The sequence below is a fragment of the Nicotiana tabacum genome, chromosome 23 (assembly GCF_000715075.1).
Source record: "Nicotiana tabacum cultivar K326 chromosome 23, ASM71507v2, whole genome shotgun sequence".
Classification (NCBI taxonomy): Eukaryota; Viridiplantae; Streptophyta; class Magnoliopsida; order Solanales; family Solanaceae; genus Nicotiana; species Nicotiana tabacum.
The window spans coordinates 102955909-103092500 of NC_134102.1; the positions used below are offsets into that span (position 1 = coordinate 102955909).

A 136592-nucleotide genomic window follows, 5' to 3' on the forward strand; every position below is an offset into this window, starting at 1 on the left:
CCTGGTGGTTTGCTTCAAAAGTTAGAAATTCCTGAGTGGAAGTAGGAGCGTATCACTATGGACTTCGTTGTTGGGCTCCCACGGACTCAGAGAAAGTTCGACACAGTATGGGTCATTGTGGACAGGTTGACCAAGTCGGCACATTTCATTCCAGTAGCAGTTACCTATTCTTCAGAGCGGTTAGCGGAAATTTACATCCGCGAGATTGTCCGCCTTGACGGTGTGCCCGTGTCTATCATTCCTGATCAATGTACGCAGTTCACCTCGCACTTTTTGTACAGCATGAGTTAGGCATGCGGGTTGAGTTGAGTACATCATTTTATCCACAGACAGACGAACAGTCAGAGCGCACTATTCAGATATTGGAAGATATGCTTCGCGCTTGTGTTATAGACTTTGGAGGCTCTTGGGATCAGTTCTTTCTACTTGCAGAGTTTGCCTATAATAACAGCTACCAGTCGAGCATTCAGATGGCTCCATATGAAGCATTATACGGGAGGCGATGTCATTAGCCAGTTGGCTGGTTTGAACCGGGAGAGGCTCGGTTGTTGGGTATCGATTTGGTACAGGATGCCTTGGATAAGGTCAAGATTATTCAGGATCGACTTCGCATAGCTCAGTCTAGGCAAAAGAGTTATGCCGACCGTAAATTTTGTGATATTGCATTCATGGTTGGAGAAAGAGTATTGCTCCGGGTTTCACCTATGAAAGGTGTAATGAGATTCAGAAAGAAGGGCAAGTTGAGCCCTAGGTATATTGGACCCTTTGAAATTCTTGAAAAGGTGGGTGAAGTAGCCTACAAGCTTGCATTGCCACCTAGTTTATCAGCAGTTCATTCGGTGTTCCATGTGTCTATGCTCCGGAAATATCATGGTGATCCGTCCCATGTGTTATATTTCAGCTCAGTCAAATTGGATAAGGTTTTGACTTATGAGGGGGAGCTGGTAGCTATTCTAGCCCGGCAGGTCCGACAGTTGAGGTCTAAGAGTTATCCTTCAGTTCGGGTGCAATGGAGTGGTCAGACGATTGAGGCAGCTACCTGGGAGTCCGAGTCGGACATGCGGAGTAGATATCCACACCTTTTCACCAGCCCAGGTACTTTTCTAATTCTGTTCGAGGACGAACGTTTGTTTTAGAGGTGGAGAATGTGATGACCCGATAGGTCATCTTTAAATTTAGTAATTATTTCTTTGTTCTAAAACATCAAATAGCACCTTTCAGTATTTCTCGGCTTGCGTGCATAAATCCGAAAAGTTTTTATGTGAAAAATTAATTAAAATATAAAATAGAGCTTTAAAACTCAACTCAATTGATTTTGGTCAATATTTTGGGCAAACGGACTGGGATCAGTATTTTGACAGTTATGGTAAGTCTGTATCGTGATTTGGGACTTGAGCGTATGCCCAGAATCGAATTCGGAGGTCCCTAGCTCAAATTATCGCCATTTAACGGAAACTGGAAATTTAAATGCCAAAGATTTTCAAAGTTTGACCGTGAATTTAACTTTATCGATATCAGACTCGGATTGAGATTCCAAGAGTTGGAATAGCTCTGTTATGTCATTTGGGACTTACCTGCAAAATTTGAGATTATTCCGGATTGAATTGACATGTTTCAGCGAGAGTTATGAAATTGAAAATTTCATAAACTCATAAGTCTGAATCGAGGTACGGATGTAGTTTCAACATTGTTTGACGTGATTTGAGACCTCTAGTAGGTCTGCGTTATGTTACGGGACTGGTTGGTATATTTGAACGGGGTCCCAGGTGGCTTGGGTGAGTTTCAGAGTGAGTTTTGAACGAGTTTGGGTATTTCAGCACTCTGCTGATGTTTTGGGACAGTTGAAGTGCGGAGGGCACATTTTGGAGTGCGGATGCGCGGCCGCAAACTCCCGAAGTGCAGAGGCAGTGGTAATTGTGTAGACCGTAGTTGAAATTGCGTTGTCCGCAGTTGAAATTGTGCGGTCCACAGAATTTCTCTCGCGGCTGCAAAAAGGAGATTTTCAGGTTCAATGGTCCTACTTCGGAAGCTTATATCTTTTAATCTACAAGGAATTTGGAGATGATTCAAAAACGATAGTTGTAGCCCTTTGACCGAAAGGTATACCACTAATTATTTGGACATTTATACCAAAAGTTATGGTCAATTTACTAAAGCCTGGTAGTGCAGTCACACTGAAGTTCGGCCGCGAAACTTGAAAATGTGCGGACCGAAATAAAAATGTGTGGTCAGCACAATGGGATCAGATTTTGTACCATATAAACGAGGGTTTCATTTTATTTTTTATTTTTGGACCTAGAGAGCTCGGTTTGTGGTAATTTTTTGTGGGTTTTTCAAGAAATTCATCGGGGTAAGTGATTTTAACTCGGATTTGGTTAATATACATGAATATATCATTATTTTCATCATTCAATTAGCATTATGAGATGTAAATTTGAAAAAAATTATAGAAACTTCATAAACTATAATTTTAGGATTCGAAGGGCAATCCGATATCGGAATTCGATAATTTTTGTATGGTTGAATTCGTATCGGAACGGGTATTCGAATTTCGTAATTTTTTTCGTTGGGTCCCAAAAAGTGGGTCCCACGTTGACTTTTGATTGACTTTTCCGAAAATGACTTAAATTAAGTTTCTTTCGGATTGTGAATAATCTCTAAAGCTCAAATTGAATTGTTGGTAAATAATTTGCTACATTTGATTGGTTTGGAAAATAATTCGAAAGGAAAAGTTGTGGTCGAGTGATCATTTGAAATTACGGAACAAGGTAAGTGTCGTGGTTAACCTTGACTTGAGGGAATAGAACCCTGAAATTATTTGTTACGTGAATTTCATGTGTAACGATGTATAGGCAAGGTGACGAGTGCCTATACGTCGCCAAGTTGATTATTTGCATATTTATCTGGAAATCATAAATTATTTTCTTCATCGTGAGTTAATTATTATATTAATTATTTCTCTCATATTCCTCGCCAAAATATTAAGTCTTGAATTCATGCTATAATTGCTACATGCTTATTTTATTTATTTGACTTAATTGCTACTTGACATTTAGTATATTAGATATTAAATTGCATATTTTCTCCCTGATTTTCACAATTAATTGCTACTTTTCATTACTTGTTTGCTAAATAATTTATAAATATTGTATGCTTTGTTGCCTATTAATTTCTTATTGAATGTGGTATTTATTTTAGTATTTTTATTACATTTAAGAGTTGTTAAAATTATATTATTGGAGCGGGTTGCACGTCACAACAGAGATGAAAATGAATATATTGGGGATCGGATTGCACGCCGCAACGGATTATAATTTAAGTTTATATTATTGGAGCGGGTTGCACGCCATAACAGAATTTAATTGAAGGATTATATTGGGGGAACGGGTTGCACGCCGCAATAGAATGAGAAAAGAAATAATTGGTTGTGACTGCTGAAATAATTTCAATTATTGATATGATTTACCTGTCTTACTTCTATTCATGTTGTTGTTGTTGTTATTATTATTATTATTATTATTATTATTATTATTATTATTATTATTATTATTATTATTATTATTATTATTATTGCGTACAGGTTAATGTAAGTGACCTGCCTTAGCCTCGTCACTACTTCGTCGAGGTTAGGCTCGGCACTTACCGAGTACATGGGGTCGGTTGTACTCATACTGTATTCTGCACTTCTTGTGCAGATTCCGGAGTTGGTCCCAGCAGCGTACTGTAGATTTTGCTCGGATTTAGCTATCAGTGGAGACTTGAGGTATAGCTGTACGACGTTCGCAGCTCTAAAGTCCCCTTCTACTTTATTTTAGCTGTGTGCTTTCTTTCAAAAACTTTTATTTTTATTCAGACCCTTATTTGTATTATTCTAAAAGCTCGTGCACTTGTGACTCCAGTTCTGGGTTGGTATTTAAACAACGCTATTATTTTGGATTGTTCACTTTAATTCATACATTTTTTAAGTTGTTTGGATTCTTTACTAATTAATTAAACGGATTGTTAAAAATGGTTTAAATTATTCTAACGTTGGATTGCCTAGCAAATGAAATGTTAGGGGCCATCACGGTTCCGAAGGTGGAAATTTCGGATCGTGACAAATAGTCTCATACTTGTTAATTTATTTGAGAGCATAATTACAATCAGTTAATATTTTTAAAAAAAAAATTATAATATTCCTCTATTATGTTCTCTTTTTATCTTGAGGAACTTCATACCGAACTTTCACTTAAAACCTACAAAAGTTTTGGTCGATTTACGAATTGCAATTTTCTTTTAAGAGCGAAAGAATTCCAACTAAAAAGTGTCTTAATGCTAACTATGAATTACATCATCTAAATCCAATGAGAATGAGGTCATCTTTTTTGTCCAACCACTACAAAGCTTCTCTATGTCATCATCTGTTTAGCTGATTAATAGTATTACTACTAATCGACAAAAGTCCAACCTCGGTTCTTTTAATCACAGATTTACCTAATACATATAGGACCAAATCAGACCAAATCCTTGAATTAACTCTTTTTTAATCAAATACTTCAAGATTAGACCCTTGTACTCTTTTATTTATATGCAAAAAATAAAGAAAAGGATAAGACTGGGTTGCTCTAGTGGTAAGCACTCTCCATTTTCAATCAAGAGGTTGTGAGTTCGAGTTACCCCAAGAACAAGGTGGGGAGTTCTTGGAGGGAGGGAGCCGATGGTCTATCGGAAACAGCCTCTCTATCCCAGGGTAGGGGTAAGGTCTGCGTACACACTACTTTCCCCATACCTCACTAGTGGAATTATACTGGATTGTTGTTGTTGTTGCAAACAATAAAGAAAAGAAATTGATTATGTTTTAGGCGAATGCTGTCTTGTTTTCTTTTCAATTCTACCTTTGGTTCGAAAGAAGCTGATCTGGAAAAATTTAATTATATGGAATGAAGATTAATGTCAATATCTCATCTGTACAAGCAAAACCAGTAAATAAATATTTACATTTCTCCCAAATGCAATTTTAAATAAATTTTATTATACAAAGTGTTTAGGATGATGTCTCGTTTGATAGTAGCAAACTTGTTGTATGTGAAAGAAAGAAAAGTAGACAAAACAAAAGAAAGAAAAGTCAAAAAGAGATGAATTTATGATGTATGTGTTTAAATCGGCATTCTTATGATGTATGCGCTTACATCGACATTCGTATGATGTAAGCGTTTACATCGGCATTCGTATGATGTAAGCGCTTACGTCGGCAGAGCATTCAAATGCCTATAAAAGGGGTATGCATTTTCATTTGCATATCATCCATCGACTACTTCTTTCTCTCTTCAATTAATAAAGAGCTATTTTTTGTGTGGACGTGGAGTAGGCAAAAATTGTCGAACCACATAAATCGTCTCTTGTCTTGTCTTGTGCAATTTGTTATTTTTCTCTTTCAAATATTTTTTCTCTTCTATTAGCTTAACACATTTCCCAACAACTAGTATCAGAGCACAGACAGTGTAATTCTGGTAGAAAAGTACGGTATTGGTGCATCTACTATTCACAAGAATAGTGCGACACTATTGATCATCGTTACTATTCACAAGCACTATTCACATAAATTGTTTTTATGAAAAATAGCATCGAAAGAAGGGAATGTTAAGATTGACAAGTTCAATGGCAAAGATTTTGGATTTTGGAAAATGCAAATAGAGGATTATTTGTACCAGAAAAATTACACTTACCTCTGACCGAGGTAAAACTAGAGAATATGGCCAAAGCAGATTGGGATATGTTAGATCGCTAAGCTCTTGGTGTGATTCGTTTGACGTTAATATGAAATATGGCATTTAACATCATTAACGAGAAGACCATTGCATGCCTGATGAAGGCGTTATCAAATATGTACGAGAAGCCATATGCTTCAAATAAAGTCTATTTGATACATCGATTGTTCAACTTAAAGATGACAGAAGGTGGATCTGTTACGGAACATATCAATGAGTTTAATGTAATATTAACTCGGTTGAGTTTTGTTAATATAACATTCGATTACGATGTCAGGGCGTTGATTCTACTACCATCTCTACTGAAGAGTTGGTCTGGAACAGTAACTACAGTTCATCGTGAAGTACCAAACTCAAATTGAATAATATTAGAGACTTGGTTCTAAGCGAAGATATTCATCGAAGAGAATCAAGTGATTCCCCAAGATCTGCTTTTAATACCGAAAGCAGGGGGAGAAGCAGCCAAAAAGGACAAAGTCATGGTCGTGGCAGATCAAAGTCAATGAGAAGAGGGCAATCCAAAAATCGCAAAGACATTACGTGTTAGAATTGCGATAAAAAGGGTCACTACAGTAGTCAGTGTAGAGAGCCAAAGAAGAAGAAGAACGATCAATACAAGGATGATAATTCAGCAAATGTAATTGCTGAACAAGTCTGTGATGCGATAATTTATTGTGTAGACAGTCCAGTCGAATCTTGAATTCTGGACTCAGGTGCATCCTTTCACTCTACATCATGCAAAGAATTATTGCATAATTATATTACTGGAAAATTTGGAAAAGTTTATTTAGCAGACGGCGAACCTCTAATATTGTCGGGAAAGGCGACGTTCATATAAAGATTTCACAAGGCACACTATAGAAATTGTAAAATGTCCGACATGTTCCTGGCCTCAAGAAAAATCTGATATCTATGGGTCAGATTGACAGTGAAGGATATACAACAATATTCAGTAACGGACCGTGGAAGATAACCAAAGGAAATTTGGTTGTAGCACGAGGCTTCAAGAAGGGAACACTGTATGCAACTGCAATACAGAGAGATACTATAGCGACAATTGATCATAGTCGTGATACAACATTATGGCACCAGAGGCTCGGACATATGAGTGATAAGGGAATGAAGTTGTTGGTATCCAAAGAAAAGTTGCCAAACCTAAAGCATGTTGATTTAGGTTTGTGCAAAGATTGCATTAATGGGAAACAAAAGAGAGTTAGTTTCTCAAAGACGAGAAAAATGCCAAAAAAAGAGAATCCAGAATTAATGCATACAGATGTGTGGGGACCAGCTTCTGTAACTTCTCTGGGAGGCTCACGCTATTATGTCAACTTCATTGATGATTCCACAAGAAAGGTATGGGTTTATTTTCTGAAAAATAAATCTGATGTGTTTATTACCTTTAAAAGATGAAAAGTTGAAGTTGAGAATCAAACAAGTCTAAAGTTAAAATGCCTGAAGTCTGACAATGGATGAGAGTATGATAGTCAAGAGTTTAAAGCATTCTGCTCTGAGAATGGGATCAGAATGATCAAGACAGTTCCTAGAACACCGGAACAAAATGACGTTGCTGAGAGGATGAACAGAACCCTGAATGAGCGAGCCAGAAGTATGAGAATACATTCTAGATTGCCGAAGTATTTTTGGGTCGAGGCTGTTAACACGGCAGCTTACCTCATAAACAGGGGACCCTCTGTACCGCTGAATTTTAAAATTCCTGAGGAGGTATGGACAGTAAAGGAGGTAACTCTCTCACGTCTGAATTTTTTTTGTTGTGTTGCTTATGTGCATGTAAACTCTAATGATAAAGATAAGCTTGATCCTAAAGCCAAGAAATATTTCTTTATTGGCTATGATGATGATAATTTTGGTTATCGATTTTGGGATGATCAGAATAGAAAGATCCTAAGACACAAGAATGTCACATTTAATAAAAATATGTTGTACAGTGACAAGCTTGAAGTAGAACCAACTAGCACCAGCAGACAGACATCTGAAATAGTCGAGTTAGAAGAAATTTCAGAAAATAAAGTGGCTAGAGAGACTACAAATAGATCTGAAATTGAAGATGCCGAACCAGAAGCCGAATCTGGATCAGAATCACAACCAGAACCAGAGATAAAATCATATGCAGAACCAGATCTGGAGTCAGTACTTGAATCAAATTGGGGATCAGTTAATCCTGAACCTACATTAAGGAGATCTAAAAGAGTCCAGATAGGTTAACTCTCTCTCTCTCTCTCTCTCTCTCTCTCTCTCTCTCTCTCTCTCACTATTTACTTCTGACTGATGCTAGAGAACTAGAGCATTTTGTTGAAGCAATGCAAGTGATAAGCTCTGATAAGTGGAAGCTAGCCATGAAAGAAGAGATGAATTCTCTTCAAAATAATAAAACATGGATACTTACAGAGTTACCAAAAGGAAAGAAGGCATTACAAAACAAGTGGGTGTAGAGGGTTAAGGAAGAGCATGATGGTAAAAAGAGATACAAAGCATGATTAGTAGTAAAAGGCTTTTAGCAAAAGGAAGGGATTGACTACATCGAGATCTTCTCTCATGTAGTCAAATTAACTACTATCAGGTTGGTGCTAAGTATCGTAGCTGTAGAAAATTTACATTTGGAGCAGCTAAATGTTAAAACTGCTTTCTTGCATGGTGACCTTAAAGAAGACATCTACATGAAGCAACCTGAAGGTTTTCAAGTTTATGGTAAAGAAAACCTTGTGTGTAAGTTAAAGAAGAGTTTGTATGGTTTGAAACAAGCACCCCGATAATGGTACAAGAAATTTGATGGATTCATGCATAATAATGGTTTCATACGATATAAGATGGACCATTGCTGTTATATCAAAAATCTTAATAAATCCTATATCATTTTACTATTGTACGTTGATGATATGCTAATTGTAGGATCTAGCATAAATGAGATCAACAAGGTTAAGCAACAACTGGCGGAGGAGTTTGAAATGCAAGACTTAGGACCAGATAAGCAAATGCTTGGGATGAAGATAAGTAGAAACAGGTCTGAAGGAACCTTAAAATTGTCTCAAGAAAAGTACATACAAAAGGTACTAAGCAAGTTCAGTCTTCATGATGCAAAGACCAGAAGCACTCAACTCGGAAGCCATCTTAATCTGTCGGAGGACCAATCACCTAAGACAGATGAAGAAAGGAAGTACATGTCCAAAGTTCCATATGCTTCAGCAGTAGGAAGTTTGATGTATGTTATGGTTTGCACTAGACCTGACATAGCCCATGCACTTGGAGTTGTCAGTAGATACATATCAGATCCAGTAAAGGAGCACTGGGAAGGTGTAAAATGGATATTGAGATATCTCAAAGGCACCTCAGGTATGGCACTTTATTTTAAAAGGAGCAATATTATCTTACAAGGTTTTGCTGATGCAAATTTAGGCAATGATATGGATAGTCTAAAAAGTACCATAGGCTACGTGTTCACCTTGGGTGGTACTGCTGTTAGCTGGATGTCCAAACTTCAGAAAAGTGTTGCTCTATCTACCACTGAAGCAGAGTACATGGCAATCTCAGAAGTTGGAAAAGAGATGATTTGGCTTAAGATTTTTTTTAAAGAGCTAGGTAAAGAGCACGACAATTATGAGCTTTTCAGCGATAGCTAGAGTGCAATTCATCTTGCCAAGAATCCAATGTTTTATGCAAGATCGAAGCATATCCAGTTGAGGTATCATCATATCCGAGAGTTGATAAGTGAAGAAACTCTTTCCCTGCAGAAGATACTAGGATCAAAGTACCCGTCAGACATATTGACCAAAGTTGTCGGTATTGACAAACTGAGGCAGTGTACAAACTGAGGTTGTGCACTGCCTCAATTAGCCTTCAAGACTGATAGCGTGAAGGCGCCACCATAGAATAGCAAATACTTTTTTAAATTTCTTTTTCGATGTAACATAGGTTTGAGGGGGAGATTGATAGTAGCACACATGTTATTGTATGTGAAAGAAAGAAAAGTAGACAAAACAAAAGAAAGAAAAGACAAAAAGAGATGAACTTATGATGTATGCACTTACATCAGCATTCCTATGATGTAAGCGCTTACGTCAGTAGGGCATTCAAATGCCTATAAAAGGGGTATGCATTTTCATTTGCATATCAACCCTCAACTTCTTCTTTCTTTCTTCAATTAATAAAGAGTTATTTTTTGTGTGACCGTGGAGTAGGCAAAAATTGCCGAACCACGTAAATTTTCTCTTGTTTTGTCTTGTGCAATTTATTGCTTTTCTCTTTCAAATATTTTTTCTCTTCTATTAGCCTGACACGTTTCCCAACATTGTTTTGAGGCAGCGAAACATGTGTAAATTATTTTCTAATTGAAATAATATTTGGATTAGAGCTCTTTGTCAAAAATTATTTATAACCCCAACTTTACTTTAATAATTGAACTTCCCCTCCAACTATAAATAATTGATCATCCCCCCTTCTTTATCCTACATAATGCCTGGTTTGCCCTTGGCATTTTTAATTTCCTTCTCTATGTAATTATATTTTATTATATATGATAATTTCTTATGATTTTACCTATAATTTAAATTATGTTATACCTTATTAAAATTATAATTTGAGTTTATTAAAATAATAAATAAAATATTTCTTTTATAAAATTTGTTACCAAATCGGGCGTTATTTTTATAAAACATGCATTAAGTACAAATTTAAGTTATATTTTCTCGGTGGCTGAGCCAAAAGCTCGTACTCTTTTTAAAAAACTAAAATATCATATTTAAGATTTAAACTTGTGATCTAGAATAATTTATGAATCCCCTTTATCACTATATTATAATATATTTTTCATGTCAAGGATATTCAATAATTTATATATAACTATAAAGCTCATTTTTGTCCTATTTTTGCTAATTTTCTGGTGAAGGGGGTTAAATTGAACCGTCTTACCTCATGTAGTTCCACCCCTGCACTTTTGTCTCTCTCTCTCTCTCTCTCTCTCTCTCTCTCTCTCTCTCTCTCTCTCATATATATATATATATATATATATATATATATATATATATATATATATATATATATATGATTGTCACTAGTGATAGTATTTTTTAAATATATAATTTAAAGTTAATTAAAATATAACTAGATAATCTTTTGAAATTTTATTATAAACTCTACTTTTATTTTAATAACTAATTTTTTATTACTTGCATTGAATATATAAAGTTCCCACTATTTTTTATTGTCAATTGTGTAAATAAATTTTGAGTTTTGCTACGAGCAAATATTTACATTTTATCCTTTTATTCTACTCATCAGTTTTACTATTCAACATCAAGTTATATGCTTGGTTACTATTTTAATTTTTAATTTTGAAAATGAGATTTAGTTATTAGATAGTTTTTTTTAAAAAAAATTAGAAAAGAAAAAATATTATGATATTAAAAAAGAGAGAGAGATAAGTGGTGATAATATAAAGGGAAAATAAATATTTTAAAAAATCAATTGAGAAATGAGGAGGAGAATATGTATTGTTCAAAGTTGAGGGGGAGTTTGATTTTAAAAGTAAAGTTGGGAGTTTTCACTTTACCCTTGACTGCGATTTTACTTTTTTTTTTTTGGTAATTAAAATAATTTCATTACCAAATGGAGTTATGTACAAAAATACAGAAATCTGAGAGTTGGACATAAATAGCCCCAACTTATCAGTAGCAACTTCTGCTTCTAATCTTCTCGTGCAATTTATAACCGTTAATAAATAGAAAGTATACCTTTGCTATCGGAGGTAAATTTTCTAGAATTAATGGCCGTCCTTTATAGCATAGTTGGGGGGTCTATTGAGTGAGTTGGACTAATTTTGGATGGGTCAAAATAGATTGAATAAATAATTAGGCTGGTCAATGACCCGTCCAAAAATTACTTGGGCTAAGCTTGGCTGGTCCAAATGGACTAATATTTGGGTCATAGTCCAGCCCGCCCAAATCTTATAAAGTTTTAATTAATGTGTATTTGTTTTTCTATGAATATTTAATTAACAAATAAGATTTTTTATGGTCATATATAATATTTCAAATAAAAAAATTATTTTAAAGATGTTTTAGCAAAGTTACTCATGGATCAATTTGGATTAAAAATCAGCCAAGCTTTAAATGAGATGAGATAGAGTGAGTTTAACAAATGACAGAGTCAATGACCAGCCTAATCTTGAACGGATTGGACGGGTTGAATAAGTTTAGGCTTAAATTGCCACCTCTCTATCAGTAAAAATAACACCAGGTGGCCACTCTAAAGGGCTGTTATTTAAGAATTAGCCAGTGCGTTCTGAATTTCAGTTTTTAATTCAAATTTTTGGGACAAAAATGTCCTGAATTGTCCTAAAATTAAGATTTTTAGTTTAAAAATTCAGAATAAAAATAAGTATTAGTTAATATCTAAATAACATCTCTGAGAAGGTATATGTGTGCTAGTCTAAATTATATCCCAGACAAGAAAGGACATTGGATAGAGTCTCTCTAAGTGGAACGTTTGTTGATTGTATAAAGGACACGTTCTCCATTAAGTTATCTATCAAAAAGGTCTACAGAAAGAATGATTGAGGTATAAGAATAATAATATAGAGGTTTTGCATTTGGGTTCCAGCTAAAATACTGAATGTAAGTTTTCATATGCTCCCATATAGTAAACACTTAAATGAACTTGTTGATCGTAACAAAATGTCTAATAGATTGGTCGATGTATACACGATGTGATCTTACACCACTAATGCTTAGGGTTGGAATGGCTAGAATTTCTCTATTAGAAGGGTAGTCCGGATATTAAACTCTCGCTATGTGTTATGCGCGGGATCCAGAAAGGGCCGGACTACAAGGGTCTATTGTACGCAGTCTTACCCTGCATTTCTGCAATAGGTTGTTTCAACGCCTAAACCAATGAACTTCTTCACATGGCATCAACTTTAGCCGAGATTCCCCTCCTAAAAATCTTTTATTATCAATTAAATTTTTCGAGTTTGAATCTTGAGAATGAACAAAATCTTGATACATAACTCTTTCCCTTCTAATGGACTAAATGGGAACCAACAACAACAACAAAAAAAATCTAATTTTATTATTACTCCATAAAAAATAATTGTGTTCACCAAATAGCCATAAATACAAATGGTGGGGCATTGAATTGGAGAAAGAATAGTGAAAGAGCAAAGATGGGTGGAGGGGCTTTAATATGCTCTTTTCGATTGGACATCTGTCCTTTTTGATTTCTGTTTATTTCATTTTTTCAATTTGTAGAAATTATGTTTTACTATTATTTATACTCCATATTCCCAAAATAATCATACTGTTGTAGTATAAAAAGAAAAAAACAACTATAAAACTTTTAGTATTTTATATTTATGCACACATTTTATTTTATTTAAAAAAATTAAGAGTTGTTGTTGCAATCTACATAAAAATTAAATAATTTGACTAGCATATTAAAATAGGATGTAGCAAGTGTTAAAAAACAACATTTCTATTTATTTCATCTTATATAATAATGAATTTTTTAGTCCACCGTCCACGTAGATGAACACAGTTTTCTAAACGCAACTGAAAGATAGAAAATTACATTTAATTTAATGAAAATAAAAAATATAAAGAAGAAGAGGAAGTCTTTTTAATGATCACATTGAACTGTTACATTGTATAAACAAACCCCATTTTTCATTTGTTGATGCTTCTCCCTTCTCTTTCCAAGTAAATTGGGGCAAAACTATAGTAGTATTACTCTTCTGGGGATGAGAAGTAAAGTGAAGCTGAGGTGTGTGAACTGTGAACAAAAATATTCTTGAAAAAAAAGGAAAAAGAAAAGAAAAAAAGAGAGGGAAAGATTAGGTAGTGGTTTTTAGTTTACCATCTTGTACTACTATTTCCATCCCCATTTATTATATTTTGTTCGTTGCATAATTGTGTGAAAAAGACTCTTAATTTTTCAAAGTTCTTATTATAGGGTTGCCTCAGATCCAAGGTACTCTCAAGTTTTATGTGACAAAAGGGTACCATCTTTTTCAAGGTTTCTTGTGATTCTTAGCTACTTTTAGCTTCTTTTACAATTTCACATGACCCTATTTCCTTTTTTATTTTTGGTCTTTTTGTATCAAGATTTATGTGGGTTTTGAGTAACTGAGTGGATTTTGGGATCTTGATTGGTTATTATCTTCAGAATTTAAGTGAAGTGCAAACAAGTCTTTGCTTTGTAATTTTTAGGTGAATTTTCTACCAAAAAGGGTAGTTAGTTGGTGTTACTACTTTCTGTTTACCAGATCTGACTGACAAAATTTCCATTTCAAGAATCAGAGCTTAAAGAAAAGAACTTTTTTGTTAGATCTTTCTAGGCAATGGAAAATGGTATGAGAAGATTATTGTTGATACAAAGGAAAAAATGTGATCAGTTAGTTTGACAATGACAGGTTGTGTAATGTCAGAGGGTAACTTTAACTGCTGTCAAGATAGTGATTTTGATGAAGGAGATGTGTTTGGCGGTTGCTCCTCTGCCATTTAGATTAGGTAATAATTTGATCTTTCACAACCCCCCAAGTATAGGAAGTAGTAGTCATATGGATGTCACTAGGCTAAATTCAATGGGTGACACTACTACAAGTTCGTATGCAGAATCTGCAGAGAAAGACCTTAGTGATACTGTATCATCAAGCAGGAGCGAGGGTGTTCCGTTGCTCCATATGATATCTGAAAATGAAAGCAACAACTGGATTGCTGGTGATGCTGTTGTTAGGGAAAGCGAGGATGATGAGATCTTATCGTTGGACGGTGATCAAATGTCTTGTTCCCTGTCTGTGGTGAGTGATTCCAGTAGTTTATGTGGTGATGATTTTATAGGTTTTGAGGTAGCTTCTGACATATATGGTCAGAATTTTGTGGATGCTGAGAAAAGCATTTGTAGTGTTGAACTTATAGCTAAGCCCGGAGATCTGGTAGAGTCAGGTGTTGAGGATGATAATGCGAGTAAGCCCTTTGCCGTCAAACTTGAGGAGGAGCAGATTACGGATGGCTCCAGCTCAAAATCATCTCAAGTTGTTGTTCAGCTACCCTTAAGTAAAGGGTTAAGTGCAGCAGTTAGTCGCAGTGTTTTTGAAGTGGACTATATACCCTTATGGGGATTTACATCTGTGTGTGGAAGGAGACCAGAAATGGAAGATGCACTTGCAACTGTTCCTAGGTTCTTGAGAATTCCTCTACAGATGCTAGTTGGCGATCGTGTCCCTGATGGAATGAGTAGATGCTTAAGTCATTTGACGGCTCATTTCTTTGGAGTTTATGATGGTCATGGTGGCTCTCAGGTTTCTCTCTCTCTCTCTCTCTCTCTCTTTTTACTTACACTGTTATAAAAGCTCATAGGTTTTACATCTATTTGATACAAACTTGGGACTTTTATTTTCCAGGTGGCGAATTACTGCCGAGATAGAGTTCATGCTGTATTGGCTGAGGAGTTGGAAACCTTTATGGCGAATCTCAATGATGAGAGTATTAGGCAAAATTGCCAGGACCAGTGGAAAAAGGCATTTACCAACTGTTTTCTCAAGGTTGATGATGAGGTTGGAGGGACGGGAAATCATGAGGCTGTTGCCGCAGAAACTGTAGGCTCCACGGCTGTTGTTGCCATTGTTTGTTCGTCGCACATAATAGTAGCAAACTGTGGTGATTCAAGGGCTGTTCTGTGCCGTGGGAAGGAACCCATGGCATTGTCGGTTGATCACAAAGTAAGTGAAACAGTGGTTCTGGTCTGACTTTAATTACGTGTGATGTCACTGATTAATCCTTCGGTGCCAATTTTCTTTTTATGTTCTCTTTATTAGCCGAACCGAGAAGATGAATATGCAAGGATTGAAGCAGCTGGAGGGAAGGTTATACAGTGGAATGGGCATCGTGTTTTTGGCGTTCTTGCAATGTCTAGGTCTATTGGTATGTTTCTCCTACCTACCCTATTATCTAGCATTTGCAAATCATGACTCAGGTATCCGTGTGTAAACATTATTGGTATCAAACACTCAGCTACTAGGGATCATTACAGGTTGTAGAATATTTTGCTTTTACAAGTCAGCTACTGCTCTTAGAATATATCCGTTTTGATTATGTGCTGAACCTGAGCATACCTAAACTTAATCACGATATTGCTCATGACTTAAAAGTTTTGGCTCTTTCAGCATCCTCCATTGTACAACTAATATCAGCAATGCACGTCATAGTAGTAGTTTGACACAGCAGTTATTGGTTATCCATGCTCCTAGAGTAAACAAAGAAGATGATTCTAGTAACAAAATAGAGAATTGGGCTTGATCATCAGTGCTAGTCTTTTAGACCATGTGATATAGACCTGTAGGCTCATATGGCCCATGTGGTTAGGAATGGTATCACAGTGTGCACTAACTGAAGCATGGAACTGGAAGCCTTGTGCTGTATAGATTTAGTTCAACATTAGTAATGAAGTTGCATATAATGCCAGCACAAGCTACCACAGAAGTCTTGTCTAGTTGGGATTTTGAAACGATCCTGGAGAGGCTTTTAAGTGCTATAGAAAATACGATTGTACCAATTACTGTTTCCCATATTCCTATAGTAGATAAGTAAGTCAAATCTCATATAGAAGTAGAGCAATGGCTTCGAAAAAAGGTAGAGCAATGGCTTCATAATGTACCCACAAGCTTATACTAGTTCTACAGTGCGCAGGCTTGTTACAACTTACAAGTAAAATTTTGGATACTTATCTTAAACGTTGGTGCTTTAGCAAAACTCAATTGTACTTCGAGAAGCCCATAGTGTGCTTAGGTACTCGGTGCAGGACCCTTCCCTTTTCTTGATCGTGATGGCGTTTTTGAAGAGTTTTCTGGAACTGGCAAATTGCCTTGTTCAAGTTACATCAAAACAAGGTAGTGTCTCGGCTGTTAAAATAAGCACACACACGCTAATATTCTTCCCTAGAGACCTGATTACTGTAGTGTTCTCCTTTCCCTCCAATAAGAGAATCGAGTGTGCCATTCTCCCTCTTTTACTTATGCTTCTCATTCTGTGTTTCATTTGCTTACATGGATGGATGATCTGTGAATAAGTTGGTTTGGTAGGGAACACGTCAGGTCATAGTTTGAATTTGAATTGTTTACTATGGTGCCAACTTGTAAAACAGTGTGTAGATTATTATTTTGAGGAATGTAATTGTAAGCCAAAAGGAGTAATGAAGTTACATTGTAGAATGTGTCTAGATCTACAACATATCTAGATTCATCGAACATAAGTAGGAGAATATTGCGGAATATTCCATATATTCTAGGACACTGTAAAATATTATGTTCCATCTTAAATCTTCTACCCTACTAAAATTTTCGTTGTCATAATTTACATTTATTGTCTATTTTCAATGTCCTTTTTAATGGTACCTATATCTCCTTTCTCACGGCTTTTACATTTTCTCGATGATTGTTCCGGCGGTATCGCCTATCCTGGTCACTTTCGGGGCTATTATTTAGGCAGCACATATCACATTTCTTGAAAAAATTAATATAATTGTTATGTTGCTCGTATCCCTCAAGATCTTTGTTGCGGTTGTGTCAATGTTTCATGATTTGGGTGTGGGTGTGGGATCGCACCGGGTTGGTTAACCAAATTTGGGTTCTGTGACTACACTTATGGCCTAGAAGTACAGATTGATTGTATATTTGGTTTGATTTTTGGTTTATGTCATATATATATTCACATAACGTACTAAAACACTTTGCTATTATACAAGATAACGTATAAATAAAATATTAAGTGTTTATAAAGCATTTATTTTTTACCACAAATACCTTTGCTCTCTAGTTATTAAAGACACAGCTATTTCTACCATAAATACTTTATGCTTTCTAGTTATTAACAAAGCTCAACAAGCATAAATATATTATGATAGATTCTAACCAAATTTCTAACAAAAATACTTACTTTTCTATGTTCAAACTATTATATACATTATATTACCATATTTATAAAAATACTATATTTATAGCAATTTATAATTATGCAAAACATTTTCCATTTAACATAATTAATTGTAATGGATTTAAATCACCTCGTGAATCGAAAAAGAAGTTATTTTCAACAATCTTAAATAACTAATTGTCATATATACATATATATTATTCCTCAATATTTATTAGCTGTATCCAGACATCCGTATTTGCACTAAGATCCATACTGCCAAGTCCCAAAATTCTTGTGATGACGAATCTGACCTCTAGATCCACAGACGTATCGGATACCCTCACCCGTATCCGAGAAACATAGCATAATTTCTCAATGACATATCAGTCTTCAATATGTGCAACGTTGCCATCCAGCGACATTTTCCGTCAGTGCCACGTCTCTTTTTTCAGCGACATTTTCCTGTCAGCACATGTTGTCATCCATCATTTCTTTCCAATCAGTACAATGTCGTTTACTTTTTCCAACAATACGTCATTTTTTAGTTAGTATCTCGTCAGCTCGCGTCTTCTGTTGTCACATCACTTTCCCGTTTCACTTTACAAATTCAAGTTGTTTCACCACCTTCAGTATGAGGGGCATATTGAATGTCAAATTGATTAATGAGATTATATTTTAGGATTTGTCTACTAGATTCACAGTATATCTACATTCACCGAATAGTAGTAATTGATTTTTGGAGTGTGTTTTCTAGAATATCATGAAATATTTTGTATTTAAGTGTATGTTAACTCGTTACCTATTTAGGTTAAAGAAATATACTTACCATGTTGTAGATGGAAGAACTCAGGAGCGACTCTTGTATATTATCACCAAAATCATTGAAAAGTTTCCTCTCTTTTCGCCTCTAGTTTCACATTAATCAACAATTACTCAATGTTAAAGAACAGAAGAATCGTCATAGAATATAGGAGGTAGGCGGTTTAACATATGATGAGAAATAAATTCATTTTTTAAGAGTCATTTAAACCAAGCTCTCCTTTTATATTGTCTCTGCTGAAAAAAGGTAAGAATTTGTGCCCTTCCATCAGCCATGTCTTTGGCCTTGTGGCCACAAAGGCACACATTTCGGTTGATTTTTTTATGTTCCTGCAAACCTTTGTTTTCTGATCATCACTTGTCTGGACATGGTTAGTGCAGTTCTTGAGCTATGAACTTCGTCTTGGTAAAACTTGTAAATAAAACAGAACCAAAAGAAGCATGGGAACCTTCTGTATCCTGGTCCCAGGGAGGTGCTCCTTTGATTATGGTGATTATGATGAGAAGAGAGCTCATTTTGTCTTTCGCGCAATTCTTTTTATACCTGTGACTAAGTGTGCCTTTGCCATCTGATGTGTAACTTGAAATGTTAGAATGTTCTTTTTCTCATTCTATCTTCGGTCCAGCATTACATAAAGGACCAATAAATTGTAAATCTGTGCTGAAGCCTGGCTTTGCTTCTAGACGTGTGCAAACACTTGTCGCTGAAGGCTGAACATGCAGGTTTGTCAATTGAAGAGGATATTACAGTGCCTATAAGATGGAAATTTGTGTCGATCAGTGTTAATTAAAAGCCACCGCTCTTACATCGTGATTGAAGCTATGCGCTTCAAACAATGATGCGAAGGTGATCCCAACAAGAAGTGCTTGGTTCTCTGAATCTCAACTTTGAGAAATTGGACTAATATCAGCATTAGTGTATATATGATACTGAAATTAAATTTTTAAATTTTAATTGCATTTTGATTATTATAATACCAAATTCATATATGTTTGCTATTTCTTTTAATGTTGTGATTGTGCGCTTTACTTCATGCTTTTCACTTCAAGCCCCATGGAGATTGTCGCTTTTTTGCACTCTTCGCTTTTAAAAACAGTGGTGTCGATCATATTCTCAAGTTTCTAATGTCAACTGAAAAATATAGCCAAAACTGACATTGAATAGTTTAAGTTGCTGTACGTGATTTCATTATTTCCGGAGGCTTAACTAATCTATGATATCCATGATTAAACATATAGCCAATATGCCCCAACTTCTGTCATCAAGCTGTGTAGGAATGTGACACGCTGGTGACTTAACATCTCCGCTTTGATATAAGCTATTTTTATTGTATCTAAGCTTTTGCAATGTGTGCTTTAAATACTAAGCTGTGAATAAAATACCCTGTGAGCTTGCCAGGATAGTATATGTGTATTCAATCTACCGATCTGCTTTTCCTTTTTTTCTCTTTCTATTTGACATGAGAATTACCCTATAGGGAATAACATAGTATGTTCATGGACTCTAAATGCTAATCCCTCTCCTAATTTTGTTAGCAAGCAAGTCTTTCTTCTATTTCCTTTACATTTTATTTTATTCGCTTTTTGGTTGCAGGAGATAGGTACTTGAAGCCCTGGATAATTCCTGATCCAGAAGTAATGTTCATACCTCGAACCAAGGACGACGAATGCCTTATTCTTGCAAGTGATGGTTTATGGGATGTTATGTCAAATGAAGAGGCATGTGATTTGGCTCGTAAGCGCATACTCCTGTGGCATAAAAAGAATGGTATAACACTTCCCTTGGAAAGGGGCCAAGGAATTGATCCAGCAGCACAGGCAGCAGCGGAATGCTTGTCAAATCGAGCTATTCAAAAGGGCAGCAAAGACAACATAACGGTGATTGTTGTGGACTTGAAAGCCCAAAGAAAGTTTAAGAGCAAAACCTAACATAACTGATCTCTCAATCAGCTGTTTCCAATTATAGGTTTATAGTATTGACTTCATATGATTGAATATATCCAGCCCTTTTAATTTTTACCAGGGGAATCTGGGACTTAAGGTTTTCATTAGAGTAGCTTTTTGTATGTATTGTAGTACTTGCTCCATTCTCTGTATGTAGTTTTTCTTCCTTTAGCTGTTTGAAGTAGGAGCATACATTATTCCTCCGAGTTAAAGGCTCTGTGAGGTTATTTGCCTCGGTATTACTTGGAAACAGTAATGAGCAAGTAGAGAGAGCTCTTCTGAATTGTATTGAAAAGATACATCTTTTTATACTTTTGTATGTGGTTTCAAGAGTATAGACAGAATAAGTTGACTCGATTAAAGAACACTAATATTCAATGCGGTGTATCTCGTTTATATGATATACAGATAGCGAAAGAAGCTAGATGACAGTATATGATACTTACTATCCCAGAAGCTAGAATCTGGTGTTTTTTTGATGGATTTGAACTTAAGGTTCTTACTGCTAAACTCAGCATTTGAAATTATTGGTTCAGAATTTGGTATTTTTCATGTTTATTTATGCTCCGTGTAGAAAATGATGGGTTCAAATAAACCTATAAAAAATCTATGGTCCATCCGCCTCTGGTAACATTTGAGTCTGGTGCAAATTATGACTTCATCAGATCATTCAGCCTGTTACATTACATTCTTAAATTACACTTCCTATTACTACCAACTAATTTTGCGTATGGAAGAGATCTGCAAAATTAAAATACAGTAAAGAGATGCATTTTATAACAAGATGTGGGATATGAAAATCTCGAGCTTAGAAGGACAAGCCAAGTGACTTGTAAACTGTAACTGCGCAAATATGCTAACCAATGCACAATAATGCTTGGAGTCTATCCAAATCCATGAAATATCAAGTATGAGGTAGTTAATCTTGTGTTCCAAACAGATGCTAACGTCTAAAAGACAAGCTCGTATATTAGACCTGGTACATCTGAGCACAACAAAAGCAGTTCAAAAACAACCGTCACGATTTATTAAATATGTAACTTATTGCCTATAGTTTGATCAGCAAAAGGATCATCAGAGACATAACCATTTAAAAGAAGTACCATGATTAACTTATTGATGGAAACTAGAAACTCTCTAAAGGGAACATTAAGTTCAACAACAGCTGCTTCAGTATTTCCTATACGCTAGCTCCATCACTGCCTCGGAAAGATTCTTCTCCTTTTGAATGCTTTGAACCCAGTTTGCATTAATGTGAACCCTCTCGATGCTCTGCTTCAAAGTTCTTGCAATGTAAGGCTTGGTGCGGCTAGCAAAAAACTCTTCAACTTCTTTCGCTTTCTCATAGGATGAGAACTGAAGAAAAGAAAGATTGAGCCAAAAGATGAAAGACAATACGTAATGAATAATTCATAAAATTTGTTTTCCATGCTTCTTCTGATTACACAACAAGGCAGAAGCAATAGATATAGCTTTTGAATCAAGTTGTCCTATAATAAAATAGTAAGCAACTGCATGCAAATGCTAGAGAAAGATGGCAAAGAAGCAGAAGCAAACCGGTGACACTGTTGCACTGATGAAGCGGGTTAATAGGAATCCAGAGCCGTAAGTCTTGTGGATATGATCCCATTTGTCCTGTATTCAAACAATTTATTAGAAGACAAAAAATCAAGAATCATGCCTCATTGCATTTTTCTGAGTAATCTATTGGTTACAAAATGCAGCATTTGGCACTAGTAATTTTATAAGAACATGTTGCACTTCCTCCAGAAATAATTGCACCTTGGACTAATGTGAATTCCTGAGTCTTACAGCCTACGTTTTTACAAGTAACAATTTAATACAATTTACAATGAACATTTTTTCAAAGGTATCTTTTATTAGGAATTAGTAATAAAAGAAATAACTCGAGGAGTGCAATATTTCTAGGAAAGGGAGTACTCACTTGCAACCATTTCCAAGCAGTTTCGCGGCCTTCTAAACTAACTGCAAGCCCGTGAACACAATCTTGACTCCGTACCTAAAATTTCCAAGCACAGATTACTCTTCGAACATTTTGTTGAAACAAAATACACACACTCTCTGTGCACAAAGAGAAGAGAGAGATAATCCAGTGCCATGTAAAAATCAAGAATACCTCAGAGCATAACAAGAAGTTGAGAATTTCAAGGATAATTTCAGGGTCCCTGCAAGATGCCAATGAACCTATAGAACAAGAGAATGCACTTATTGGTTGGACATACCGTTTCATAATCAAAACATTTAATTTCATAATCGGCATGAGTTGATAGATTACTTAAAACCCGTGTCTTTTCCTGGCTGAGGTCAGTCTCTCGGTAAACTCTTAAAAGAGCTTCAAACCCTGATCTATCTGATTTATTCACCCGCTGCATCACAGCTACATAAACAGCCTGCAGATGGGAAGGAGGGATTAGGATCTGCATAAGGTACAGAAGAAATGAATTTTGAGTTGCAATATACTCAAGTGTAGTTACCCTTCTCAAGTCAGGAGGAAGAACAGCTGTGTTTCTGTCGTCCAAAAATATGTGGAAGCGCCTGATTGCTTCATTTATTGTTTCGTCATGTCCAAAGGCAGCCAGAGCATTCAGAAGCTCCCCTCTCAACATGGCGTCAAGGTGGCTTTCCCCTTGTTTAGGATCCCAACCAAGTCTCCTGTCGATAAAGGAAAGTCCAATTAGAAGCAAACCTTTTGTGCCACACTGGAATATGAGATTAATGGTCAAGTATCTAATTTCAACTGGGAGCCTTAGACTAAATTCCCTCTTCCAACTCCATAAACAAGTTTTCCTTTTCTCTAAAGTTTTCTATTTGTGATGTCTAATTCCAGGTTTGTGGAGATGAATAAAGGGTAAACGTGACCAATTTGTAACACACCAGTTTACCCGTTCATTCTTTTCGAAAGGCATTATTGGCAGCAGATTTCTTGTTTCTAGATAGGTAAACAGAAGATATCTAGTTAGAAGAAAACTATATCTTTAAATTGATTTCAGCGATTATAAACAGCTCCTAAGTTCTCCTAACTTAGAATTAGAGCTACTAGACAAAAGAGAACAAGATGCAAGTTCTAAATCTTTTTTGTCAGGAACTAGCCTCGGAGAATCAACAACAACAACAACAACAACCCAGTATAGGCTCGAAGAATAGAAATTCATTTTCTTATCATATAGACTTGACCCGTGAATGTCAAGAAAGCCAGAGCAGGCATAATTCTGTTCCGATTTATGTTGCTCTCTGTGCTATATCCAATAGCTTTAGTTAGAAGACGTTCACCTATCTATGTTTATAGCATTAAAAGTAGAATCACTCCAACTATGCGCTATTCTCTCTTTCTTTTACACTGTTTCAGGATTTCTCTCCCCCTTGAACTGCATCTTGGACGATGACCCAAAATACAAAGATAAGCTAACATGCTTTGTAGTTTCGAAAAAGAAGTAACATACTCTGCAGAAAACTGGAAAAGATTGATGAAAAACAACGTTATGTGATCCTTCAAGTCAGGAACAGCATCAGCTGCAATTCTTGAAACTTTGTAACTTATCTGCATGAAGGGAAAACCGTTAATTTTGGACTGACCGAACTAATAACTAAAAGAGGTCTATAACGTAGAGAAATTACGCTTATCAGGTTTGATAGAACAGTGTAGTCGAGCTCCTCCCTGAAAGAAGCCATCAGTGCAAGCAAAGACGACAAAGACTGATGACAAGCCATCGATAAGGCATATGAATCATCTAAAATGCCTGTTCAGGATAACATAATCCCATCAATAGTCGATTTTAATTATTAAATATTAAACTTCACAAAAATGCAGTAATTGTTACCATATTTATCATTTGTTGATAAGCACTTGCTCTCTATGGCATATCTGAGTCTAGCTGATAGCTCATCATCATATTTAACTCTAAAAAAACCTGTTTGGTCCACGTTAACTTTTATCCAGGGATTGCCTTTAGAAGAAGATGAACCTAATAAGTCCTTAACATCAAGGGCTTCTGACTTTTCTTGCATCAAGAAGCTTTTACGAGCTTCATAAGAGCCACAACAGAGTGTTAACGGAACTATCCATTGCCCATCACCATGAGAACCACTCAGAAAAAATTGTGTCTGGCGCACAGAAACACAAGTTAGTATGGAGAAGACTAGACTTGGGTAATGGAAATATGCATTTGATTTAGAAACAAGATAACCTGGTCACATTCCAGCTTTTGGTCTTTTATTTTGACAGAGACGACTGGGTAACCTTGTTGCTTTGTCCAGGAGTTCATCAACTTGTTCACAGGTTCACCAGACTCCTCCTGAAGGACAGACCATAAATCCTCTGTCTTCGCATTTGAGCAAGCATATCTTTTTATGTATGAAGCAAGTGCCCTCTGGTTTCATGAAAAATTAGAAGAGACAAATTCATCAGTCACTTATAAGCAAGCAACAGCTACATGATATACTGGAAAGAAAATATTTTTTTAATCAATAAAGTGAAATTTCATATATTCCCAGCAATAAGCATATGCTGGTGGTATTTACAGAATAGCCACATTACATGTTGTGTAATGAGCTCAAAAATCAACAATGGCTTCTACATCATATTCTGGAAAGAAAATCTAGATCATATAATTTAGAAGGATGGTCAATGAGGAGATACGTGATAGTGAAGTTTCTCTTTTGACAAACTAATAGCTGCTGCTTTAAAAATGATGCTCAATAGCAGTATCTGATTAATTATCACCAGAAAACATTACTTTCAGGAGGACTTCTATAGACATATGTACTGCATTCACTGCTGAGTTTGTTAAATTCACTCATTAAAGAATACTTTAATTTGGAATAACTTTAAGTCACTATATTCAAGCAATGAATAGCATTTTGAGTGCTGACTACTGCTCTTAAGTCTTAACTACCTTGATGGGATTAGCAATACCTATTTTACCTTTGGAAAGTCAAGTATTTAAATTTCCAGTAATTAGGAGATACACCATTTATCAAGTCCAAGAATATAGAAAAGACAAAGTACTACTTTCTCACTATGCAATTAATGTTGAAGATACGAGTATCTCTTCATCCCAAAATCTAAACTATTGTGACTTTATTAACAGAATAGCAGTTAATCCCCACAGTAACGATCACAAGCATTCAGAGGAGGACTTATATATAACACTACCTCTGTCCCGGGTGACACACATTCCTCCCAAAAAGAATGACACCTTTCTTTTTTGGGACGACTTGATATAAATGTTCATTCTGTTTTTTATTTGTTGATTAAGTAATGATATAAACGTTCATTCTTCTGCAAGGAAGGAACATGAAAAACATGTGGAACTCTCACCGCCACACACACACACACATATCTATCTCTCTCTCTCTCTCTCTCTCTCTCTCTCTCTCTCTCTCTCTCATATATATATATATATATATATATATATATATATATATATATATATATATATGTGTGTGTGTGTGTGTGTGTGTGTGTGTGTGTGTGTGTGTGGTCTTTGTTAATTTCTTAAATTGCGTCCTTATTCAAACACCTTTTCATAAGTAATGATTTAAGGGCAAGCAAAGTTTTAGTGTAACTTAGTCAAGAAGCCGTTTGAACTTTCTACTAATAATACTTTACAATACCTTACCAGTTAGGAAAGATAAGACATTAAAAGGGGTCGTTGCATTGAATGATATAGTTATTCTTTCTAATTCCACCCTCCCACTTTCCATCTCCATCATCCAACACACAAGTATTTGACAGGTAACTAGTATATGTAAAAAAAACAACAAAATGGCCGAGAGAAATATAGCACAAAGGGGCTAAAATAAAGACAATAGAAAAGAATGTTAACATAGTAAATAATGGAAATGCAAACCTGGAAACATTCAGGTCCAAGATAGCTCTGTAACATCCGAATGACAGATGCACCTTTTCTATAACTAATTGCGTCAAAAATTTCATCAATTTCTCTGGTATGATTGATGTCAACCTGGTAAGACAAAATAAGATTTGTAGAATAATTCTAAAGCTAGCCCAACTAATAGATGTCAATAACTGGAGATTAAGCACAAAATCCATCTTGCATTTAGCACAATACAAGAAGCGGAATGAATGTTGCTTCATACCTCAATGGGGTGGGATTCTGCAAGCCCATCTAGACGAAGTCCCTCAGTGGCCTCTTCAAGAAACTGAGTCCAAATTTTCCATTCCGGGAACAAGCTATCAGTCGCCAAATAACTCACCTGAATACCGGTCAGAGAAAATTAGAATGAACAGCTCACCGACCCAGTCAATGAACAAAAGCATATACTTCTAAGAAAAGCAGCATACCCATGTAGCAAACCCCTCATTCAGCCATAGATGTGTCCACCATTCCATTGTTACAAGATTCCCAAACCACTGATGAGCAAGCTCATGAGTCACCACAGTTGTAACCTGAAGAAAACCCAACTTTTATTCAACAGGTCCAAGATATAAATCAGACAGTTTAATACCACGTATTATAGGAAGCCAAATAATTTCCAACAAATTTGCATTACCCTCTGCTTGTTAGCAGCGGCAGAATGCTTATCATCATAAAGCAATGCTGTTTCTCTGTATGTAACAAGACCATAATTTTCCATTGCACCAGCAGCAAAATCAGGAATGGCAATCATGTCCAATTTAGGTAGTGAATATGGTGCACCAAAGTACCTACGAGTGTTTTACTCCACAAATTAGAATACATTTTCAAGCAGTTGTTTAGAACTCCCCCCTCCCCCCTACAAACCAAGGAAACTTAAGCTGGAATAAAGGTATATTATCAATAAGAATATTTAGAAACTAATTCCTGGACTACATCAGGGAAAAACTTCCAAGTTTAATCCTCCATGATCCTCTTCTTCATTAGTTTCCTTTTTTGTAAATAAAATGAGAGAAACATATATAGTGAAAGTGATGCATACTCTTTGAAGAGGGGCAGCGTTTTGACAGCAACATGTAATGCGAAGTTCCCTTGATTTGCCTTGCCTACCTGACAGTATACTCGAACAGGAATTCCTGCACAAAGTGATGTTAATTAGCAAACAAAAAATGGTCGCAGATATATTCACTAAGACCAGTATAAGTACCATCAGATGTATAATCCTCAACATAGTCGAACAAGCCAACCACAAATGCCACCAAGTATGTAGACATGATTGGAGACTCTTGATATTGAACTGTTTTAAGATTCCCCATCACTTTTTCTTCTTCAGCTGGCATGTTAGAAAGAGCTACCAGTTCCGATGGTACGTCTAGTGTAATTTTAACGGTGGCCTGGATAGTTCATATCAAGTAAGACGAAGAAAAATCTGAACAACCAAATCTTGTAAGGAACAAATAAAATACTTAACAAAGATTAGAAAAAGAACGAGAAATTATTAGATCATCAAGTTCATACGTGTTTTGTCGGATTTATAGCTAAATATCTTACGACCAGCTGGTTCCAATAGCAATTAACATTACAGAGTAGATAAACAAAGAGAACGTGGAAACACCAAAGACAGTGAAATGCTGGCAATACCTTACAAGCAGGTTCATCCCAGCATGGAAAGCAACGCCTGGCATCAGCTGGTTCAAACTGGGTAACAGCCATATTCTTTTTCTCCCCATTATGCTCGTACGTACTGCAAAGAACCAATCAGTACTGTTAAGCAATCTACATGTAGCACAAACATAATGAAGTAACACGTAAATGAGCCGCAAAATTATCCTGTCAGTTGACTTCTAAAGTAGAGGAACATTGTTTTTTAGTTCTTGGTTGTGAGCATGGATTCTAGACTGTTAAGCAATCTACATAATTATAGTGCAATCATAATGAAGTAACACATAAATTTTCTGTGAAAGTCTCCTGTCAGTAGACCACCTGACCCTTAATCTATACTATATTAAAAGCACGAACCCCCTTATCGAAATGTCATTCACCTTTTTTACCCTTTAAAATTAGATTTCACACTAGACAAAATCGTCATTTAATTATTTCTCTAATTTTTAGAACGTTAAAATAAATTAAATTTTGTTTATTAAACTCTTACTTATTTGAACTATGTATGAAATTCTAATATTTAAAACAAAAATCACTTCAATTCAAATAAACACATAAAATTGAAGGCAAACGTCGAATCAACACATAAAATTTAACACTAACATAAATATCTCAACTTTTACCTTACATATCTAAGACCAATTAAAATGAAAGAATAATCATTAAATAATAATTAGTACTATTTACATAATTAAATAAGGAAACATATATAAATATTATAGCTATATATTTAATATAGGAGCTCAAAAATAAAAACACTCATCTACAATTATAAATAGGGAAATATTGGACTTCGGTAGGGCAGAGTTTCTTTCTTTATTGAATAATTAGATAAATACGATCAACAATCATTATTTTCAAAAACGTATACTTTTTTCTTTAACTTTTCTTTTATAAAAAATATCTCAAACATAAAATTTATATAATTCCTTAAAAATTTGTATTCATTAAGATGGGATACATACACGCGCAAAGCGCGTACCCTAAAGACTAGTCTTTTAAAAAACCCATTGTTATTTGGTTGTCGCTTGTGAGCATTGGCACAACATAAGCAGGACCGCAACCTTTTCCTCTCCTGCTTTGTCGCTAAACTAAAAACACTAGAGGACTACCACCAATTGCTAGGGGAATAAAAACGTTCGATAGATGTATTGGCTTCCTCATCAACAAGCTACATCTAGAACTAATACAGTTACGCCACCACATAGTAATGTTGGGGCCTCACCAACGTATCTTCCGCATAGAGATTATAGAAGTAGGTATAACCCTTGAATTAATCAGTATCTGCCCTAATCCTTATACAGTATAACAAATAGATAGATATCCTTCATAAATATAAAAGACAACAATACAATGAAAATGTTTCATGAGCAATCAATAACCATCTATACTTGGAAAAAGAGAATCAACAGTCATCACTACGCACATTAAAAACCAAGTATCTCAACGTTTAGTTCTTCTGTCTAAAGATGGGAAAAATTAATACCTTCTGTAAAACCCTTTCATCCTATCATTCAGCATTCCTTCAAACGCCAAACTCAGAACTCCAACACCAAGTGGCAAACTTTCTCCAAACTCTACAACCACTATCTCATCCTCTTCAATCAACCCCACCTCCAATGCCTCGAATACCTAACAAACACATGTTCAATAAAACAAAACAACAAGAAAATCACATATCAAACTACTCATGATGAAAAAAGCTTCAATCTTGAAAAGGGTCAATCATGAACAAACACATGGTCAATAAAACAAAAAACAAAAAAATCACATATCAAACTACTTTTGATATAAAAAAGGAAGCTTCAATCTTGAAAAGGGCCAATCAAGAAAAGCATCTTGTTTGAAGATTAAAGCATGGTCAATAAAACAAACAACAAAAAACTCACATATCAAACACACACACACATATAACTTCAAACTTGAAAAGGGTTCAATCAAGAAAATCACCTTGGTTGAGGATTTGAAGAGAACAGACTTGGGGTCAACAGAAAGTTCAGCAGCATTGAGGACAATGAATTTGGTGGCAGAGACAACATCAACGGATATGTCAACGGTGCCGGTGAATTTACAGGCGACAAGGTCTGGTTTCAACCTTAAATCGTACCTCTTAGGGACAACAAACTTGGGAAGACGAGGTTGTCCTTTGAATTGATTGTACTTGTGCTCCGCCATTGTTCAATCTTAATCTTAAGTTAAGATTGTTGGGTTTTTTTCTCTATGTTATAAATCTTGGGATCTGGATGACTCCTATAAAGGAGAGTTGTGTAGTATTTATAGAGTTTGTACTATGAAGTGTGTAATCCTATGTATAAAGGAGAGTTGTTTTATAATTTTTTTTTTTTTCGGTTTATCTCTTTTCATAGAGTTAAAAAACATGTCTATTTTCTAATTTTCACAAGTTTATCCCCTGTTTTTTTTTATTAAAACGATAATGTTATATACACTATCTTGGTTCAAAATGAAGAACTTAATTCTAAAGTTTGTCCAATGATTGTACATTAATTTTTTACTTCTACTTTAATAGGCAATTAATTTTATTGTTATTAATCATTTTTTAATATGTGAACCAACAAATAGTTTACGGGATTTTTCAATCTATAAAATATTTTTATATCATCGTTCCTCGATATGAGTAGAAGGCTCATGCAAAATATTACGTTGAAGGATTGTCTCAACATGATAATCACTAGCTTATAACCTAATATCGTCATGCATTATACATCATTGTATACGGTCAAAATCGAGTTTGCCTTTCGTGTGACCAATCGAGATTAGGGCATGATGGACCGGGGTTCATCATTATAGTATCGAGCTATGATGTGAAGTCGGGCTGCTGAGTTCGAACCCTAGAAACCGACCAAGGTCGGTTTCAACCAAGATCGATATCGAGCACAGGTATACGTCGAGCAAATAGAGACCGAAATCGATCAAGACAGAGATCGAGCCCAGATAGAGGTCGAGCGAATAAAATCCGATCACGATCAAGAGTGGCCGAGTTCGGGCTCGAGTCAAGGAACAAAAGAGCCGTTATAGCCGCATTTGGGGAGAGGATCTCGGCGGAAATCAAGGAAAAACCAATTAATTAATCTGTCATGGGATCCCCACTATATATTTTTAATTAAATCCAAAGTAATATTCCTCCACTATATTAAGAGTAGGTTATCATTGATTCAGGAACTCAATTTTTATTCATTCACGGATTCAGACACACATTCATTCTAATATATACAAAGAACATCGTTAATACTATTTCTCTTGTTTTTGGTATTTTTGGTCATATTGTTTCCTCTATCAGTCGCTCTTCACACAATTTGAAGGTGATTAAATTTGAAGGCTTAGGCTAACTGGTTCATCTGGTTTGTCTCCATCTCTTTTATAACTAATTTCAGTATATACTTATTTATCTTTCCCAATTTATACCGCGTATCCTTAGAACTGCGTATAAATACAACTTTATCCGTTTTTCGGGTAAACAGTTTGGAGCCCACAATGGGGCTAAGGATAATAGTGGTTATTTGGTACGAATCTCTGTAAAACACACTATTTCACACTTGCTCTTGGAAGTGTCTTCGATTTCAGGTTAAAAACGACGAACTCTCAAATAATGGCCCTACCTATCGATAACGAAGCTGGCCTTCAAGATGAGAATAACAACCTGACACCCGGGGATGAAAGACCACTCGTCGACCCCGTTGGAACTCGAGCCGTAGATCCAATTGACGTTAATTCACATGTGGCCATTGAGGCAAACCAACGTTCCGACCCAGAAAACAACATTCATAGTGGAACTCGATCTACAGTTCGAAATACACAAAATGCTGGAGAAGACAGGATCAGCCTGCGTATAATTTTCGAAATATTTCAAGCTCAACAAGTAGCGATAGCTCAGTTGCAGAGCCAAACCCAGGCACCGAGTAGGCTCGAGCCCGGTCCACCCCAAGAAGTCACCCACAAAATGGGGCCAGCTGTAGTGAGGTCGAATGTACAGAAATCGGGGACTAATCCCGAAATTATTAAGATGCTCGAGGAACTGACGAAATGAATAGAGTCAGGAGAAAGGAGGATTGAAGCAAACGAACAAAAGGTGGAAACTTATAACTCCAGGGTTGATCAGATCCTATGTTGAAGGGCTTGGATTCCAAAAGATTCGTGCAAAAGCCTTTCCCCCCAAGCGCAGCTCCAAAACCGATCCCCAAGAAGTTCCGCATGCCCGAAATTCCTAAATATAATGGAACGACCAACCCCAACGAACATATCACCTCTTACATATGTGTCATTAAAGGGAACGATCTAGAAGACGACGAGATCGAATCCGTGTTATTAAAGAAGTTCGGGGAAAGCCTGTCAAAAGGAGAAATGATATGGTATCATAATTTACCGCCTAACTCTATCGATTCTTTTGTTATGCTTGCATATTCTTTCGTAAAAGCACATGCCGGAGCCATAAAGGTCGAAACCAGGAAATCAGACCTTTTCAAGGTAAGGCAAAAAGATAACGAGATGCTAAGAGAGTTCGTGTTTCGTTTCCAAATGGAACGGATGGATCTACCACTGGTCACGGACGATTGGGCCGTTCAAGCTTTCACCCAAGGACTGAACTAACAAAGCTCGATGGCTTCACGAAAGTTGAAGCAGAACTTGATCGAGTACCCCGACCACTACATGGGTCGATGTGCACAATCGATACAATCAAAAATCAGAGTCGAAGATTGTCAGTTAGAAGTCCCTTCAGAGTCTATTTATCCAGCCATGAACCTCGAAAGAACCAAGAGAGACACCAATCGCGAGCCAGGGTCAAGCAAGGATCCATATCGGCCATATAATAAAGATCGGAGGAGCAGCGAACCCGGTCGGAATCATGTGGTAAACGAGAGAAGAAATGATCAAGGTCGAAATAATCAGGGGTCATGACCAAAAATGACTTCGACGGTCCCATCAGGCCTAAAGAAGCACCGAGGCTGTCGGGCCTAACAATTGGAATGTAACTCACCTAAGAGCGATACTACTGCTGAGGTACGACCCCCGTTCGTTTCTCTTTTTGATGCTTCAAAACTAACAATTGTAGGTAACCAACTCGAGGGTGACGCCCAACCTTGGATACCAGCTGCAGCAAAGAAAATGATTCACATTAAAAGGTCCTCGAGAAGTCAAGATTATTGTATGGGCCAAACGGTCAAATAAACCGTGCCCGCATAGATTGTTCAAGCCTTAAGCATAAAACATATACACATGTAATATTATTTCACACAATAATGAAAAGAGGTCCCTCCAAGAATTTATTGCATCCGATTTCTATGGATATATCGAACCCAAGGGCTACTTTTACTTCGAGTTCGAGAAATCATTCTCACTCGACTACATAGCCCAAGGACTATCTTATTTCGAGTTCGAGCAAATCCTCACTCGACCTTAAAGCCTAAGGGCTGCATTTGCTTCGAGTTCGAGAAATCATTCTCACTCGACTACAAAAGCCCAAGGTCTACCTTATTTCGAGTTCGAGCAAATCCTCACTCGACCTGAAACCCTAAGGGCTACTCTTACTTCCGAGTTCGAGAAATCATTCTCACTCGACTACAAATCCCAAGGGCTATCTTATTTCGAGTTCGAGCAAATCCCCCACTCGATCTTAAAGCCTAAGGGCTACTTTTACTCTGAGTTCGAGAAATCATTCTCACTCGACTTCATGGGCTACCTTATTTTGAGTTCGAGCAAATCCTCACTCGACCTTAAAGCCTAAGGGCTACTTTTACTTCGAGTTAGAGAAATAATTCTCACTTGACTACAAAGCCCAAGGGCTATCTTATTTCGAGTTAGAGCAAATCCTCACTCGACCTTAAAGCCTAAGGGCTACTTTTACTTTGAGTTCGAGAAATCATTCTCACACGACTACAAAGGCCAAGGGCTACCTTATTTCGAGTTCGAGCAAATCCGCACTCGACCTTAAAGCCTAAGGGCTACTTTTACTTCGAGTTCGAGAAATCATTCTCACTCGACTACATAGCCCAAGGGCTACTTTTACTTCGAGTTCGAGAAATCATTCTCACTCGACTACATAGCCCAAGGGCTACTTTTACTTCCGAGTTTGAGAAATCATTCTCACTCGACTACAAAGCCCAAGGGCTATCTTATTTTGAGTTCGAGAAAATCCTCACTCGACCTTCAAGCCTAAGGGATACTTTTACTTCGAGTTCGAGAAATCATTCTCACCCGGCTACATAACCCAAGGGCTACCTTATTTCTGTCACGCCCCGAACCTAGGAGCGAGACAAGCACCCCGTGCCTCACCTAACCTGGCGTACCAAATTGCGACTAAGGGACTCTGAACACATAATGTCATACTTTGGCCATGGGGCCACCTTGCAAGACAATTTGCGAAGCAAAATATAAAACTGAATGGAAACTAGCACTAACTAAATATCAATATAAAGCTAGGCCGACAAGGCCGTCATAGCTACTACAGCTGACAAACCACCAATTTATACAAACCCAACATACTGTACTAACCAACAGGATATGCCTACAAGCCTCTACTGATAGATGTACTGTGATCGGAACAGGGCCCCGACCTACCCATAACATATATACAGATATACATAAGATGTACACAAAACTCTAGTCCTGGCAACTCCGAAAGACGTGGAGCTTACCGATCAGGCGGAACTCGGAAAACACCTACTGAGGAGGTCTACCCGTCTGTCTGTCTGAACCTGCACGCATGAAATGCAGCGCCCCCAAAAAGGGACGTCAGTACGAAATAATGTACCGAGTATGTAAGGCAATAAAATAACTGAAATCTGAAACTGAACTGATAATATGATAACTGAAATTAACTGGGAGTCAAAGATGATCTGGAGATATACTTACCTGCTGATACTGACTCAACTCCTTCAATATAGTAAGTAAAATAATTGTACGGCCTTATAAGGCTCGGTATATATAACTGCTCTGCCATAGTAGGCTTGCTTCTAGGCGCTCGGCCATACTAGGCTATGTATCTCGACCATGCTGGGCTCGCTCATAGGCGCTCGGCCACAGTAGGCTCGGTATATAACTTTCCATCTGATCAGTGGTTGCCCAATAGGGGCCTGCCCATCGATTATAGCTCGATGGTAATAAAAATACTGTAATACTGTATATATAGGCTTGCTGCTCTCTTGACTGAAAGAAGACAATACTAAAATTGAATATAGAGTCTCGATAAGGAATAATATTGTAACTTATGAGACTAGAATAGTGTGAATAAATTCATGAATATGAACTTCTCTTTTGTCTCATTACTAACACATGTAGCTACGAGATCATGCCAAAATGAAGGAAGGCTTAGCCTTAACATACCTTATCACAATCTTTCCAATCACCAAGTTGAACTCACCTCTTCGCACCTTAATCTACAAGAATGATAATAATACTATCGTTAAGTTACGAAAGGTACAACTATCGCACAACGAACGACAAACCTATTTTGTATTAAAACGGGCAGCATCTCCCCTATAATATGCCCTTCCTCCAACTTCAAGATAACACCAACAATACAAGGACAGAACAATAACAACATATATACATCATTTTCCAGCCCTATATACACCATCAAATACTACAAAACAGCCCAACACACCCCAATCTCTTCGTACACAAAACGACCACCGTAGTAGTGTCAAACGACCCGAAAATGTTATGACGAACGACCAGCCAACCACCCTACATTTATATGGTGTTTATAAACCCCCTTCCTCCTCCAAAACTCCAAAAAATAGTAATAAAACACGCAGCCCAACAGCAACACAAAACAGTCCACAAAACAGTCCGCTACAAGTGAATAACTCGAACTCACGGCTTCCGATCACCATCCCGTGAGTTCTTACAAGTATAGAATGACTTACCATGAATTTACAGAAGAAAAAATGGATGAAAGAGAGCAGTAAACTCACCTTATTTGTTGGATAACTCAGCTCCTATCTTGGTTCTTCAAACTCTAAGTTTTACCTCCAATTGGAACTTGAAAGGGAGAGAAAATCAATTAGGGTTTGTGGGAAATTTTTGGGAGGATTCTTTGCAGAGCTTATGTCTGGTTATTATGCTCTATTTTAAGTCTAATATATGAAGAAAATAGGCCCTTAAAAGGCCTCTTTGGACGACCCGAAATGGCCCATTTTTGGGCTTTCATTTAAGCAAGTAGGTGACACACCTACTTGTCACCTAGCAGCTTGTGCAGTATCGCAAAAATGCACATATCTCTCTACTCCGATGTCGTATTGACAAATGGTTTAATGCGTTGGAAAATAGACTCATAGATATTTAATTTGATGGGTGGAACACACCATAACTCTAAGTATATTGGGAGAAAATTGCAGTTACATTTGACCCAAAGTTTCAGTAAAACTTATGAATGTAACTTGTGATGACTTTCATCGACTTTTGTTCCACAACTCGCTTGACTTAAAAACATAACACACGGATGTAATACGACTAATATAAATCATAACATAATCTCTTTATCATGTTAATCACCCTAGTCTCACCCCAAAGGTACATGTTATAACATTCCCAACTTGTCGACTTTCGATGAAACATTGTTTTATTTAATTGCTTTAGCTTCTGAACTGTCCAACCCTCTTTGTACTTGTTGTTCATGATCTTCAATATTTGTAACCTCAGAGGTAACATGATTAACTTACTTTATATACTTTTAAATATTATCTCATTTTTTTGTCCTACATTAGTTTGCTTACGATGCATTTTTACATACGAAAATATAGGGTGTAACATCACTCCCCCTTGGGAACATTCGTCCTCGAATGTTTACTCTTGGAGACTTTGGAAACTTTTTCCAGAGTATCCTTCGTACACTAGGTTAAAACCAACCTGCACGTAGCCAGAAACATACTATGCATGCCACACATGGCCAATCTTTATAAATAGCAGCAATTTGCCTCACCGACCGTAAATCATAAATATTGAAAGTGAAAAATAAAAGCTTACCTGATGACCTGCTAGCCTACATAGAGCTATGTTGTAGCGTCCCATCTCGAACCATATCTTCATTTTGAAATAGGTGGGGGTATTTAGACTTCATTTCTTCCTCCGATTCCCACGTCATCTCTTCTACATTCTTGCTCCTCCATAAAACCTTTACGGAAGCTACCTCCTTATTTCGTAGATTGCGGATTTGTCGGTCTAGGATGGCAACTGGAATTTCCTCGTATGACAAGTCCTCTGTAATCTGTACATCATCCGTGGGCACCACTCGGGTAGGATCGCCAATGCACTTCCGTAGCATAGATACGTGAAAAACCGGATGGACAGACTCCAATTGTGAGGGCAACTCTAACTCATAAGCTAGTTGGCCCACTCTCCGAATGATCCTATAAGGCCCAATATACCATGGGCTAAGCTTTCCTTTCTTGCCAAACCTCATCACGCCCTTCATAGGTGATACCTTTAAGAATACCCAGTCATTAATCCTGAACTCTAAGTCTCGTCGCCGCACGTCAGAATATGACTTCTGACGACTCTGAGCTGTCAACAGTCACTCCCGGATAACCTTTACTTTCTCTATGGCCTGCTGAACCAGGTCTGGCCCATGTAACCCAGATTCTCCAACATCAAACCACCCTATAGGAGATCTGCACTTACGCCCATACAAAGCCTCGTACGGAGCCATCTGGATACTGGAGTGGTAACTGTTATTATATGCAAACTTGATAAGAGGTAGATGTTCATCCCAACTTCTTTTAAAATCCAACACACATACTCGTAACATATCCTCGAGCGTCTGAATTGTGCGCTCGGCTTGTCCATCAGTCTGTGGATGAAAAGCTGTGCTGAGATTCACCTGAGTCCCTAGACCTCTCTGAAATGACCTCCAAAAATGTGCTGTAAACTGAGCCCCACGGTCAGATATAATAGAAACTGGTACTCCGTGTAGCCGCACTATCTCCTTAATATATAACTTTGCATAATCTTCTGCTGTATATGTAGATCTGACCGGTAGGAAGTGAGCTGATTTCGTGAGCCTATCGACTATCACCCATATGGAATCGAACTTACGATTAGAACGAGGTAAACCCATGATAAAGTCCATGTTTATCGCCTCCCATTTCCATGTCGGGATCTCTATAGTCTGCATTAGCCCTCCGGGCTTCTGGTGTTCTACCTTCACTTGCTGGCAACTAGTACATTGGGCGACAAACTCAGCAATGTTCTTCTTCATATCATTCCACCAGTACATATCCTTAATGTCATGATACATCTTCGTCGATCCAGGGTGGATGGAATACCATGAATAATGTGCCTCTAACATAATCCTGTCTCGTAGCCCTGCTACATCTGGAACACACAAACGACCCTTGTATCTGAGAACCCCATCTCCCTTGAGCTCTAACAATGGCTTCTTCTGCTGCGGAACTCGCTCTCTCAACTCGACCAACTCTGGGTCCTCGTACTGCCTTTCCTTGACTTCAGCTATGAGGGATGATTTTGCAGTGTTTTGGATTACAACTCCACCATCCTCAGAATCTACTAACCGAACCCCCAACGAAGCCAATTGATGAATATCTCTAGCTAATTGTCTTTTCTCGGGCTCTACATGTGCTAAGCTACCCATAGATCGGCGACTTAAGGCATCTGCTACAACATTAGCTTTCCCTGGATGGTAGAGAATGTTAACATCGTAATCTTTCAATAACTCAAGCCATCGTCTCTGTCGCAAATTCAACTCTTTCTGCTTGAAAATATATTGTAGGCTTTTATGATCAGTAAATATATCAACATGAACACCATATAAATAATGCCGCCATATCTTAAGTGCATGGACAACCGCAGCTAACTCGAGGTCGTGGGTCGGATAATTCCTCTCGTGCTTCCTCAACTGCCTTGAAGCATATGCAATTACCTTCCCATGTTGCATCAGGACACATCCTAACCCGACACCTGATGCATCACAATACACGGCATAACCCTCTAGACCCTCTGGAAGTGTTAGAACTGGAGCTGAGGTCAACTTGTTCTTAAGCTCTTGGAAACTCCGCTCACAAGCCTCTGTCCATTGAAACTTAGTTTCTTTCTGTGTCAACTTCGTCAATGGTGCCGAAAGGGAAGAAAAACCCTCTACGAACCTCCGATAGTATCCTGCTAAGCCTAGAAAGCTACGAACCTCTGTCGGAGTGGTAGGTCTAGGCCAAGATTTCACGGCCTCAATCTTCTGAGTGTCCACCTTTATCCCTTCATCTGATACAATATGCCCCAAGAATGCTACAGACTTCAACCAGAACTCACATTTAGAAAACTTAGCATACAACTTACGATCACGGAGGGTTTGGAGTACCGCTCGCAGGTGGTCCGCATGCTCATCCTCTGAACGGGAATAAACCAGAATATCATCAATAAATACTATCACGAACAGATCTAAAAATGGCCGGAATAGGCTATTCATCAAGTCCATAAATACAGCGGGTGCATTAGTCAACCCGAAGGACATGACAAGGAACTCGAAGTGGCCATATCGGGTCCTGAAGGCTGTCTTCGGAATATCTTTTTCCCGAACTCTGACCTGGTGGTACCCCGACCTCAAATCAATCTTGGAAAAGCATCTAGCTCCCTGCAACTGATCAAACAAGTCATCGATCCTTGGAAGTGGATACTTATTCTTAATAGTTACCTTGTTCAACTGCCTATAATCGATACACATCCTCAGCGAGCCGTCTTTCTTCCGCACAAATAGTACCGGTGCACCCCAAGGTGAGGTACTGGGCCTAATGTAACCTTTCCCCAGCAAATCTTTTAACTGCTCCTTCAACTCCTTCAATTCGGCAGGTGCCATTCTATACGGAGGGACGGATATTGGTTGAGTTCCTGGAAGCAAATCGATGCTAAAATCAATCTCTCGCTCTGGAGGAATACCTGGAAGCTCATCTGGAAACACATCTGCATACTCTTTGACTATGGGAATAGACTGAAGTGTAGGTATCTCAGCATCTGCATCTCTAACTCGCACAATATGATAAATGCACCCTTTTGCGATCATTTTCCTCGCCTTCAGATAGGAAATAAACCTACCTCTGGGTGTTGGTGTATTACCTACCCATTCAAGGACTGGCTCACCCGGAAAATGAAATTTGGCTACCTTTGCTCGGCAATCAACTGTGGCATAGCAAGCTGCCAACCAGTCCATGCCCATGATAGCATCAAAGTCCATCATCTCTAGCTCAACTAGGTCAGTTGAGGTCTGACGACTACAAATTGTCACCGTACAACCTCGGTAAACCCGTCTAGCAATAATCGATTCTCCGACCGGTGTAGATACCGCAAAAGGATCACTTAGTATTTCAGGCACTATACCAAACTTCCTCGCGACAAATGGGGTAATATACGATAAAGTAGATCCTGGGTCTATCAAAGCATAAGCATCGTGAGAGCAAATGGTTAATATACCTGTCACAACGTCTGGTGAAGACTCCTGGTCCTGTCGACCCGCTAAAGCATAGATACGGTTCTGATTACCACTTGAACTGGAACCTCTACCTCTGCCTCGACCTCTACCAGCCGAAGACTGAGACTCACGCCTTGAAGGATGCACGGACATAGACGATCCTGTTGCTGAACTCGCTGGTTGGGCCATTCCCCCAGAATCTCTATTTGGGCAATCTCGCATCATATGCCCCGGACGCCCACATGTATAACAAGCATCAGAACCTGCTCGGCATTGACCCAAGTGTCCTCTACCACAGATGTCACACCGCGGAGGAAATGACCATGTCTGCGCAGAACCTCGTTATCGCTGCAAACCCGACGCCCGTGAGCTCTCACCTGGTCCTGACTGAGTATAGCGGTCATACCCGTAACCCTGTAACTGAGGTGGCGGAGGCCTAGGTGGCCGTCCGAAGTACTGGGTCCTATAACTACCCTGAGATTGCTCCTGAGACCTGGGAAATCTTATCCTCTTACGTTGCCCTTGCTCAGCCCTCTCTGTACCCTGCTGCCGACGCCTACCCCTTTCTATATTCTGGGCGAATGCCTGAATCCGGGAGATATCCATACTATCCTGCAATGCAGCGGTGGCACATGCCTCGGTTAACTCTGGGGCTAACCCTGCTATAAACCTGTGAATCCTGTCCCGCATAGTAGAAACTATGGATGGTGCATATCTGGCCAATGAGTCAAAACGGAGACTATACTCTCGAACACTCATATTACCCTGCTTGAGGGTTAGAAACTGATCGACTCGAGCCTGTCGGATCTCCCGCGGTAAGTACTGGTCAAGGAAAGCATCTGAAAAATTCTCCCAAATAGCTGGAGGTGTATCACGTCCCCTGGACCTCTCCCATCCCTCATACCAAAGGATGGCTATATCTCGGAGTCGAAAAGCTGCTAGCTCAACTGCCTCTTTCTCCGTGGCATGCATAACACGAAAGATCCTGTGAAGCTGATCTATGAAATCCTGCGGGTCCTCCCTCTGATCTGTCCCCGTGAACTCTGGGGGACTCAAAGCAATAAACTCTCGGACCCTTGAACTCCCAGACCCCTCAGAAGTTCCTACACTAGCTGATGCCCTAGCATGTTGCTGGGTAGCTACCAACTGTGTCAACAAATGCACCGCACTCCTTAAGTCCTGATCTGATGGAAGTGGAGGGGAACTGGATGTGCGGTTTCCCTAGGAATCTCTGTAGTTGGTGGAGGAGCCGGTAATGGCTGAGTAGGGGTCTCGCCTTGAGCCTCAGACTGGGCCCCATCTACTGGGGGTACCCTGTTGGTCCCCTCACCTACTACTGTATCTCTCCTCTGGCTAGCCGTAGTCTTCCTAGTCACCGTCATCTGTGCATGCAAACACCAACACATAAGTTTAATTCAAATTTCCTATAACTCAGTTCTATAGCACGATTTAGATTTCAAAGAAGTGTAACCAACTCCTAAATGCCCTGTAGTTCCTTGCTTATATAATGTGGTGCACAACACATCTATAAACAAGACCCTACTAGACACGGCTTGTAGACTCCCTAGGACAGAACTGCTCTGATACCAAGTTTGTCACGCCCCGAACCTAGGAGCGAGACAAGCACCCCGTGCCTCACCTAACCTGGCGTACCAAATTGCGACTAAGGGACTCTGAACACATAATGTCATACTTTGGCCATGGGGCCACCTTGCAAGACAATTTGCGAAGCAAAATATAAAACTGAATGGAAACTAGCACTAACTAAATATCAATATAAAGCTAGGCCGACAAGGCCGTCATAGCTACTACAGCTGACAAACCACCAATTTATACAAACCCAACATACTGTACTAACCAACAGGATATGCCTACAAGCCTCTACTGATAGATGTACTGTGATCGGAACAGGGCCCCGACCTACCCATAACATATATACAGATATACATAAGATGTACACAAAACTCTAGTCCTGGCAACTCCGAAAGACGTGGAGCTTACCGATCAGGCGGAACTCGGAAAACACCTACTGAGGAGGTCTACCCGTCTGTCTGTCTGAACCTGCACGCATGAAATGCAGCGCCCCCAAAAAGGGACGTCAGTACGAAATAATGTACCGAGTATGTAAGGCAATAAAATAACTGAAATCTGAAACTGAACTGATAATATGATAACTGAAATTAACTGGGAGTCAAAGATGATCTGGAGATATACTTACCTGCTGATACTGACTCAACTCCTTCAATATAGTAAGTAAAATAATTGTACGGCCTTATAAGGCTCGGTATATATAACTGCTCTGCCATAGTAGGCTTGCTTCTAGGCGCTCGGCCATACTAGGCTATGTATCTCGACCATGCTGGGCTCGCTCATAGGCGCTCGGCCACAGTAGGCTCGGTATATAACTTTCCATCTGATCAGTGGTTGCCCAATAGGGGCCTGCCCATCGATTATAGCTCGATGGTAATAAAAATACTGTAATACTGTATATATAGGCTTGCTGCTCTCTTGACTGAAAGAAGACAATACTAAAATTGAATATAGAGTCTCGATAAGGAATAATATTGTAACTTATGAGACTAGAATAGTGTGAATAAATTCATGAATATGAACTTCTCTTTTGTCTCATTACTAACACATGTAGCTACGAGATCATGCCAAAATGAAGGAAGGCTTAGCCTTAACATACCTTATCACAATCTTTCCAATCACCAAGTTGAACTCACCTCTTCGCACCTTAATCTACAAGAATGATAATAATACTATCGTTAAGTTACGAAAGGTACAACTATCGCACAACGAACGACAAACCTATTTTGTATTAAAACGGGCAGCATCTCCCCTATAATATGCCCTTCCTCCAACTTCAAGATAACACCAACAATACAAGGACAGAACAATAACAACATATATACATCATTTTCCAGCCCTATATACACCATCAAATACTACAAAACAGCCCAACACACCCCAATCTCTTCGTACACAAAACGACCACCGTAGTAGTGTCAAACGACCCGAAAATGTTATGACGAACGACCAGCCAACCACCCTACATTTATATGGTGTTTATAAACCCCCTTCCTCCTCCAAAACTCCAAAAAATAGTAATAAAACACGCAGCCCAACAGCAACACAAAACAGTCCACAAAACAGTCCGCTACAAGTGAATAACTCGAACTCACGGCTTCCGATCACCATCCCGTGAGTTCTTACAAGTATAGAATGACTTACCATGAATTTACAGAAGAAAAAATGGATGAAAGAGAGCAGTAAACTCACCTTATTTGTTGGATAACTCAGCTCCTATCTTGGTTCTTCAAACTCTAAGTTTTACCTCCAATTGGAACTTGAAAGGGAGAGAAAATCAATTAGGGTTTGTGGGAAATTTTTGGGAGGATTCTTTGCAGAGCTTATGTCTGGTTATTATGCTCTATTTTAAGTCTAATATATGAAGAAAATAGGCCCTTAAAAGGCCTCTTTGGACGACCCGAAATGGCCCATTTTTGGGCTTTCATTTAAGCAAGTAGGTGACACACCTACTTGTCACCTAGCAGCTTGTGCAGTATCGCAAAAATGCACATATCTCTCTACTCCGATGTCGTATTGACAAATGGTTTAATGCGTTGGAAAATAGACTCATAGATATTTAATTTGATGGGTGGAACACACCATAACTCTAAGTATATTGGGAGAAAATTGCAGTTACATTTGACCCAAAGTTTCAGTAAAACTTATGAATGTAACTTGTGATGACTTTCATCGACTTTTGTTCCACAACTCGCTTGACTTAAAAACATAACACACGGATGTAATACGACTAATATAAATCATAACATAATCTCTTTATCATGTTAATCACCCTAGTCTCACCCCAAAGGTACATGTTATAACATTCCCAACTTGTCGACTTTCGATGAAACATTGTTTTATTTAATTGCTTTAGCTTCTGAACTGTCCAACCCTCTTTGTACTTGTTGTTCATGATCTTCAATATTTGTAACCTCAGAGGTAACATGATTAACTTACTTTATATACTTTTAAATATTATCTCATTTTTTTGTCCTACATTAGTTTGCTTACGATGCATTTTTACATACGAAAATATAGGGTGTAACAATTTCGAGTTCGAGAAAATCATCACTCGACCTTAAAGCCTAAGGGCTACTTTCACTTCGAGTTCGAGAAATCATTCTCACTCGACTATATAGCCCAAGGGCTACCTTATTTCGAGTTCAAGCAAATCCTCACTCGACCTTAAAGCCTAAGGGCTACTTTTTCTTCGAGTTAGAGAAATCATTCTCACTCCACTACAAAGCCCAAGGTGTCATGCCCCGAACCTGGGAGCGAGACTGACACCCGATGCCTCAACTAACCTGGTGTACCAAATTACGACTAAGGGACTCTGAACATATAATATCATAATTTGGCCATGGGGCCACCTTGCAAGACAATTTGCGAAGCAAAATATAAAACTGAATGGAAACTAGTGCTGACTAAACATCAATATAAAGTTGGGCCGAAAAGGCCGTCATAACTACTACAACTGACAAACCACCAAAATATACATACCAGCTCTACAAGCCCAACATAGTGCACTAACTGACATGATATGTCTATAAGCCTCTACTAATGGATATATTGTGATCGGAACAGGGCCTCGACCTACCCATAACATATATACATAGATACAGAAGATGTACACAAAAATCTAGACCCGATAACTCCGAAGGACGTGGAGCTTACCGATCAGGCTGAACTCTGGAAACACCTCCTGAGGAGGTCTACCCGTCTGTCTATCTGAACTTGCACGCATGAAATACAGCGTCCCCAGAAAAGGGACGTCAGTACAAAATAATGTACCGAGTATATAAGGCAATAACATAACTGAAAGTTGAAACTGAACTGATAATACAATAACTGAAAGTAATTGGGAGTCAAAGATGATCTGGAGATATACTTACCTGTTGATACTGACTCAACTCCTTCAATATAGTAAGTAAAATAATTGTTCGGCCTTATAAGGCTCGGTATATATATAACTGCTCTGCCATAGTAAGCTCGCTCATAGGCGCTCGACCATACTAGGCTTTGTATCTCGGCCAACTGAGCTCGCTCATAGGCGCTCGGCCACAGTAGGCTCGGTATATAAGTTACCATCTGATCAGAGGTTGCCCAATAGGGGCCTACCCATCGATTATAGCTCGATGGTAATGAAAATACTGTTATACTGTATATATAGGCTTGCTGATCTCTTGACTGGAAGAAGACAATACTAAATTGAATATAGAGTCTTGATAAGGAATAATAATATAACTTATGAGACTAGAATAATGTGAATAAATTCATGAATACGAACTTCTCTTTATGTCTCATTATTAACACATGTAGCTACGAGATCATGCCAAAATGAAGGAAGGGCTTAGCCTTAACATACCTTATCACACTCTTTCCAATCACCAAGTTGAACTCGCCTCTTCTCACCTTAATCTACAACAACTATAATAATACTATCATTAAGTTACGGAACGTATAACTATCGCACAACGAACGACATGCTTATTTTATATTAAAACAGACAGCATCTCCCCTATAATCCTTACTTCCTCCAAATTCAAGATAACACCAACACCACCAAAAACAACAATAACAATATATATACATTATTTTCCAACCTTATGTACACCACACAATACTACAAAACAGCCCAACACACCCCAATCTCTTCATACACAAAACGACCACCGTAGTAGTGTCAACAACCCGAACATGTTACGACGAACGATCAGCCCAATATCCTACATTTATGTGGTGTTTCTCCACACCCTTCCTCCTCCAAAACTCCACAAAACAATAGTAAATCATGCAGCCCAACAACAACACCAAACAGTCCATAAAACAATCCATAAAACAGTCCGCTACAAGTAAATAACTCGAACTCACGGCTTCCGATCACCATCCCGTTAGTTCTTACAAATATAGAACAACTTACCATGCATCTACAACTGTAAAGAATGGATGAAATAGAGCAGTAAACTTACCTTATTTGTGGGATAACTTAGCTCCTATCTTGGTTCTTCAAACTCTAAGCTTTACCTCCAATTAGAACTTAAAAGGGAGAGAAAATCAATTGAGGTTTATGGAAAATTTTTTGGGAGGATTTTTGCAGAGATTAAGTCTGGTTATTTTGCCCTATTATCATCCTAATATATGAAGAGGATAGGCCTTTAAAAAGGCCTCTTTGAACGACCCGAACTGGACCAGTTTTGGATTCTCGTTTAAGCAAGTAGGTGACAGTTTGCACAGTCTTGCAAAAATGCCCATATCTCTCTACTCCGATATCGTATTGACAAACGATTTAATTAGTTGGAAAATATACTAATATATATTTAATTTGATGGGTGGAACACCCCATAACTCTAAGTATATTGGGAGAAAATCGCAGTTACATTTGACCCAAAGTTTCAGTAAAACTTATGAACGTAACTTGTGATGACTTTCATCGACTTTTGTTCCACCACTCGCTTGACTTTAAAACATAACACACGACTATCATACGAATAACATAAATCATAGCATAACCTCCTTATCTTGTAAAACACCCTGGTCTCATCCCAAAAGTACATGCTATAACATTCCCAACTTGTCGGCTTTCGACGAAACATTATTTTCTTCAATTCCTTTAGTTTCTAAACCTTCCAACCCTCTTTGTACTTGTTGTTCATGATATTCAATATTTGTAACTTCCTAGGTAAATGATTAACTTGCTTTATATATTTTCAAAGATGATCTCATTTTTGGGTCCTACATTAGTTTGCTCACGACGCATTTTTACGTACGAAAATATAGGGTGTAACACAAGGGCTACCTTATTTTGAGTTAGAGCAAATCCTCACTCGACCTTAAAGCTTAAGGGATACTTTTATTTTGAGTTCGAGAAATTATTCTCACTCGACTACATAGCCCAAGGGATACCTTATTTCGAGTTCGAGCAAATCCTCACTCGACCTTAAAGACTAAGGGCTACTTTTACTTCGAGTTTGAGAAATCATTCTCACTCGACTACATAGCCCAAGGGCTACCTTAGTTCGAGTTCGAGAAATAATTCTCATTCAACCGAAAAGCCCAAGGGCTACCTTAGTTCGAGTTCGAGAAATCATTCTCACTCGACCGAAAAGCCTAAAGACTACTTTAGTTCGAGTTCAAGATATAACTTTCACTCGCCCGTAAAGGCTAAGGGCTACCTTAGTCTGAGTCCGAGAAATCACTCTCACTCGACCGAAAAGCCTAAGGGTTACCTTAGTTCGAATTTGAGCAAATCATTTCACTTGAACTCTATTCGTCAAGTCTAAAAGCTATCTCATTTCGAGTTTGAACATTCACTCGGGGACTACCTATAAGAAACGGTTGAGTTCGAACATTCACTCGGACCTTCAAATAATTATCCCATGTTAAGGCACTTTTTGAAAATTAACAAGAAAGACAAAAGATTCAGAATCTATAGAAGGAAGAAAGTTTTATATATATATATATATATATGTACGAGAAATCATTTACAAAGGCACCATGGCCCGATCAAGTTTTTCTACAAAAGACCAAAACGGTCTTAAAAGAAAGAAGAAAAATTCTAAAGGACTTAATCCTCTCCAAGAGCAGCATCTTCTCCCTCGAGGCCTCCTTCACTTTCAGATCCGCTCATATTCCCGGTATCATCATCATCGGGAAAGGCCAACACTCTGGCTTCGGCTTCAAGCTCTTTTGCATTATCGATCCCGGCTGTAAGATCGAAGCCACGAGCGTGGATTTCCTCTAGAGTCTCCCTCCGAGATTGGCATTTAGCATGCTCAGCAACCCAATTTGCTCGAGCCTGAGCAGCCTCAGCAACCTCTTTAGCTCGAACCTGAGCAGCTTCAGCATCGGACCGGTAGACAGCCTCCATTGCATCAGCATTAGACGTGGCTATTTCGACCTCCGATTTGGCCGCTTCAAGTTCCGTGGACAGTCTCTCTCGATCAGAAGTTGCTGAGCCCAACCGAGACTGGAACTCCTCGATAGTCTTGGCTTGCACCAAGGCTCTCTCTTTCAAGCTTCGGAGTTGGGTCTCATCCGAGGCCAGTTGAGCCTGGGCAGTCTCCTTTTTAGAGGCAATGCGGTCTATGTTCTTTTTCCACTCCTCGGCCCCCGCTTTCACTGCATCCACTTCGGCACGAAGATGCCTAATCATATCGAGCTTTTGCTGAACCTGTGGGACCGAACTGTTAGTCATCACACCCAAGTTAGTGTCATTAACTTCAAAGATTCTTTTTACCTACTCAGACAAATCGACTTGTTCTTTCCGAGTTGCTTCTAGCTCGGCCCGAAGTCCTTTTGCTTCTCCTTCCCTCTGCTCACTAAGAAGCTTGAAAGTATCTCTCTCCTCAATAAGCCCTCGAATTTCGGCTTCGGACCGACTTAGCTCCCATCGGGATCGGAAAAATACCTCGTGATAGAGTGTAGAAGCCTACAACAAATAATAAGGAGTTATACAAAAGAAGAAAAATACAAGTATGAAAGTTGACAAAGAGAAGACGAACTTACCCGATTCAGGGCCTGTTGAGCTTTATTGAAAAGACGAGGAATCCCCACCTTGCCCGAGCTCTTCTTTGAAGCCTCCAAATCGCTAACACCGGTAGCATCTTCTACCCCAACAAAATAACCATGGAAAGGATCTTCCTCTCCATGGGCTCTTTCCCCACGATAAATCCCTACGACATGGGCGTCACGTATCATCGATTGCGAAAATCGAGGAAACGAGGGGAATCTTCGATCTCTATTGTCCTGGGTAGGTTTTTTGGGGCACAACCTCCATCTTGGGGAGCCTCAAGCTTATTTTCTGCACAGGCATCCACCGCCTCTTCGACGGTTTCTTTGCCCCGAGGTAAAACATCCTCGGTCCTCTTCGGCTCGGGAACTTGGGTCGAAGTCTCCTCCTCACCAAGCCTGGAAGGAGCAATATCAACCACCGCTGGCACTAAAAGTTTTTGAATATCGGTGCCAGCTCGTGCACGGGGCACCAGCCCAGAGTTACCTTCTTCTTCTTCTTCTTCTTCTTCTTCTTCCCTTAGACGCAGGACCGACTCCATAGTCAGTGGGATTGTGATCCCTTTGGGTTTACTAGTCACTCTCTTCTTGAGTTTTTGATCTTCGGAGTCTGAGGCCCTTTTCCTCTTAATCGCCTTCGCCGGTTTTGAGATAGGCGGCAAAGCTTCTTCATCACCTGACAGGGCCCTCATGACCGTATCTTTTCCGAGACCTCCAAAGGGAGAAGATAAGTAAACTCATGCTTTAGATAAACATGTCACCTTAAATGATAAGTGAATCGGTAAGCCAAGATGAAAGCTTACCATGGGTACGAGCTTCTCACCGACCCTTTGACAAATCGCGCCATGAGCGCTCGAAAAATGTTGACGTCGAAACCAGGTTTTTAACCCAGTTCTCGAGGTGGGGAATCGCACCCGACATCCAAGTAGTGGATGCATCAAGAAAGACACTAATAAGAAAGGATGAAGAAGTAAAATAACAAACAGAAATTTAAAATGGGATCATACTTACATTTCATATTCCATTTCTCAGGAAATGGCATGCTCTCAGCCGGGATCAGGTCCGAGGTCTTCACTCGAACAAACTGACCCATCCAGACCTGATCCTTGTCTTCATCTATACTCGAGGTGAACACCTTGGTGGCACGACATTGAAGCTTTATCATCCTGCCTCGGTAAAGTCGAGGGCTATATAATCTTATGAGGTGATCGAGAGTGAAGGGAAGCCCATTGATTTTGCTCACAAAGAAACGGAACAAGATCACGATCCTCCAGAAAGAAGGATGAATTTGGCCGAGGGTCACCTGGTATTTCTTGCAAAAATAAATGATGACTGGATCGAGGGGATCCATCGTGAAAGGGTAAGTGTAAACACTTAGATACCCTTCCACGTGGGTAGTGATCGCTTCCTCCGGTGTCGGTATCACAACCTCTTTGTTTACCCAATTACAATCTTTCTTTACTAAATCAAGGAGACTTATTGGTATCGAGCATATATATCTCGATACCGGCTCGCATCGACCGACAACCAAAGAGAGTTTATCGACCTTAAAGTCAGAATCAATAACACACACCCCGGGAACAAGTTCTTCAAGGCGTGGCTCCCACCACTCATTTCTCACCGGCCGGCCGAGATGAGGAAGCCGCCTCTTTCTGAGGAACGGTTTTAGATATCTTGGCCATCTAAATTTTCAAGAACAAAGAAGATGGAAATATAAATATTTTGGTGTTTGGTGAAGAACAAGCACAGAAATTTTTAGAACCTCGAAATAGAGAACTTTGGAGAAGGCAAAGAACTCTGAAGGTTGGAATGAGAAGAGTTGAAGGTAAAAGTTTAAAATAATGAGGAAGGGGGCTATTTATAGGTTTCACAATGACGGTTCAAAATTGGCAGTGGCCGACCATCGACTGACGCGCATTTAATGCCTTGGTAACTGAACCGACGGGACATTTGTCACATACGTCACAATCGGGCTCGACGCAGACATCAGTGTGTATCTAGTCAGAGGTTGAAAAATCATATCGTTTCTCGCCACATTCTTTCCGAGAAACGAGGGGACTATCTGTATACGGTCAAAACCGAGTTTATCCTTCGTGTGACTAATCGAGATTGGGACATGATGGACCGGGGTTCGCCATTGTAATATCGAGCTATGATGTGAAGTCGGGCTGCTGAATTCGAGCCCTAGAAACCGACCAATGTTGGTTTCAGCCAAGATCGCTATCAAGCCCAGATAGAGGTCGAGCAAATAGAGACCAATCGAGACCGAAATCGGCCAAGACCAAGATCGAGCGAATAAAAGCCGATCACGATCGAGAGCGGCCGAGTTCGGGCTCGGGCCAAGGAACAAAAGAGCCATTATGGCCGCATTTGGGGAGATGATCTCAGCGGAAATCAAGAAAAAATCAATTAATTATTTATCATGGGATCCCCACTATATATTTTTAATTATATTCAAAGTAGGATTCCTCTACTATATTAAGAGTAGGTTATCATTGATTAAGGGACTCAATTTTTATTCATTCACGGATTCAGACACACATTCATTCTAATATATACAAAGAACAACACTAATACTATTTATCTTGGTTTTTGGTATTTTTGGTCATATTGTTTCCTCTATCAGTCGTTCTTCACCCAATTTGGAGGTGATTAAATTTGAAGGCTTAGGTTAACTGGTTCATCTTGTTTGCATCCATCTCTTTTATAACTAATTTCATTACATACTTATTTATCTTTCCCAATTTGTACCAATTTATACCGCGTATCTTTAAAACTACATATAAATTCAACTATATCCGTTTTTCGGGTAAACAATCATATATAACGATTTATTTGTATGTGTTTTACGTAATAGAATGTGTAAATCTGCTAGGATTCAAAAAATCTTATTCCTACTCCGTAATAAATAGTGAGAGCTTATACAATTAGTTATGTCTGAATTTAGCATTTATTTTGGTAATATATAGGTAATCTGCCAACTAGATAGTAGATACTGTTTACATTATTACTTCAAGATAGACGCATCATAGGGAATTCCTTTCACAACTAAGATAACCTACAAAGTTTAAAGCTTTTAAGTTACTAAAGTATCATATTTTATTTGGGTAAAAGTTCTAATTTATGAATCCTAGCGACTACTGATTGCAATTCAGTAATTTCGTATTGACCGGATGCATTTTTAGTTTTAAAACGATGAATAAAGCTAACATCCTAGAGAGTTGAAATATTATGTGTCTGCAATTACTTTAAAATGTATTTTCTACAAATATAAAGATGATAATTTAACTTTTATCCTCACCATATTTGGCAACTTAAAAATATTAGTAGCTGTCACTTTGTGGCCTAGGATACATGGCTAACTTAGCTTTCAAAAGAGATCGAAACTTATAGCAAGTAAAGAATAACTTTATTATTATTACAAAAAATTGATGTGTATACATGACGAGCGCTAAACACACACTTAAATATGCTCGCTAGTCGAATATAGTATAATATAATATCGTATCCACATGAATTAGAGTTAAACAGTATTTTCGTAGTTTATAGCTTGGTTGCTATCCAAGATGATCAACGATTAAGAATTATGTGATTAAAAACTACAATTAACTAAGAATCTATGATTATTGACTAATGACAAACGAACAAAAGTAAGCAAGAAAAATATCAATGGGGAAAAATAAGGATTGATTGGATAGGTGCAAGATAAATGTGTGGGATGTAACTCTAGTTAATTCACTTCTAATGTTCAAGTGAGTCTCTTATTAGTTCAAACATTTAGTAGAAACTCTTCTCTCGATTAAGTGTCAACCTCACAATATGAACCAATTTAAGCTCAGTGAAGATATGCAAAAATTCGTAGTGGATTGGTGTTTAGGAGAATCTCTCTCGATTATCCTCCTAATTAGGGTTAAATAATAATTCAACTAGCCTCTTTCGATTACTAAGAAGAATTAATGAACTCAACCTACAAGATAATGCAATAATATCACAAGTTATACCTCTCTCGATTACATGAACATGTGAATATAGATGCAACAATTAAATAATCCAAAACGATTCAATACATAAAAACTAGAGTTATAATCCACAAACAAATATCAATTCACCAAATCTATCAAACCCTAAATAGAACTATTCTATGGATATGGAGAAATTCATCACAAATATTGTTAAAATAAAGAAAAACATACAACGATCCAAACTCCTGTCTTGAGTGAGGATGGAATGACAAATTCCTTGTGCTTCTTCTTCTCTCACTCCTCCTTAGCCTGCTTAGGTCTTAGATGTGTCCAAAATCCATAAAATACTATTTTTCCATGTATATATACCAATTAGGGTTGGGCCCAAACGAATACATCTTTTCCTACGCGAAATAAGACATTTTCCGGCGTCGGACGTGCGCAGCCGCGCACCTAGGAGTGTGCTCGCGCATATGGCCGCGCACTTTGGACATTGTTTTGCCTCACTTGCGCGCCCAGTGCGCGCTCGCGCACCTGGGTGGCCTCTGAACTTTGCCAATTTCTGACATAAATTTACACTGCTGCATCGCACAGTGCGTCACACTAGTGTATTTTTTCAGCAATTGATTCTTCCTTGAATTTTGACGTCTAACAGTGATCCTCGACCCCCGAACACGATCCCGGCTTAATTCCTTGAGCTTTTACTCATACTTCAAAGCTCCAAATTACTCGAATTAACTCTATAACATCTACATCACTCGGAATCACTCATACAAGGCATAAAACACATAATAAGTGCAAAACACTAGCGATTAAAAATCAAACTCAATTAAAGTGCAGTAAATTAGAGTGCAATAAATGACTAAAATACGAGATTATAGCCTACCATCAATACCTCACATGAAAGCATGATTATTTTAATAAAAGAGTACCGAATCTTATTAGGCTTTTAGTTTAAGAATCATAGCAAGAGAACAATTCAAATTCTTTCTTCCTTGTCTCTTCACACTAGGCTCTATATAGGGTAAAATATGCTATGACACGTGGCCGTCCAAAAAAGGGACACGTGAAACCCAAGACAGGATTGGCCAAATACCGAAGGCAACTGTTTCGTTTGTCACCAGAAAGAATAATGCTCATAAAGATATGATAAATGCTCTTCGTGCGGTAACATTTAATAGAGAATATTCCATGGCATTAAGAGCAATTACCCGTTACAGAAAATTTGGCATTTATGTTCACCGTTACTTCTTCATCAATGTCCCTCATAATTGACATTAAAGAAGGGCACGATCCTAGGACCTCCTTCATAGCTATAAATAGTGAGCTCAGTTTTCATTGGAAAGGACACAAATTTTCTGGCAAACTTACGCTACATTCTATACAAAGCTCAATACAATCTTATCTTCTTACTTTTTGATTTCGTTGTTGTTGTGCCCGGAAACCCTGTTTCTGGAACTGTTGCTTCTACTGTTTCGTCTATATCATAAGGTTAAGTATTGCATAATTCTTCGATTATTTTATTATTTCAAGATCAAATTAATTCATTTGTCTAGAAATCACGTATAAATCCAACTGTATCGTTTTACGGATAAACAGTTTGGCGCCCACCGTAAGGCCTAGACAACTGTGTATTTAAACTAATCTTTTCTTTTTTACTAACGCGTTTTATTTATTTTGTCTTAGAAAAATTATAAGAAATGGCAGATAACACTGTTAACAACATGCACAACCCCGAGATTCAAGGGGATCAACCTCATTTCGAGGACTCAATCAGTGACACCCATAATGAGGGAAATGACGCTACACCGGTGCATGACTGATAATATCCTCGAGATGTTCGAGAGACAACTCCCGATGATATTGATGAGGAACATGTTGTTGACGCGGTAAGGGTCTTGCAAGAGCAACATGCGATCATTCTAGGCCACCTCACGCGACATGACAAGGTTATGACAGAGTTGAAACAGGCACTGTCGGGAGCTTCAACTAATGCAAACAAACGAGTTTCGATTCCTCCCGGGGTTCCCGCGAATCAAACAACGCAGAGGGTTGACAACAACACTCCCAGGGGTGAAATTGACTCCGATGGGGCAGGGGGGAGCGGATCCGGCCTCAACAACGAGAATGATCCTTTCAAGAATAAACTTTTACGATTTATGAGGGAAGTGAACGCCCGCATGGACCAGATCCCGAGCGCACCACCAGTGCTGAAAGGTCCGGACTCGAAAAAGTATACTCAATTGCCATACAAGCCAAGTGCGACACTAGAGTTAATTCCGAAGCGGTTCAAAATGCCTGATGTGCCAAAGTATGACGCAACTTCAGACCCCTAGGAGCATATTACCACCTACACAACGGCGGTAAAGAAAAATGATTTAGCTCCTCACGAAATTGAATTTGTGTTGCTAAATAAATTTGGAGAAACCCTCACGAAGGGAGCCTTGACGTGGTATTCACTGTTACCCTAGCATTCCATAGACTCCTTTGAACGCATCACAGGGAAGTCCTTCCCAAGTAAGATAACCTATAAAGTTTAAAGCTTTTAAGTTACTAAAGTATCATGTTTTATTTGGGTAAAAGTTCTAATTTATGAATCGTAGCGACTACTGATTGCAATTCAGTAATTTCGTATTGACCGAGTGAATTTTTATTTTTTATTTTATTTTAAAAACGATGAATAAAGCTAACATCCTAGAGAGTTGAAATATATATTATGTGTCTGCATTTACTTTCATATGTATTTTCCATAAATATAAAGATGATAATTTTCCACTTTTTTCCTCATCGTATTTGGCAACTTAAAAATATTAGTAGCTGTCACTTTGTGGCCTAGGATACGTGGGTAACTTAGCTTTCAAGGGAGATCGAGACTTTTAGCAAGTAAAGAATAACTTTATTGTTATGAAAATTTGATGTGCATACCTCACATGAAAGCATAATTTTTTACTTTAATAAAAGAGTGCCGAATCTTATTAGGCTTTTAGTTTAAGAATCATAGGAAGAGAACAATTCAAATTATTTCTTCCTTGTCTCTTCACACTAGGCTTTTCATCTAGTACGAGAATAATGTTTTACATTAAGAACCATTGAAAAAAATAATGCAAATTCTCTCTTTCCTCTTTTTAAAGGTTGACATTATTCTTGCACGTCTTCTATAGTTACGAATCATATCTTCATTTAATTATGCTAATCAGTAGTGTCCATGTGTTAGATCTAAACAAGCACTTAATTTCAACATCTTTTTCTATTGAGTCGCAATTTTTAAGATGCTTGTTTGTTTTTGTTCCCTTTCTAATAGTTTTTTAATATATACATTTCACAAAATCAATAAGACTAGCAATGAATTTTAGGGTAAGTCACTGCTACCTCTATTTTGTTTTGGGATATTGCTTCGACTAGTTTAATAAATCACTTGAGAGCTCCTATTATAGTGAAATTATAATTCAAAAACATCCTTTAATTCACCAAACAAAAGATCAATAACAATTCTAGAACATTTCATCAATTTTTAAAAAAATTAATTTTTAAGAAAAGGTACAAATATATCATAAAAATAGAAGGACAAGGAAAAAAAAAGGGTAACATAATGATTCACTAGGGAATAGGAGTATAATTTTCTGTCTTCATATAAAACTATTTTTTAAAAGAAGGCGTTGTTTCTTAAACCTAAATAGAGGTGGCTGTAGCACTGCTCATATACAAACTGGAAAGGAGGTATTAGTAGTTAATTACTAATATTACGTTGCTCAAAATAAATTGAAAAAAAAACTTTAACTTAGTTATTACCTTGCACTGACTTCCAATCAATCTATATTATATTAAAAGGAGGGTAGTATGGATTGTGGTTAAGCCAAGTGGCAAGCTAAAATGAAGCCACTTGGCAATTTTAGGACAACATTAATAATTAGAAATTATAAATGAAAACATAATTAATAGAAGTAGTTTAATGAATCTTATACATAATCTAAATAGATCTTAGACAAATCTAATCTATATATCTATATTTATATGTATATTTGTATCTATATGTATATCTATATATTGATCCACTCATAGATTTTCTTCTATATTAGCTAGATTAATCTACTCATAGATTTTCTTCTATATTATCTGGAAATATGGAGGCAAAAAATTAATTAAAAACTATAATCTATATCTTCTATATTATATTAAAAGGAGGGTAGTGAAGCATAACGTTAAGCCAAGTGGCATATTGAGAAAAAGCCATTTGGCGCTTTTTTAATAAAATTTAAATAGACTTTATGACAAAATCTACTATAGACTAACAAGATTAGGACAAACTCTTATCTAAATTGTTTAAGAAATATTTCTATAATTGATAGTTTCTATATAGCGATTTTCAAGCGTAACAAAAAATATATTTAAAAACAATATTGGTATGACGTGGAATAGTTATTTTTAAAATGTAAACAAATTATTTTGAAATGAGATTATTTTTTTAATTATAATATAATTTTTAAAATAAAATATAAGATATTCTTAAATTTTAGTAGAGAATTTTTAAAATAATTATAATAGAAGTCATATCATGGATAAAATAAAGAAACAAATTTTAGTAGAGAGTTTTTAAAATAATTATAATAGAAGTCATATCATGGATAAAATAAAGAAATAGAAATCTTATGGATTATTACATAAATATCCGGCCAGATTTATTGTTTACTTTTTATAGTTAATATACATAGATGATATACCGATAACACACGATTATACACATGTTATATATGAATTATATATAAATTACACATCCTCAATTTTTTAATTTAAGTGATTGGGTGAGCACCTGTTTAGGTTGATAAAATAAAGCCAAAAGAAAAATATGACAGAATTTCAACCAAAGACATAAAAATAAGATAAAAGAAAATAAATATAAAACATTGTATGAAAAATCTAAAAACCATAAATAAGAGACGACAACGAATTTCTTCTTATGTTTCATATTTGTTGAGTGTAAAAAATTTGGAAGTCGATCTCATCGATTTCAAATATTTTTTTCAACTCAAATACATGGATTATAAGATAAAGATATATTAGAATTTTTTTTTATTTACATTGTGTGTCATTTTTTAAAAAACCACTATTACCAACAAATTGATATGATATTCGAATTAGAATTTAAATGCAATTTAAGTAGTTTACATTGAGATTAGGCCAAGTATAGTGTCAAGAAAAAACTACTTGGCAATTTTAAGACAATATATGCAATAATATATAATAGCAATCAATTAATCTAACATTTAATGATTCAAAGAACAAATTTTTTTTAGATGTAGGGTATTCAAAATTAAAAATCTGTGGCTAGAGATATCGATAAACTGAAAATGGAGTCATACTGAAATAAAGTTTTATCGGTCAAAGAATTATTTAAATTTTTAGATAGCTGATTAAAGTAGATTTTAAATTAAGGATAATATCTTCACTTGCATCATTATGAAGATAATCATTATTGAAATATATATAATGTTTTAGAAATTGCAATTTCAAAATAGAAATATTTTTTTAAATATAATAGCATACCAAATAAGAATTCAAGTCGTAGTAAAAGAGTCATGTAGTAACCAAAGAGGCGTTCATATTGTGAACCTCTGTGCTTTTGCCATAGCTCATAAATACGAGTTATTATTTCGCTTTGTGACTATATTTAGGTTCCAACGACACCAATAAGAATGATGTAAAAATAAAATTATCACTACTAGATTAGAAAATATTAGCCCTTTTTCATGTAGTGTTTCTTAATTAATATCTAACGATTATCTATAATTATTTAGAAGGTTTAAATTTTAAGGTTATTTACATATAATTCAAATAACTCAAATATTTAACATGGTTAATGTCAAATATCAAAATGAAGTCATACTAAAAAAAAAATCACTGGCTAACGATTTTTTTAAATTTTGGATAGCCGACTAAAATGAGTTTTGAATTAAGGATGATATTTTCACTTACATTATTATAAAAATAATTATTATTGAAAAATAAAGTTTTAAAAACTAAAATTTTAAAATAAAATATTTTTGAATAATATCAACACACCAAATAAGAGTTGAAGCAGTAGTAAAAGTATCAAGTCGTATCCAAAGAGTCCTTCATAGTTTCAACCTTTGATTGTTTTTCCATAAATATGAGTTATTATTTTGCTTCCTGAATATTTTTTGGATCCAATGACACCAGCGAAAATGGTACCAAAAAATAAATAAATTGAATTATAACTAGGAGATTTGAGAAATGTTTAATCATTTTTATGTAGTGTTTCTTAATTAATATCCAATGATTATTTATATTTATCGAGAAAGTTTAAATATTAAGATTATTTACATATAATTCAAATAACTCAAATATTTAACATGGTTAGTGTCCGCGCATCCGCGCGGGGTGCTAATACTAGTTATATCTAACACAAACAGGCAAAGTAAATTCTCTGATTAATTGGTGAAATTCTTCCCTATTGTGATTTATGCCTTTGTCTCTAAGTAAAGTTTTTTTCTTTTTCATATCTACTACACTACTAGAGAGTCATATAGACAAAGATAATATGACCAAAAAAAATAAAATATAGACAAAGATAATAGACAGTAATTCATAAGCTGTACGCATTTTATTCCTTTATTTTTGTGGATGGTTCAACTTAGCTCCATTTTTCAAGAAATTTCCTACAACAAGTTTTTAAATAAGTTTTTTTGGTAACTTATAAACACAGCAAGTTTGTTAATTCGACAAGACTTGTATATCAAAGTTATACTTCAAGGTTCAAGGTTATTTTTGTTCAACTTCCTTGAATAAGGACAAAATCTAAACGGCGGTGGAAATAATTCTATTTGTGCAAATCACCCTAGGTTTTGCCATACTTTTGGGACCACTATTAAAGTTATACCATGCTAGTTTCAGAAAGTAAATCTTGAATTTTTGTATCTTTCAAATTCAACTTCGGGAATTCGAATCAAGTAGTTCAATATCTTCAATGCAATTTCAGAAATCAAATCTAAGATTCCTCTATATTTCAAATGCAACTTTAAAAATCAAATCTAAGATTCCTCTATCTTTCAAATGCAACTTTAGAAATTCAAATATTAAGTAATTCAATCTCTTTAATATAATTTCAGATTTTAAATCTTAAGTTCTAAAACATGAACTTATTCTTCGAATTTCAACAATCCAACATCAAAATCTACTCCAAATGAGCTCAAATATAAAACATAACTTTCAAATATTATAAAGACTAAACATTGTTTGTACCACTTGAAGACATACTATCTAATATCCTTGAAAAGCATTGCCAAACATAGCTACATGAACACAACAAAGGTTCAACACCACGAAAGCATGTCCTTGACAAACAAGGAAGCTGGAAACATAAAAATAAATTAACTTTTCCAAAAGTTTAAAGTCACCGCCGGCTATCGGCTGTCGCCCACAAACTTTATGATTAAATATATACATAACTATTCCCAGAGAACCAAATTCCAAGGAAAGTCTAGGTTGAGCAGCAAGCAACATCATCATAATGAATGGGAAAATAATTTTTACCATGATACTACACCACGGGGAAAGTATTTGCAATATTCTCAAACTGTGCTCATATTGAAATAATTAGCAACTACCTGAAATCAGCTATTTCAAGCATCACAAAACAATCTTACAGCAAAATATTCTAAATCTTCATTATCTCGAGTTAAGTCAACCGATGAGGAAGGATAGAAAGCCATGTGTTTTGAAATACTGTCTGAGCCTCTTGGTTTCCTTCATCAATTCTTGATATCAAGCCTAGCCTCATCAAACAAGAATATTCTCCAGTCAGCCACTGGATAAGTTTCTCACTTTTCTCTTCCAAATCTTAATGGAATAATTGCACTCGGGAAAAAATTGAACGACGAGAATTGATGCATTGATATCAAGGTAAATTCTTGAAAAGAGTTTATAGAATCCGCATCAAATAAAAAGCAAGAACTAGTGCACTTAGCCGAAGCACATTCTTAGATGCATCCTGCAATTTTTTGGACAAAACATTATCACAAACAATAAAAAGTGATTTTGATACTCTCACAGAAAATAAGCACTCTACATGTGCCAGTAGTTTAATGTTATTTTACTTTTTCAAGAGTCTGTGTTTCTCTTATGCTAATTATAGATATAATATCTACTAAGGTCAGATAAATGCAGTAACATTTCCCATTCCACTACTCGACTTTTAAATAGCGCTCGAAGAGATGCCATTAGTAGATTCTTAGGTTGGATTTTCGCTCATCTTTCTGAGCGATGGTAAGTATCTGTCTACTGATGTTTTTCTCACTTGGATACTTTTCTAACATTACATTTAACATTTATATAATTCTAAGAGCAAGCTTCCCTTTTAACTTCTTCTTTGATTAGTCTGGACATAGCATTCAGCTGTATAAGTCCCAACCTTTAATTTTTTTGCAATAGAATTGATGCTACAAAAAAAAAATAGTAAAATCAGGGCCTGCACAGAACAATATAAGCACATAAAAGAAACAAAAAGAGGGTAAGCGTAGAAAAGGAAGGATTGAACTCTAAGCGAATGATGCAATATTAGAGACATTACTTGCCGTGGCTTTTTTCATTGTCTTCCTTTCCCCACACAGAAAAATTTAGATATCTTTTAAAACATAAATTGTTGAACATTCACTAAAATGATTTTTTTTCCCAACTAAAATGATTTAAGAGTTGCATTTTGTATGTTAGAGCATTCTCTGCATTATGATGTTATAATGAGATGTTCCTCATTGAGTTCTTGTACTAACACCAGAATAGAAAAAAAATGTTTCTTTGATCACATGATGTGATCTCAAACTCATAATGCACCAGTTATTCTGTTGTTATTCTTCCTTTTAATCAAGCTAATAAAGAGTTAATTTTTCACCCAAGTATAGAGTGTCGCATTGAGTTTCTTTTCCCTTCAAAGTTTTGAGTTAAATTATATAACTAAAACTATCTGCTCAAGACCAGAAAAGGTTAAAATGACAAAATCAGTTTATTCACTTTAAATACAACAACAACAACAACAACAACCCAGTATAATCCCACTAGTGGGGTCTGGGGAGGGTAGTTTGTACGCAGACCTTACCCCTACCCTAGGGTAGAGAGGCTGTTTCCGATAGACCCTCGGCTCCCTCCCTCCAAGAACTCCCCACCTTGCTCTTGGGGTGACTCGAACTCACAACCTCTTGGTTGGAAGTGGAGGGTGCTCACCACAAGACGAACATATTTCACTAAGCAAGTGAACTTTGTAATACTGCTTTCTGTCTAAGATAAAAAATATAACACCCAAAAAGTAGTTGAAGCATTTCCATTCGCAAAAGCAAAATCATTATAAAAGAGAAATTAACAATGCAATATTTATTGAGAATAGAGGGAGAGGAAAGGTTCTATTGGTAGACTTACATGACAAATGCCATTCACAATCATAAACATGCCGATGGAAAAAAATACCAGAATATGTATTGCAGCCTCGGTAGGAACGCTGGTATCATCCACTGTCCAAAATAAGAACATCCAAATATGTGAATAAGAAGCAATAAAATGCGTCACTCAAAAGTATGGTTACAGCAGCCCCTAATTCAATCAACATTACAAGGTAAAAGAACCTTATGAATGTATATGATGATATAAATTAATAAAACGACGTACGATACTTTTCAATAAATTTTTTAGGTAATAAAAATCTAGTCAAACCGGCTTGTAAACAAGAAGAGTTTTATAGAAAGATGGTCAGGCAGCTTAGATCATGGAAACGAAATATCAATTGCCAATATGATTAGTACAAGAATATTGACTTGCTTTTCTTTCCTTTTTGCCAATTAGTGAGCAGCTGAAGTTTTCACTTAATAAATTTACCCTCTCTCCTCTTCTTCCTGCTCCAGTGAAAAGCAGAAGAAGATAAGCAGGAATAAGTGGGTCAATACTTTAACCTAGTTTTTAAAAATAAATGACTGAGGTGCTACAATAATCACGCAAAATTTTGCACATATAAGATCCACACCTATTATACTCTATGAATATACTTGACTGTTAGTCTATCATGTTAATCAACACTATGACTGCTCATCTGCTTTCTGAGCTTCATATATCTAGAATTACTATTGTATAAACAAAATTAGACAATGACCGAGCTTACCAACAATGTTAAGTGCTCGAAGGACCTAATAGAAAAGGCATACCTCCAAAGTCCAATAAGAATCAATCTTCAGAACATGAGTCATAGGAGCACATTAATCCAGAAAATATAGACAAATCAACGGAATAACTCTAGTTCAGTGCTTTTTCAATCAACTCACAGAAATAGGAAAGAAAATATCCCCTCAATTTTGTTCCAAAATAAGCTCAAAAAAGAAAAAAGATCCAAACTTCTCAAATGCCGTAACATTAGACAGATGCTGTAAAGTTATGTTAGAAGATCATCCTCTGTTTTGATATCTTTCTTTCAGTCTACTGGCAGTTAAAAAATAAGCTTTGCTTTACTGTACAACAGTGATACGTACTACACAGAACGCAGAGCCAAGAACCAATATGACGTTATCTGAAAATTTAAAACACCTAGACTGATATCCATTAACATTATAGGGATGATTAAGGCTGAGATTTTACTTTATTTGAAGAACAGACTGAAACCTTCAAAAAACATGAAGAAATTCAATTACCTGCAAACACATGCATCAAATCTTAGAAGTTGCACCAAATTACATCCATATGGTCTTAGAGGAAAAATGAAAAATCAAGTAAGAAACAAATGGAGACAGATTCAAATAGAGAAGGCAAAGAAAAAATGAAGAGAGAAAGTTGGATAAATACATAAATTTAAACCATATGAAGAAAATGTTATGAGACATCTGAATCTGAAAATTGAAAAAAGAATAAGAGAAGCAAATTACACACAATAATAAAACAAAAGGAAACCAGAAGATTAAAAACCAAGAAAATAAGAAACTGAGCAAAAACAGATGAGGAAGAAGAACATCGAAAATAGCAGCAGAGAGAGTGAGAAATGAAACCAAGTCTTTGTTCACGAAAGTGCTATGAAAAGGCAAAAGATCGTTTGAGAAGTAAAGTGACGCGGGTATCGCTACAATTGTACACGTTACCATGTCTTGGAAAGTTAAGAGAGGCGGATTTACCATAATACCCATATTTAAAGTTAAATTAACAAGAGATACCCTTCGTCGTCCGAATGAAGTTGCACTTATTATATAGTTACTAGATAGATGATGCTGTCCGTGCTATGCACGGGCCCAATAGAGTCACTACAGGAATCCATGATAACATATCAAAGAAACACATGTGTTCTACTCTTGTTTACACTTTACGCCATAAACAAATAGACTTACATATCCTGATTGACGACTGTCATATCCTGTATTGCAACGACTTTGTACTACTGAAAAATGTTGGCTCCCTCGTATTTATGCTCAAGAATCAAAAGAAGTTACATTATAAAACATCGTCAACGAAAGAAGTTTCAGTCAAAATAGACATGTGCAATTGTTTTCAACAGATGTTGTCCAGTCTCTTTCACGCAATTTCCTTGAAGCATCATCTCTTGGGTTCTCTGATTCTTCAGTTTTGTCCTAACAAAGAGAATCACGTTAGAATTCACCAAGGTAGCTTATACAGAAATTATACAAGTCCAAATTAAATTCGAGTAACAATGCTGATAGCTACTATAGATCAGTAAGCCATAGTTGAAAAATTAACCACTAATCTTACTGCAATGCGATAAAAGCTGCAGACTATCTATTATGTTGCTCATTTACATGTCTAAATTTGAAATATGAGATATCACCAATATCCATAGCACATTAATAAATTGAATTTTTTATTTTCCTTTTATATTTTTATTAGTACAATAAACAAATGAAGGGGAACTACTACTATTTTTTACCTCTTCAGAGAGGGTAGATAGATGCCTACAATTGCAATAGATTCTAATTTCTTATGAAATAAGATGCAATCTAGGCAATTTATCCATCTAAATAGAACTGCCAAAGCAAGATTCTTTTTGGCATGATCCTCTTTATGTTTACTTCTTGAGTAATAATTTACTACCGGAGCCGTCTGTTTCTATATATCGCATTTCAATGCTACTCATGAGAATACAAAAGAACAAGGAACATATAAGCTTCCAACAATATATAACCTTGATAAGCACATCAGGAATAAATGAAATAAAATCATAATTAATTACTGGAACAGAGAAATCCAAATTAGGAGCACCAACGATACTTAGGACCCGTTTGACCATAGATTTTGCCAAAATAAACTTGGGTTTTATCTGGCAAACACATGTTTGGCCATAGATTTCGCCTATATTTTGGCCAAATCCCAAGTCCCAAAATAGCTGGTTTTGGGCCAAAATATCACTATTATATTTTTTAAAAATTATCCTAAACTTTTGTATTTTATAAAAGAGCCCACCATTTATTATTTTGTAACGATGTTGCTTCATCTTCTCGGTCATCTGATAGTGTATCATGTAGTTCATTATAAAAATGATAATTTTGTATCAAATTTATTTATGTTCAGGACTATGGTTTGCGATAATATAATGAATGTTATTGATAATGGTACTGTTGGGTATTTGTGATAGTTTTTAGAACTTGTGGGTATAAGTCATGTTTCATGTTTTTCCAAACCAAACTTCACCCAAAACAGATGTCCAAACACATTTTCATCTTCAAACCAAACTTCACCCAAATCAGATTTTTCAGAATAAATTTGGGAATTTATGGCCAAACGCTAGCTTAGATAAAGTTACCAAATGAAGAGATACAAGCCTGACTCGGACACCAACAACAAAATTGAAGAGGTGCCGAGTAATGAAATAATTTATAATTTTCAGAAAAGAAACTATCAGATATCTTAAGTTTTATTCCACAAATTAAGGCCAAAAATTCCTAAAGCATCTAGATGGTACAAGATACACCTAAATGCAGCAATAATAAAGCTATAAATGCCAGCACATAGATTTGCCGGAAGAATTGCATATATCATTCTCATCTTTGCAATTGTTAAAATAAATTATTGTGGTCCTAAATGTAGCACATAAAGGCAGCAGTGTAGACATCTAATCAACAAATGTGAGAATGAGAAGTTGTTCTATTTACGTGCTGTGTATTTGTTGATGTTTGGTCAATTCATTGGATGACAATAGCTGATGTATTATGCAGCAACTCATGATGGATCAACTCTGAGGCACGAAAAGTAAGAGTTGACATGTCCATATAAATGACTAAAGTTGAGTCTTTCTCAGCTGCATTCTCCACACAAAAGTGAGTTTCTTCTGTTTAAATGTCCTATGAGAAAGCTAACACTATCAGCAAAACATGATGATGATGGGTTAATGAATCCCAGTAGTATTGATATCCCATAAACTATAGGTACCAAAAATGACCACAGTGAAGCCTAGAACAAGATGTATGCACGTAGAATCAAATTTTGCACTGAAAAGAAGGTACCATTTCTTCCAATTATGTCCTTTTCAAGATAGGATAAATCATAATTTTGAGCAATTAGGAATATGTAAAATTTTGGGAAGAAACTGATGTCCTTCTATTCTAGTACAATAAGTCTTCCTCTTCAAATGAGACTAAGATATAAATTTTAGGCATCTAAATTGAAAGGTTAACGTTAGGTAATCTCATTACTTAGGAGAAAATAGATCATTTGAGCAGAATAAGTCATTTCCTCTTCAATCGACGCTAAAATAGCATTGTTGAGATCTAAAGTGAAAGAAAATCTTAAATTGATAACTTATAGTTCCAAAAAATAAGACATTATTTCTTTAGTAGTTAAGAGAGCCTTGCTTTTGTTCCACACAATTAATGCTGCAGGAAATTGCTTTGTTCAAATGCCCGTCTTAATTAAAACTTACCTTAGTCATTGAAATACATATTTGGTGTAATCAAAATAAAATGGCAGACAACCAAATGACATATCCGAAGATAAATTTATAGTTTGCAATTTTATAACACATGGAAGTTCTTTGAGGGATTCGCCTACTTATCATTCCTAGAATTATGTGACATGAATCCTTACTTTATTGAGGCGAACATAGCAGAGCAACATTAAAACAAGATCGATAAGAGGTGGCTGGACTTAGCTGTTGCATTAGATAAAATAGGTGATAGAGTGCAAATATTTTTTACCATAACAGGAAGATTAATTTCTTGCCTCAGATAATCACCATTTTTCTCAATTTCAATTGAACTTCTAAACTGACCTAAAATTGTTAGATATGACTACTATAAATTCCAAGATAGCCCAGTAGATTCAAACATTAACCAATTGACAGGAACCTATTTTAAAATAGAGCTTTGTGAACTCTAACACCCACCTGAAAAAAAGAGAGACTAAAAAAAGCATGAACCTGAGTCCTCGGAAGAATATAGGAAGAAAATTAAAGGAGAATCACTATCTTTGTCAGATCAATAAAGCATTCCTATGAAAGTTGGACCGCAAAAGTTAAATAAAGATCTTAAGTTTCAACTTGAAAATTCCAAATCCAAGTAAAAATCTCAGCAAAGCTCGCAGCATTATCCAATTGAAGACAGTAAAGAGGGGAAACTACATTTGTATAACGACAGTAAAGAGGGAAAACTATATTTGTATAACAGAGACAAAGAATAAACTAAAGTTTGTTATAAATCAACAATTGGCATACCAACATAAAACAAACAAAAGGAAATCACCACATTTCACAGTTTTAGAATTCAGGATTTATAGTTGAAGGATTGAGACTTACATATTCAGGCATACTGTCAAATAATTTTGGCTACATTAAAGTTCTTCTCCTCCCCATTACTATTTTTGTCTTGATGGCACTTAGTGTTCCCTATACTGTAATAATGTGCGTATCCATGTAAAAAAATATCATAGACACGTGTGATCAAATAATCACATACATGCTAAGAGTACAACACGAAAATATGACAACAACAACAACAACAACATACCCAGTATTATCCCACACCGTGAGATTTGGGGAGGATAGTGTGTACGCAGACCTTACCCCTACCTTGTGAGGATAGAGAGGCTGTTTCCAACATATCCTCGGCTCAGGCACGAAAATATGAATGAAAATAAAAAAAATCAGATCTGTGTCCATCAAATGTTCAAAATCATACAGAGCGAAATTAAAAGCCAAAAAAGGTGTAATAAGAGAGCAAAGCAGAAGCACATAGAGAACTTCAATAGCTAAATGAAAACAACTAAATCAGTAATCTCTGAGAAGAATGAAATCATAAATTTACAAGCTCATGGAAATCACTGGAACCAAACAGACCAAAGAGAGCAAGAGTACCTAGTAGAAACCTTCTTCAATAGAACTATACACTCGTAGAATACCATCTGACTCAACCAAAATAAAAAATAATAATGTAACCCAAACATGCACATACATAAGTATTTCCAAACATGTGAAAATGAGAAACCCACTCAAACATGTATTTAAAAATTAAAACATACCCACTCAAATTCACTACCGATAAGCTAGTATATCAACTAAAGAAAGAAGGGGAGACTTACCAAAAGTCAAAAATACCGCAGAAGCGAGACAAACTGGAAACAAAAGCGTGAAATATTGAAGTAAAATCAGAAATGAAGCCACATGAGCAAAGAAAATATTACAGGAAGGGCGGCTAAGAAAAACATAACAGTGAAATAAAAAAAGTGTGCGGAGAATTTGAGAGAGATAAGAACAGAAAAAGGATGGAGATGGCATACCGAGCTTCAGTTAATGGACAACCACAATCGGTTCATCATCGACAATAGTAGAGAACCACTTCAGAAAAATCTGTGTTTTTAGCCTCCATTGTTGCCTAGTGGAGAGAGTTTGGAGGAGAGTAGACATGGAAGAAGCTTTTGTCAAGGAATGGGTAAGAATGGGTAACAAATCTGTTTTGCAACAAAAGAAGAAGAAGGAATCCTAAACACAAAGAAAAATAAAGTAGCAGCAAAGAATAAGAGAAAAGTGCATTTATATGAAGTTACCCAAATAGGAGTATTAGGTATCAATTAAATTTTTTTAAGTGGGTACAAATCTAATAGGTGTGCGCCATATGAAAATTTTACGGTTTAGCTATAACCAATATTGGGCTTCATCGTGGGCCATACCAAGATAAAGGATCCACAAACAATCCAATTACCCGTGACGGCCCAAAACTCCCTCCCTTATTTGGTCGTTGAAGCAAAGACAATGGGAAGAAATTGCTAAATTGCTACAAGTATTTCTGGAATCAACATTTAATTTAACTGCTTGGTTTCAGTTCAGATTCATGGATTTGTAGTATTATTATGCCATAAACATGGGAATCTTGAAAGACAAGAAAAATGCTTCTCGTTTGTCTACTTCCCCTTGTGCTCAACTCAGAGAGGCTTACCATAATTGTTTCAACAGGTCAAAATTCAGACTTTATGATATAATCTTTACCCCTTTTTCCTAATTTTTATTGTGAGTCCAAAGAAAGAAAAAAGTTAGAAAGAGTTCCTTTAGATTCTTGAGTATGTGGATATAAGGATTTCACCTAAAACTTGGTTTTTTTTGTGTAGGTGGTATTCTGACAAATTCTTGAAGGGTGAGTGGGATAAAGAGGAGTGTGTTTTAGAATGGCAGAAATATAGAGATTGTTTATCTGTAAGCTCTTTCTTTGAATTCTAAGCTCAATTCAGTTTCTTTGTTTCTTATGTATATGTTTTTTTTTTCTTTTTGAACTTTTGCTTTTATTAATTTTTTTCAGCAGCATCTGGATGATAAGCATTTAAGTAGATTCTTGGAAGCTGATGGAATTGTGGGTGGTGCTCATCAAAATGATTCTAAGAGCTCCACTGGTGCTCCCAAGTAACAAGTGTAGCTTGAATAGACAATTCATAAGGTGAATTTTTTGTGGAGCTTAATTAAACTGTTTTGTAATTGTATTTGATGCTAGACGAGGTGACACATAACTAATCGAGGAGAAGGTACTTGCATTTCACGTGATTGGAAGGCCTTCCTGTTATAGAGTTATTACATGTAAAAGTTCGAGTAGTACTAGGCAAGCAGCTGCATAGCACTGAAAGATTGTCTAGCAATTGCATTGCTCTACTGGATATTTCAACACTTGATTGAATTTTAAGCTAAGGATTATCAAAGACCTATGATCTTGGTTAATCACTCGTGTTTTGTGATGTGTAAAGTGTTCTCATTTGAAGTTGTTTTGACTATTATACCAGTTGGATATGATTCCACCAGAATCGTGTCTGATCTGAGAGGAAAAACGATAATCTTAAATGAAGATAGCTTGGATATTGAACATGAGATCTAGTATTTCTTGGTGATATTTAAAGGAGGGCAAATAGCTTGCATTTTTTGCAGTTTCTTTGTTAAGCTTTGTGTCTTACTGGAAAAGGAAAAGGGAGACTTGAAAATGATGTTTATTGTCTGTTGTTCATCCCACATTTGGCTGTCTACTTTCTTAGAAATGGAATGACATATCATGACTTGCTTTAGATTGTATGATCCTGTTGTGGTTAGTCTAAGATCCATATTATTTGGTTGGAACAGTTCCTGATTCCTTATGCTCTTTTTCCCTTAATTTGGTAATTTTCCTTTTACTCCACACCCTAATCCTTCTTTCCCAGGGGTAACAGTTGTGTGCCGCTTTATCTCCATTGTTGATTAACCATTAGGTGGAGGGCCTCCCTTCCTTCCTGATTCCAGTTCATATTACACTTGATGTGGGTAATGTTCCTTAGTCAAAAACCTTTCTCTGCACAGTTGCCTATAGTTGTGGGACACAGCATTTGATAATGGACAGAATCGGATACTTGGAGCCGAGAGGTAGGGATAAAATTTAGCTGGTATTCTATGATTACAATAGGTCTGTCCATAGTGTATGGGTCTTGAGTCAATGAGATACTGGTTTCAATCTGACGTTAGCCCTTTAGCAATAGTCCTCTCAGTAATCCTTGTTCTAATATTTACTCAGCTTATCTGTACAATCATTTTAATTCTTGAGTTTAGTAAATTTTTTAGGTAAACAGATTCTTGAGCTTAGTACTTGTTCAACGTAGTGCTGAATGATGTAGATGCAGTTTTTGTTAATGAGTTTGCACTGAAAATATTGTAGATTAGGCAACTAATTTAAGTTGCTGAAACTGAGGTAGATTTACCTTGCTGAATCTGCTTCAGGAATGCTAGAATTTGTAGGAATATGAATTTGAAAAGCAATGCTTTGCTCTCTTGGCTCACGTGCCCATTTGTCTTAGATTGGGAATGTCAGCTAGAGTCTTTTTTCTTTCTGCATTTCTTTTCCTTTCAGATGCCACTAAAACTTTTCTAAAAACGATTAATGGCTTTAGATATCATGCCCAATATTGTGGCAACCCTGGCTAATTACGAAAATGTAATCTGTGAACTGTAAACTTCAGGAGAGTTAATGAGATTCTAATTTTGATAGCAAAGACAACGCCAGTGAGAATGTACCTGTCCTATCTTCTTCTTCTTTTTTATAATTTTTTATAATTTTTTTTTAATCTAGTATTATTGATATGGTGGGACAAACCCTGTGTACGAGAAGAGTACCAAAATGTAGAGAACCTACATGAAAATATGGTTCTTTACCTGATCATCTATACCCACAGGGACTTCGTGGGTGCTCCAAAACTCGAGCGATAATAGGAATCAAGTCCTAAGCTGTACAAAGTCATGTTCCTCCCCTTCAAAGGTCTCTTGTTCCTCTCCCTGTATCCACTTTCCGCTGCAAACAGTCTTCTCTCCTCTTCTATGTTTTTTCTTCTGGGCTCTCGGATAGTTTCTTACTGAATCTGTTCTAATCTTGATCCAGTTAGTTTTGCTATCATAAAGAACTGAGGATAGTTTATTTGTACGAAAGGATTAAAATGAAGTTTGTTTTTCTTCAATCTTTTGAAATGGGATCTTTTTGGCTCTTTTTCTTGATTTTCCGTGGTGGTGGTCGGGGGCTAATTGAGTTCTACTATTGTTGAGTGACCTGAGTCTGTCGTTTAGGTTTCAAAAGTTCTGTTTTTTCTTTGGTGTAATTGGATTTAGTATTGAGAATATGTTTCAATTGCAATTCCCTAGGATGAGTTTAGTTTTTTCTTTGAGGATTTTCTCTTCCTCATTTTTATTTTTATCTTATTTTCTTTTGTACATTTGGTTCTGATGTGTTAAAACTCATACACCAAAAGGAAGGATCAAATTACAATTCAACAACTTTTATCCAAAAGCTATTCAAAAACTAGTCATTCATAAGTGTTGTTATGATTAACTTCTTCATCTTTGTATTTGCTGAAGCCCATTTTTAGACTGTTATGTTTTATATTGCTCATGTCGTCAATGTTGTTGTGCTTAGTGCATATTCAAGAGGAAATACGAAACTATTCATTCTTCTCCAATTTGTAGTAGTCAAACAGTTCAGCAATTGCAATGAAAGATGTTCTCCAGTAGGTAGTCCACTTAAGTTGGTCCCATTATTGGTTTTATGGAAGTTATGTTCTGATCCATTTTCTGAAGCCACTCTTCGCTGAAAAGGAATATATTTCATTAATGGAAATCTAAGTAACGATGATATTATGGTAAGTTGAAATCCATTAATAATCAACAATAACATCAACAAGTGGTCTGGAGAGGGTAGTGTATACGTAAACCTTACCCCTACCTTGTGCAAAAGGCTGTTTGCTATAGACCCTCGGCTCCAATAATCATGTTTTTTATGAAAATATTCAAACTTGCAAACCATATCATTCTATTGTTAATATATTGATCAAGCTTTATATAATTCTCCTTGTCTAAAGTCTAAGAAAAAGTTGGAAGACGTAGGAAGCTCGAAACGACCCATTGTCAAATGCTCGAGAGACGGACATCACTCTAGCATTCCATTGCTAATTTCATTACAACCATCTATAGAAACCAATTGGAGAGAAGTCAGACGACATTGTCCCCTGGGAACAGGAATTTAACCTCAATACTAAAAAATGCAGGTCTAATTTATTCCACCATACCGAATCCTCTAATAAAGCAATTACTTTAGGCCCCAAAAATTATTATTTGTGGATTTTATTATATATATATATACACACACACACATATATATATATATATATATATATATATATATATATATTCTTTTTTAAATAAAGAGAGAAGACTGCCTACTTTGTAATTAGTGGTGACTAAAAACAAATTCTAAGAAAAAAGAGGCATGGGAATTTTAAAAAAAAAATTGTCTTAACCTTAAATGTTTCTTAAAACGTAAGAATCAATTTGATAATAACGGTTAAACTTATTTTCAGAATTAAATTTTTTGAGAGAAATTGTACATGTTGAATAAAATTGCAATTATGATCATCCATTAAAAACTTGAATATTTATTGTATCATTTGGCCGTTTTATTTAGTACAAAACTATTTTCTTGTATGATGGCATTAGAAATGCAATAAAAATTTAATTCAATTTCTCAAGTTACAGTTAATTTTTAATTCTCCGACATAGGCGGTAGGACTATTATTTATCATAAGAAGTAGTACCATCTTGCTAAAACGTAACAATTAATTTTTAACACTAACTATTTTCTTGTGATAATATTAGTAGTACAATAAATTCTCTTTCCAACTCTCCAAGTTGTTAAAACGGTGGAAAATTCTTTAAATTTAATAAAAGGTCATTCTGCCTTTAACGATCACTTTAGGTAAGTTGTACATACCATTTCACAAGTCTTTTTAACTAATACAATACTTTCATTATTTTGTAGAATGACTTAAGAATGCATAAAATCTTATTTCTAAGTTTTCAAGTTTTTTAACTTCAAATTTTCAAATTACAATTAACTTTTGGTTCTCCGGGAGATGCCCTTTTTAACCACTAGAAAACTTTCACCTCTGTCAAAAAGTTTAAATTGGGAGTATTAAAAGCTAGTTATTTTCTTTTATTCATTTTTTGGCCTTTTCAATTAATAATAAATTTTTCATTATTTTCGCGATATTAAGAATGTAATAAATTTCCTTTTCAAGTTGTCAATGTTTTATCTCAATTTTTTAAGTTTTTAATAGTAGAAATATTTTAGAACTTTAAATCTTACTACTTAAACTTTTACATTAGTAAATAATTTTTTTACAACAAGATCCAAGTTAATAATGTATTATACGTACATGACTTGTCATGACCCAAAATCCACTAAACGTCGTGATGACGCCTAACGCCGCCGTCAGGCAAACCAACGGTGATTGATCTCCTTTTATTACTTTCGAAATCATAATCTTCATTAATTAAATAGTATAAAATAGAAATTATAGGGTAAGATGATAATAATTACGTGAGCCACAATAACGAAAAATCAGTAGGAATCCTCAAAATCCGGTGTCACAAGTGCATGCGCATTAACTACGAAATATAATAAAATACAACATCTGTCTGGAATACAAGCTAGACAAAATAATATAAATAACTCTGATGGAGACCCTGTATGCTGCGGATCGTAACATGGAATGCAGTTCTCCGCAAAGTCCCCGCAAATGTCGCGCCTCAACGCCTGGAGGACCACCAGTATATATACTTGCTGAATAAGTGCAACACGAGTACGTAAATCAACGCGTACCCAGTAAGTGTCACGACCCAAACTCCCTTTGTATAACGTCGTGACGACACCCAATCTTTTTACGACTAGGTAAGCCTAACAAATTGCGAAAAATAACAAAACGAAAGTAAAACTTGGCAACTAACAACAATGGATAACTGAATAATTAGTAACAATGCCGCTCGACATGTACAATAACCAATACTCTATAAATACACAGTCTTCCCATAACCCGGAACATCGTAAGTCACAAGCTACAAAAGGAAAATAGCATCTTTATACACCAGAGTCTAATAATAAAAGAAGTACGGAAGGTAAATGACATAGGGGAGAATATAGGGGGACTCCAAGGTCTGCAGACATGAGCAGATGTACCTTGAAGTCTCCAGAACAGCAGCAAATGCACAACTAATAGCGAGGCTGGTATGATGAACCTGGATCTGCACATGAAAACATGTGCAGAAGAGTAGCATGAGTACACCACAACGGTACCCAGTAAGTGCCAAGCCTAACCTCGGTCGAGTAGTGACGAGGTGAGGTCAGGCCCACTGGTAAATAATAAATAAGGCAGGAGAATATACAATATAATAAGAGACTAGAATTTAACATAAGAAAATACAAAAAGGCAACAATACAACATACAAGGGTAAGCAGCAGGGGATCTCCCGAGATACTGTCTCGTAGTCCCAAAATAAATATACAGGGAGAACTCTCGAGGTATCGCCTCGTAGTCTCAAAAGTGAATGTGCATAGAGGACTCCCGAGAAACCGCCTCGTAGTCTCAAAAATAAATATGCAGGGAGAACTACCGAGGAACCACCTCGTAGTCTCAAAAGTAAAACAAACATCTCAAACCGATAAATACAACAGTTAACAACAAGATTTCTATAGTTATACTGATAAAGAACAAGGAAAAGCAGGAAATCAACTAGGCATGCTTCACATAGTTCAAATAAGCAGTTAAAGCACGTAGACATGCGATATTAGACTAAATTGGATAACTACACATATTGGAATAGTTCAATTAAAAATGAAAATAAATTAATACTCATTTAAATGGTATAACTCAAATTAAAGTAAAAACAGGTTGCTACTCAGTAAAATAAATCAGGTTTTACAATAAATAGCTCGTGTACGTACTCGTCACCTCACGTACACGACGCTCACATATTACAACAGTACCAAATCCTAAGGGGATTTCCCTCACACAAGGTTAGGCAAGTCACTTACCTCGAACCAAGCTCAATCAACCGGTAACAATGCCTTTTCCATGAATATCCAACTCTGAATGGTCCAAAGCTAGCCAAAATCAATTACATACCATAAATACAACTATATGAAATTAATCTAGTTAATGAAATCAAAACTAAAGCAAGAAATTAGAAAATCGCCTCACAAAGTCAATGATGTGCCGTAGAATTTTGGCACTTTTGATACTAATTACCTAGACTTTAACTTGTCTTTAAAAGCATTTTTAGTTATTTATTATCAAGTTTTGGTGTTTTGCAGTGTACCAGACTTGAAGAACCAAGAACATGGAAAAGAAGACAAAAACCTACATAAGGGCAGAAATGCGGCAGGTCTGCGATCGCAGAAGTGTTGTGCGAGCCACAAACCAACCGCAGACTGAAGCAGGTGGTCCAACTCTTGAAGAGAGAAATATACGGTCCATTATGCGGTCGCATAATGCTTCTGCGGACCGCATAAGTGCAAATGAGATTCTGCGAGAGCCCTTTTTGCGACGCAATCTATGGTCGCATAATCAATATGCAGACCGCATAATGGATCTACGACGGGGAACTGGGCATGCAATTATGCAGCGACCTTGTAATTATGCGGCCCGCATACACGATCTACGACCCATTCTGCGGTCGCAGATGTGTTCTGCAGGGGCATTTTTGTCTAAATTTGAACCCGACTTTTGTCCCATTATAAATAGATTTACTAGGGTTTTTATGGGATATCTTGTCTGAAAAAGAGGCTACTTTTAGAGCATTGAATACACCATTGTTTTGGAAGCTTTTGAAGAAAGAATCTTGTATCTTTGTAAGTTTTATGACTTCATTTATTGATTTATTCTTGGATTCTAGTATGAGTAGCTAGTTTTAAATACTAAGGTTGTGGACCCTAAATTGGTGTAATGTTAATGGGTCTTTACCATTGAATAAAAAATATAATGGTTGGTTTATATTTATTCATTTCTTATTCTTCATTTATTGTTAGTGGTTGCAAACATTAACTAATTCCATTTCACTCTATCTTTACTTGGAAAAGTGGGTTAGGTTTTGGTAGAATTGAATATCAAAAACTCAAGGCTTTAAACCTTGTTTAATAGAATCGCCTAGGAATAAGTGGGTTATATTTGGCATAAATTGATTATTCTTAATTGCAACTCTTTTATATTTGGAAAAATCATAAAGAGAAAATACTACCCAACAATTGGGAAATATTGGGTAGTCACTTAGAAACCATTTGCATATCAAAGGATCTTCCATTAGAAATATATCATATTAACACCGATAGCATTACATTCCATTGATGGGGACACAACCCTGGTTTCCTTAATCAAATTAATTACATTCTCATAACAAAATAGTCTTCTCGATAGCTCATAATTATAACACTCTCTTTTAAGCTAGCAGAGTAGGATTACGACTTAAGTCAAGTTTCACACTATTCAAGTAACCTTTTCTCACCTATTTCTTGTGGGATTCGACCCCAACCTAGTTGGGTTATTATATTTGATATCGATCGCCTTACACCATTTATTTAGGTGTAATTTGAGCGTATCAAATTTTGGCGCCGTTGCCGGGAATACGGTTTTGAAATTACTATTTAGTGTGTGCTTTAATTAACGTCTTCTTCTACTCCATCACACTTTACTTGCTTTCCTTGGTGTTACTAGGTAAACATGGCCGAGTTAGAGGAAGAGAACCCTTTTGCGGATATAGATGACTATATTGAGGATACAAATGCCATTGTCCCTCCAATAGTTGATGCTGCCACCTTCAAGGTGGAACACAGTCTAGTCCTAATGCTCAAAGCAAAAGGGTTTTACAGGAATTCCACTGATGATGATTCGACACAACATCTCAAAAACTTCTTGGGTGTGTGTGCGATGCACAAGCAGAATCACGTTTCAGATGATGCCCTAAGGCTGAGGGTATTCAAGTACTCACTAACTGGAGAGGCAAGGAAATGGATCCAAAATCTACCACCTAATTCCATTCATACTTGGCCCAAACTCGTTCGAGCTTTCCTAGCTAAATGGTTCCCGCAAAGCAAGAAGTCATAGCACCGGGATAAAATTTTCTTCTTCAAGCAACTACCGGGAGAACATCTACATGAGGCATGGGATCGATTCAAGTTATATTTAGTGAGATCGCCGAATCATGGTTTTCTGGACAACATCTTGTTGGAGAAGTTTTACATGGGCTTGGATCCTTTGAATCAATCCATAGCCAAAAATGCAGCTGAAGGATCCTTTATGGATAAAACATTTGCAAGGGTCACATAAATTCTTAACAAGATGGCAAAACATAACCAAGCTTGGCACTCGGAAGACACTACGGATGGAATTGCATATGGTACTCCTTCCTTGAACAACATGATTAAGGAGAACCAAGAAAGAGATCAAGTAATTGCCGGGCTTGCTACCAACATCAATGTGTTGACCAAGATGTTTACTGAAATCCAAACAAAAAAAGTGAATGTTGTGGAAGATGTGCAACCCTTGTCAAACGAGGATTACGAGGAAACAAATTATGTCAACAACGCTCAAGGCGGTTATCAAAGACAATCCTACTAAGGTCCTGGGCAACAAAATCAATGGAGGTTTAACTTGCAAGGTCAAGGCCGTCAACAGTGGTGAAATGACCAAGGTAGTTCAAATCAAGGGAGTTGGTGTAACAACAACAACTTTTCAAATAGGAGTTCAAACCCCTATGTTCCACCAAAGGGGCAATATTTTAACTCTCCGCGTTGAAAGGAAAGTTCTTCAAGTGAGTCCAAGTTGGAGAACATGCTTGAAAGAGTATTGCAAAATCAAGAAAGATCAGACACTTCAATGAAGAACATGACTGAGCTTGTGGGTTTTCACACCGTATCCATACAAAAGTTAGAAATGCAAATGAGATATCTATCAAGAGAGAAAAATTCGAAGCAAAAGGGCACACTCCCAAGTGACACAATAGCAAATCCAAAAGGTAATGGGAATGGTCCGACTTCTCATTGTATGGCAATCACAACTCGAAGTGGGAAAATACTTCAAGGAGAGAATGAACAAGTGGTCGAAGTGGAAGATCCGAAACAAGAGGTTGAGGCACAATTTGAGGTGCCAATTGTTGTTGAAGCTGAAAGACTCCCAAAGGAGGTGAAAATTCAAGAAGTGAACCGTGAAGAGGTTAAGGAAAAGGTAAAGGAGGAACCAAAAGCTCTAGCACCAATTCCTAGACCTCCCCCTCTTTTCCCTCAAAGACTTGCTAGGAGGGTTGATGATAGCAAACTCGAGAAATTCTACGACATTCTCAAGCAATTATCGATGAACATTCCATTTGTGGAAGCATTTCAAGAGATGTCGGATTTTGCTAAGTACTTGAAGGACTTAATCACCAAGAATGAAGTGGTGAATGTGACTCACCGGGTTAGCTCCATCATTGTAACAACCACCGTTCAAAAGAAATAAGACCCAGGAGCTTTTACCATTCCATGAACTATCGAGTTGTGCGATTTTGCACGAGCTCTTTGTGATAATGAGGCTAGCATCAACTTAATGCCTCTTGCTATTTACAAGCAATAAGGGTTTGGTATGCCGAGGCCTATAAGTATGAGGTTGCAAATGGCCGACCGTTCAATAAAAAGACCGGTGGGAATTGTTGATGATGTTCTTGTGAAAGTGGGAAAGTTCCTCCTCCCTGCCGACTTTGTTATCCTTGATTGTGTTGTTGATAAATAAATTCTTATCATCTTGGGGAGACCATTCCTTGCTACCGGAAGAGCACTCATGGATTCGGAACGAAATGAGATCACGTTTCGAGTTAATGACGATGAGGTTACCTTTCAAGCGAGTAAGAGTATGAAATTTCACATGCATACGAAAGTATCTCAGTCATTGATATTGTTGATGAGGTAGAGGATGCAGTTGAGGTGAAGATGAAAAAAGAATGCCCGGGTGAGTCATTGGCGGCTATTTTGGTAAATTTTGATGGTGAAGACATGGAAGGATACGTGGAATTAGTAAATGCATTAGAAGGGCTTGGGTCCTATAGTTATGCACCAAAGAAACTTTCTCTTGACTTAGTTAATAGAGTCACTCCTCTCGCTAAGCCTTCAATCATCGAGCCACCACTACTTGAGCTCAAGCCACTTCCACCGCACTTAAGGTATAAATTTCTTGGCTCCAATGAAACTCTACCTGTGATCGTTTCTTCTTTGTTGAATGATGTGCAGGTTGAACATTTGTTGAATACCCTGAGGGAGCACAGACAGGCCATTAGGTGGACAATAGCGGACATACGAGAGATTCTCGCTAGTATTTGTGAGCATAAAATATAATTGGAGCAAGATATCAAACCTAGCGTGGAGCATCAGAGAAGGTTAAACCCTTCCATGCAGGAGGTGGTGAAGAAAGAAATCATAAAATGGTTAGATACCGGGGTAGTCTACCCCATTGCCGATAGCCCTTGGGTGAGTCCAGTGCAATGTGTGCCAAAGAAAAGAGGCATAACCGTGATTCAAAATGACAGAAATGAGCTTATCCCAACAAGGACGGTGATCGGGTGGAGAGTTTTTATAGACTACCAGAAGCTCAACAGTGCTACTTGCAAGGACCATTTCCCTATGCCTTTTATTGATCAAATGCTTGATAGGCGAAGGTCATTCTATTACTTCTTGGATGGTTATTCCGTCTATAACCAAATCAACATCGCCTTAGAAGATCAAGAAAAGACAATATTCACATGCCCGTATGGAACCTTTGCCTTTAGCCGTATGCCATTTGGGCTATGCAATGCCCCGATTGCCTTTCAACGGTGCATGATGTCAATCTTCTCAGACATGGTGGAGGATTTCTTAGAGGTGTTTATGGATGACTTCTCTGTAGTTGGTGACTCCTTTGAGAATTGCCTCGACAACCTTAGACAAGTGCTCAAAAGATGTGAGGAAACCAACCTTGTGCTAAATTGGGAAAAGTGCCATTTCATGGTGGACGAGGGCTTTATTTTGGGCCACAAAATTTCCAGGCAAGGCATAGAGCTAGATCGGGCAAAGATCGAAATCATTTCCAAGCTTCCTCCTCCCACTTCAGTAAAAGGTGTTCGAAGTTTTTTGGGGCATGCCGGTTTTTATAGACGTTTTATCCTTCTCAAAAATTACAAATCCCATGTGCAAGCTCCTTGAAAGAGATGCAAAGTTTGAATTCGATGAGAAATGTCTCAAAGCTTTTGAGGAATTGAAAGCAAAGCTCACCACAACACCTATTATTGTCACACCTGATTGGTCCCTTCCATTTGAACTCATGTGTGACGCCAGTGGTGTAGCTATTGGGGCGATATTTTGTCAACGATATAACAAGATCCTTCATCTTGTCTACTATGCTAGCAAGACACTCAATGACGCACAAATGTATTACACTGTGACTAAGCAAGAACTGCTTGCCATTGTCTATGCTTTTGAAAAATTCCGGGCCTATTTGTTGGGGTCCAAAGTGATAGTTTACACCGATCATGCTACTCTCCGCTATCTTATGGAGAAGAATGATGCTAAAACAAGATTTATTAGGTGAGTCCTTTTGTTGCAAGAGTTTGACTTTGTAGTCAAGGATCGGAAAGGGATAAAGAATAAAGTTGTAGATCACCTATCTAGGCTTGAAGAGGCAGGGAGACCAAAAGAAGATCTTGAAATTAATGATGCCTTTCCAGATGAACACATATTGGTATTGTCTAGCACCTTCACCCCTTGGTATTCCAACATCGCTAACTTCTTAGTTAGTGACCTTATTCCCGACGGATTGAAAACTTATCAAAAGAAAAAGTTCTTGCAGGAGTGTAGGCAATACTATTGGGAGGAACCCTTTCTGTTCCGTATTTGTGCCAACAACATCATTCGGCGTTGTGTTACGGAAGATGAGGTAATGCAGATTCTCAAGGCATGTCATGACTTCCCAGTTGGGGGCTATCATGTTGGAAACCGTACTACGACAAAAGTGCTTGAATGTGGCTACTATTGGCCATCGATCTAGCAAGACACAAATCAAATGGTCAAGGCATGCGATCAATGTCAAAGACAAGGGTCAATTTCTAGCAGACATGAGATGCCTATGAACTTTGTAATGGAGGTTGAGATCTTTGATGTGTGGGGGATAGACTTCATGGGTGGGTACGTTAGTGAGCTCTTATGTCATGACATATATCTTGGTAGATGTGAACTATGTCTCCAAATGGGACGAGGCAATCGCCTTGCTCAATAATGAGGCAAAGAGTGTGCCGCTTTCTTGAAGAAAAACATATTTATGCGGTTTGGTACCCCCAAGGCCATACTTAGTGATGGTGGTTCTCACTTTTGCAACAAGGCCTTCACCGGGCTGCTCGAAAAGTATGGAGTCAAGCACAAGGTGGCCACTCCTTATCATCCTCAGTCGAGCGGCCAGGTTGAAGTTTCCAATAGGGAGATCAAAAACATCCTAGTAAAAACTTTTAATGCAAACAAGACTGACTGGTCAAGGAAGCTAGATGATGCATTGTGGGCATATCGCACAACATTTAAGACTCCCATTGGCACCTCACCATACCGGTTGGTTTTTGGTAAGGCGTGTCACTTGCCAGTGGAGCTTGAACACAAAGCCATGTGGGCATTGAAAAAGTTGAATCTTGATTGGGCCAAAGCTGCTAACCTAAGAATGACACAACTCAATGAGATGGAATAATTCCGTCTCCATGCCTATGAGAGTGCAGCCATGTATAAGGAGAGAATGGAGTTTGTTCATGACAAGAATGGCTTTGCAGACCGCATAGTGGTCGCAGACACACTCCGAAGAAAATGCAATTTTGGTCTTCCAAAATGCGGTGGGATTTCTATTTCTGCAGCCCGCATAATAATTATGCGATAGCAAAATGCGTCGCGACGTGGATCTTAGCCAAGCCGTCACTAACTCGTCGCATAACACATATGCGACCGCATAATGTGTTATGCGATCCACTTTTCCACCGCAGAACTCCCAGGTATTAAACCCTAATCCCCTCCATATTTCAGTCGCACATCCTCAATCTCACTCACACACAAATACCGCACAATACAAACGAGATCAACAAAACAAAGAAGAACAAGAAAAGACCAAAAACATTGGCTTGACTACACAAAATCACAAAAAAATAAACGGAATTGCACAGAAAGAGGTCACCTGGTTCGTATATCAGAAAAAATTCTTCAACTACTCAAATATCTGGTATGTAAATGTTCCTCCCTCTCTTGCTTAATTACGTTGAAGAAGAACATGTGTTTGCATCTCTTTTACCCCTTCTTCTCAATCCCTTGCTGTGGGTATCCATGTGTGTATAATTAGTGTAAGAATCATTGTTTGGGGGGAAACTGATGCTGGGGGTAAACTGGGTTTCAAAAGTTTAATCTGCATAATAGGAGTAAAGAACAGGGTAGGAAATTTTTCCATGTCATAGGTGTGCAATGTCCAAATTTGGGTGTTAGAAGCTCTGTAAATTGAGTAGGTCAACCTTTTGATTAAGGATGATGATCTTTGCGATCTGCATAACTGGTTTGCGGTCCGCAGAGTCGTCGCATTTGGTGCCCTAGGTAGCCTGTTGAGAAGAACTTCTATGGTTGGGTTCGCGATCGCAGAATCATTTCGCGGACAACGAAAGTGCCACAGACCGAGGCAGATAATTTGCCTCATCGGGTGAGCAAAAATGCGACCACTATGCAGTCTCATAACTTGTTCTGTGGCCACTTTTGCGATCGTATTCCTTTTTTGGCTTCTAAGTGGTGTAATTTTGAGATGGGTTTGCGGTTCACAGAATTGTTATGCGATCGCATAACTCATCACCGTTGCTTATTTCTTCTTTTAAATTCTCTCAATATGTTTCCAATGCTATGTCAACTACTCACCCATTCATTCATTGACAGGAATGGCACCAAAGAAGTCTCTCGCATCGCGATCACCTCCCGCTCGAGGAAACAAACGGGCTGCTGCCCTGAGTGAACAATCTCAACAATCCAAACACCTAAGGCTTGAAACAGCCAGAAGCACATCTAAGCACTCCTCCCAGTCTGAAGAGGAGGAGGCACAGACTAATCTTATGCCATCCGTTGATCTCCATGATGAAACACGCCAGAAAAGTGGTGAAGATCTCCGGTTTGGGGTTCCCGGCTCTTGGAACATGTACAAAGATGGCTTAGCAAAGAGACAAATCATTTAAGAGAAGTAGCTAGTCCTGAAAGGTTTAAAAGAACATTACCCTCATGTGCTTGAAAATATTAAAAAGTGGCAATGGGAGTTATTAACTCAAGTCCCGGGGGAGTATAACGAGACGCTCGTTAGGGAATTCTATGCTGCTTATGCTGCCTCCAGGAACGTTGAGCAGAAGTGGAATCGTGTATTCTTACAGTCTGTCCAAGTTTGAGGGGTCCAATTACTCTGTGATGCCGTGTCACTCAACGACATATATTTTGAGGATTGGTCATCAGGCACGACTGAACATGATGCAAAACTTGACAATAAGGAATCCGAGCGTGCTTGGGTTGCGTCCGTCATAGACAAAGGAGCTTCCTCTTGGATAGCTCCGCACCAAAATATTCACAAAAGGTATTTCACTCAGGAAGGCCAGTATTGGCTCAGTTTTGTCTGCTCTCATCTAATGCCTACTAGAAATGAAACCGACATAAGCATCGAGAAGACAATCCTCATTGCATGCATCATGATGGGCATCAAAGTTAATGTGGAACAAATTATATTCCGGGAGACTGGAATCAGAGCGAATAAAAAATAAACATCACTCCCCTTCCCATGTTTGATCAGTGCTTTGTGCAAAGCTATGTAAGTGCCTCCCATACCCAATCATGACCGCATCAAAAAGGCTATTCAAGATATTGACATCACCCGAATCAATGATGCCGCAGAAAAGGTGATAGACAACCCACCAGAGACTTCACTCAATCCTCTATCAGACTCAGCAACACCTGCTTCTCCCTCAATGCCTGACACTCTTTCTACACCAGCCACCTCCTCATCCATTCCCAGACCTACCACTACACAACCACCTACTTCCCTGCCTGCTCTCTCGAAGCTTGGTCTACTGGCACAACATGCTAATGCCAAAGTAGACAGACTGACCAAAGAACTTCTAGCTCTCATCCTGAAAGCACTGCCCCTTATCCAAACCTCAGTGAGCGTTCTTCAGAAACAACATCAATCCTATAAAGACCAACTCAATCACTTTGAAGTGCGTCTAGAGAGGGTCGGGGGAGGCAAATCTTGGGATATGCCTCAACTCCAAAAGGATGTTGCCGAGTTGAAATCACAACTGCACAAGATGCAAAATTTGGAGTTTGATTTGACCTCCCTTCTTCCGAAGGAAGGGGAGCAGGGTACTGGTACCTCCTACATTCTGAGCCTGGACCTTGATTTCATGAACCTCATGACAGCTCTGGAGGCCCATGGTACTGAGGTTTCAAAAGATCCGGATTCCGTTGTGCCCATTGACACTCATTCAGAGGAGGAGTCCGGAGGGTCTGCGGGGGATACTGATGAGGGAGACACTGAGGAGGATGAGACTGATGAGGAGGCATTACTTGAGGAGAATGATGATCAACGGGACAGCAGATGCAAACAAATTGTTGTCTCTACAGATACACAAGGTGAGGATAAAGCAGATGTGCAGACAATAATTGCACATTCCATTGCAGACATGGTCGCCAAGGCCAATCCCTCGACCACACAGCCATCACTAGGTGAGGCCAGCAACTCCCAAGTCCCATACCCAGCTTCACAGCAGGTGGAGCTTCCTATTCTGGCCTCAGACACCACCACACAGTCCGAGGTTCCACTTGTTGCCTCTACAATGCCAGTATCTGACCCCACAACTACCCCGGATGTTCCAGCCCCTCCTAGCGCCTAGTGCGTCCCAGGAAGCCCCTAAATTTTGCTCTTACTTTCTCAATGCATTGGGGACAATGCATGATTTTTGGTTGGGGGTGGGTTAGTTAAATATTTGTGTGAAACTTGTATATAAACTCTTTACTTTAATAGTGTAGATTTTTAGATAGCAATGAATTCCCCTTGGTTTTTCTTCGCCGGGTTCTTTTCCAAGGGTGTAATAGTAGAACCATGGCGGTAGCACAAAATGTTTTGACTTGTTTGGTGTTGTTGTTCTAGCTGCAAGCATGTGATAAGTTTTTGTTTAATAAATTATACCCTTCTAATTTGGTAAATAAACGGTTAGTCATTCTTGTGAACTCGAGGCTCGCTCTTTGACTTTATGCTTACTCAGAATCTCAAATATCATGTAATGAAGCTTTGAGTTGCCTTGCATTCACTTGAGGGATGAAATTATGCTGAGTCGAACAGTTCATGCGTTGTGAGTGAGTGAGGATTTGTATAAATTATGCATATGCTTAACTTGTGATGTCTAGAACTTGCCCGATTGGTTTCTTAATGCAACTCTCACGTTAATGATTGGGTCATGAAATGATCTTAGGCTCTATGTGTGATTGCTAGCTAATTTTGACCAAATTGACCTCCCTGGTACATCAATTGCCCTAGTTACCCCCGTTGAGCCTTTAACCTTTTATTTGGATATCACATTACAAAACTTTACCCCTTTGTGAAATAATTCCCTCTTTTGAACCCATCCCTGATTGAACGGTTACGAATGAGGATAAAATCCTAAGTTGGGGGTGCCAGCGTTAAGTGGAAATTGTTAAGGTTGCCTAATGTGTGTAGAAGAAAAACACAAAAGCCTCAAAGTTGTATGAATGAAGATACTCAAGCTCCAAAAAAAGAGAGGAGAAATAGAGTGGAGTCTTGTGAAAACTGAAGAAATACTTTGAGGTGGTTTTGTGTCGGTAACTCGAGGTCAATAAGTGCTATGTGGTAAAGAAGAAAAGTGTATATAGATTTCAAGGAGGGTATAGCCACTACATTCCCAAATGATCGTCCAACCCATCCCGAAGCCTACACTACAACCCGTGCTAAGTCTTTGGTGATCTACAACAACTTATTCCTGAGATAGCAGCGAGTTAAAATAAGGGAAAGCATATGGACTAATACTTGTAGCATTTAGCTTTATTTTTGAGTGCAAGAGTGTTTGATTATATCCCCTATACATATTTGTGAGTTGGGGATTTTCTTTGCTGTGAACACTCATGAGTTGCAAGATCTAGCAGAAGTTAGGTTCTTGAAGTAGGATACAAGTGCACTTAGCTATGAGTAGCATTCTGTCATTTTGCTTGAGGCTCGAAGTTTACAAGTTGATTGGTCAAATTGATAGATGATCATTATCTTCCACGAAGGGTGAATAAAAGAAGTTGTATGCTTGTTAGCTAACAGTCAGCACCATCTACAATCATTGCTGTTTTGTGATCTGTCAAAAATAGAGTAGTGTATGATATGATGCTTTTATTTTAGCTGCTTGAGGACAAGCAAAAGTCTAAGTTGGGGGTGTTGATGAGTCGTAGATTTTTGGCACTTTTGATACAAATTACATAGACTTTAACTCGTCTTTTAAAGCATTTTTAGTTATTTCTTATCAAGTTTTGGTGTTTTGCAGTGTACCAGACTTGAAGAACCAAGAACACGGAAAAGAAAACCCACAGAAGGGCAGAAATGCGATAGGTCTGCGACCGCAGAAGTGTTGTGCGAGTCGCAAACCAACTGCAGACTGAAGCAGGTGGTCCAGCTCTTGAAGAGAGAAATATGCGGTCCATTATGCAGTCGCAAAACGCTTCTGTGGACCGCATAATGACCGCATAAGTGCAAATGAGATTCTGCGAGAGCCCTTTTTACGACGCAATCTGCAGTCGCATAATCAATATGCGGACCGCATAATGGATCTGCGAGGGGGAACTGGGAAACTGGGCATGCGATTATGCGGCGACCTTGTAATTCTGCGGACCTCATACACGATCTACGACCCATTCTGCCGTCGCAGATGCGTTATGCAGGGGAATTTTTATCTAAATTTGACCTCGACTTTTGGCTTGTTATAAATAGATTTACTAGGGTTTTTGTGGGACATCTTGTCTGAAAAAAAGGCTACTTTTAGAGCATTGAATACACCATTATTTTGGAAGCTTTTGAAGAAAGAATCTTGTATCTTTGTAAGCTTTATGACTTCATTTATTGCTTTGTTCTTAGATTCTAGTATAGGTAGTTAGCTTTAAATACTAAGGTTGTGGACCCTAAATGAGTGTAATGTTAATGGGTATTTACCATTGAATATATATATGTGTTTACCATTGAATATATATATATATATAATGGTTGGTTGATATTTATTCATTTCTTATGCTTCATTTATTGTTAGTGGTTGCAAACATTAACTAATTCCATTTCACTATATCTTTACTTGGAAAAGTGGGTTAGGGTTTAGTAGAATTGAATATCAAAAACTCAACGCTTTAAAACTTGTTTAATAGAATCACCTAGGAATAAGTGGGTTCTATTTGACATAAATTGGTTATTCTTAATTGCAAATCTTTTATATTTGGGAAAATCATAAAGAGAAAATACTACCCAACTATTGGGTAGTCACTTAGAAACCATTTGCATATCAAAGGACCTTCCATTAGAAATATATCATGTTAACACCGATAGCATTACATTCCATTGATGGGGACACAACCTTGGTTTCCTTAATCAAATTAATTACATTCTTATAACAAAATAGTTTTCTCGATAGCTCATAATTATAACACTCTCTTTTAAGCTAACGGAGTAGGATTACTACTTAAGTCAAGTTTCACACTATTCAAGTAACCTTTTCTCACCTATTTCCCGTGGGATTCGACCCCAACCTAGTTGGGTTATTATATTTGACATCGACCGTCTTACACTATTTATTTAGGTGTAATTTGAGTGTATCGGTTGACCCGGGCCCACATCTCAGAATCGGGTAAAAGTCATAAAATATGAACACACATTCACTCACGAGCCCGGTTATGTAATTTGTTTTGGAATCCGACCTCAATTTGAGGTCTAAATACCCATTTTACAAAAATCCCTAATTCTACCCAAAGCCCTTAATTTCCACCATGAAAACACACGATTTTTCGTTGAAATCTTAGGAAATGTAGTGAAAGATTGAAAGAAACTAGTTTAGAATCACTTACCAATGATTTGGAGAAGAAGGGTTCATCGCATCTAGGGTTTCTTGTTTTGAAAATTTGAGAGAATGAACCAAAATCTCGTCTAAGTCCCATTTTGATCAGTTGTGGATGTTGCATTTGCGACCTAGGGTTCGCAATTGCAAACCCCCACAAATGCGAAGAATCAATCGCAAATGCGAAGACATTCACATCTCTGCTTCCATCGCAATTGTGATGACTTGTTCGCAATTGCGAACATTGATCTTCCGCATTTATGACCAAATTGATCGCAAATGCGACCAAGCCTGCCCCAGTCCCACTTTGCAAATGCGAAGTATTGTTTGCAAATGCGAACTCTGGCCTCCTCGCAATTGCAACCCCTTGATCGCAAATGCGAAGTCATGCTGACCTAGGTACTCTTCGCAAATGCGAACCTGTCACGATTGGGGAATATTCGCAAATGCAAACACTAATCTCGCAATTGCGAGATCAGACACAGTCACGAGAAATTGCATAACCAGCTGAGTTTTCTAAGTCCAAACCACTTCGTAGCCTATCCAAAACTCACCCGATCCCTCGGGGTTCCAAACCAAACATATACACAAGTCTAAAAATATCATATGAACTTGCTCGCGCGATCAAATCGCCAAAATAATACCTCGAACTATGAATCAGACACCAAAATCAAATGAATTTTTTTAAGAAACTTTAGAATTGCTATATTAACAACCGGACGTCCGAATCACATCAAACCAACTTTGTTTCACACCAAATTTGACAAATAAGTCATAAATGTAGTATTGGACCTATACCGGATTTCGAAACCAAAATATGGACCCGATATCAATAAAGTCAAATATTGGTCAAACATTTCAAAGTCATTAAGCCTTTAACTTTCAAATTTCAACAAAATGCAATAACTCGAGCTAGGGACTTCCGAATTAGACTCCGGGCATACGCCCAAGTCCCAAATCGCGATACGGACCCATCAGGACCGTTAAAACACGAATCCAGGCCTCTTTGCTCAAAACATTGACCGAAGTCAACTCAAATGGATTTTAAGGAAAAACTTTCATATTTTCTCAGTTTTTAACATAAAAGCTTTTCGGAAATACACTTGGACTATGCACGCAAAATCGAGGAAAGCTAAAATAAGGTATTTAAGGCTTCAAAGTGCAGAATTAGGTTCTAAAGCATAAGATGACCTATCGGGTCATCACATTCTCCACCTCTAAAACAACCGTTCGTCCTCGAACAGACATAGAAAAGTACTAGGGCTGGTAAAAAGGTGGGGATATCTACTCCGCATATCCGACTCGGACTCCCAAGTAGCTGCCTCGATGGGCTGACCTCTCCACTGCACTCGGGATGAAGGATAACTCTCTGACCTCAACTGATGAACCTGCCGTGCTAAAATAGTTACCGGCTCCTCCTCGTAAGTCAAATCCTTGTCCAACTGGACAGAGTTGAAATCTAACACATGAGTCGGATCACCGTGATACTTCCGGAGCATCGAAACATGGAATATTAGATGAACTCCTGCTAGGCTGGGAGTCAAGGCAAGCTCATAAGCAACCTCCCCAACACGTCGCAACACCTCAAATGGGCCGATAAACCTTAGGCTCAACTCTACTCGAGTACCCAACTCATGCTGTATGGCCCTCCAGAACTGTGATGTAAACTGCGTACCCTGGTCAGAGATGATGGATACCGGTACGCCATGAAGCTTGACGATCTCACAGATATAAACTCGAGCCAGCTGCTTGGAAGAATAGGTAGTCATCACATGAAGGAAATGAGCTGAATTGGTCAGCCTATCCAGAATCACCAAAACTGCATCAAACTTCCGCTGGGTCCGTGGAAGTCCAACCACGAAATCCATAGTGATCCGCTCCCATTTCCACTTCGAAATCTCTAACTTCTGAAACAACCCACCTGGCCGCTGATGCTAATACTTCACATGCTAGCAATTTAGACACCGAGCTATATACTCCATTATGTCCTTCTTCATCCTCCTCCACCAGTAATGTTGCCTCAAGTCCTGGTATATCTTTGTGGCACCCGGATGAATGGAGTACCCTGAGCTGTGAGCCTCCTGGAGAATCAACTCACACAACCCATCTACATTGGGCACACATAGCCTGCCCTGCATCCTCAATGCACCATCATCCCCAATAGTGACCTCCTTAGTATCACCGTGATGAACCGTGTCCCTAAGGACAAGCAGATGGGGGTCATCATGCTGACGCTCCCTGATACAATCATAAAGAGAAGATCGAGAGACCACACAAGACAATACTTGACTTGGATCAGAAATATCCAATCTAACAAACTGGCTAGCTAAGGCCTGAACATCCAATGCCAATGGCCTCTCTGTTGCTGGTAGATATACTAAACTTCCCAAACTCTCTGCCCGACGACTCAAAGCATCGGCCACCACATTGGCCTTCCCTGGATAGTACAAAATGGTGATATCATAGTCCTTAAGTAGCTCCAACCACCTGCACTGATGCAAGTTATGATCCTTTTGCTTGAACAGAGGCTGCAAACTCCGATGATCGGTCTAAATCTCATAAGAGACCGTACAAATAGTGCCGCCAAATCTTCAAGGCATGAACAATAGATGCTAACTCCAAGTCGTGGACATGATAGTTATTTTCATGCACCTTCTGCTGTCTGGACGTGTAGGCGATCACCCTACCGTCCTGCATCAACACCGCGCCGAGACCAATCCGCGACGCATCACAATATATAGTATAAGACCCCGAGCCTGTAGGCAATACAAATACTTGGGCTGTAGTCAATGCTATCTTGAGCATCTGAAAGCTTTCCTCACACTCCCCTGTCCACTTGAACGGAGCACCCCTCTGGATCATCCTGGTCATAGGTGCTGCAATAAATGAGAATCCCTCTACAAAACGATGGTAATACCCCGCCAAACCAAGAAAACTCCAGATCTCTGTAGTTGATGACGGTCTAGGTCAACTCTGCACTGCTTCCACCTTCTTCGGATCCACCTTGATCCCATCACTCGATATTACATGACCCAAGAATGCAAATGAGTCTAGCCAGAACTCACACTTTGAAAATTTTGTTTATAACTTCTTTTCTCTCAAGTCTGAAGCATAGTCCTCAGGTGTTGCTCATGATCCTCCCAAGTCCGGGAGTACACCAGAATATCGTCAATAAACACAGTGATGAATGAGTCAAGATGGGATCGGAACACACTGTGCATCAAGTGCATAAAAGCTGCTGTGGCATTGGTCAGCCCAAAAGATATCACAAGGAACGCGTAGTGACCATACCGAGTCCTGAAAGCAGTCTTCGGGATATCTGGCTCCCGAATCTTCAACTGATGATAGCCTGAACATAAGTCAATCTTGGAAAACACTCTGGTACCCTGTAACTGATCAAATAGGTCATCAATATGAGGCAATGGATACCTGTTCTTCACAGTGACTTTGTTCAACTGGCAGTAATCAATACACATCCGCATGGAACCATCATTCTTCTTCACAAATAAGACAGGAGAACCCCAATGTGGCATACTGGGCCAAATGAAGCCCTTATCAAGCAACTCATGTAACTGCTCCTTCATCTCCTTCAACTAAGGAGGAGCCATACGATATGGAGGAATAGAGATGGGCTGAGTGCCCGGGAACAAATAAATGCCAAAGTCAATATATCTATCGGGCGGCATGCCCGGAAGATCAGCTGGAAACACATCTGGAAAATCACTCACTATTGGGACTAACTCAACTGTAGGGGCATCAATACTGACATCTCTCACATAATCTAGATACACGTCACACCCCTTCTCAACCATTCGTTGAGATTTAAGAAATGAAATAACTCTGCTGAGAGTATACTCTAAGGTACCTCTCCACTCTAATCGCGGTAATCCTGGCATAGCCAGTGTCACGGTCTTAGCGTGACAATCAAGAATAGCATAATGGGGCGACAACCAGTCCATGCCCAAGATAACATCAAAGTCTAAAATACTGAGCAATAATAAATCGGCTATGGTCTCAAAACCACTAAGAGCAATCAAACACGACTAATACATGCGGTCCACAATAAGAGAATCTCCCACATGAGTAGACACATAAACAGGGAAACTCAAGGAATCACAAGATATGCCCAAATACGAGGTAAAATAAGAGGACACATAGGAATAAGAGGAGCCTGGATCAAATAAAACCGACGCATCTCTATGACAGACCGGAACAATACATGTAATGACAAAGTTAGAAGCAACTGCCTCTGTACAAGCCGGAAGAGCATAATACCTGGCTTGGCCTCCCCCTCTAGGGTAACCTCGACCTCCCCAACCTCCACCTCGAGCTGGCTGAGCAGGTGGGGCGGTAACTGGTGCTGAAATCATAGCCTGAGGACCCGGTGGAGCACGTAGTGGCTGAGAAGTATGTAGAGGCACACCCCTCTTAAGTTTGGGACAATCCCTCACCATATGGCGGGCGTCTCCAGACTCAAAACAAGCTCTCAAAGAGCGTGGCTGCTGTGACTGGCTCGGGCCAAGTCTGCTCGATTGACCGCTAAAAGCACCTCATGCAGGAGGTACACTAAACACTGTCGGTTCATAATAAGGCTCCTAGGGCCTCAAATGGGCTGAATGAACGGGGCGTATCATATAACCCCTACCATGGCGAACTGCAACTGGGGAACGAGTACCACTATAAGTGCCAGACTCTAGATACCTCTTTGCCTCCCTCTCCTCTCTATCCCGAGCGAGCATGCCCTCTAATCTCTTAGTAATACTCGCAACCTGCTGGTAAGAAATATCCATCTCCAACTCCTGGTCCATGCTAAGCCTGATACTGAGATGGAGTCCCTCGATAAACCAACGAACCCTCTCTCGAACTATGGTAACCAAGGCTGGTGTATATCGGGCCAAATCACTGAAACAAACTGCATACTCTAACACAGTCATAGCACCCTGGCGCAACTGACTACTCAACTCATAAGCATGCCACCACAATAGGCTGCTCCTCTAAGCTGGAATGTAGTAAAAGAACTCTACTCGACTCCACTACACCCATCGTACGGAGAATATGGTGACACTCCTCCATAAAACCCTGGGCATCCTGTGACGCCAATCCACTGAAGGTAGGAGGGTGGTACTTCTTGTACCTCTCAAGCCTGAGCTGCTCCACCTTAGAAACTGTTGCCTTAACCTCGAGCAGAACTGGAGCTACCGGCTGCACTGGTATGATCTCTAGATCCTGGTATACCATAACTCGCTGCTATGGGGTACCGACGACTGGAGTTTGTGCTCCTCCCCCGGCCTGAGATGTGGCAGGAGCAAGTAGAATCAATCTAGCCTGAGCTAAGGTGCTGAACATGCTCAGAAACTGAGATAGAGTCTCCTGGAGGGCTGGTGCAGCAATATGTACCTTCACATCTCTGTTTCCATCGCAATTGCGATGACTTGTTCGCAATTGCGAACATTGATCTTCCGCATTTGCGACCAAATTGATAGCAAATGCGACCAAGCCTACCCCATCCCCACTTCGCAAATGTGAACTCTGGCCTTCCAATAAATCTGATTGTCTCAGATAAGCAAAGTGTCGAGAATTATGTACTCAAAACGTGTTCTGAATGCTCCTATCACATTATGTTATCTTTTGGAAATGTGTTCAAGATTGATATGTGTATTAAAATGCTATGTCTTTGAGTTGTGTTTCAAATAAAGGTTATGATGCCAAATTGTGTGAGAAAACTCAATATGCTTAAGACTCTTAATTGCTCATATATGTACCTAATGTCTTGATTGGAAATATCTTATTGTTGATAACCTATAAAGATGGTTGAAAGTGAAATAAGTGAATTGGGGATACAAAGTGTAGCCATCGTGCCAAGAGTGAAAATTATACTTGTGGCCAATGGTGCCCATGAAATGAGATGATGTCAGAAAATTTATGAAATGAGCTTTGATTCAACTATTCTAAAATTGACTTTGAAAATAGAATTGCCTAAAAGCTTATGAACTCAAGTGATGCCCATATGTCGCTGTTTTAGCCAATGCTATGTTTAGTGAGTATTTTCAATGTGTTTTGCATTCTTACATATTCATGAGTGAAAATTGTGTATTGTCCTTTTTGGGAAAAAGTAATTCAAGAAGAAACAATGTGTTACTTGTTTATGATTTTAACTTGTGCTTCGATTGCCAATCATTTTACTCCATTTCGCGGAAAGAAATCCATTGTGTTTAAAGTCTTCATTACTAATAAACCTAAAGTAGTGATTTTCAGAATATTGTATACGTTGATATTTAGGATGATGATCCATGAAAGAAAAGATATGAAAGTGTAGAATATGAAATATGGCCATTGTGCCATGAAAGAAGAATAATATGTATGGCCAAGAGAGCCAATGAAATGATAATGTTGTAAGTGGTTGAAAGTACAGATTAAGTGATATAGGGTGTGAAAGGTTATGAGATGTGCGTATTTGTACTTTTTTTCCCAATGTCTTATAAGCCCCTACGTTCTTGCGAGTAAAGACTATGATGTTCCTAAATATTCTAAATGCTCTTAATGTTCTATGATCACCCATGGCAAGTACAAGTAAGTGATAGTATGAACATGAAATATGATCATTGCCTAAATGAGAATTTCGAAGTGTTGTATGTCCCAATGGTTTAAACTATAATTGTATGCTTATGAAATAATATATGTAAAATGACTTCGATTGTTAAGTCGCCAAGAGTCATGAACCTAGATAATGACCTCAAGAGGTCAAGGGAGTAGATAATGAGATGTCCTTTGTTAAATGATGATGAACCTTAAGAAAAGGAATTGGGCCCATATGCCATTCAAATCGACTTATTGATTTACCATGCATGCGCTAATGTAATGAGTTGTGTTTCTCCATGATGAGCATGAACATGAAGTATTCCAATGATAAGAGTAATTACGACGTTAAATGTAATGACAAACTATGTTGCTTTGAGTTTATATATGGTATTGTGATTGGGAATACACCTCCACCCGCATATATTGGGGTGAGGTGGTAGGACCGCTTTGTGTAGGGATTGTGGTATTGTGGAATACATCTCCACCCGCATATATTGGGGTGAGGCGGTAGGAAAACTTTATGTGGGGATTGTGGTATTGTGGAATACACCTCCACCCGCATATATTGGGGTGAGGCGGCATGACCGTTTTGTGTTGAGATTGTGGTATTGTGATACACCTCCATCCATATATATTGAGGTGAGGTGGCAGAGCCGCGTTGTTTTGTGATTTTGGTATTGTGATACACCTCCATCCGCATATATTGGGGTGAGGTGGCAGGGCCGCTTTGTGTAGGAATTGTGGTATTGTGGAATACATCTCCACCCGCATATATTGGGGTGAGGTAGTAGGACAACTTTGTGTAGAGATTGTGGTTGATAATCGGCTTAATGTATGCATATTTTGATATATATCGCCTCACATTTTACTTGTCTCGACGATTTGAGATGTTTAATATGATTATTTGTGCTAAATTTTGGTATTTCTATGTGTAGGAATCATTCGGATGCAATTTGGGACGAAAGGGCACAAATTGGAGCAAAATCGGGACAAAATCGCAAAAAGGGAGATTTGAGGACCACAGCAAGCGTGGGGCGCTGGCTGTGGCGCAATTTACAGAAGCCAAAATGTTTGAGCGCCAGGGCCAGCGCCTCACGCTGCCCTGGACGCTCAAGACGGAAAGTGTCCTTTTTTCGACTAGGACATTATTTCGACCCCTAGACGCCCCCAACTCATATAAAAGCCAACCTAAACCTATTTTTGAGGGAGATGACGTGATTTAGAGAAAGGAGGGAGGCGCAAAACACTCGAAAGCAAGGATTTGATCAATTCTTCCATGCCTTTCCTAGTATTCATTGATTTTATGTTTGAAAACATTATTTTTGATGATTGTATGAACATGAGTGGCTAAGAAACCTATTGTTCTAGGGTCATGGGTATACATGAATGTTGATGTTTGAAGTTTAATTTGACGAAGTTGATTTTATCATATTGGGTTGTTTATTTAACTCTGTTTTTAATTATTTTGCTGAGTAGCTAACAGTGAAATACTATCTACGAATCTAGAGTTGAACTCGAAAGTGGGAACTCTAGATTGCATATAGAATTAAATAGAGCAAGTTCTTAAACCCGGGCATCGGGGAACGGATTCGCAATTAGGATAGACATATACCTAATTGCCTTGCTCGGTTGCAATACAGGAATTGTAAATGCGTTCTTGTTAATCTTAATTCCATAGACATATAGGTATTAAGTTAGCTTAAATAGGCGAGTAAGGACTCGACAGATTCTTATGAGTAATATCAACCCTGTCAATCAACAATCCAGATAAATCAATTAGTTATTTTAAGCTAAGAATGCAACATGATTGTTAGATAACCCGTGACCCTGGAATATTATCTCCTATTGATTGTTATTCAAAACTATTTAAGTGTTGTGGTTGATTTCTAGTATTTCATTACTTGATAGTTTTTAGGTAGTAAATTAGAAAATTATCTATTTTGTAAGAAATCGCTTGAATCGATAAGCTATTTGAGTTTGAATTAGTCAAAAGTTAATCATAAGTCTTCGTGGGAACGATACTTTATTCACTACTCTATTACTTGACGACCACGTATACTTGCGTGAGTGTGTTTGGTCGCAACAAGGTTTTGGCGCCGTTGCTGGGGACTTAGAAATTAGCAACTTGACCGAGTTAAGCTTTTATTAGTTATTTGTTCAAGTGTATAATTTTCAGTTTTCCTTGATTGTGTTAACGCAGGATCTTCTCTTGAATGCGGAGGAGTAGAAGTGCAAACAACCTCCTTCATTTTGATACTGAAATTGAACGAACACTTCATAGAGTGAGGAGGGAGTCAAAACAAGAACTAGAATAGAGGGAGAGTTGGACATTGTAGTTCAACCACAGCCAAAAGAGATGGCAGGTAATGAAGAGCGCGCGGTGATAGAAGCCGCAAGGCCCAATCTTGCGAATATGACTCAGGCTATTGTAAAGCCTGATATCACGGGGCATTTCGAACTCAAACAGTACATAGTACAACTGATTCAGTCCACGGGGCAATATGTGGGTCTATCTCATGAAGACCCGCAGAGGCACATTCAGAACTTCTTGGAAATTACGGACACTTACAATTATCCGAACGTTTCCAAGGACTATGTCAGGCTGACACTATTTCCCTTTTCACTGTTGGGAGAAGATAAGGAATGGTTGCAAAAGGAGCCCGCGAACTCAATCCACACTTGGGATGATCTAGCAAGGAAATTCTTAATCAAGTTTTTCCCCACTAAGAAGACAAAGTCGTTGAGGAGCCAAATTTTTGGGTTCCAACAACGAGATGGCGAGACACTTCGTCAAGCTTGGGAAAGATACAAGAAGCTACTCAGAGACTGCCCGCATCATTGTCAGAATGATGAAGTATTGGGTCACACTTTTGTTGATGGGCTAGATGAGGCATCAAAGATGAATCTTGATTCAGCTTGTGGGGGTAGTTGCATGGCGAGGCCGTATAGTGAAATACAACTCTTGCTAAATAACTTCACTGCTAATGACCATAATTGGCAAGGAGATGGGGACTCACGAAGGGCAATTAAACAGAAGGCAGCCGGGTTGATTGAGCTTGATGACTTCTCAACCATGAAAGCCGATATAGCAAAATTGGCAAATCAGATGAATAGAATGACAATGCAACAAACACAACAAATTCAACATGTACAGCAGATGTCTATTTGTTGCGAACTATGTGGTGACAGTCATATGAGTGACATGTGCCCCACGAATCCTGAATCTATATACTATGTGGGGCAACAGAGTAGAGGTCCAATGAATCAGCATGCACAATATGGGAATACTTACAATCCAAATTGGAGGAATCATCCTAACTTCTCATGGGGAGGAAATCAAAAGAATTAGAACCAGTATAGGCCCCAAGAAAATTTCAATCAACCTCAGAAACCACCCCTACAAACAGAAGAGAGTACGAATGACTTGCTGAAGAAGTTGTTGCTTGATAATCAACAGCTCAAGACCGATTTCATAAATCTTGAGAGGCAAATGGGACAGTTAGCAACAAATCAAAACACTAGACCTGCAGGCGCTCTTCCCAGTGATACAGAGAAGAACCCTCAAGTTAATGCAGTTACACTAAGAAACGGGAGGGAACTAGAAGAAGTTCCAAAGAAGAAAAAGGACAAACCTATACCTGAGAGGGAGCTGATCCCTAAGGCAATACACGAGTCAAAGAAAAATGATGCAGGTTCAGAGCCAGTGAAGGCTGCAAGGACACCACTACCTTTCCCCTAGAGATTGCAGAAAAAGAATGATGATCGCATGTTCAACAAATTTCTCTCTATGTTGAGCCAGGTTCAATTGAATATTCCATTGGTGGATGTACTTTGTGAAATTCCAAAATATGCTAAGTACATAAAAGATATAGTGGCTCACAAGAGGAAATTGACTGAGTTCGAGATAGTTGCACTTACTGAGGAGTGCACTTCAAGGGTCCAAAACAAGCTTCCTCAAAAGCTTAAGGATCCTAGCAGCTTCACCATCCCTGTGCGAATTGGTAATATTGACGTGGGTCATGCTCTTTGTGATTTGGGGGCGAGCATAAATCTAATGCCCTTGTCCTTATTTAAGCAATTGGGTCTGGGAGCTCCAAGACCAACCACTGTGATGTTGCAATTAGCTGATAGGTCCATAGCCTACCCTGAAGGAGTGATTGAAGATGTATTGCTGCAAATTGAGAAATTTATCTTCCCAGCTGACTTCATTATTCTAGATTTTGAGGCTGATGAATAAGTTCCAATCATATTGGGACGACCTCTCTTGGCTACTGGTGATGCAATAATTAAAGTGAGAGAGGGAAAAATGATTATGAGGGTGGACAACAAGGAAGCAGTTTTTAATGTCTACAAAGCGATCTAACTTCCCCGCCACTATGAGGAGCTCTCTATGATATTTGTTATGGAGGTGGATGAGAAACTTCTTGACACGAGTGTATATCTAGACGATTCTCTAGAAAAAGCACTCATGTTGTTCGATAGCTTGGAGATTGATGATAAGGTTGAGGAGATGATGCATATCCTAGATGCATCTTGTGCTTACATGCAAGGAATACACCCGTTTGAGCCCCTGAATAGGCTAAGTGGATCTCCTCTAATGCCGTCAATTGAAGAAGCTCCAAAATTGGAGCTTAAACCCCTACCCCCTCACCTTCAATATGCTTATTTGGGTAGTTCTGACATTTTACCTGTTATTGTTTCTTCTGACTTGTCTAAATTGCAGGAAGAAAAGTTGTTGAGAGTGCTACGTGAGCACAAGCGAGCAATTGGGTGGACGATGTCTGATATCAAAGGCATTAGTCCAGCTTTCTGCATGCATAAAATACTCATGGAGGACGGACACAAGCAAAGTGTAGAGCAACAACGCCGCCTAAATCCAATCATGAAAGAGGTGGTAAGAAAAGATGTGATTAAGTGGCTTGATGCAGGTATTGTATTCCCAATCTCTGATAGCAAATGGGTAAGCCCCGTTCAATGTGTGCCAAAGAAAGGGGGGATGACTGTAGTGGTTAATGAAAATAATGACTTAATTCCTACAAGAACTGTCACTGGATGGAGAATTTGCATAGATTATAGAAAATTGAACAATGCCACCCGAAAGGACCACTTTTCCCTCCCTTTCATTGACCAAATGCTTGATAGGTTAGCTGGCCAGGAATACTGCTGTTTCCTAGATGGTTATTCGGGGTATAATCAGATTGCTATAGCCCCAGAGGACCAAGAGAAAACCACCTTTACGTGTCCCTATGGCACGTATGCGTTCAAGAGAATGCCCTTTGGTCTCTGTAATGCACCTGCGACTTTTCAAAGGTGTATGATGGCTATTTTTACTGACATGGTTGAAAGATTTGTGGAAGTGTTCATGGATGATTTTTCTGTGTTTGGGTGTTCTTTTGATAATTGTTTAATGAACCTTGATAAAGTGCTTGCTAGGTGTGAAGAGACAAACTTGGTACTCAACTTCATGGTACGTGAAGGTATAGTCTTGGGACACAAGGTGTCAAAAGATGGTCTACAGGTGGATAAAGCAAAGGTGGAGGCGATTGAAAAATTTCCCCCACCGACATCCGTCAAAGGCATTCGCAGTTTCTTGGGCCATGCGGGTTTTTATCGTCGATTCATTAAAAGATTTTCGAAAATTTCTTCTCCATTATGCAGGCTTCTAGAGAAAGATGTCACCTTCAAGTTTGATTATGCATGTCTGAAAGCATTTGAGGAGCTGAAGGGAAGGTTGGTGACTGCACCAATTATCATCGCCCCAGATTGGGGACTGCCATATGAGTTGATGTGCGATGCAAGTGGCATAGCAATCAGAGCTGTTTTGGGGCAAATAAGGGATAAAATATTTCACTCCATTTATTATGCGAGTAAAACTATGAATCCAGCTCAGATGAATTATACAGTTACTGAAAAAGAGTTGCTTGCAGTGGTGTGGGCATTTGACAAGTTCAGATCTTATCTAGTGGGAACCAAAGTTATCGTCTACACAGATCATTCAGCTATCAGATACTTGTTTGAAAAGAAAGATGCCAAGCCGAGGCGGATTCGTTGGGTCCTCCTCTTGCAAGAATTTGAATTAGAGATCCGAGATTGAAAAGGGACAGCAAATCAAGTGGCTGATCACTTGTCCAAATTAGAAAGTCAGAACCATGTAGCTGAAGGAGGGTCAAAAGAAACATTTCCTGATGAGCAGTTATTAGCAGTCACCTCAGGTGAAGCCCCATGGTATGCGGATTATGTGAATTTTATTGCAAGTGGGGTGATACCACTAGAATTAACACCTGATAATAGAAGAAGATTCTTACATGATGTGAGGCTCTACATGTGGGATGAGCCATTCTTATATAGGCAATGCGCAGATCAGTTAGTGCGAATGTGTGTTCCTGAGGAAGAGATGAATGCAATATTGCATGGCTGTCAAGCTTCGCCATATGGAGGTCATCACGGTGGGGATAGAACCAACCAAAAAGTGCTACAATCAGGTTTCTATTGGCCAAAATTATTTAAGGATGCACTTGCCTTTGTTAAAAAGTGTGACAGATGCCAAAGAACCGGAACTATCACGAGGAAGCACGAAATGCCTTTGCAAAATATTCTGGCAGTAGAGCTGTTTGATGTTTGGGGGATTGATTTCATGGGACCGTTCCCATATTCTAATGGTCACAGGTACATCTTGGTGGCGGTCGACTATGTTTCTAAGTGGGTGGAGGCCATTGCTCTTCCTACTAATGATGCAAAGGTAGTGGTAAGCTTTGTAAAGAAGCACATCTTCACGCGCTTTGGGACTCCAAGAGTGTTAATAAGCGACGGAGGAACTCACTTTTGTAACAAATTGCTGAATAATGTTCTTACAAAGTATGGAGTTAAGTACAAAGTTTCCACTGCCTATCATCCCCAAACGAGTGGTCAAGTAGAAGTTTCAAACAGAGAGGCAAAGCAGATTCTGGAGAAAACAGTAAGTGGAAATAGAAAAGACTGGGCAGGGAAGCTGGATGATGCATTATGGGCATATCGAACTGCATACAAGACTCCCATAGGTACTTCTCCATATAGGTTGGTTTATGGGAAGGCATGCCACTTGCCCGTAGAGCTTGAACATAAAGCTTATTGGGCGATCAAAAAGCTAAACATGGATATGGACTCAGCTGGTGAGAATAGGTTGCTGCAACTCAACAAGCTTGATGAATTTCGATTGCACGCATATGAAAATGCCAAATTATATAAAGAAAAGACAAAGAGGTGGCATGACAAGCACGTTCAACATCGAGAGTTTGATCCGGGTCAAGAAGTTCTCTTGTTCAATTCAAGGTTGAAGCTATTCCCTGGAAAGCTTAAGTCTCGTTGGGCAGGTCCTTTTGTTGTGGTAAGTGTGAGGCCTCACAGAGCGGTGGAACTGCGTGATACTAGCTCAAGTGGTACCTTCTTGGTAAATGGCCAGAGAATAAAACATTATTGAGGTGGTGACATTGCACGTCACAAGACCTCAGTGGACTTAGCAGATGCTTAAACATGTGTTGAGTCGTGCCGCGACGTTAAATTAGGCGCTCGTTGGGAGGCAACCCAATTTTTACCGCTTTCGAAGCATAGTTTTTTCTTTTATAGGCCATAATTTGTTTCTTTGTAGGTTGAAATGGTGTGGAATGTGTGTAATGTATATATTTAGTGCTCCGATAGTCGGGATTGTTTAAAAAAAAAGCAAAAATCAGCGAATTGAGCGCTCAGGCTAGCGCCCCACGCTGCCTGTGGCGCACTTTGCAGTAGCTCTGAAGCTTCAGCGCCAGCCCCAGCGTAGGGCGCTGGGCTGGCGGTCCAGGTGAGTTTTTATTTTTTTATTTTTTTCATTTTCTTTATTTAATTAAAAATACCCTACCCAATTACCCATATACACTCACAACCCAACCCATACCCAATTACCCAAACCCATTCACCCACCTAAATTAAGATAGCTAAAACCCAAAACCCCCCATTCTCTCCAAAAACACACGATCTCTTCTTCTTCTTCCCCTTTTTTCTCAAGTTCTCATATTCTTCAATATTCCTTGCTCAATTCCATCTCAAGACTCTAAGGTATTTTCTTCTTGTTATCTCTTTTCTTGTATTTTGGAAGTTCTTAGAGAATTTGTAGTCTTCTATCTCCCCCCAATCCTCAAACCCCCTAGGTCTCTTAAAAATATTTAGATGTTATTGTGGGTGGAATGATTATACACGAAATTGGTGCAAAACTTTGGTAGACAGTTGTGTTTGAAGTAGTAAACTATAATTTCCTCTACTTCATGTAAATTTGGGAGGCCCACCTTCTCCCACCATTGTTGAAATAGAAGAGCACAATTGATGCCCACAAGGTGTTTGTCAAAATGCTTAAGAGAGTAAATTTGAACACCGGTGAAGTTTAAGTAGCCGAGTGTAGTTGTATATGAGTTTAGGTGAAGTGTGGGGTGTTGTAGGGGTATTGTATCTTGTTGTAAACTTTTGTAAGTTGTAGTTAGTGTACTAAAATAGTGTAGTAATGTAGACTTTAGCTTTGTTATGCTTGCACTATAGTTAAGTTACGGCCATGTTAGACTAATTGAATTTTATGGCATAGGGAAGTCTAAGTACCTATAGCCTTGTGATGACACATTGGTGCACATTGAATCAATATTATGATTCGATTATACATAGCCTTAGGTTTTAAGTGTGGGGTCAGCTTGCCTCTCACGATGACCTTAGGCAACATCTCTTGATTCATTCTCATCTTTGTGTTGGATGAGAATTTCCCTATCATCCACAACACTTAAATAGTTTTGAATAACAATCAATAGGAGATAATATTCCAGGGTCACGGGTTATCTAACAATCATGTTGCATTCTTAGCTTAAAATAACTAATTAATTTATCTGGATTGTTGATTGACAGGGTTGATATTACTCATAAGAATCTGTCGAGTCCTTACTCGCCTATTCAAGCTAACTTAATACCTATATGTCTATGGAATTAAGATTAACAAGAACGCATTTACAATTCCTGTATTGCAACCGAGCAAGGTAATTAGGTGTATGTCTATCCTAATTGCGAATCCGTTCCCCGATGCCCGGGTTTAAGAACTTGCTCTATTTAATTCTATATGCAATCTAGAGTTCCCACTTTCGAGTTCAACTCTAGATTCGTAGATAGTATTTCCCTTTTAGCTACTCAGCAAAATAATTAAAAAAAGAATTAAATAAATAACCCAATATGATAAAATCAACTTCGTTAAATTAAACTTCAAATATCAACATTCATGTATACCCATGACCCTAGAACAATAGGTTTCTTAGCCATTCATGTTCATACAATCATGAAAAATAATGTTTTCAAACATAAAATCAATGAATACTAGGAAAGGGATGGAATAATTTATCAAATCCTTGCTTTCGAGTGTTTTGCGCCTCCCTCCTTTCTCTAAATCACGTCCTCTCCCTCAAAAATAAGTTTAGATTGGATTTTATATGAGTTGGGGGCGTCTAGGGGTCGAAATAACCGGGCCCGACAAATCTCAGCATAGTAAGAGAGTTATATGCCAACTGGAACGAGAAAAATGACATGTCGTGGGTCAGAGGAAAGGAAATTCCAATGGATAGAAAGACTTGTGTCATTTTTTGGGAGTTGATAGTCCTAACCCACGAAGGCTTCGAAAGTTCGTCAAAAGTCCAAGCTACCAAGCAATACGTCACACACTTTGTGGCGTTGACTCTAATGCAAAATGGACGCGAACTAAGGGAAATATTCACCTTGAAATGCTCCGGTTCGACTTCAACAAAACGGCCAAGGTTTGGCAAAACTTTGTGAAAGCTAGATTAATGCCTGTTGAACATAATACTGAGTGAACTCAAGCTCGAGTGTGCGTGATCTACTTTTTGATGACCGGGCGCCCCATAAATGTGGGTGAGCTCATGCTTGGGGAGATGACCCGCACCCGTTTTGGAGGAAGAATCAAAAGGTTATTTTTTGGCAACATCCTGACACAATACATGCTCTCTCGTGGGGTACCAGAGTACCCTGGCTATGATGAGGTAGTGGAGGCACCCACAGCATTGTTAGACATCACATCCATGCTAGAACCCACATCCAAGCTCACCCAAGCTGCTAGGAATGAGAGGGACGAAAATTTCAACAGGTATCTTTACAAATCCCTCAATGTTATTATGAGCAAGCTTGGGGTGTCAGATGAGGAGCGCACGCAATTGCGAAGTGATCTCTCCAGTTCTTCCAAGGAGATGTTGGGCATAGCACCAGGCAGTCCCGTTCATCCATCTGAGGATGAAAACACTGACAAAGAATCTGATAATGAGGATGCGGATGATGATGAAGTTATAGGACCAATGGCTTTGGTACCCTTTGGAGATGATGATGAGCCCATTGCCGCAGCTGGTTGGCATCCTGATGAGGCAGACTCCGACTGACAGGGAGTTCTTTCTTTCCACCTTACCTTATTTTCAAATTTATTAAGCATCAAGGACTATGCATTGTTTAAGTGTGGGGTGGAGGGAATACTCCTTGAATTGTATAAAACTTTTAGTGTTATTATTTTTTTTAATCACCTTTTAGCTTAGTTTAAGACTAACATAGTCTAATTAGCTAGATTACAAACAAAAAAAAAAAATTTGGGGACTTTTCCCGACGATGGATCTATTGGACAATTTTTTTGAGGGATTAAAGTCCGACTAAAAAATACCAAAAAGATTTTATTTTGTTTTATTTTTAATAGTTAGGTAGTATCCCTTGATTTTTCTTTGGACGTCGATTCTTTTCCAAGGGTGTAGATCGAATCAGGTATTTTTTTTTTTTGGAGTAGGATAAGGGAGAAATCTGAGATTGCTCTGAGGTACCCGTTGACATGTTTGCTGTCGTCCTACATATATGATTTGAATTGTAATGCCCAAGTAGATTAAGTAGCCTACTCTTTGACGCCTTTTTCTCAGTTGATTGACTTGTATGCCACTAGTGTATTGTTGCTTAAAAATCCTCAACTTGATATGCTTGCTTGACTTGAGAGTCACACAGAACCGTCTTGAGTGAGTCAAGTGCCATGTGTGTGTAAGGATTGTTGATATTCTGTGCTGCCCTGTGAAGTCTAAAACTTGCCCCGTGTGTTAATCAACGCAAAATCATTAAGTTGTGCTAGTCTAGGAGATGACATAGGCGTTTCTTGCTTGACCATAAAGGTGCTTGTCACTGACAAATAAAATTCTCCCATTGCTAGCCCTTTGAGCCTATAGACCGTTTCCTTGGCAACCACATTACAAGCCGTACTCCTAGTTGTTCTTAATTTGAGATTGTTGAACCTTTACCTCCTAAGGCACTTAGTCGCTAAAAGAAGTAAAGGGAGATATTAGGAAGTGGATTTCGAGTGGAACCATGGAAGGGCCCTTAAGGTGCACTCAAATTGTGAATAAAGGTCACTAGCTTATGAACTTCAATGTATGGAGTGTGTAAAAAAAAAAAAGAGGAAATTTTTTACAAGAAAGAGCAAACAAAAGTTCAACTAATGTAGAAAGACACACCTCCTTATCCTTCTCACTCGTGCTAGTGAAACCATAGAGGTGCTTGATGGAAAATAGTTTCATGTTAGTTATGGTGTATGACAAGTGAATGGGTTGAGAAGATATTGCGCTTGAATTATGAGTGTAGTGTATTAAAGTGCTTAGGAGGGTTAGTCACTATTCCTAAATGTATCCTACCCGTCCCTAAGCCTACATTACAACCTTAAAGTCCTAATTGATCCTAGATTTAGCTAGCTTAGATTAGTAGAGATGTACACTACGGGCAAGCTTATGGTATGACCACGGGGTGCACATGAATTCTTTGTGAGAGTGAGTGAATGTTGTTCAATTGTATGATGTCCTTAATTTATGTTCAATGACATACTTAAATTTGTGGACTACTTTGATATTCACTCTTTTGCTTGTGGTGAGGGCACTTGATTTCATGACGGATTGGTGAAATTGTATACTTTCTTGTGTTGGGTGAGTGCGTGTGTTGAGGATGCTTAGTGGTAATGAGTCTTCTCTTGAGGTAAGGTGGTTGTTGAGAGGTTGCTTGAGTTGATTGAGTTGGTTGAAAAATATTGAGTATACTTGGGCTATTTAAAAACGGGAAGAATGTGAAATTTGTATGTTCATGTTTAATTGCCGACATCGATCATAGTCAAAAGGTAGGTTGTTTCCTCGATTAGTAGTTGCACAGGCTCGAAGTCAGGAAGTTGGTATTGGTCATGCAGATAGGTCCGTCAGTGCGAGGGTTCGCGATTTCATTAATTTAGACCCTCCGGTATTCACGGGGGCAGATCCAAATGAGGACCCTCAGGTATTTATTGATAGAATGCAGAGGACGTTGAGGGTAATGAAGGCCACTTCGACTGAGTCAGTTGAGCTAGCTTCCTATAGACTCCAAGATGTTGCAGTTAATTGGTACGAGTCTTGGGAATTGTCCAGAGGTGAGGATGCCCCTCCAGCAGTATGGCAGGAGTTTACAGAAGCTTTTCTTCGTCATTATCTGCCACTAGAGCTTAGACGGGCCAGAGTTGATAGGTTCTTGACCCTTCGGCAGGGAAACATGAGTGTTCGAGAATACAGTCTTCAGTTTGATTTATTGGCTAGGTATGCTCCCACTATTGTATCTAAGATGGAGGATCGGGTTCACCGGTTCGTGATGGGGTTAGAGCCGCACTTGCTTAACGATTGTATATCGGTCTTACTTCATCCATATATGGATATTTCTAGTATTCAGGCATACGCTCAGGGTGTAGAGGAGTGTAAGCAGAAGCAGAGGGCCGATCGTGAGCATGATAGGGCCCAGAATAAGAGAGCGTGGTCTTCGGGTCCTTCTGGTGAGTTTTGAGGTGGTCAAAGACCACAATACCTGAGGTATCCATCCCAGCCATCGGCTAGCGCACCCCCTCAGTTTGGCGGTAAGAGATTTGATCGTTCCATATATTCAGGGCCTGGTCAGAATTTCAGGGCCTCAGTATAGGGGCGAGTCAAGTCAGATGAGGCCTCCCTTGCCACGATGTGATCAGTGTGGTAAGCAGCATGCCGGGCAGTGCCGTATAGGGTTGGGTGTTTGTTATACTTGTGGTTATCCGGGCCACGTTATGAGGGATTGTCCGATGAGAGGTGATGCAAGCATAGCTCAGCCAACAGACTCTGTAGCTGGTTCGACATCATTAGTACGCCCCCTGGGAAAGGTTCATAAGCACCAATGAGTCGTGGTAGAGGCAGAGGCGGAGCATTAGCTCGAGTGGTCCTCAAAATTGCATTTATGCATTGGCAGGACGACATGATCAGGAGTCATCGCCTGATGTTGTTACAGGTATATTATCAGTCTTCTCATATGATGTATATGCACTGATTGACCCAGGTTCCACTTTATCATATGTTACTCTGTTGGTTGCTAGTAAGTTTGGAATAAAATTTGAATTGGTTAAACCTTTTGAGGTGTCTACACCTGTTGGGGGATCAGTGATAGCTAAGCGAGTATATAGAGGTTGTATAATAGGAGCTCATAGTCGATCTACCGTAGCATACCTAATCGAGTTAGATATGGTAGAATTTGATGTTATAATGGGTATTGATTGGTTGGCTTCTTGTCATACCAACGTTGATTGTAGATCGAAGATAGTCCGATTTCCATTTCCAGGGGAGCCTGTTTTGGAATGGAAGGGTAATACGACATCGCCGAGAGGTAAATTTATTTCCTATCTCAAGGTAAGGAAGATGATCAGAGAGGGCTATATTTATCACTTAGTTTGGTTTTTGGGATGTGGAAGTCGAGTTACCAACCTTTCAGTCCATCCCTGTGGTTAATAAGTTTCCCGATGTTTTTTCCAATGAGCTTCCAGGTCTTCCGAAGGTGCCAAGTGTGTCTCAAAGATAGATTTGAGGTCCGGGTACCATAAGGTAAGGGTTAAAGAGAAAGATATTCTAAAGACAACATTCTGGACCAGATATGAGCACTTTGAGTTTCGTGTTATGTCATTTGTTTTGACCAATGCCCCAACAGTATTCATGGATTTGATGAACCGTATGTTCAGACCCTTTTTAGATCTATTCGTAATTATATTTATCGAGGATATGTTGATTTATTCACGTTCAGAGGCTGAGCATGCATATTATTTGCGTACTATGCTCAGAGTTCTACGAAAAGTGAAGTTGTATGCAAAATTCTCTAAATGTGAATTCTGGTTGAGTTCTGTAGCCTTCCTTGGGCATATCATTTCGAGTGAAGGTATATGGGTTGATACATAAAAGATTGAGGTAGTAAAGACTTGGCCTAGACCCACGACACCGACGGATGTTCGTAGCTTTCTCGGTTTGCCAGGTTATTACAGGAGATTTGTAGAGGGATTTAATTCCCTTTCATCACCTTTGACAAAGTTGACTCAGAAGGTAGCAAAGTATAAATGGATTGATGCTTGCGAACGGAGTTTCTAGGAATTGAAGGACAAATTGACTTCTGCACCGGTTCTAACGCTCCCAGAAGGGACCGATGGTTATGTTATTTATTGTGATGCTTCGAGCATTGGATTGGGTTGTGTACTGATGCAACATGGTAAGGTTGTAGCTTATACTTCTAGACAACTAAGAAAGCACGAGAAGAACTACCCGACCCACGATTTAGAGTTAGCCGCGATGATTCATGCACTAAAGATGTGGAGGCACTAATTGTATGGCATTTATGTTTATATCTATACGGATCATAAGAGCCTCCAGTATATCTTCAAGCAAAAGGAATTGAATTTACGTCAAAGGAGATGGTTGGAGTTACTTAAAAACTATGGTGTTGATATTTTATACCATTCGGGGAAGGCAAACGTAGTAGCCGACACCCTCAGCCGTAGATCTATGGGTAGCCTGTCATATTTACAGCTAGAAAAGAGGGGAATAGCCCATGAGATTCATCAGCTAGCTAGTCTTGGAGTTCGGTTACTGGACTCAGGTGATATTGGAATTACTATTCAGAATACGACAACATCCTCTTTAGTAACTGAAGTAAAGGAACGCCAGTACGAGGATCCTGTGTTAGTTCATTATAGGGATACCACCCCTCAGAAGGAGAAGACACCGTTTGAAATTACAGAAGATGGGGTCCTCATATATCGAGGACGAGTATGTGTCCCTAATGTTGCAGGGCTACGTCGACAGGTTATGGGAAAAGCTCACTATTCTTGTTATTCTATCCATCCAGGAGTGACAAAGATGTATCATGATATCAGGGAAGTATATTGGTGGGACGGAATAAAAATGGATATAGCGGAGTTTGTTGCTTAGTGTCCTAACTGTCGACAGGTTAAGATTGAACATCAAAAACCTGGTGGATTATTGCAGGCTATGGAGATTCCGACTTGGAAATGGGAAGTAATCAATATGGATTTCATTGTAGGCTTACCTCGTACCCAACGCAAGTTCGATTCGATATGGGTGATTGTTGATAGGCTTACAAAGTCAGTCCATTTTCTGCCCGTTAGGACTACATATTTTGCAGAGGATTATGCAAGGCTTTATATTAAGGAGCTAGTACAACTGCATGGTGTCCCTATATCTATTATCTCAGATAGAGGAGCTTAATTTACAGCTAACTTCTGGAGGTCCTTCCAAAAAGGATTGGGGACTCAGGTAAGTCTTAGTACAACATTTCATCCCCAGACAAATGGATAGGCGGAGCGTACTATTCAGACACTTAAGGATATGTTACGAGCTTGTGTGATAGACTTCAAAGGTAGCTGGGATGATCATCTGCCGCTTATTGAGTTCACATATAATAATAGCTACCATTCCAGTATTTAGATGGCTCCATATGAAGCTCTTTACGGACAGAAGTGTAGGTTGCCTATAGGGTGGTTCGATGTTGGGGAAACTACGTTAGTAGGACCAGAATTGGTACAATAGGCAATCGAGAAAATTAATCTTATACAGGAAAGGCTATTAGCAGCACAAAGCCGTCAGAAGTCTTATGCGGATAATCGATGGCGAGACTTGGAGTTTCAGGTTGACGACTGGGTATTCCTAAAGGTATCACCAATGAAAGGTGTTATGAGGTTCGGTAAGAAAGGAAAACTTAGCCCTCGGTACATTGGACCATATAGGATCACATGCAAGGTAGGCCAAGTAGCATATGAGTTAGACTTGCCTTCAGACTTGGAGTCTGTACATCCAGTCTTTCATGTGTCTATGCTCCGTAAATGTATCGGAGATCCTTCCAGAATCGTGTCAGTTGACGATGTTCAGGTCACATAGCAACTATCATATGAAGAAACTCCCATTGCTATATTAGACAGACAGGTTCGTAGATTGAGAACTAAAGACGCAACTTCGGTGAAAGTACTTTGGAGAAACAACAATGTGGAAGAAATGACTTGGGAGGCCGAGGAAGACATAAAGTCTAGATATCCCTACTTATTTCCTCCTCCAGAGAAGGGTCCGACTAAGACATCACAACCTTAAGGTACGTGTATGGATTCTTGTGTTAGTTATTGTCATTGGTCGTGTGAGGCCATTGTCGTTATTAATGATTGTGGTCCTATGTGGCGTTGAATTATTGAGTTTCTACAGGAAGAGTTGGTAGTAGTATTGTTACAAAGGCGACTCTGACAAACTTATATAGATCTCGGGAAGTTAAACATTCAAGGAAGGATGTTTCTAAGGGAGAAAGTATGTTATATCTCGCGTTTTCGTACGTTAAAGTTTCGTCTTCAGTTAATCGACGTAGAATCGGGTATGAGATTATCTTGAGGTTAATGTATTTATGCTATTTATAACAAGCGATAAGTAAGTGCCATGAAGGATAAAGGGTAAACGAATTAAAGAAAACGAGTTTCGTCGAAGGTGGTCAATTTGGGATATAATATGATCCGAGCCATAATACCCGGTGTTTATGGACTAGTACCATACAAGGTACCATATGGCCATGATAGTATGATGTATAAGGTGTATTAAAAATAAGTAGTATTTTAAGTAATTTGAGACAAATCTTAATTATGTGGATAATTGGTTAATGATTGGTTTAATGAAATATTAACCATGTAATTAAGGATTTGTGGATAATTGTAGGTGGGGACAACCCCCCACGTGGCAGCAAATAGAGTAAGACTTAAATGACTCTTGCCTTAGACAAACTAATTAGTAGGCATGGACAACAATCTTAAGGCAATTACACGTAACAAGTGAAATTATCCTAGTCATCTCTAGCTTATCTTCAAAAGATATCAAATTCATTTTTTGGCAAGGATTATACAGAAAGGAAAAACAAGGAATATAGGTAAGGGGATTTTTGAAGTTCATATGAGACCTCATGCTACTATAGTGACGACAGTCTTAGATTTGTAAAGAAATTCACACGAAATTTCACAGCGTAATAACAACGGGAATTTGCAACTCTAAGGGAGTACAGTGCAATCCTTCTCAAGAATATCATACGAATTTTTCCCTACTCCAGGTATGTTAAGGCTATCCCTTCTTTCTTTTTGGCATGATCTATACGACACAAGAGAAACGAGCAAATGCACAACTTTCATAAATTACTCTATTCGTAGAAATGCTACAGATGTGTATATTTTTGTTTTCCCATAAGTCTTATTATTCCATCGTCTGTTCATGGGTCTCAGAAAATACGTAAGTTGATAGAGTCTATTTCATGATATTAATCAGAGGCATAATGGTCTTATGACACTTATATATATATATATATATATATATATATATATATATATATATATATATATATATATATATATATATATATATATATATATATATATATATATATATATATATATATATATATATATATATATATATATATATATATATATATATATATATATATATATATATATATATATATATATATATATATATATATATATATATATATATATATATATATATATATACGCACCACCACCTGATCAGTTGGTATATGTTGATAATTTTGCCCACAGTGGCCGAGATGATATGATGGGATGCCCTCAGAGGCTTGATGATGTTATGTACACATATACCTATGCATGACATGACGTTTACATGCACATGCATGATATTATAACTGTTTCAGGATTTGCAAAGTTATTTAGACTTATAAACGGAATTCCTTATTCCATGTTTCATCTATGTCTCTTATATGCTGATTTTCATGCCTTACATACTCAGTATATTATTCGTATTGACGCCCTATTTTCCGGGACCTGCGTTTCATGACCGCAGGTGCAGGTAGGCAAGCAGACAGTCCCCCTTCTTAGGATTCTTGATCAGCGAGAGTTGGCGTGCTCCACTTGATCCGCAGCTGCTTTTGATTTTGGTACGATATGCTTATATACCTATATGGGTATGACGTGGCCCAGTCCCATCCTTGTACAATTGTATTTTCTATTAGAGGTCTGTAGACAGTTATGTACAGTTGGATGGTATATGGACTTGTCGGCTTCCAGTTTTGGGTATATAGTTATTTGTAACAGCCTTGTCGGCTCGGCCTACGTATTCTGCACGTATATGTACTTAAGTCTTTTGGGAAGATTTCCCTCATGCATGTTATTTTCGTAATTCAGCAGATGTTATTCATGTTTATATCTTATACGCATGCTCAGGGGTGTTCAATAGGTAGGACTCGGGCACCCGTCGCGGCCCATCGGTTTGGGTCGTGACACCTCTACCCGCATATATTGGGGTGAGGTGGCATGATAGCTTTGTGTTGCAGTTGTGGTATTGTGATACACCTACACCCGCATATGTTGGGTGAGGCGGCAGTACCGCTTTGTGTGAGGGTGGTTATAAAGAATCCCCGACTTAATATCGATAAATTTGAATGGAAGCTCTTAATAAATTTGCTTGACTTTAACGACTATCTAAGCCCATTTATTGTTACCATGATTCATGTGGTATTTTCAAGCCCTTGAATAGGTTTATTTGTATTGTGTAGGTGAACGTTGTGAATGGTCTATGAGACGCATATGTGTATAATATGATATGTGAACACTAAGGACGGTCTACAAAATGAGTATGTGTAAAATAAGGGAGGAAGGTGCCACTTTCGTTGGCATTGTTTGTACATGTTGATGCAATTATATTATATTATGTATTCCACGTATAGTTCATATGGCGCAGTTGATCCTAAAAGAAGGTTAGAAGGATGCAAGTATAATAAGACTTGAAATGTGATTTTATTGGATGTTTCGTAGTTTTTTGATGTACTTTATTTGCCTTTTATTTGAGTTACCGTATTTTCATATGTTGTTTTGACTGCCTTACATACAAGTACTATTCCACATGTACTCACACCCCTTTTGCCCGGGGGCGCTGCATATTTTAATGGATGCAGGTATACTTCTACATGATGATATGGATCTTTGATAGGGATCTTCTTCACTACTCAGCTTATGGTGAGCCCGCTACAGTTCTAGTGGGTGTTTGGGTCTAGTTCGTTTTATGTATATAGGTATCCATTGTCATAGAAGCTCCATGTACACTGTGGGTCATGTAATTAAAGATTTGAGTTTTGTCATGTATTTATGTTCACAGTATTTACAGCTATTTATAGAGTTGTGTAACTACCACGAGAAAGAAAATATGGGCCATTGAGCCAAGTGTATTTAATATGAAAGTCAAGATCTTATTATGTTATGGTAAATCGTGCATGAGTAATGATGAGAGGTTAATGTAAATTAGGCTTGCTCGACTGGGATTACTCGGTTGAGCGCCGATCGCGCTCCTCGATTTCGGGGTGTGACAACAATTACGGCATGAAAACAAGATATAACATGAAGCAATGAAGATAGGGAAAACAAGTAATGTAATGGCTAAATCATGAATAACAATTAATGAAATACGAGAAAGCATGGAAACACGTAATTTGATGGCGTATATACACGCGTTACCTCGCATATATGCCACTTCACATGTAATTCACATAGCACATAACACATAGCTCACAGGTTCCTAATTCCCTCAAATCAAGGTTAGACCCAATACTTACCTCACTTTGCAATCAACTCAAGATTCAACCATGACCTTGCCTTTCGAACAAGCCTTCAAACCAATCAAATCTAGCAAATTATTAATTAAGCGATTCAAAATAAGCCTTAGAAATTATCCACGAATAAAAGGGGTTCAATTGAGATAATTATTTAAAAAGTCAACAAAGGTCAACCCCGGGCTCGCTTGGTCAAAACCCGAGGTTCGGACCAAAACCCGATCACCCATTCACCCACGAGCCCGGTTATGTAATTCAATTCGAAATCTAACCTCATTTCGAGGTCTAAATCTCAATTTTACAAAAATTTCCAATTCTACCCAAATCCCTAATTTCTACCATGTAAATCCTTAGATTTTATGTTGAAATCTTATGAAATATAATGGGTAATTGAAAAGAAGTAGATTAAAGTCACTTACCAATGAATTTAGGAAGAAAGTCTCTTGGGAAAATTGCCTCTAGGCTGTTTAGGGTTGAAAGTTTGAAAGAAATGAGCTAAATCCCGTTTCCCCCCTCTTTTACCCAGCTGCAATTATCGCAAATGCGATACAAACTTCGCATTTACGATGATCGCAAAAGTGATCAACCCCTCGCAAATGCGAAGAAGCCACTGAGCCTGTTGCCATCGCAAATGCGACAATTTTGTCGCAAATGCGAACCAAAGCAGTCCGAAAATGCGAACTATACTTCGCAAATGCGAAGAAGCACCAAGTGGATAGTGGTCACAATTGCGAAGATTCTATGTCCGCAAATGCGAACACCCCCCAACCCAGACCAGGCTCGCAAATGCGAACTCTCCCCAACACCACTCCGTAGCCTATCCGAAACTCTCCTGAGCCCTCGGGGATCCAAACCAAACATGCACACAAGTTCAAAAATATCATACGAACTCGCTCGTGCGATTAAAACACCAAAATAATACTTAGAACTGTGAATCGGACAACAAAACTAATGAAGTTTTCAATGAAACTTAAGAACATGCAATTTCTCAACCAGACATCTGAATCACGTCAAATGAACTCCGTTTTGCATCAAATTTTGCAAACAAGTCATAAATACTGAAATGGACGTATACCAAGTTTCGAAATCGAAATCCGAACCCGGTAGCAACAAAGTTAAACTACGGTCAAATTTATGAATTCTTTAAACCTTTAAGCTTCTAGTTTTCAACAAATTACAATAATTCAAGCTAAGGACGTCTGAATTCGATTCCGGGCATACGCCCAAGTTCCAAATCACGATATGGACCCACCGGGATCGTAAAATATTGATCCGGGTCCGTTTGCTCATAACATTGACCGAAGTCAACTCAAATGAGTTTTAAGGCACAATTTCACATTGTTCTCAATTTTTTCCACATAATAACCTTTCGGAAGAAGGCACAGACTGTGCACGCAAATCAAAGAAGGCTAAACGAAGCTAATTGAGGCTTTGAAACAGAGAATTGAGGGCTAAAACTGAAAAAATGACCTATCGGGTCATCACATACACCATCTGTGCATGGCTCGCCATTTCTAGACACTCGACCTTGCCAAGTACAATGTCATCCTTGCGCGTGATGTCCCGTGCGTGTATGGTGTCATCCATGACTATTTTGCCTTGTGCATATGCCTTACTCGTTGGCGCTATGCCACCCTAATGCTGCGAGCCTTGCTTGTGCACCATGCCTCCCACATTTGCTTCACCATGCTCGGTCACCACGCCCTGTGTATGCTCTGTGCCTCCTGCGTTTTCGGTTTTCCTTACCAAGAGTGTGCTCCACCATTGCACCATCTTCTTGTGCTAATACCACACGTGCTTACCATGTCTCTATGCCAACACCTCCTTTGGTTGCCTCTTTTCACTTGGCCCCGTCCTTGGCCTTCATGGATCTTGTGGCATGCACAAGATTTCAATGTTTTCTGGTGAGGTGTGACAATAATCACTAATGAATTTCCAACTTCTCGTCTCCAAAACGCTCATTTAACGCCAAACTCAACTAACCGCTTCCAACAGGTGAAATACATTCAATCATGTTTGCACCCTACTATCACCTATTTTGTCACATATGCAAGCACATAAGATTGAAAGTTTAACACGTACTAATGATCCCAGGGTCGGGGCATTACACCCATCCCTTCAAAGGATAAACAATGGTTACTTACTTATCCCTAGCTAGTGTGAGGTAAACTCCTACTTTCTCTGAAGCCCATTTTCTGAAATCTTATATATTGCTCACGTCCTCATTGATGTTGTGCTTTGTTTATACAATTCTGTCCAGAAACTCATTGCTTATTTCTGGTTCCGATGGTACGAGAGTCCCTAGCTGGAAAGTCATTCTATGTGTCTTAAGTAACTCAATTAGATGCATTAACCAGAAGTATTAATGGAGTCAATCCGAAGTTCTACTCTAGAATTTGAATTTGATGGGTAAAACTTGATTAGGAACAACATTGATAGCATTACATCCTCCTAAATGCGTTAAGCAAGAAACGAATATGCAAATTAAGATCACAACAATCGGCACATCTACTCTCCTAATGCTCTGTAAGTAAGGAGATCAGTGCAAGATCCAACTCTTCAAACATGAGACGTACAGAGTGTTCTCTTATTGAGGCTTTTGGGTAAAATGCATGTGGACAGCTGAGCAGACATGCTTATTTCTTCTACAGTTTGTTTGCAGTATAAGAGGGGACAGTTGCCAAATCATTTCTTCTTGAAGAGGAAATGTGCAACCATCCATTCTTCTCCATTGTTGTAGCCAAACAGTTCAGCAACTGAAATGAAAAATGTTCTCCAATAGACAGTCCACTTAACAGCTGAATCCTTCCCATAAGTTGATTCCATTATTGGCTTTATACAAGTTTTGTTCTGGTCCATTCTCTTAAGCCATTCTTCACTGAAAAGGGGTATACTAATTTAGTTGTTTGATCAAATGGGAGTCAAGGAGCAAGGATATTCTCGTAAGCTTAAACCCATTAAACAGCGCCTAGGTGTTTTTTTCCTTCTTTTTTATCTAAAAATATTCAAATTGGCAAACCATATCATTTTATCGCTAACACATCAATCATGCTCTATGTAAACTCACCTTGTCTGTGCATAATGCTTTCCGTTAACGAGCCAGTGATTAACCACAGAAACATCATCCTGCATGCAAAAATCACCGTAAAAACTAAGCAATCACAAAATGGTTTAAGGCCACAAAAGGCATGTTCTTTCAACTGCAAAACGCTTGTTTCTTGTATTTTCTGTTAGTTGTTAGTCATTTATGCAGCTTTCAATGGATTATGTGATCGAATGTACAATATGTAAGCAACAAGCAGCACGTTGGATTTTACAAGCTCACCTGAAAATAAAGGAGGAGATTTGCAGAAGGCATTGTACCTCCACTGAAGAAGTAGCGAGTGATCCAATCATCATCATTAACATCCTGCAGAAAATTATGTACTATATCTGTAATTGAAGTAGGGGATATTTGATATTCGAATTTATTCTAGTGAATAGATTCGTCATTATCTAAAAACCAATGCATCAGCAGATCAACTTATGTACCTCGAAGTGATAAGCGAATGCCTTGTGGCAAAAATGATGAACAAAAAGAAGACCATCTGGCTTCATCCATCTGGAGATCTTCTTGAGGAGATCTCCGTAGTTCTTCATATGCTATGAAGTGAAAACGTTTCTTAGTTATATACCATAACTGTAAATTGTAACCTGAAAACAAATACTCTGTTTATAGTCAATACCTCAAACATTTCAATAGACAATATTCGATCATAGGAACCTTCCATCTCAAATGTGCTAATATCTGCAACTATGATCTCCACATTCTGCAGCTGAAGTTCCCTAAACTCAGAAAAATAAGATAGTTTTCAATATAGAACTTGATCTTTCCATTATTTTAGAAGAGAAACTATACAAACCCATATCACTAAATCAACATTTAGAAAATTTTGTCCAGCTATGGGAACGCCACAATGTGTACACAATCCACATAGTGGTGAACGTTTTGAGGGAAGACTCTGGTTAAATTAACATAATAAAGATTCTCAGATGAGGTTATTTAAATGATAACTAGAGCCAACACCAAATGGATTTCGTAACAGCAAATTTGAAAGACTAATGAAGCAGGATATTTTTTCTTTTGATAAATAAATGAAGCAGGACTTAGAAACGCTTATATGTTTCCTGAGTCATCATAAAACATAACGACAGTATGCTTTAGCTCATCAAAGCAAATAAAAAAGAGTACCGGCATTGCTCTTCGATATGTGCTTTTTGAGTCACTGAATTGCAAATTCCAGTAATTTTGCAGCTACTGTATTTTTGTGCTATGTATAGAGAAAGAGATCCCCAGCCACATCCAACATCTAGTACAGTGTGTCCATCTTTCAACTGTGACCTTTCACAGTATAATTCCATCATTGCTTTTTCAGCATCCTCTAAAGTGCTTGACTTGTCTCGGAAATAACAGCAGCTGCATTGTATCAAAAAAATCCAGTAAGACCATCACATTATATTCAGCAGATGTTGTGACAAAACAGAATATTGCATTCTATGCATAAGTATGAATACAAAAAGTAGATTGGTAATGCAGAAGGAGGGTAAAAGTTTAGAGTTATGGAGATATAGATACTTGCCTATATTTGAAGTGCTTTCCAAGAACAATCTTGAAGAAAGATGTAGGAAGCTCGTAATGTTGGGACTTTGCCTTCTCAGTCATCACAGCTATAGGCATCTCTCTTAAAGCTGTAAAAGAAGCAGTCAATCAAAATTTTATAAAGGATGAAGCATGAAAGTCCAGGCAAGCAATCGAAGCGCATCCTTATTAGTATAAAGCATATACTGGACGTAGCACTTTAGTCTTGTTCTCTCCGGTCTACCAGCATTATGTACTTAATGCAACTGGTTGGCCATTCTAAGGTGCCATTGTTCCAAATTTTAGTGTCTCAAGACCCAAATTCCTCATTATTTTGACACTTAAGCCTACATAATAACAGATAAAACTATGAACATAACAGTATTTCATCATCTTCTGGGTCACACAGCCCTTTGCTGCCATCAGATTACTACTAAGAGACAAGTTATAAAAGTTGAGCTAAAAACTGAAAGTGTATCATATATTAACAGAATCAAATACTTTACTACTGTGTGCCATATGAAACCCACCTTGGTTAAAATTAACAGAAAGCCTCGCTTTTGCCTAGGAAACTTTCCCTATAGATCTTCTTGTACATACTCAAATACAAAAGAAAGTTGTACGAAATAGAGCATTGTGTTGCCAAATATATAATCCCTTCATTAGTTATGCTAATCGATGAATTATTTTACACCGAGTTCAACGTGAAATATACATATAACTACATAGGAACACGTAAATGACAGAAATGTACTAGTCCTGCATAACTTGTCCGTTAGCCAAACAACCACTAATACCACATTCTAAAGTAGTCTATTACCTTACTTAAGTTTCATTGGTACAGTAAATCAAAATATCTCGTTCAACTGAAGTTGGAACGAAGACAAAAGAAGAGCACGTAAATTGCTATTTAACTTGCTTACATTCCTTCCTTTGCTAAATCTAAACCTGTAAACTAGATTGTCCACTGTTTTTCGTTCACATGCATAAACCGCCTAGAATTTTCCTAAAAATTGAGAAGTTACACTAAATTCTTCAAATTACATGCTCCAGCAAAAAAGTGAAACTTGGCCATATATAGAACTAAGAAACAAAGTTTAACACACAATATATACACCTTGCTTCAGTAGTAGTGGAAAAACAATGATTTTCTGAAATTAAAACTGAACTTGAAATTAGAGAAAAGTGCGTACAGTGCACAAACTGGAGAAGGTCAGAGAGCTGAAGCTCAGCGGAAGGCTTGTAACTGGAACGAAGTCGGGCAGCTAAGAGCAGTCGTGTGAGCCGCCGTATAACGGCGTCAGGCAAGAGGTTGCGCTCAAGAGAAGACAGCATTAAACGCACCGTAGAATTGTAAGGCATCTGTACTATCGCATCCATCTTTCTGATCTGCTTAAGGACTAATTAGGAGAAGCAAAAATGGCCGCTGTGCAATTAAATTTCTCTTTTATGTTCACTTTTACAGTACAGGGCTTATCTACAAGTTATGGGCACTGCCTCACCTTTGCAATGATGAAGTGGAAATTTTTTTATTTAATAATTGAGTTTAAGTTACAATAAAGAATTTTTATATTACCAGTATTGTTATGAATATATTATATTATGGATGTTCATTTAGAACTCCGTTGTAAATAAGCTTCCTGAAAAAGTTTATCCATATGAGACTCCACCATAAATATGTTTATCTATTTAGTACTCTATTGGAAATAAGCCTCCTGAAGAAGCTTACCCTTTCGGTACTCCGTTATGGATAAATATTACCCATGATAGAAGATTATCTATATCTGGTACAACAGTTTAGAGCAGCAGCTTACAAGCAGCTTACACAGCAGCTTACACAGCAGCTTGCAGTAGCAGCTTACACAGCAGCTTCCTTTCTTCTATAAATAGAGGAGAATTCAGTTCATTATGTACAGAAGTTTGAAGTTTGAATAATATATCAGTTTCTCTCTATACTTGTTTTTACTTTACAGTCTTTATTTTATAACACGTTATCAGCACGAGACTCTGCCATCTCGAGAAAATACTTTGAAAGTATCAGAGGTACGAACTTTCTTTTTCTAAATAATGTCAAATCTTTCTAAACTTGAGTTTGTAGCCCTGGATATATCGGGCAAAAGCTACATGTCTTGGGTGCTTGATGCCGAAATTCATCTTGATGCGATGGGTCTGGCAGACACCATCAAAGATAAAAATCAGGCATCAAACCAAGACCGTGCCAAAGCAATGATATTCCTACGCCATCACCTTGATGAGGGCCTGAAAATGGAATATCTTACTGTTAAAGATCCAGTCATACTGTGGAGTAATTTGAAAGATAGATATGACCACCTGAAGATGGTCGTTCTTCCACAGGCATGTTATGATTGGACTCATCTAAGGCTACAAGATTTTAAATCTATCAGTGAGTATAATTCTGCTATGTTCAGAATTATTTCCCAATTAAAACTATGTGGTGATAATATTATTGATCATGATATGTTGGAGAAAACTTTCACCACTTTTCATGCCTCGAATATGCTCCTGCAGCAGCAATATCGAGAGATGGGATTCAAAAAGTATTCTGAACTTATCTCACATCTTCTTGTAGCCGAGCAACATAATGGGCTATTAATGAAAAACCATGAAAGCCGACCTACTGGTTCTTGTCCATTCCCTGAAGTGAATGAGACGAACTTCCACCAAGCTAAACGTGGAAGAGGACGTGGCCCCAGTCGTGGTCATGGCCGTGGTCGGGGAGGAAACTCTAATCGTGGTAATAATAATGCACCAAAGAACCCTCCTCACCACCAGCAGTGGAAAAGGAAGGAACAAAAGCATGAAGCGGTGCAAACAGCAAAGCCAGAAAATGCATGCTATAGATGTGGAGGAAAATGGCACTGGTCACGTACATGCCGTACGCCAAAGCACCTGGTTGAGCTATATCAAGCTTCCCTGAAGAAGACAGAAAAAAATGCTGAAGCAAATTTTATTTCTGAAGATAATTTAGACTTCATGCATTTAGATGTAGATGATTACTTTGCACTCCCAGAAGGAGAAACAAGTCACGTGATCGGTAGTGAATCTGTAGAGATGTAAATATTTTAATTTCTGTTATTTGTAGTAGATAGTATAGTTATGTAATTGTTGTACATAAATAAAAGTTATAATGTTCACTATCATATTTATTTTGTTTATGTCATTTTGAAGAATATGGATAATCCTCAAATTATGTTTGGATCAAAGACCAATCATGAAGATATTTGTGTAGTTGATAGTGGAACAACTCATGCCATATTCAAAGATCAGAAATACTTTTCTTATTTGCATAAGGAAAAAGCAAATGTTTCTACAATTTTTGGTAATATAAGTTTGATTGAAGGTTCCGGAAGAGCTATTGTATTTCTGTCTAAGGGAACAAAATTTATTATCGACAATGCATTGTACTCCTCCAAGTCCCGAAGAAACTTGTTGAGTTTTATAGATATCCGCCGAAATGGGTATCATGTTGAGACAATAGATGAAATGAATGTGGAATATCTTCGTATTACAAAGAATATTTCTGGCCAGAAATGCATTGTAGAAAAGTTACCAACTTTATCCTCTGGCTTATATTATTCAAAGATTAGTACAGTTGAAGCACACTCTATCGTAAACCAGAAGTTTACTGATTCAAATACTTTTGTGCTTTGGCATGGCCGTTTGGGTCATCCTGGATCAATAATGATGAGACGAATTACTGAAAATTCAAGTGGGCATCCATTAAAGAACCTGAAGATTCTTACAAATAATGAATTTTCTTGTGATGCTTGTTATCAAGGCAAAATGATCACTAGACCATCACCAATGAAGGTTGGCATTGAGTCCCCTACCTTCTTAGAACGTATACATGGGGATATATGTGGACCTATTCACCCACCAAGTGGGTTGTTTAGATATTTTATGGTCCTAATAGATGCATCTTCAAGATGGTCTCATGTGTGCCTATTATCATCTCGCAACCTGGCGTTTGCAAAGTTATTAGCCCAAATAATTCGATTAAGGGCACAATTCCCAGATTATCCTATAAAGGCTATTCGCCTTGATAATGCTGGAGAATTCTCATCTCAAGCTTTTGATGATTACTGTCTATCAGTTGGGATAAAAGTTGAACATCCGATAGCTTATGTTCATACTCAAAATGGCCTTGCAGAGTCATTTATTAAACGACTGCAATTGATAGCAAGACCACTACTTATGAAAACAAAATTGCCCACTACTGTTTGGGGCCATGCTATCTTGCACGCAGCATCACTTATCCGTCTCAGACCAACACATTATAATAAATATTCTCCGTCACAATTAGTTTTTGGTCATGAACCAAATATTGCCCATCTACGAATTTTTGGATGCGCTATATATGTGCCAGTAGCACCACCACAGCGCAGTAAGATGGGCCCCCAAAGAAGGTTAGGAATATATATTGGGTTTGAATCACCCTCTATTATTCGCTATCTTGAACCATTGACGGGAGATTTATTTACTGCTCGATTTGCAGATTGTCGATTTGATGAAACAAATTTCTCACAATTAGGGGGAGAGAAAAAGGAAATCAAAAGAGAAATTGTGTGGAAAATTTCATCATTATCTCACTTTGATCCACGCACCCCTATATGTAATCAGGAGGTCCAGAAGATCATCTATTTACAGAATATAGCAAATCAAATGCCAGACGCATTTACTGATTTGAAAAGGATAACTAAGTCACATATCCCTGCAGAGAATGTGCCTATCCGAATTGATGTCTTAGCAGGACCATCTATTAGCATGAGAGCTAGTGAACCTAAAGCACGCCTGAAGCGTGGTAGGCCTATGGGTTCTAAGGATCGAAATCCTAGAAAAAGAAAATCGACAAATGATCAAAATGATATTATGAAGGGATCTCCTGAAGAGACCCAAGATCTGATTAGTTATGAGATTCCTGAAGAAATCAATAAACCCGAGACTCAAGTGAGCGAAGAACTTTTAATAAGTTCTACTGGTGATGGGATTAATTTAAATCGATCTGAAATAGTGGTGGATAATATTTTTGCATATAATGTTGCACTTAACATTATGCAAGATAATGAGGATTTTGAACCCCGATCTGTTGAAGAATGTCAACAAAGATCTGATTGGCCAAAATGGCAAGGGGCAATTCAATCAGAATTGAACGCACTTGCTAAAAGAGAGGTCTTTGGACCAGTAGTCCAAACACCTGCTGGTATAAAATCAGTTGGTCATAAATGGGTTTTTGTGCGAAAAAGGAATGAGCAAAATGAAGTTGAAAGATACAAGGCTCGCCTTGTCGCACAAGGATTCTCACAACGACCTGGAGTCGATTATGAAGAAACATATTCATCCGTTATGGATGCCATAACATTTCGATATCTCATCAGTTTAGCCTTACGTGAAAGGCTTGAAATACATCTAATGGATGTGGTTACAGCTTATCTGTACGGGTCACTTGATAATGAAATATACATGAAAATCCCTGAAGGATTTAAAATGCCTGAAGCATATTCAAAATCTAGGGAAATGTACTCAATTAGATTACAAAGATCTTTGTACGGTTTAAAGTAATCTGGGCACATGTGGTATAATCGCCTCAGTGAATATTTGCTGAAAGAGGGTTACATAAATGATGTTATTTGTCCATGTATTTTTATAAAGAAAATGGCTTCAGAATTTATTATACTTGCTGTTTATGTTGATGACATAAATCTTGTTGGAACTTCAGAAGAGCTCCAAAAGGCAATTGAATATCTTAAGAAAGAATTTGAGATGAAAGATCTTGGGAAGACAAAACTTTGTCTTGGTCTGCAAATTAAACATTTAGCAGACGGGATCTTTATCCATCAATCTGCCTATACAGAAAGGGTCTTAAAACGCTTTTACATGGACAAAGCGCACCCATTGAGTACACCAATGGTTGTTCGATCACTTGAAGTGAATAAGGACCCGTTCCGACCTCCAGAAGAGGATGAGGAACTCCTGGGTCCTGAAACACCCTATCTCAGTGCAATTGGTGCACTTATGTATCTTGCTAATGCTACAAGGCCTGACATAGCATTTTCTGTTAATTTACTAGCAAGATATAGCTCTTCTCCTACACGGAGACATTGGAACGGGATTAAGCATATATTGCGATATTTAAAGGAAACTCTTGATATGGGTTTGTTTTATGCTAACAAAGATAGTGCAGATCTTGTTGGTTATGCAGATGCAGGTTATTTATCTGATCCCCATAAAGGTAGATCTCAAACTGGGTAAGTGTTTACATGTGGAGGTACTATCATATCATGGCGCTCCACAAAACAATCTATTGTTGCTACTTCTTCAAATCATGCTGAAATAATAGCTATTCATGAAGCAAGTAGGGAATGCATATGGTTGAGATCAATAATTCATTTTATTCGAGAAAAATGTAGTTTGGAATGTGAGAAAAGACCCACAATTTTATACGAAGACAATGCTGCATGCATAACCCAATTAAAGGGAGGATTTATAAAAGGAGATAGAACGAAGCACATTTCACCAAAATTATTCTACACACGATCTTCAGAAAAATAGTGACATTGATGTGCAACAAATCCGTTCAAGTGACAATCCGGTAGATTTATTCACCAAATCTTTACCAACTTCAACTTTTGAGAAGATGGTATACAAGATTGGAATGCGGAGACTTAAATATTTGAAACAAGGTTTTTATCAGGGGGAGTAAAATACGCGATGTACTCTTTTTTTCTTATTAAGGTTTTTTCCCACAGGGTTTTCCTTATAAGGTTTTTAATGAGGCAGTTAGCAATGCGTATTACTAAATATGTGTACTCTTTTTTCTTCACTAGGATTTTTTCCCACTGGGTTTTTCCTAGTAAGGTTTTAACAAGGCACATTATCTTTTAATGAACATCCAAGGGGGAGTGTTATGAATATATTATATTATGGATATTCATTTAGTACTCCATTGTAAATAAGCTTCCTGAAGAAGTTTATCCATATGAGACTCCGCCATAAATATGTTTATCTATTTAGTACTCTATTGGAAATAAGCCTCCTGAAGAAGCTTACCCTTTCGGTACTCTGTTATGGATAAATATTACCCATGATAGAAGATTATCTATATCTGGCACAACAGTTTAGAGCAGCAGCTTACAAGCAGCTTACACAGCAGCTTACAAGCAGCTTACACAGCAGCTTGCAGTAGCAGCTTACACAGCAGCTTCCTTTCTTCTTTAAATAGAGGAGAATTCAGTTCATTATGTATAGAAGTTTGAAGTTTGAATAATATATCAGTTTCTCTCTATACTTGTCTTTACTTTACAGTCTTTATTTTATAACAAATATGATAATATAAAAAGAAATTATATATAACTTAAACTGATTGTTAATATTACATCAATGAAGCAGTGCACAGAGTTTTTCCCTTTTTGGTAAAGGGAGATATTAAGCGGGCTTTTGGACATAAGAATTGTAAAATTCTAAAATAGGGGAAAATATTTTCAAGTAAAAATGTTATTTGAAATTTAGAGTTGTGTTTGGACATGAATATAATTTTGGGTTGTTTTTTAAATTTTGTGAGTGATTTGAGTGAAAAAATTTGAAAAACAGCTTTTTGGAGTTTTTCGAATTTTCGAAAATTTCCAAAATACATCTTCAATTAAAAATTAAAAATTTTATGATCGATAAAAAGTAAAATTGTTTTGGAAAAAAAGGAAAATTATTTATGTCCAAACGGGCTCCAAGAGTCCGTTTGGCCATGAATTGTTTTTTACTTTTTTTTCGAAATATTTATTTTTTTATAAATCACTGTTTGGCCATAAAAATTTTAATTTTCACTTGAAGATAAATTTTGAAAATTTTAGAATATTTTAAAAACTCCAAAAAACTATTTTTTAAAATTTCTATTCAGATCACTCACAAAAATTCAAAAATAATCCAAAATTATATTCATATTCAAACACAATTCTAATTTTTAAATACTATTTTTACTTGAATTATTTTTTTACTTTTTTTAAAAAATTTTACAATTCTTATATCCAAACGCCCACTAAGAGTTCAATCAAATATTACTACTCATTCCATATGATGTGAAATTTAAGAAAAACAAAAGACTTTTAAAATTTATAAAAACTTTAATGGTAAAAGATTTGATGGAATCTCTCGTTAAAAGTAAAATACATAAAATAATAATTTTACTTTTAAATATAAGTTATATTATTATTTTAGAACGAACAAATAGAGAAAGTGGGTCCTATAAACAACAGAGACTATTGTACCTTCTTTTGGCAACTGTCCGCATTAGATCTTCTCGTGATACATAAAGTAGAAAAGGAGTTGTGGTCCAAAAGCAAAAACGTTTCACTTGCATCTACCAATTGATGATTTTTAAGAGCACTCTATTCCTAGAAACATTTAATTTGATAAAATTATTCTCGCTGCCGCTATGTAAAATTAAACTCAAGTTTAAATAAAATTTGCTATAAATTTTCCTAAATATTCTACGTAATTACATAATTGAGCAATTATCTCATTTATCTTCATTTTTAAAAAATCTCGACACGCATTTTTTGTGAAAAACTTTATATGAGCAATAAGATAGGAGTGAGATTTATTAAATGTTTAATTATAATACTTATATTGTGACATACAAGTAAATAGTTATAACAAATAAAAGATATTGATAATGTATAGTTTTTCAGACTGGAACCCAAAATCCTTCGAGATAATGAATATCAAGTGAAATATTTTTTAATAGTTAATAGCCACATAGACATATTATAATCTATTTGTTATGTTGTGTGTTTCTTCTTGCTTTTTCTTAATATATACAATACATATTTAGTCTAATTATGTATTTATTTTAAATTATTCTTTAAATAATTTAAACTACGTATTTATTCTTTTTTTGCACAATATGTACAACTATTGATGGGAGCTCTATTATTTTCAGCCAAATATTTTTTTTAATCAAAATTATGGAGTTTCAATTGTGTATATTTTAATTTGTTCTTTAAATGCAATATTTTTTATTTTAATTGTCTATTTTTCTTTTGCCAAATGTATAAAGAAAACTTGTCTGAAACTTTATTATTTTTAGCCATATTTAAAAAATTTACTCAAAATAATATAGTTCCAATTATAAGGGTGTCTAAGGGACCAGATCAGCCCAATTTCTGGCCGACTGGCCAGTTAAGAGACTGACTCGGGCCGTCCCGGTTTAAAAATAAGAAGGCAAGCAAAAATTTGCACGGCGTGTCCCCCAAAGGGACTGATTTTGGCGACTGTCTCCTTTTTAACTGGTCTTAACAAAATATCTCCGCTTTTGACTTGAACATCACAACTTTTTAATTTTTAGAACTTAAAATTCTTGTTTGGTGGTAAAAATAGAAGTTAGTGATCGATTATTGCTAAAATCGTTTGAATGTTAATAATTTATGCTTATATTTTTAGTTCAAATACTAATTTTAGTGATTTACTGTAAAAATCTCAAAACTTCATTATTGGACCTTAGAAAGTATTGAAGAAGATAAAGTGGGTCTTTTTGATTTGATATTATTTGACTAAATTAGTGACCGAGGGTTATTTGTGTTGGTATTTGAAAGCGTTGTTTTAAATTTGAGATCATTTGGAACAAATTTGGGGTGATTTGTTCGAAATTGAAGTTGCAAATTCGATAAAATCTTTATTAAAACAAATCAAAAAAAAAGTATGTCAGTGGTGTAGACTTCTATGAATAACTTAATAAATAAGCAAAGTAAATATAACATCAACTCTATCAACTCGGTAGAGAAATCCCCGAAGAGAAAAAATATAACAATCGGGTAGACTTTGATGAACAACTTAACAGATGGGTAAAGTAATAATAACATCGACTCTACCAATCCAGTAGAGAAATCCCGAAGACCCAAAATATGACGATCATGTAGACTTCGATGAACAATTTGATACGGTAGAGAGTTGTGTGCGGGTCCGGAGGCCGTCTTTTAAATACCATAAAATTGTAGGGACATTCGGCTAAGACATAAAAATTGCATGGGGCGCCCTATTTGGTCGCCCCTTTTTAACTTGTACCCGTTTTATTTTTTCGTTTGCATCTGTATCCGATTTTTTGTTAAAAGCATTTTAAAATGACGATTATGTCCTTCTTTAATAAAAGACTATTGACAAAACTGTAGACTGCAGGACAAAACTTCAACATGTTTTGGTATAAAGTTTTGACAATTAAACTAAATAACTTCAGCATGCATTAGCAAAAACTCATTAGAAAATTACATACTGCAAGACAAAAACTTAAGCATGTTTAGTCTGATGTTTTACCAAATGAACTAATAAACATCAGCTTGTTTAGACTGAAGTTTCGCATAAAACTCATGACAAAACTACAGACTGCAAGATAAAACTTTAGCATGTTTTGGTATGAAGTTTTTGCAAACAACTCCGGAATCGAGTTTTGATGATTCCAATAGCTCCGTATGGTGATTTTGAAATCAATCGGACTTGATTTGATAAGTTTCAGCATCAGATGTAGAAGTTGGAATTTCTTAATTTCATTAGGCTTAAATTGAGGTAAAATCCGTATTTTAGCGTTGTTTGATGTGATTTGAGGCCTCGACTAAGTTCGTATGATGTTTTAGGACTTGTTGGTATATTTGGTTGGGATCCCGGAGGCCTCGGGTGTGTTTCGGGTGTTATCAGATCATTTTGGGCTACTTTGGTTGCTGGTTTTTTGATGTCTGGTGTTGCTCTTCGCGTTCGCGAGGAACCTCTTGCATTCGCGAAGAAGGATTTTGTTGCTGCGACTTTGTTCTTCGCGTTCGCGAAGAGACTCTCACGTTCACGATGAAGGAATTCCTGTTGTCTGTCGTCTGACTTTGAAAGCTTATATCTCATAATCTATAAGGAATATAGAGATGATCCAAAAATAAAAGTTATAGAAATTGATCTCTAGTTTTCATAAAGTTAAACCATTTGTCATTTGGAGTTGTGTAAAAAATGTTATGGTGGATACACTATAGGCTGTCCGGAAAGATTTTGAAAATATTTGCTGCACAGGGATGAATTTGGAAGCTTGTATCTCGCAAGCTATAAGGAATTGGGAGATGAAACAAATGAAAGTTATAGCTCTTGCTGTCTAGTTTTTAGAAAGTCAAACCATTTGTCATTTGGAGTTTTGTACAAAAAGTTATGACCATTATACTAGAGGTTGTCTGAGATGAGTTTGGAAATGGCTTATGAGAATTTTGTTCATCGCGAACGTGATGAGAGGCTCGCGAATGCGAAGAAGGAAGTCGGGGTAGTGTTATAAGTCCTCTATTTCGGACCTTTGAGCCATTATTTCGTATTTTTAGTTGGGAACCTCGGGATTTAGCAATTTTGGAGAGGAATTTCACCACAAAACTTGGGGTAAGCATTCTTGACTCACTTGTGATTATATTTCATGGATTAATCTTCATTTTCGGCGTTAGATTATTGATTTTTCAAGAAGAAATAGGAAGAAATTTCTATAATTTCACAAAATAAATTTTTGACTTTTGAATACCGATTCAGAGTCGGATTTGAATTAAATTAGTATGGTTGAACTCGTAATTGAATGTGTTGTTGGATTTTATGAGTTTTATCGGATTTCGAGATGGGGGTCCCACTGTCGACTTTTCGAGTGGAGTTGGGAATTTTCATAAATTGTTAATTTATAAGCATTGGAGTAAATTATGATTTATTTGCACATTATTTGAATAGATACAGATCGTTTGGCTTGAATTAAGGAGAAAATAAGGTGTATGGAGGTTGATACGCGCGGAATGAAATTTTTGGAGTATTGTTTAGCTTGCTCGGCATCGGATTCGGCTTGTTTGAGGTAAGTAACATTTCTAAACTTGGTTTTGAGTGTATGAATCCCTAAATTTTATGTTATATAAATTATTTGGAGGTGACACACATGCTAGGTGACGGGCGTGTGGGCGTGCACCATAGAAATTATGACTTGAATAAATTGTGTGGAGTTGTAAAATTAAAAAATTATGTTATTATCTGCATATCCTCCACGTGCTAAAGAAATTGAGTTGAGACTCGTATTAAAGATCGTGTTTAGGCTACGTGCCGATATTTTTGGGACCCATAGGGTCGTATTGCTATTGAATTTAATTGTTTTTAAGATGTACATTTCATACTCAGTCATGTTCATCCATTGTGAGGATATTTATGAGATCGGGGCTGCCCACCTGCAGCAGGCCATATTGGCTATATATATATATATATTATTATTTTATGGATCGGGGCTGCCCGCTTGCAGCACACTTGGGCTGAAGGAGCCCTCCGGAGTCTGCACCCCCCATAGTGAGCATAGATGATTTATATTGAGGGATGAATTTTCCATGGGCATGGATCTTGCCTGAAGCATTTATATTGAGGGATGGATATTCCCTGAGCATGGATCTTGCTCGAAGCATTTATATTGAGGGATGGATCTTCCCTGGGCATGGATCTTGCCCGAATCATTTATATTGAGAAATGGATCTTCCCTAGACATGGATCTTATCCGAATCATTTATATTTGGGGATGGATCTTCCCCAGGCTGGATTAGCCTTATACAATACTGAGTGACTGACTAGAAATCGATGTGTGTGTGTGTGTGTGTGTGTATATATATATATATATATATATATATATATATATATATATATATATATATATATATATATATATAGGACGAAGAGAGCCTGGTCTGGATTGGCCATATACAATACTGAGTGATTGAGTATTTTGAGATTTGAGTATACGAGGTTTCCACTGAAGTGCATCACATATAGTATGTACATTGTCATATATATATATATATATATAGATAGATAGATAGATATCATATACCTCATATCATTTATAATTGAGCTATTTTTCTTGTACTGAGTTTAACTGTTGAACTTGAAAGCATGCCTACATTTCTGTATTGTTAATTTATATAGGACTATACCTGTTGAGCTCGTCACTACTTTCAGCCCAAAGGTTAGTCTTATTACTTATTGAGTACATGGGGTCGGTTGTACTCATACTACACTTCTGCACCTTGCGTGCAGATTTCGGATGTTGATGTAGCTGCGTACAATGAGAGCTGGATCTAAAGATGTACCTGTGTCCCAGTTATTGCTGCCTCTTGTTCATGGTAGCTTTAGAATTTTAATCTGTTCATGTATAATTCAAACAAATGACATATTTTTTTATTACACACCATCTTTGTAAATTCTGAATCTTAAAAGCTCATAATTTGTACTATCAGTCCTTGAGACGTGTATTAGAGTCAGTTAAATATTAATTGAATCGGAATTGAAAGTTGGCTTACCTAGCAGGTTGGGTTAGGTGCCATCACGACTAGTTGGATTTTGGGTCGTGACAAGGTGGTATCAGAGCTCTAGGTTTATAGGTTCTACAAGTCATGAGCAAGTATATAGTAGAGTCTTGCGGATCGGTATGATGACGTCCATACTTATCTTCAAGAGGCTACATGGCATTTAGGATAATTTCCCATCTTTCTTTCCTTATCGTGCATAATTGATTCAGCTTGAAGCATAACTCTTTGAATTCCTTCCACGCATTACTGTGTACATGTGAGCTCTCTGTATCAACTGTGCATCATCGGCTTGTGATTCTATGAACGAGGTTCGAGATGTGTATTCTGTGTTTTGGTGATGGTCCAGTCTGGAGGACTTGAGGTCAGGGTTAGACCGCAGCTTAGGCTTGGTAGCTTCAACTGTAACTTGTACATTTCGACTCATATGTCTGGTAATGTCCCTACGAGTGGAATTTGTGGCTCGGTGAGCGATGGAGTGGCTTTGTGATGAGTATGAGATGACTGCGGGATGTGTTAAGACGATTTGAATGTGACGAGAAGTGTTTCCTTGAAATGTAAAATGGGCCATTGGGTGCTTGATTTTCATTTTGATGTGACGTACATTCTCGAGTATGATTGTTTTGAAGGATCTTTTACGTTGTTAAATTTTGGGACAAATTAAATTCTCATGTCTTGTTAATGAGTTTGGACTCAGAAAGATTAAGTGATTGCATAGTAATTGTGACTGCGAAAGGGTATAACAAGATGCCAATTTGAAGCTAAACATGTGGGTTATCTCCTGCGGAGTAATCTACGTAGGTGTGTTCCTTATAATTGTGAGTGAAGAGTTTCTTTTTTGCCAGCGGGGCGTATGTGTTGAGATTTGAATTTGAATCTGGTTGAGAAAGTTGGCTTGAGTGTCAAGAGAATGAATGCAAGCTTAGCGGATGATTGAGGTATTTTTATGGTTGGCGTTGCATGAGCTTGAGAAGAATTTTCGTTGAACTGACTGCGGTATTATAACAGTAATAGAGTATGGGTATTATGAGTTATCGAGTGTTTTAATCTATGGCTTTGAGCCAAGTAGGGGAGCCTGCTATTGACAATTCAATTTCATAGTTATATGTTAAATTTAAGTTTTGGTCTGAGGCATACTTGTAAATTAGTCATGACTTGCAGAGGTTGAGATCGAGGATGATTCGAGGACTGAAATTCCTAAATACGAGTTATATCGCACTTTATGAGTATTATGAAAATCATGGGATGAGTGAGTTGTTATTTGAGAAGGATATAGTGCACACATAGTATGAATTTGATCGGTGGTGTTAAGGCAGAGTTACCTCTTTGAGTGTTGTTGTGCTAATAGGGCACGTGTCTTTCAGCCCGTTTGGGCGATGCAATTTAGATTTGAGCAAAGTGGGTGACTCCCGAGAAGGTTCTAATGGGTTTGAAATTTATATACATCAATCGAGAATTTTTTCGAATTTGTGTATGGATAGAATCTGAGATTTATATTTAATGGTGCCGGGACTTACGGTAATTTTCTATGACTATGGATTCTATATTTTAGTATAAGAAAGGTAAGAAGAACAATTTTAAATTCACATAAGGTATTTTCAGTGTGAGTGTTACGGTTGTGGTATTTATGGAGGTGCTTAAGAAAAATACAATAACTTATGGGCCTTAGGGCGGTGTGGTTTTATATTAGGATGTCTTATAGTGAGCTTTGGGTAAGGATCGTGGAGTTCTGATAGGGAGAAGTGTCAACTTGAGGGTAATTTAGAAGAAACTCGGAGAAAATAGGACGACTGGGTAGTAGGCTGGAACAGTATGGTATGATCGGTTCTTTGGGTACCTATGAAGTGGTGAGGCTCTACGGATGTTTTAGTGGAAATATTCTTGGGTTTGGTGAAGTGCATGGCTTGGTCGAGTTAGAGGAAATTTAGTTCCGATAGCTTGATTATGTGCAAATGGATTTCAAAGTGTTCTTGATAGTTTCTACAATGGTTTGAACCAGATATTTTCTACCTGTGTGGGGAGCGTATTGTGTATTGTGATTTTCTCCTGGAAGAAAGCAAGATGAAGGTTTCTAACTGACCGGGTATGTAATTTGTTGGTGACTCAGAGTTAATAATGGGATTCTTGTACTTGTCACATGATGGCATAATAGATGTGGTGTGTTGTGCGGGATTAATATTTACATGTACAAGGTGGAAGTTCAATCTTGAAAGGAAGATCATGATTTTTGGACAGAATGGTCAGTTTCAGATATTTAAATAAATGTTATAACTGCTCGGTAATACCTGAGAAGGGTGCGCATTTCAGAAGGCGCATTGTGTTTTGACTTACAGATGTTCATTGGTATTGCGATACTCACCTGGTTGATAGACTGCTGATATTCAAATTATTGCTATATGGCACAGAAGAATTATGAAAGTATTCCTCGTGGGATGATCATGCATGAAAGATGTGTTAGTCATTTGAGTGTTGGAGTTGGGATCAGTTACGGTGATTCATGTGTTCTATGAATTTGGAGACTGGGAGTTCTCAGAAGCATATTGTTTCAGGGTTGCGGCCTGTTTGAGGTGAGTGTTTTATTAAAAATCAGTTGAGGAACTAGTTACGTTAATTATTTGTGATAGCTATGCGAAATGAGTGCACATATATGTGAGATTTGAGTCCATATGCGGGCGTCGGAGCAAGTATTCATACTTGGAAGAATGCCTAGGCTATGATATGCCTAGAATTGACTGTTAATCATAAAGTTATAGTGTTTCTCATATCCGTACCTTTGTTGAGAACTATATGGGCTATAGTTGAGGTTACAAAGAGGCTAATTCCCTAAATAAACTGGGTAGTTACTATTTCTACGTTAACTTACCGATTTGAGTTGTGATAGCACACTTTGCACATGCCTACTCTATGGCGTGTTATTTATACCAGTCCAGGAGCATGCAAATCTTATTTCATTTATCATATACATGTGTACTTATTTGATTTCTCTTATATGATATGCTTGGACTGGAAGCCTATGACCATTCCAGGAGGATTGTATGATGTTATGGGATGCGTTGGTATGTTTGGTTGAGGTCCCGAAGGCCTCGGGTGAGTTTCAGATGGTTAACGGATCATTTTTGGTCTTGGCGAGATTGCTGCCATCTGCTGCTATATTCTTCTGGTTTCCTCATTCGCGTTCGCGAGTGGGCCC

General features: G+C 37.9%; 4 protein-coding genes and 3 long non-coding RNA genes across 8 annotated transcripts; 2 read left to right on the forward strand and 5 right to left on the reverse strand.

The window, feature by feature from the left end:
- Positions 1 to 13322: 13322 nt before the first annotated feature.
- Positions 13323 to 20785, forward strand: LOC107820023 (protein phosphatase 2C 50-like). The gene is made up of 4 exons (XM_016646232.2): positions 13323 to 15054; positions 15157 to 15474; positions 15571 to 15676; positions 20079 to 20785. The coding sequence occupies exons 1-4, from the start codon at positions 14218 to 14220 to the stop codon at positions 20411 to 20413; spliced, it is 1596 nt and encodes a 531-aa protein (XP_016501718.1). The 5' UTR covers positions 13323 to 14217; the 3' UTR covers positions 20414 to 20785.
- A 587-nt stretch (positions 20786 to 21372) lies between these two features.
- Positions 21373 to 30294, reverse strand: LOC107820013 (aminopeptidase M1). The gene is made up of 19 exons (XM_016646223.2): positions 29938 to 30294; positions 29474 to 29619; positions 27967 to 28069; positions 27533 to 27719; positions 27368 to 27461; positions 26963 to 27116; positions 26754 to 26858; positions 26549 to 26665; positions 26299 to 26412; positions 24634 to 24816; positions 24268 to 24550; positions 24065 to 24186; positions 23890 to 23987; positions 22924 to 23101; positions 22725 to 22839; positions 22566 to 22633; positions 22374 to 22448; positions 21986 to 22063; positions 21373 to 21784 (listed from the first exon to the last, which is right to left on the reverse strand). The coding sequence occupies exons 1-19, from the start codon at positions 30160 to 30162 to the stop codon at positions 21599 to 21601; spliced, it is 2631 nt and encodes an 876-aa protein (XP_016501709.1). The 5' UTR covers positions 30163 to 30294; the 3' UTR covers positions 21373 to 21598.
- A 30165-nt stretch (positions 30295 to 60459) lies between these two features.
- LOC107819999 (uncharacterized) lies at positions 60460 to 68984 on the reverse strand. Its single transcript, XR_012705877.1, has 5 exons — positions 68716 to 68984; positions 64323 to 64562; positions 63586 to 63638; positions 62383 to 62474; positions 60460 to 61412 (listed from the first exon to the last, which is right to left on the reverse strand). It is a non-coding gene; the product is annotated as an uncharacterized LOC107819999 (long non-coding RNA).
- Positions 64565 to 68507, reverse strand: LOC142177448 (uncharacterized). Its single transcript, XR_012705878.1, has 3 exons — positions 67947 to 68507; positions 67736 to 67830; positions 64565 to 66287 (listed from the first exon to the last, which is right to left on the reverse strand). It is a non-coding gene; the product is annotated as an uncharacterized LOC142177448 (long non-coding RNA).
- A 168-nt stretch (positions 68985 to 69152) lies between the features above and the next one.
- On the forward strand, positions 69153 to 70119 carry LOC107785037 (uncharacterized protein At4g33100-like). Of its 2 annotated transcripts, none has more exons than XM_016606259.2 (3): positions 69153 to 69388; positions 69541 to 69625; positions 69729 to 70119. In XM_016606259.2, the coding sequence occupies exons 1-3, from the start codon at positions 69297 to 69299 to the stop codon at positions 69831 to 69833; spliced, it is 282 nt and encodes a 93-aa protein (XP_016461745.1). In that variant the 5' UTR covers positions 69153 to 69296; the 3' UTR covers positions 69834 to 70119. The 2 variants fall into 2 exon arrangements, with proteins under 2 accessions (XP_016461745.1, XP_016461752.1); XM_016606266.2 differs by having other exon boundaries at positions 69732 to 70119.
- A 4761-nt stretch (positions 70120 to 74880) lies between these two features.
- On the reverse strand, positions 74881 to 115519 carry LOC142177449 (uncharacterized). Its single transcript, XR_012705879.1, has 3 exons — positions 115448 to 115519; positions 75792 to 75860; positions 74881 to 75001 (listed from the first exon to the last, which is right to left on the reverse strand). It is a non-coding gene; the product is annotated as an uncharacterized LOC142177449 (long non-coding RNA).
- Positions 115520 to 117845: 2326 nt separating this feature from the next.
- Positions 117846 to 121569, reverse strand: LOC107804877 ((S)-coclaurine N-methyltransferase-like). The gene is made up of 8 exons (XM_016628816.2): positions 121256 to 121569; positions 120064 to 120172; positions 119676 to 119900; positions 119170 to 119269; positions 118976 to 119086; positions 118770 to 118853; positions 118512 to 118570; positions 117846 to 118322 (listed from the first exon to the last, which is right to left on the reverse strand). The coding sequence occupies exons 1-8, from the start codon at positions 121440 to 121442 to the stop codon at positions 118130 to 118132; spliced, it is 1068 nt and encodes a 355-aa protein (XP_016484302.1). The 5' UTR covers positions 121443 to 121569; the 3' UTR covers positions 117846 to 118129.
- Positions 121570 to 136592: the final 15023 nt, after the last annotated feature.

Excerpts from the sequence above, each read along its gene's own strand:
- LOC107820023 (XM_016646232.2), top strand. The coding sequence starts at position 14,218 with ATGAAGGAGATGTGTTTGGCGGTTGCTCCTCTGCCATTTAGATTAGGT. Across the intron at positions 15,475-15,570 it reads CATTGTCGGTTGATCACAAA|CCGAACCGAGAAGATGAATA; the intron begins GTAAGTGAAACA and ends TCTCTTTATTAG. Across the intron at positions 15,677-20,078 it reads TGCAATGTCTAGGTCTATTG|GAGATAGGTACTTGAAGCCC; the intron begins GTATGTTTCTCC and ends TTTTGGTTGCAG.
- LOC107785037 (XM_016606259.2), top strand. The coding sequence starts at position 69,297 with ATGGGAATCTTGAAAGACAAGAAAAATGCTTCTCGTTTGTCTACTTCC. Across the intron at positions 69,389-69,540 it reads TACCATAATTGTTTCAACAG|GTGGTATTCTGACAAATTCT; the intron begins GTCAAAATTCAG and ends TTTTTTGTGTAG. Across the intron at positions 69,626-69,728 it reads AATATAGAGATTGTTTATCT|CAGCATCTGGATGATAAGCA; the intron begins GTAAGCTCTTTC and ends AATTTTTTTCAG.
- LOC107804877 (XM_016628816.2), bottom strand. The coding sequence starts at position 121,442 with ATGGATGCGATAGTACAGATGCCTTACAATTCTACGGTGCGTTTAATG. Across the intron at positions 119,901-120,063 it reads GGAAAGCACTTCAAATATAG|CTGCTGTTATTTCCGAGACA; the intron begins GCAAGTATCTAT and ends GATACAATGCAG. Across the intron at positions 118,571-118,769 it reads ATCTCCTCCTTTATTTTCAG|GATGATGTTTCTGTGGTTAA; the intron begins GTGAGCTTGTAA and ends TTTTGCATGCAG.
- LOC107820013 (XM_016646223.2), bottom strand. The coding sequence starts at position 30,162 with ATGGCGGAGCACAAGTACAATCAATTCAAAGGACAACCTCGTCTTCCC. Across the intron at positions 27,720-27,966 it reads GGGATGAACCTGCTTGTAAG|GCCACCGTTAAAATTACACT; the intron begins GTATTGCCAGCA and ends TGAACTATCCAG. Across the intron at positions 23,102-23,889 it reads CTTTTCCAGTTTTCTGCAGA|GAGACTTGGTTGGGATCCTA; the intron begins GTATGTTACTTC and ends CTTTATCGACAG.